The 121,896-nt window shown below is 36.6% G+C and overlaps 2 protein-coding genes across 6 annotated transcripts; one reads left to right on the top strand and one right to left on the bottom strand.

Annotated features, from left to right (window-relative positions):
* Positions 1 to 965: 965 nt before the first annotated feature.
* On the bottom strand, positions 966 to 1,703 carry LOC5577011 (28S ribosomal protein S24, mitochondrial). Its single transcript, XM_001663059.2, has 3 exons — positions 1,626 to 1,703; positions 1,375 to 1,555; positions 966 to 1,317 (listed from the first exon to the last, which is right to left on the bottom strand). The coding sequence occupies exons 1-3, from the start codon at positions 1,650 to 1,652 to the stop codon at positions 1,028 to 1,030; spliced, it is 498 nt and encodes a 165-aa protein (XP_001663109.2). The 5' UTR covers positions 1,653 to 1,703; the 3' UTR covers positions 966 to 1,027.
* A 1,951-nt stretch (positions 1,704 to 3,654) lies between these two features.
* Positions 3,655 to 113,927, top strand: LOC5577008 (unconventional myosin-Ib). Of its 5 annotated transcripts, none has more exons than XM_021857324.1 (21): positions 37,304 to 37,796; positions 49,983 to 50,019; positions 50,078 to 50,302; positions 50,430 to 50,545; positions 56,275 to 56,569; positions 56,627 to 57,220; positions 57,281 to 57,344; positions 77,608 to 77,621; positions 77,685 to 77,769; positions 77,835 to 77,929; positions 79,014 to 79,161; positions 79,228 to 79,571; positions 79,632 to 79,885; positions 89,672 to 90,004; positions 90,065 to 90,431; positions 90,490 to 90,576; positions 90,642 to 91,022; positions 91,084 to 91,236; positions 91,556 to 91,615; positions 112,326 to 112,453; positions 113,238 to 113,927. In XM_021857324.1, the coding sequence occupies exons 3-21, from the start codon at positions 50,198 to 50,200 to the stop codon at positions 113,359 to 113,361; spliced, it is 3,747 nt and encodes a 1,248-aa protein (XP_021713016.1). In that variant the 5' UTR covers positions 37,304 to 37,796; positions 49,983 to 50,019; positions 50,078 to 50,197; the 3' UTR covers positions 113,362 to 113,927. The 5 variants fall into 5 exon arrangements, with proteins under 5 accessions (XP_021713015.1, XP_021713016.1, XP_021713017.1 ...); XM_021857322.1 differs by having other exon boundaries at positions 37,306 to 37,397; positions 37,488 to 37,796; positions 49,983 to 50,302; XM_021857323.1 differs by lacking the exon at positions 37,304 to 37,796 and adding an exon at positions 3,655 to 3,812 and having other exon boundaries at positions 49,983 to 50,302.
* Positions 113,928 to 121,896: the final 7,969 nt, after the last annotated feature.

The following is a 121,896-nucleotide window of genomic DNA, read 5'->3' as shown; positions in this document are numbered from 1 at the left end:
AATTTTAAACAAAATGGTAAATTTTTACATAGGTTTAATATTTTTCCCTCGGAACAGCAACTAATACCATGCGAATCAAGCATAAATATCATCTCTGGGGCTTTCTTCATTTTTATACATTCATTTTAAAAACTGCTTCCATCCGTTGATCCACTACTGGAACACAACGACATTTACTGGTGCAAGGGAGCAAATTTTTTGCATAAACTTTATTATTTATATGTCTTTTTGATAAAATAAAATTTGGCAAATTGACTAAACTGAAGGCGATCTATCCACCAAAATTAGCACATGTCGTTTTTATCGAAAAATGTACGTTTTATTCCATAGTCCAATCTACTGCTACATTACAACCATTGGTACCGGCACCCTACTCCAAGAGTTTCGATGAGGCTTCTGATTGATATTTTTTCTAAACCTAAGAATATTACAAAGGATTATGTTTTCGAGACTCATCTTAATATTGCGCCAGACATTACTCTTATGTATTTACTATCCATTTATTGCTTTACGGATTTCTCAAGGCATTCCCTCAAGTTTTTTTTTAGGATCCTTCAATAATCAATTTTCAATAATACAAGCAGTAATTTCAGTAATTATCTCCAGAAACTAACTACTTCAATATATATTTTTGAAGGAAACCCTGAATAAGATCCTGCGATTTCCTAGAAGTATCCCTGGAAAACCTTGAAAACAGACTATGACGAAAATATCGGAGGAATTGCTGACATTAGTTCTGTAACATTCCCTTATATGAAATTTTCAATGAGTCCATGGCGAATTCACTTGAGAAATTATTCGAAAATTATTACACGAATAATTTCTGGCTGGAATTCTGGAGAAAGTTCATTAGAAATCTGGAAAAATTCTAATATCTTACTCTTGATCTGGATAAAGAGTAGACTCACCTTGGTTTAGTCAAAAAGTGATAATGTGCCCTAAAACATCCTAAAAGCTTTAAAAGGTTATTGTTTCAATAGTGTTTATTGCTCAAACTATTTTCTTCGCCCATCTTTGCATAACATTCCTAGATATACTTAAATATAACATCTTTGCGGTCTTCAGTGGTTTGCAGTTCCAGAGTGACGGGACACTGTAGCCAGTAAGCCAACAATTCTTCGCAGTAACCGATTAGGAAGTACATTTTGCGTGGCGTAATGCCCCGTCGTAGGATTGCTGCTATCCGGACGTGATTGTGCTGCCGTTTGATGATCACTTCGGACAAGACCAATCCGTGCCAGGTGCCGGTCATGAACCGTCGGATGAATTCATCCTCCAGCATGGTTTGAGACGGGCGGAGTTCACCCTCCAAGTTCGCTGCGAATTCGGCAACTTATTAGTATTGTACAACGATTAATACCAATCATCACTTACAAGTGTTCCACGAGTTCCAGGCCTTCCGGTGGGCTATTAGGTGAGGAGGATTAGCCATTTCGTAGGTCAGCGGTCGGTCTCCTTTGGGGGTGATTTTGTACCGGCCAGATTGGGATTTGGCACTGACAGCAGTAGTGCGAATCAGTCGTCGAGCCGACAACGTTGCCGCAAAATGTGGCATCTAGAAATGATAAAGGAATGTAGGTTTCCATAAAATAAACCGTGTTTAATATCGAATTTTGATAAAATACCAATCGAATGTTTTGTAACAGGCTCATGGTGTGGGCACTGAAAATTTTTACATGCACTGTCAAGTTTGTTTTGCTCAATTTGACACACAAAAAACTAACCGATTGTTGCGCCATCTATGTATTTGAGCAAAGCAATATTGAGTACACTGTAACAGATTTCTATTCAGAAACCCGTCCGATCGGATGATCGATATGAGCCTCTACAAGGAGAAATATCTTCACAGCCAATTCAGATTACCGACCCCAGTAAAATTTTACTGGGTTTTGGAACTACGGTTTTTCGGTAATTTTTACGATTACCGAAAAAAACCAGTAATCCAAAATATGTTTTGATTGATGGAAATAACTGACTTAGTCAGTAAAATTGTTGAGCGTTTTTACTGGCTTTCCAGTTTCCCATGCTTCATGCTTTGCTTCTCCGGATACTGTTTTTTTCAGAAATCAATACAAATTAAAATCCAATCGACATGAACATGAACATCGACATGCATTTTTCGTACGAATAAACATCTACGGTATGCTTATATCTCAGTGGAAGTAATCGAAAAACGTGTGACAAAATCATTATTTGGTTGGTTTGCATACAAGAGGCAAACTCAATGATGCAGATGAATTTACCTCCTGTAGGGAAACCAACCGAATTTTCCAACGTAAGCAGTTAAAATCGTGCTGAGCCTTTTTGGCTGCTTAAAATGGTTGATTTTCTCACTAAATTTCGACTACTTACCACGAGAAAGCGCAAAATAGGTGCAGGAAAAGTTTGGTTGCAATAGCCGTGTCTTCCGGCGCCGGACGATTCTACAGCAGGAGATTCTCATTTGACACTTTCCCGCATGCGCATCAATTTGTTTTGATTTGATTTTGACGACAAGTCAGTAAAAAAATATCAGCTACTGAATAGTCGGTAATTGTTTTTACTGACTTTTCGGCCTGTTCGGTAATGTTGCAAAATTGGGTCTGACAGCTACCGTAGTTCAGTAAAAAGTACAAATTATTACTGAACCTCAGAAGTTTTCAGTCAAAAAGCTGAAAGTTCGGTATTTCTTATGATTTACAATTCGTACCCAGTATAAAAAATTACCGAACAAGCAAATCGTGATTGAGTGTGTTCCAAAGTTTTGGATCCCTAAGATAAAGCACAGATAACAGACGTTGAAGTCCGATAGGCAAATTTAATGCTCCGCCATCATAGAGGTCGATAGGGAAGAAGGAAAGAAATGTCAGTGAAAATGTTTGTTTACGTGACAAAATCAATTTTTCGACCCAAAAATTAGCTCATACTCAATTAATTATTGAACTATTTTCCATTGGCATAATCATTTTGACCCTTCATTCTTGCGATACGCGTCATTTCTTAATAAATTCAACCACTAACAAATAATCCGGGAAGTTAGGTATCTCGCATAGATTTCGAGAAAAATCCAGCTTCGGTGAGAAATCGTTTCTAACCTTCTACCGCGCCGACAATATGAAGTGCGGGGTCCAGTAAGGTGGGAACTGCGCAATACTTCGATCACCCTGTACAGGCAAACAAATTTTGTTGTATAATCTACCGAATCCATGGCAGAATTAAGAACTGAACCAACGATTTTCAACCGACTTCAAAAATCTGTTAAGTTTACTATAATCTGGTACAAATCACTGAGCAGTGCAGTAAATGTGACCATGTCCATAGTAGTATCCACTACAAAGCATTGTATTTCAATTCACGACACCCACCGTACAACACAGTGTGGTCAAAAGTATAATGCCAAACTGGTCAAATCTAGAATGTTTCTAGTCTTATATAGGTACTGCAACTGTGGTTAAACAAAACCGAAGATATTTTCTTGTGTAGTGATGTTGACTATGTTTTGGTAGAGTTAACAGATTAATGTAGTCGGTTGAAAATCGTTGGTGCAGTTCTTAATTTTATCATGGATTCAGTAGTTTCTACAATAAAATTCATTTCAGTGTAATCAATAGTTAATTTTGAGTAAAATAAACTCAAAATTTAGGTAAATATATTTCTCCGTGTGCATAAGCTCGTGTCGTGCCCGTCGTGCCAAAATTGCGCTCAAAGTCAAAGCTCACCGTCACCTTCATCCTTCTCCATCTTAACGTGCGCGGGCCCGCAGAGTAGTCAAGTATCAAAAATAAAATTTCAATTGCAGTGATTTTTGTTAACCAGCACAGAAAATCGGCCAAGTAAGTAAACATATTCCTGCTTCGTTTGTCTTGGCGTTTTAAATCCGGTTGTATCTGGGGTTTCTCACTTATTCATAAAACGTGCGGAAATAATGGCATTTTCTTTAAGCTTCCGGGCTGTGCTGTGGACGAACTTTTACAGTGTCTCAAATTCATATTCGTACTGACATTGTAATAAAAATAAATTTAATTTCTTATTTCGCTTAATTTATGAGGTCGAAATTAAAGCCATTGGCAACAAAGTGTGTAACTCATAGGATCCCAAACTTTTCAGATGCGCGACCCACCGACAGGCGCGTTTCTTGCGACCCACCAAGAAAAATCTAAAAAAAAATCACATGAACTTTTGGGGTCACTTGTAACGTTACTGGCGATGTGATTCAAATACAAAGCGTTAAAAAAATGCATACTTTCAATATAAAAAGTTATGTTACTTTCATTTCTCACACATCAATCAAGCCATAGATCTTAATGTTTTTATCGTCAAAATATCATCCTTTACCATATGTATAAAACTTTAAGATGTCAGAGTGATGAATGAACTCCATAACTCCCTCCCCTTGGTTATGCGACCTTGCCGCGATAGGAGGGCATAATCCATTAGCTCATATGATGAAAACCAAAGGCGTAACCTGTAGTGGTGGTATCACATTTTGGCATTTTTTGCTTAAAGCCGCGTCATAATTTATATGGCATAGACGCAATAATATCTCGGATGTGATCCAACGGACATTCTGCGTCATTGATAGAATTGATGCCCATTTCAAATAATTAATCTATTCGAAGTGGACATTAATACTATTCGCGACGATCAGTTTGCCTTTTCTAACCAGAATGATCCGTAGCCACTCTTACTATTAGCTAGCTAGATACATATACGACGTAGGGAATATAACTCTGAAGAAAATGACTAGTAGATTCACTGAGTAGAAAAAAGTGGCGACAATCTTATTTTAATATGATTTTTACATTGCCATAATAAGAAAAACCTTTTTTGTAACAATGGTATAAATAATCTGATTCCAGCTTCATTTTCGCAAAATTTACAAGTAGAAAGTAGACGTTGTGAAGCATTGCACTTGCCACCGAAAAGTGAATCTTGTAGGAGACTGTTATAGAAGCCTAAGGTAACTTTACTCTTAAATATTCACTATAAAATGACTATGGAAAGTAAGACGCTGAGATCGATCATTAGGGTACACTTGCTAGTTTCGAGAAATTGTTGAAGAGACAAGGAAAGTGACTTTTCTTCAAGGATATATGAACGTAAAGACCTGAAATTAACTAGAACTACTACTAAACAGCCTAATTTTGTTAAGACTTGACGACAATTGACATTTAGGACTCTAATCTTACGTAAAAGACAGGAGTAATCAGAATAGCACTTAAATCACAAATTATTCAAAACCATTTCGACTAGACAGTATTAGTAATGACACTACTACACTACCATTTCAAAAAATTCTGATGGAGCTGCTGATTTTCACAATGCTTCCTTTTCCCAGAAGCAAGGGAATATGGGTATTTTTAAAAAGCTACCACCTCACAATACTAATAAAAAAAACAGTGTTCATGTGGGCACCATAGCCTAGTCCGTCTGAGTGTTGGTCCTGGTAGAGAGGAAACTTGGCAAATGCCAGACCGAGGGTTCAGTCTTGACAAGTTAAGCTGTCAGGCAGCTCCAACTGAATACCATACAAAAAAAAAAGATGTCAGAGTGATGAATGAACTCCATAACTAAAACAGACTGAGATGCAAAATTTTGCAGGACAGCAGAAAGATCAATGGAAGTCAGCATAAATCCTTTAAACATTTCAGCATTTTTGGTTAAATTCATCGATTAAATTACTAAGCTAAGTAAGCAAAATTTCGCTGTAATATTAATCAAGTATAATTTGTGTGCCTTTTGGAAAGCTATCAAAATTGTAGAACACCTTAGTTGTGAAACTTTGCTTCACTCATTGATGAGTGTTTCAAACAAGAGACTTTGGCAGTTAACTGACAACATACTTAAATAATTTTTTGCTATTTCTCATCGTAATAGACTGTTTTTCATCACGCCAATCTGTCATGAAACGTCCTACTTTTCTGCACTGAAGTATGCAGTGCGGGAATAGTCATTAGGCAACCGAAACCAGTTCTGTAATGATTCATTACACAACGCTTCCTCATTACGCAACTGTTATGAGATGTGTAATGAATCATAGCACAACATTTTTTTCAGAAATTGCATAATAATGTTTAACTACCGACGACGCCCATGCGTCTGTGGCGTGGACGTCCGTACGCCCTAGGCCAGCTCACCTCTTTCTTGATCTCAGGGCCGATAGGAACCCGCACTAAAGATAACTTATCCTTTGTATTTAAAAATTCTCAACCTGCAAATTCACTGGGCTTGGGATTATATTTCCCAGGGAGCGATGAGTTTTGATAATTGATCGCTGTTGTTAGTAGCTTTGATTAGATGTTGGGTGAATTTCAAAGCAATGGCAACCTTTTACAAAATTTAGATTTTGTCTTCTGACCTAAAGATTCTGGTTAAACTACTGCATAGTACGGCTATCACTCATCAAAATTACTTCAGGGTGGCCACTGAACCGGGAAAAACGGAAAAAGCGGTGTAACGGTAGCCCTTTTTGTTATTTGTTTATTTGTTACTTGTTTATTTATTTATGATTTTCTATTAAAAATTGTCAATCAAATTGAATTACATTTAAATATTTATCAACAAAAGTTACATAGACATGATCAAAACCAAAATGACACGAACAATTCGGAAAATTGCATACAACTGTTTCAAGCGTAGATGGGTTATCCGATACGCAGCGTAGATGCGCAAGACCGAGAATCACTGTTCGTGTTTTCGTTACCGTGTTAGAGAACCCCGAAGTAGTCAGCTTTTGAATACTTGGCTTTGTAACGGAATGACGAGAAAAGGCTATTCAATCGCGACGGAGAGTTCAATAACTGAAATCACACAAACATAATTAACGGAGACCGTCGGGTTTCTGTTTCCGGGAGCCATACCGTGAGATCCTATCTGAGGAAGAACAGAAATATTTTCGTCCACTTTGTTCCAGATCGTGGTAGAAGTAGGATCGCGAAGTGTAGTTTCTCCCGTGGTGTGATTTCGTGAGTTTATTTAAAACGTGAAGTGTCCTTTAACTATTATTGATTGTCCCCATATCCCCGTTTAGGCCTAAAATAGTAGCTAGATTGTGCGGTAAACCGTTGTGCGTGTTGAACTCGAGTTGACCAGTTCAAAGGTAAACTACATTCATTGTGTGTCCTATATGTGCTAATTGTGTCCGTCTAGCCAAGCGCAAGCTTCGGCTGTTTTTATCTAAAAATAGAGCCTACGTACGTCGCACAAAGCAACGACCGAAAACGTCCCGCTGCACCACATCACGTCGCGCGTCCTCCACTTTCTGGTGCCAAAGTTCGCCGGCGCCCTGAGGACGGAAAGGAGTTGCGAACGTCACCAACGCACTCCAGGTATAATACCATTCGCCCACCGTCATCCCGTTGGGACCAGATCCTTGGAAACGCCTCAACGCCCTCGTGAATGAGCGTGATTTCGTAGGAGCAACGTAAGCCATCAGAGCGTCATCCTGAGGTAGCCTACGTCATCGGCAACGCCATCATGGCGTAAGTTCGGAGAGTGAGCTTCGACAAACCGTGAGTAAACGCAACGTTGCATACAAGTTTAGCACGGACACACAAAAAGCGCTAGAGAGTAGAGATTAGAACCGCACACGTTAGCTAGGAAGGGGGATAGTAGAAGACGAAGAAAGGTCAGCCGAAAAGTCGTTAACGAAAATGTAGGTTAGGGATGGTACACAAATTATGTCACGCTAAATTTAAACTTTTTCGACCCCCTCCTCCCCCCCCCCCTTTGTCACACTTTTTGTATGAATCCTCGGAAAATTTTATAAGGCTTGTCACACTTGGCTCGACCCCCTCCCCCCCTTGGAACGTGACATCATTTGTGCATGACCCCTTAGTTAAATGTTAATAAATGTCTTTTTCGAAGTACTTGTTTCCCTAAAAGCCATGTGTTAGTTAGTGATAGTTGAGAAAGTTGAAGTACGTTTCACGTTTCCTTTTGTCTTGAGTTTTCCCGTTTCTTGTTAAGGAATCCGCCTTCCAAAGCGTTATAGCATAGCATAGCATAAACTGACTGTACATGTCAATGGTTGCTACTCCGTGATTGATCGGAACTGGTAATAATTGCACTGCGATCCAAATGAATAAAGGATGGGAGTTTCCGCTTACTCTCGGAGTGCAATTTTAGCAGATCTAATATTATTGATCAATAACGGCGCCGGTCAAGTCCTTACAGTCAGTTGGGATAGGGAAGGAATGTTAAGGTGTAATGATTGCTGCTTCTAGAGACCGAGAATACCTCTGCATCTCCACAATCACCACGGGAAGGGTGTTTATTAGTGGAGAAGGAAAAGATCTGGGAGTCACCTTTGGTCGGTGATGCGATCCATGGATAAGGAGGAAAAATACGGCTTATACTTTAAACTTAGTTTTAGTATTGTCTCAAAAAGTTTTTGGTAGAAGATTTGAAATAAACGTCAACATCTGTAATGTCGAACCATTCAAAAGAAGTTTTTATTGATGGCGAAAAGAGAAAAATATATGCGTATATTTTAAATCATATGAAACAGCAATAATGCCGACACTTGTAGTGAAGAACCATACATAGTTTGTTTGAAAATTACATAAAAGTATTACTGATCATTTATGCCTCAAGAAGAAAAGTCTTTCGTAGAAGTTTCAAAATAAACGTCGACATTCACAATGTCGAACAATTCAAAAAATATTTTAGGTAATGTCAAAAAGTTTCTATGTTTATTAGAATTGTATAAAACAGGCATAATGCTGACACTTGTAGTGACGAACCATACAAAGTTTGATTGAATATTACAAAAAAGTAACGTTTACATGAAAAAATATGTTATCATAAGCATGAAACGAGCTCACCAGTTGGTAATCCATCCTCGACTGAACACGAATATCTTTTCGCACTCACACAGCGCGAACAGCAAAACTTCTCGGCGCCTCGAAAACGAACCGTCTTGCTTGGGCTTTCCAAAACACTGCCCAGCAAATCCCACGAACCGAAAACCAAACTCCCGGCGTCCCGAAACGAAGCGTCTTGCAAGGGCTTTCCAAACACTGCCCAGCAAAACCCGCGAACCGAAAACCAAACTCCCGGCGTCCCGAAAACGAAGCGTCTCGTTTGGGCTTTACAAAATACTGCCTAGCAAAACCGGGTACTGACATCCAAACTCCCGGCGTCCCGAAAACGAAGCGTCTTGTTTGGGCTTTCCAAAACACTGCCCAGCAAAACCCGCGAACCGAAAACCGAACTCCCGGCGTCCCGAAAACAAAGCGTCTTGCTTGGGCTTTCCAAAACACTGCCCAGTAAAACCGGGAACTGAAATCCAAACTCCCGGCGTCCCGAAAACGAAGCGTCTCGTTTGGGCTTTACAAAACACGTAATGCGAACAACGAGGATCTTTAGTCGAAATGATTGAAAATAAAATTGATCTCCTTGAACGTGCGCTCGTTTATCACCAGGAAAACAGCTGTAGTTGTATTGATAAACTCTGGTTTTGCTTACAACAGTTAATAGTTAATTTTAACTAACTAAACTGACTACAACCAAAAGGAGTAAGTTTTACATCAGTCCCACAAGCAGGAATCCGCCTTCCAAAGCGTTATGGAGTCGAAGTGGTTGGGAGATCTCTGCCCGTGATGAGAAAAAGGATCAGGTCGAGTTCTAGGATTCGGTTGTCTGTCGGGATTTGTTGGTTAGGTTTGTGTGGTCTCAGTTTTTGAAATGGTAGATTCCGTCGAGGCCAGGTTGAAGCAAGTCTGCTCACTTGTTCCCGAACACCGTTAAGTATTTGGAAGCTGGCTCTTAGGTCAGTACCTAGCCGGGCATCGTAAAACACGACGAGTGGTCCTCCTCGGAGGTGGCGCTCAAGCCACTCGTTTAAAATCCAGTCCGGAACTCAGTAGCAGACTCCGAGCCGCCTTTAGGCCGCTACATATTTGGCGCCCAACGTAAAATCAAATCTTATAAGTATTATGGGAATGCCAGTAGTGTCAGTGTTATGTAATGAATGTTTAGAGTCCAATGTAATGTAGAGTCACAGTGCTAGGAAAAAAAGAAAAAGACGGGAATTTGAATCCATCGGGAAAAAGACGGGAAAAACCGGGAATTTGAGCTCTAAACTTACAAATCATTAAAAATTGTTTATTTAAAGCTGTTGTGTTTGATTGTATTTTAAGGACTGGAATGCGCAAAAATTGATCGACTTTAAAAAGATGTATTTCTGTTGAAAATTTATGAAAAAAAAAACCTGAAATGCTGCATTTGAAAGTTGAGTGTATGTAAATTGGTTGCTATGATGAGTTTTCATCTTTTGCTCTCCAATTTTTAAAAATGTCGTTCAAGTAAGAGTGGCAGTGTGTTAACATTTTTCTCGCGCAGCTAGAAAATCCGACTTTCTCGCATGAAACTTATGTGTAGGCAACTTCAAACAGCTTCCGGGACAGGAGTTTCATTCCACATAAGAAAAAGCGAAGGTGGTAGAAACTATCAAAATTCCCGAAACAATACCTCGTACAGCACGCCCAAAATGGTCCAAAATGTGACATTTTCATCACCACGGAAACCATGAATCAATAGATCTACATCTAGGAGTGCTTTGAAAAACAGCTGTTACCATTCCTGAAGTAACATAATAGACATGTACTGTTCTGGTCAGACTTGGCGAGCTGCCACTATAGGAAAAAGGTAATTGAGTGGTACGATGCGAACAACGTGGTTTTGGTACTCAAAGACCACAACCCTCCCAACAGTCCAGAACTCCGTCAGATGGTCAGATGGTCAGATGGAATTGAAAAAAAAAAACAAAAAATCCATAGAAAACGAGCAGCAGTTTAAATCAAACGGCGAATAAGGTCGATGGAACCACTGTGCAGTGGAGGTAGTGTGTTTTGACATGTTCCTCTCTAATAAATTTGTATGTACGATGCGAAAATGATACAAGCCATTTGTATCATTAAGCTATTTAAAATAATTATATTGTTAAAAATAATTTGCTTATTTGTACTTATAGTGGTGCAACAGTACCCATAGTATCGGGTCCCATAAGCAATCAAAGAATTGCGCCGTTAAAGGAACCATGCTTAAACATACCACCACTAAAGGAACAGTGTTCCTTTTATTGGTGCAAGAGTTTTTGCAGGGAATTTTTAAATAAATATTTAATAAATATTTAATTGATAAAAGGACTGATTAGTTAAAATCACATATGTTATGATTTTATCAGACAGTTTCAGCTGTTTTCCCTTAGGTTCACCACTAATAGTACATTTTAAATGTCTTATAAAATATTAATGATTTGATTACTACTTTCCTACACTATTCTTTAGAATGTTTTGTTTTTATCAATGGTTAACGATAATTCGATTTACTTTTAATCTTTCATCTTACTGTAAGGGATAACATTTTTTATAATTCTCTTATTTAACTTAAAGTTTCAGATCAAGGTTTAAAAACTGAATAACATTTAAGCTCTTAAAAATATTGCATTACAAATTGTTTTTAGTTACTGAACATGTATACCACAATAAGTCTAGATATGTTTAAAAACAATCTTTTATTTATAAGAGCTTGTAATACGACATAAGTTAACTAATCGACTAAGAATAAATAAAGTACAGATTCAAGCTTCTACTTGTGTGGCTTTGTTTCATTTTCATGAAATGAGCCAGCCTCAGCCTGTTAATCTCTCAAATAAAGTTATTTATCTATTCTGTTTTTCATCTTAAACTTATTTGGTTTAGAGCACACTTGTTAGCAGTTGTGGTGATATCTTTAACCTTAAAATCTATTTGGGACCCTAAATGGGCTACTTTGGCATCTGGGGTTTTTGTCGGCCAATTTTCTTGACAGAAAGATGCACCTAAGCAAGGAGCATATTGTTGAAAAATATGGGTTCAGTAATTTAAAAAAAAATAGTGAATTTAAAACAAACAAAAATACCGGGAAAACCGAAAAAAAAAACGGGAATTTGAAAATTGAATTTTGGTGGCCATCCTGTACTTTCACTTCGGGAAAATATAATTTCAAACTGGCGAGAAGATTACAAACTGAGGGTGGGTTAGGAGCACAGTCAGACCCTTGAATGTGCAATGTGGGGTAGTAGTTGGGAATGCCATTGACGGTTTGTAATCTTCTACGAGGTTTTCGAAAACCAACAGGGCGCGTGCACCGGGTTGCGGATAGGAGCAAAGGGAGATCAACAGAATCTACTTAAAATAATAGAGCAAAAAGCCGTTGCATGATTAGGTAATGTTTAGCGATCTTCTATGGTGTTCTAGTACTATAAAATTCTGCACTCACTGGGAATTCTGGCCTTGATAATATCAATAGTGCTAAACATAAAATAATACCTAATACTCAATAAGTACAATGTAGCTTCAATGTAGTAATAAATGAAATAAAATCAATTTTCTATACTTGACAAGGTTTTGAAGACAACCAATGAGTGAAAGAACTACCTATTAGAAAAGTCACATCAGCTAAGGCTATACATATACAAATGTTGGTCATAGGGTCATGGCGAGCATTCGGTATGTATGTCTCTGACTGATTCTGATCTAATAGGGGCACTAGAAGACCACGCGGACAATTTCGAAACAAATTATTTTTATACATCGGTCTTATTATCCGAAAGGCTCAGCTATGCTGTAATGTCATTTTTAAGCTATTCATTAGTGCTGTATAATTGTTTATTATTCTAACAAAACTACATAATTATTCATTACTAATCACTGTTCCTATATTCTCTCTTTCTCACCTTCTTATCTGTTCCATGATTATGATCATTACTAATATAATGCATGAGCATGCACAATAAGAATAATTTCAGAATTGTCAGCAGTCAATGGATAACTGGATAGAATAGCTTCGAAAAGGATGCTAAAAACAGAATAATTCTGGTCAGGGAAGTATTAACATCATGAGTAAGTAACACATTTCATTTTAATAAAATCAAATATTTTTATATAAATCAGCACCGCCAATCAGTGAACTGAATTATAATATTATATCTGTACATGATAAAAACAGATAAAGTTTGTAGAGTTGTCACCATCGATTGAATTGCGTTCTTTATAGTAATTTCAATCATTATCAAAAGCTCCTAAAGCGTCGCATCGTGCCATCAGCAGTTCTTAGCATCACTCTCATATTGTTATTACTTTGTTGTTTATTAAATTTATATAAAGCGATCAGCTCATTCTTTCTTACTTATACAATTGTTTGAAATTTTAATAAATCAAACCAAACTTCAAAACTTAAATTAAATTGCTCTCAGCACATTTACATTTTGCAGCATTAATCGCATTACTGTGTCAAGTCTTCTCTAATTTCCTATACCCTACCCCAACCCTTCCTATCATTTCCGAAGGTGTTCAAGTGGTCCGCATAGACTATTACGGTCATTACCTATCCCTGCCCCCGGCTTTGGACTGACTTGCGCTGCAAAATGAAAATGAAAAATTCTCAACCTGCAAATTAAGTGGATGCATGCAAAGAAAATACGCGACGAACGGAAATGAATGTAATTTTGAACTAAGAAACTTTTATTGAATTCGCTCACTGAATTATCGATACCTGAAGTATCGATACAACCGATATATTAAAACAAAATATCGATATATCGCAATATCATTTGATATATTTGAATGGTGCAAAAATCTTGTATCGCTTAGTGACCTGACGTTGGGTTTACTACGATTCGCAAACAATAGGGTCGTAAATTTTTGATGAACTCTTTATTTTAGTATATAACACAACAGAGAGTGTCCTTAATACTACTTTGGAAAAATTTCACACTCAAGTAGCTTCAGAATAATATTTAAACTTTAATTTAAAAAATTGGTCTAAATTTGAACATTCACATTTGACGTTCACTTCGCCGACAAATTTCCACTGGGGTTTTACTTTTGAAAAGTGCTAACACTGCACAGTGGTCCAGGAATCAGTTTTACGCGGAAAGATGCATTTTGAGCTTTAGAATGAAACATTAGACAAAAACGGTCTTCTACAAAGTTGTTTGTATTAGTAAGGCCCTTTGTTTGGTGTTATTGAAAATTAGGGTGGACCACATTTTCATGGAAATTGTGTAACTAACTTTCTTATTTGTAGAAATTATATTATACGTGCTTCAGCAAAGTTGTAGACCATTTAATTTCAAGCAACTTTGCCAAAAAAAGTTTTTTTTGTATCTCTTAAATTAGTCTATGAAACACTTTTAGAGCTTTGAAAAATGCGTAATTTGGTGAGTGAAGAATCTCTCTATCTCCTTCCGTTTGGGAGTTATTGTTGTTTTACTCTCAAAAACATGCCTATTTTGATTGAGAATATCTCTGATTGGGGCAAACATAAAAAATATCTTTTGACGGCATTCAAATGACAAAATAAAATTGTATATTATATCAAAAAATTACAGATGTGTTATTTTTGTAACTCTAATAAAATGCCCTGAAAAACAAAGGATTTTAAGCAGTAAAACTTTAATAACTTTTGAACTAAAATAGATATCATCAATATTTTTGCATAAAAATTTGCGTTTTGTTAAGTTCTTAAAGTCGTTCATAGACCGCTGTGACGAGAAATCTGAAATACGAAAAATAGGGCTCTCAAACTATTTTGAAGATTTTCATAATATGTATTTTTTTATTATTTTGCATTTTGAGCATGAAAATAAAATTTTAGACAAAAATGATCTACTACAAAATTGTTTATAAAAATGTAAGCTTCCATACTGTGTCATTTAAAACTAGGGCGGTCCACAATATCACACAAATCATATAATCAACTTTTTTATTTGTAAAAATACTGGTATATACTCTTAGACAAAGCGGTAGAACATGAAGTTTTGATCAACTTTGCCAAAAAAAGTTTTTCTGTAGCTCAAAATTTGACCAATCTAGAGCATTTTTTCCTGATCATCGCAGGGTGGTCCAACAAAAATAAGTTTTTTAACTCCAGTTTTTTTAATACTAATTTCTCGTCAAAGTCATCTATGAACGACTTTTAGAACTTAACAAAACGCAAATTTTCATACAAAAATATTGTTGATATCTATTTTAGTTCAAAAGTTATTAAAGTTTTTGTCATAAAAATATTTGACTTTCAAGACGTTTTATTAGAGTTACAAAAATAACACATCTGTAATTTTGTGATATAATATACAATTTTATTTTATCTTCCGAATGCCGTCAAAAGATATGTTTTATGTTTGCCCCAATCAGAGATATTCTCAATCAAAATAGGCATGTTTTTGAGAGTAAAACAACAATAACTGCCAAACGGAAGGAGATAGAGAGATTCTTCACTCACCAAATTACGCATTTTTCAAAGCTCTAAAAGTGTTTCATAGACTACTTTGATGGAAATTTGAATTGAAAACTCTAGAGCCAGAAAACCAGTTTTGTTCGGACCACCCTATGTCGCCGTAGGAAAAAAGCTCTAAATCGGTCAATTTAAGAGATACAAAAAAACTTTTTTTGACAAAGTTGCGTGAAATTGAATGGTCTACAACTTTGCTGAAGCATGTATAATATAATTTCTACAAATAAGAAAGTTAGTTACACAATTTCCATGAAAATGTGGTCCACCCTAATTTTCAATAACAGCAAACAAAGGGCCTTACTAAAACAAACAACTTTGTAGAAGATCGTTTTTGTCTAATGTTTCATTCTAAAGCTCAAAATGCATCTTTCCGCGTAAAAATGATTTCTGGACCATAGTGCACTGGGGTTGTTCCTATCTGACATTTAGGGATAGACACAGAAAACAAAATACACCCAAAATTTGAGTTTGAGTGGTATGACAAAATCTCAATAACCAGGGTTTTTTTTTGACTTAAGGAGGCAGGATCCGTCATTGATTTCAGAATTTTCAAAAGCAGTTTTCTCGTTCGAAGTCAAGAAAATTTACAGGAAAATGCGTTCACTGTATTCTATTCTCCAACCGAAACACAGTGAACACATTTTCATCGAATAATTTTGTATTTTTGAAAAGAAAAACTGCTTTTGAAGTTTCGAGGATGACGGAGCGTTGATTGTTAAAACGAAGAAAACACTTGAAAATTAAATAAACATGTATTTCTGACCTAAATTTAAGCGTTTGGTACTAATATTGGAACAGGGCTATAAGATCCTATTCTCTGAACCCTCAATAAGTATTATAGGCATTTTTATCGATAAGGACATGAATATCTTCCTTTATCATACGTTATATAACAATTGGTATGTGAACTGCTTTCAAATATTTAAGGGGGCAGGATTCGTCATCAATTTGGGAATTTTCAAAAGCAGTTTTTTCGTTCAAATTCATGACAGTTCACTGTGTTCACTGTTTTCTATTCTGCAACCAGAACACAGTGAACACATTTTCGTCGAAAAAAAAATCAGTTTTGAACAGAAAAACTTCTGTTGAAGTTTCGATGATGACGATGATTACGATGACGGAGCGTTGAACGTTAAAAATCAATTGTATTACGTGAAAACCCTACAATTGTTATCCAAATATTGGTTTACGATATATCAAAAGGAAATATCGATATCACCGATATATTGAATAAAAAATATCGATACCAAAATATCGAATATCGAAAGCAAAATACCGATGTTCCTCAACTCACGCTTTTGATGCTCGATGGAGTACCGAACGGCATGTTCAATTGTCGCTGCAGGGATTCCAGCACGTGCTTGCCGGAATGGGGAAACTGAGCCGGAAATGGGGATTCCAGCGCCAACACCGGATCGACGGAGGTTTGGGGGGGCTCGAGCTGACACGTGGTACCAGCCCTGGGCTGAGTAGAGATCTTCACGAGATTCACTAAACCGTATGGTGACGGATTTTGCATAGAGCTAAATATATGAAATATTTTCCTTTTTTGATTTTTTGTCAATGCGATATTTAGTTGTTGATTTTTTTTTGCTGCTTATTTGTTTGGAAAAGTAGCTCAAAGATCTATAACGATACAAAAGACACTTTTTTAGAAATGAAGAAGTCATGTCCGTGTTACAATATTATTCTCGACGCCGAGCAAACTCAGCATTGCTGGTCTGTTGCCAAATTATTCCTTTTTACTTCCGCTTATCTCTCATATAGAGGATCACTATTTTTTTTACGAAAACGTTCAGCTTTTGTCAGAAGAGAGTTGACATTATTCTGTTGGCGTAAATTTTCTCCTTGATATATTTGGTAGAGGACAATTTAAGCCGCAAAATTGTGTTTTCTTAAATTTAGTTAGGAAAACAAGCCTTATAGAGATGGAAAAATCAATTTCCCTCGACAGCATATTTTGAAATTTTTAGAGTATGTAAAAGTTTGGTCCGGATTTTTGGCCTCGTCGAAATACAATCTAAGGTAGTTCCATGATACTTCCTTAATAATCTAAATTTTGACACCGATATAGGGTAGAAGCACTAGATTTCGCCCCCCTAAACCATGTAATCGCAGGAATAATAAATTTCTGACTCTATTAATCAATATCAAATAATGTTATTGGGTTTATTCTACTATTCATCTATTATTTTAGGATGATCAAGCTGCAAAGTTATCCAAAACAAAGTTTTACTATTGAAAAAAGTATAATTTTTGGATTGATGGTGTGCTTTAATTTTCGTCCCCCCAAATTCAATCTTCGCCCCACCCATGCTCTAATCTTCGCCCCCATTAATTGAAGTACAGGTTTTCGATAGTTTAATCAAGTACTTATTATCTTATCACTTTTCATCTCCACTGGTACTTATCCTGCCTATTTCCACTATGTCTTTTTCTTTTTGGCATTACGTCCACACTAGGACAGAGCCTGATTCTCAGCTTAATTTTCAAAGAGTACTTAGTTCATAACTAAATGGTTTCTTTACATAAGTTGCCATTTCTACAGTCGTACCGTGTGGCAGGCACGATGACACTTCATGGACAAGGAACTCAAATAAAAATTCCATTACAAAAATATCCTGAACCGATAGGTAATCGAACTCAGACACCTTCAGCATGGGTTTGCTTTGTAGCCGCCTACTAACGAAGGCTATGGAAGGTCCTGATTTCCACTATGTATTGTTTTTATTTATTGCAAAGTAATTATTTATGCTCTTGTAGCATTTATGTGATATATGCAGGGTTCTGAATTTTCGTATCAATGATGCGAAATCTACGATTTTTCTCACGTAAGGAGAATGCTTTTTTCGCTTCCTCACGTGAACATCTCTTATCGCTCACACTAATTTTCCCTGGAGCTACGATGGTGGATAACCGAAAACCACTCCACTCCGGGGATAATTTATTTTTCACTCCATCATATTTTCGCTCACCAACTGCTCCCGAGAATTATCACTATGTGGATAAACAAAAACTAGTGCCGGCGACGGGATTCGATCCTAGAACATTGCTAAAAACAACCGCGATGCGTGCACGCTAACCATGCTACCCTCCCCAACTTGACGAAAGGAGTGGTTAATTTGGTGCAAAAAAGCAACTGCTGCTTGTGGCGATGGATACAGGAAAAGTTCTCCATGGATCGGAGAAAGAGAAAACAAACTTCTCACAGCTGCGGAAATGAGCAATTATCTATTTTCGCTTTGTTTTGTGGACGGATAAAATCGCAAGGCAGCTAATCGCTGAAAATTGCTGTGAGGGATAAATCCATTATCGTGAGAGTGAGTGAGAATTCGGAAGCCTGGATATATGTTATTATTCCCAGGAAGTCGAGAAATTTCCCAACATGAAATAATCCAATTTCAGAATATCGGAATCAACCCCGATATGTCATACATTAAAGTTCTCCAATATTTTTTAAATAATTATATCAAGTATCGTTATTTCGGGAGAAATTTATTATATTCAGTGTTTTCAATAATGTTAGCAGTGCCAAAAACTGAATGCGGAAAAAAAGTACTGCGGTAAACCCATTAACTCATGTAGTGGTAAAAATAATATTTAATATTAAAAATTGGTTGATCATATTTCGTTTCTATTCCATTCTTGCTGAATATGGTGGGTTATTTGATTGACAATAATAAGTTCAATTTGTTCTTCGTAACAGACTATCAGTATAATGATGAGCAACAAATATCATACACTGAAATGAATTTTATTGTAGAAACTACTGAATGCATGGTAAAACTAAGAACTACACCAACAATTTTCAAGACTACATAAATCTGTTAACTTTTTTGAAGTGTAGTCAACATCAATACACAAGAAAATTTATTTATTTAACCAGAGTTGCAATATTTATGACTAGAAATAAACTTGATTTGAACCACACTGTGCTGTACGGTAGGTGTCACGGATTGAAATGCTTTGTAGTTAATGCTACTATGGAAATGGTCACATTTACTGCACAGGATTTTTACCAGATTATGGTAAACTAAACAGATTTTAGTAGTCGGTTGAAAAACGTTGATGAAGTTCTTAATCCCACCTAATTCTAGTGGTAACGTCCGCGTTTACAAAGTAAAGCCATGCTGAAGATGTCTGAGTTCGATTCCTGGTCGGTCGAAGATCTATTCTTAACGGGAATAATATTGACTTCGTTAGGCATAAAGTGTTTTTGTGCTTACCACAGAATAAAAGAATACGAAAATGGCAGCTTATGCAAAGAAACCTCTCAGCTAATAACTGTGCAAGTGCTCATATGAATACTGCTGAGAATATATAGCTAAGAATAGGCTCTGTCCCAGTGAAACGTAATACCAAGAAGAAGGAACTATTCGGTACATTTAGAAAATCCTTTAAACTTCCTGTAACCTCCTGTAAACAGTTAATAAATCAATGAGTTTGTTTTGTTTTTCGAACAATTTCGAGGAGGGGCGAAAATTAATGCACGCACCACTGAAAGAACGTTACAGGTAGTTTCGCCAGGGGCGAAGATTAGAATCGTACGAAAACGTGCTTTAGTTTTCGCCACCCTGAAAAAATAGTTTAAAACTGGTTATAATTGCTGGAATAGTTGAAAAAATCTATTTGTGTCTCCTGCTGATGCATGTCTTATCAGAACTATTCATTTTTTAAAGATGAAATAGTTATCTTAATATGTTTTCCTTGCCTTTTAAAATAGACGCTTTTCTCAATGAACGCAAAAAATAGCGTTTCATTTTTTCCACATTTTTATATGTGATTATTTGGCGGTTTAGAAGATTACTTTAATTAGTAACATTTGGAAACTAAGTATATTTTATTCCAATCTTTTATATAAGTTAAAAAATAAAACATTTTTATTTTATTACAATCTAGAACAAGCTAATGTTCTACCAGGGGGGCGAAAACTAGGGAGGGGGCGAAGATTAATACATCTACCCTACATAATTAGGAATATTTCTCGAATTTTATCAAAATTACCGACACGAATGCACTTCTCAAGTGTGAAGTGTCGAAAATAAATCAAACAAACAATCAAAATTATGAATATGCTTCGTTTTTCGCGTTTCGGTTGCCCACTATGGTTGAGGCGTCGGTGTATTTCGCTGACTGGGAAGCGAGAGGACATTTTGTCGTGTCATCAGTGTGCTTATGATTCCAATCATTGTTTTGAAATGGAAATTTGGTGAGTTCGTTCCGATCTGTAGGTGATGTTTTTGAAATTATACACACATTTGCAAGAACGTCTACCGATTGTACCCTACACGCAAAAAAATTGTGCGGTAAGAACTACTATTTTAGGGGGTTAACTTAAGCGCTCGCACCGGCAATTTTCAGCAGACCAGAAATGCGCTTGATTTTACCAAATCAGATTGTTGTAAATTATTTCTGTCAAATGTACCAGTTATATGGTGGGATGTACCGTAAACATAGTAAATTGGTCTAAAATTCCATGGTAGTTTCAAGAATGGGCGTAGTCAGCTACAATAGTAATTATTACCACAGAATTTTTTCCCGTGTATGGCTTTACCTTCCTGGTTTTTCCAAAATATCCCGTAACACCTATGAGAGATCGTAGAGTTCTCTGCATCTTTCTTTAAGTCACTCCTTTCCATTACCCAGCTTTCGCAATGACGTGGTCAGGAAAGTTCTCGACTGTTGGAGGATGCTCCAATCTTGTCTAAGAGTCAGAGGTTGATCCCAAATTTTTGGCTTTGGTAACGGACGGGAAGGAGGCTACTCTTAAATGTGTACTCATTTTTACAACTAAAGTTTTAAAGTTAACATAGACGTTACTTGAGCGGGAAAATTTTCCATAGTTGTAGCAAGAACATGTTCTGTCGTGTTATTCATTTAAAACAAGTTTTTATCAAACATTTTAGGACCCTATTACAGTCGAATGATGCCGTCAAGAAGTGTACAACCCATCCCCAGTGCGACCATTTATGTAGATTCGCCTTCACCACCACCAACGCCCACGAAGCTTTCGGAGGAGGAGCAACACGAAAAGGACATTCAAAGTCTTCTGGACCATGAAAGAAGGAGTGTACAACTGCCAGAAAGCCCCCGAAGAAAGCGTCCAAAGGTGAAAAAGGAGTCCAAAAAAAGAAGAGAAAAGGCCAAAGCCAAACGGAACAAAATGATAGTTTCTGAAGTGATCGATCTCACAGGTGATGATTAAATTAACTTTTTGTCTTGATTTGTGTAGAACTACGCTAACTATGATTTTTAATGCTGATGAAAAAATATAAAAACGTAAACCCGTAGCCTACTTTCCCAAACCTTTTCTGCCCTTTCTAACGTCATGTGAGCAGATCACAGAAGGTGCTGCTGCTACCGTACAATAATCATATCTGGCAACGCTGTTCGGTGGACCAAACAGGTACTGCACACTGTTGCGGAAACTGAATACACGTAATCGAAATCATTTTGACCTTGAAAACACGATTTTTGTACTTTAGTGTCTTCGGGAAAGTTTTTTTTCCATAAAATATTCGCTATTTTGTGAATGTGTCAATTTGTTGAATATTCCACCTAAAAGTACGAACATTTTTTTCGTATTTGTGAATTTCGGAAAAGTTGCAGTAATATTGAATATCTTTTGATTTTCATATACGTTTGAGAAGTTTTTCGTGAACGCCCATAAATACCGTTATTTTTTCATCATAACTTTGTTGGATGATATTGTACAATTTTCATTTGTTGTCGTATTATTTGTTACTTGCAAAACCGCATAATTTTCTCCAAAAGAGCATATTTGTAGCCCCATACTTTATGAGCTATTGAACACAAAAAATCAATGAGTTGCGCACGTTTTCGCATTCTGAAACTTCCTCAATGGTTTGAAACTTATACTAGGGAAAAATACGTTTAGCCTGATGGCCAAAAGAAATACTTTCAATCGGGTTGAGCATGAGTAATTCATTTCATTTCATGCATTCAGGTAACATCTAAATGGTTGTGATACTTCCGAATGTCGTTTCCCCGAAGAACCCATTTCACCGAAAAGTTTATGGCACTCAAAATGTAATAACTTTATACATTCCAGGGTGGTGAATTAACCGGTCATTCAATATGCATCCTTCTTATTATGATTGGCAATCTTTCGAGTTTTATCGTCTTTTGCATTTTTGGCAAACTGTGTTTAGTCGAGTATGACAATATACTCCTTCTTTTGAATGCAGATCATTCTTTCTAGATCACCATGCTGTCACTGGAGATATTTTTTGCACATTTTTTAACTGAATCACTTTTCAGCGAAACGGGTTGCATGGGTAAATGAAATACTCGGTTCGTTACCGAATCTCCTCATCCTTGAGTATGACCCATGCTCGTTAAATCATTGTGCACACGATGCGCCCACCTAGCTCGCTACTCTCCACGCCTTCTTGTATCGATCGGATACAAAGCAAACACCATATTTGGAGGGACGCTGGCCGGCATTGTCGCAACACGCCTTGCTCATCGTATCCTTTCAGCTTTCGTTGTCTTCTGGATACTTAGTTCGCCGTATAATTGGACCATCTCGTGTTTTGCCCTTCGTCGTCACACAGCGTTCTCATACACTCAAAGATGGTCACTGAGAACATCGAACAAAACTCACATAAAAAGCGTTCATGATAACTCAATCGTGGTTGGAATAGTAAATTTTAAAACTTGTTCATGGCTCTCATTACATCAACGCTTGTTTCAGTGTAAGCACCCGATATTCTGAACCCCACACGGTAAAATATAAGCACCATGATATCAACAGGCCTTTTCATGCGTGCCTTTTCAAGAGTTCTTTCAGAGATTCCACCTGGAATTCGTTCAAAGATTCTATCAGGAATTCCTCCAGAAATTTCATGAGGAGTTCATCTAGGGATTCATCAATGATTCCATCAGGAGTTTCTTCATCAATATCTTTTTTATTCCTCCAAGGATTCCATCAGGAGTTCCTCTAGGGATTCTATCAGGAATTCAAATAGGGATTCTATCAGGAGTACCTTTAGGGCTACCATTAGAGTTCTTCTGAGGATTTCATCAGGAATTCCCCCAGGGATTCCATCAAGATTCCTTCAGAGATTCCACCTAGCATTTCTTCATAGACTCTATCAGGAGTTCCTTTAAAGATTATATCAGGAGTTCCCTGAGAAATTCCATCAGGATTTCTTCTAGGGATTTCATAATGCATTCTATCAGGAGTTCCATCAGGAATCTAATCAGGAATTCCTCCAGGAATTTCATCAGGAGTTTCTATAGCGATTCCAATAGCAGTTCTTCGAGGGATTTCATCAGGAGTTCCTCCAATGATGTCAATGTCAATGTCAGTTCCTGCAAAAATATCTTTAGGAATTCCTATAAGGATTCCACCAGGAGTTTCTCCAGAAATTCCATCAGGAATTAATTTCTTCAGACATTTAACAGTAGTTCTTAAAGAGATTCCATCAGGAGTTCATTTAGAGATTATATCAGAAGTTTTTTCAGATATTCCACTTGGAACTCCTCCATCATCATCAGAAGTTCTTCTAGCGATAACATCAGGAGCTCTTCGGAGAATTACATTACAGGTGTTTCATAAGCATTTTCTTTAGACATTACACCTGGAATTCCTCCCGGGATTCTATCAAAAGTGTCTGTAGGGATTCCATCAGGTGTTGCCCTGAGTCTTTTAACAGGAGTTTCCAAGGATTTTGTCAGAAGGTGCTACAGTAATTCAATTAAAAATTCCTACAGGAAAAACAACAGAAATCCTTTTTGGGATTCCTTCAGGAGTTCTTCTAAGGACTTTTTCAGGAGTTTTCTAGGGTTTCCATTAGGAGTTGCTTCAGAGATTCTACCTGGAATTTCTACATGAATTCTATCAAGAGTTTCTCTAATGATTCCATCAGGAATTACTCCAGGGATTACATCCCAAGTTTTTCCAAGGACTCCATCAGAAGTTTCTCTAGGGATTTCATCAGTTCTTCAATAGATTTCATTGGGATTTTGCAGGGATTCCATCGAAAGTTCTTTCATGGGTTCCATTAGAAAAACTTCTAAGATTTCATTATAAAATCCTCTTGGGATTCCATCCCTCCCCTTGGTTATGCGACCTTGCCGCGATGGGAGGGCATAATCCATTAGGCCATATGATGGAAACCAAAGGTGTAACCTGTAATGGTGCTGGTGGTATCACATTTTGTCATATTTTGCTTAAAGCCGCGTCATAATTCATATGGCATAGACGCAATAATATCTCGGATGTGATCCAACGGACATTCTGCGTCATTGACAGAATTGATGCCCATTTCAAATAATTAATCTATTCGAAGTGGACATTAATACTCATGGTGACGTTCAGTTTGCCTTTTGCTAACCAGAATGATCCGTAGCCACTCTTACTATTAGCTAGCTAGATACATTGTTATCAAATACGACGTAGGCAATATTACTCTGAGGAAAATGACTTGTAGATTCACTGAGTAGAAATAAGTATTTTCTCTAATTATTTCACCTGTATTTTTTCGCTAGAGAAGTGTTATGAGGAATTTCACAAGTAGTTCTTCTAGGGTTAACACTGGGAATATAGAGTTTTGCTTGAATTTCCACCAGAAAAATCCACCAGAGTTTCGCCAAAAATTTAACCATAAAATACTTCAAATGTTTTACTAGGATTTTATCAGGGAATTCACTGATATTTACACAGAGGATCAAACAAAATATTTCTCTGAATATCTTCAGGATAAATCCTGATTTTTTTTTCTTTAAAAATCTATGAAGCAATTTCTAGAGAAATCCTTGGAGGTATCACCGAAGAAATCACTTGAGAAATTCACAGAGAATTTCCTGGAAGGATTCTCAAGTAACACCAAGCATTATAACATTGCACAAATTCTACTGCATATCAACAATACTGATGCGACATTGCTTTTATTCGACAAATTACAAGAGTTGTCAAGCAAAAGAGCATGTATGCTACATTACAAATGTATCAATGCATTAATAATACTTAAATAATTGCTTGATTGCTTTATAAACATTATTGCAATAGTTCGACTATATCAGCGCCTTTTTCCATTTTCAAACTACTTTAGTGGTAGGCTTACGGAAATGCTGCTGCTTTATATCAGCAATGATATAATGCTCAATGGTTACTTGGGTTCCTCATTATATTTCTGGAAGCACTTTAAAAGCAATCCCTGAAGGAGTTCCCAAAGGATTCTCTAAGGTAATTCCTAGTAGATTCCTTGGGAAAAAATCCTCCAAGAAATACTGAACGGAATTTAAGATAAATTCCTTTAGGGAGAACCTCTCAAAAAATTGCAAGCGGAATCTCTAAAGAAATTCCTGCTGATATACCGTGTACAAAGTTTTGTTGAATTCTTTTGCAGTATTTCTCATGGAATCCTTGAAGGAAATCTTGGTGGAATCCTTGGAGGAACTTGATAAATCCTTGGATAAATTCTGGGTAGAATCTATTTAGAAATGCCTGAAGTTTCGCTGTAGGAATTCTTAAATAAATCTTTGGAGGATTTGTTGGTGGAATTCTTGAAGGATTCTTCACTGGAGAAATCCCTTTGGGAAGTTTTTGTATAGATCCCTGGAGAAATCTGTAGAAATAATCGCTGAAGAAGTTCCTGGTGGAATTTCTGAAATAATTCCTTGTGGATTTTAGAGGAGGAATCCTAGGAGCAAGCCCTGAAAAAAGTCCTGGTTAAATCCTTGGGGAAATTTTTGGTGATTAATTTCTTGAGGAAAATTCTGTGAAGTATCCTGGGCAACGCGTGATGGAATCCTTGGAACTAACTTCTTGAGGAATTCCTAAAGAAATTGGATCCTAAAATTTTTAATGAAATCTTGTTTTTATTTGATAACACGAAAAAGCATGTTACTGCAACTATTTTAGCATTTTTTCACGCTCAAATAACGGCTAGGGTGTTTTATGTATTTTGGACAGAGCGTTACGCGTATATAATTTGGCCACCTCCATTTGATTTTGCCGTAAATGGCCAAATTATATACGCGTAACGGTCTGTCCAAAATACTTTGATCACCCTATATCATGTTTAAACTTTAATTTAAAAATTGGGTCCTTCAATGAACCTTGACACTTTGGATCATGTTTGACGTTCGCTTAGTCGACAAAAACACCACAGGGCATATAGTTTTAACACTGGGGTTGTTCCTAACTGACATTTTGGAAGGGATACGGAAAACAAAATTCACTTAAAATTTGAGTTTAAGCCAAAGGGTGTGACAAAATAAAAAAAAAAAACATACAAGAATGTTTTTTGGACTTGAATTAAGGTGAAGATGAAACGAAGCCAAATATGAAATTTTCAAGAGCACAAATCTGGAGAACCGAACACCCGTTTAAGCTGAAAACTTAATCGATTGGTCATCACCAGCTAGTGATCAATCGAACAAGTTTTCAGCTCAAACGGGTATTCGGTTCTCCAGATTTGTGCTCTTGAAAATGTAATATTTGGCTTGGTTTCATCTTCACCTTAACGGAAATCATTAGAAAATTGAGTAAACATGTGTTTTTGACCTAAACTTTAGCTTTTGGTACTAAAATTGGGACAGGGCTTTAGGACCCTATTGTTATAACAATCTCTGGGGGAATTCTAGGAGGCAGCCTTGGCAGCCTTACTGAAGAAATTGAGGATTTGTTTGGACAGATCTTTGAAGGCATTATAAACCTGAACAAGCGATACAAATTTAACTTTCTTTCAATAATTTCAATAAAGTTTTAAACAAGTTATGACACATGATGCCGATTTGAACGATTAAATAGAAAATAGAAAAAAGAAAATAGAATTTTCACCTCTAGTGCCAGAGAGGGTCAAGAAAAAACTATTGTAGCTCTGAAAGTATGGATGATTGGCTACTTCATAGTGAGTGACTCATTTTCCCGAAACACTTCACAGAAAACATACGATATTTTGAAAATTTACCAACATTTTGAAGAAAGATTGCAAGAATCATTTTTGCTACAAATAATAACATAACATGTTAAACAATTTGTAATTATATCCAGATCAAAGGCTTAAGATTGCGCCTTCATATGAAGCCTATTGAGCATAAATCGGCCATGATTTTGTTGAGAAACAGCTGTTTGAAGTTTGCTAGGTGAACCATAGTTGATGAATTTCAAGCAGTCTATTTTTTCTGACTTTCCCGCACTTACGATGCTGCCAAAAATCGAAAACAAAATAGATCAATCTCAAATTTTGCGAAATCGTCACTAAATAGTATAGAATAAAAACACTATATCACTGCATTAGGTGGCTCAATACCAGAGCGAAGCCAAAGTGTTAGAGCATAGCATAGCATAGCATAGACTGACTGTACATGTCAATAGTTGCTACTCCGTGATTGATCGGAACTGGTAAGAATTGCACTTCGATCCAAATGAATAAAGGGATGGGAGTTTCCGCTTTCTCTCGAAGTGCAATTTTAGCACATCTAATATTATTGATCAATAACGGCGCCTGCCAAGTCCTTACAGTCAGTTGGGATGGGGAAGGAATGTTAGGGTGTAATGATTGTTGCTTCTAGAGACCGAGAATACCACTGCATCTCCATAATCACCACGGGAAGGGTGTTTATTAGTGAGGGAGGAAAAGATCTGGGAGTCACCTTTGGTCGGTGATGCGATCCATGGACAGGGGGGAAATATACGACTTATATTTAATGCTAGTTTTATATTTTTGTCTCGAAAAGTTTTTGGTAGAAGATTTAAAAAATACGTCAACATGTATAATGTCGAACAATTCAAAAGAAGTTTTTATTAACGGCGAAAAATGAAAATTACATGTATATATTTTAAATTATATGAAACAGGAATAATGCCGACACTTGTAGTGACGAACCATACATAGTTTGTTTGGAAATTACATATGAGTATCACTGTTCATTTTTGTTTTGAGATGGTAGAAGTTTTAAAAATAACGTCAACATTCACAATGTCGAACAATTCAAAAGATATTTTTAATAATGTCAAAAAGAGAAAAATATATGTATATTGAAATTGTATAAAACAAGCATAATGCCGACACTTATAGTGACGAACCATACAAAGTTTTTTTTTAATATTACATGAATGTTACGCTTTCAAGAAAAATGTGTTATCATAAACATGAAACGAACTCACCACCCAAGTAACCAGTAAGCACGATAATGCGACACGGTAACAGCATTATATGCGCATATAGGGTAATCATTTGATGCATGTCAGTTTTATATACGCATATAATGCTATTATAATGCCAGAAAAGGCGAAATAGCGTGCTATTATAATGCAAAGATATAACTTCAATCGATCACTCAATGAGAACACGTTTCCTCAATTATGGAAAATTGCTACAATGGTTCCGGTTTACAAATCTGGCAGCATTCGTCTTGTGGAAAACTACCGAGGAATCTCAATTCTCTGCTGCCTCGGAAAAATGCTGGAATCTATGGTACATAAAGTTGTAATGTCTGCATCAATATCGATTATTTCTCAGTACCAACATGGATTCATTCCTCACCGCTCGACAACTTCCAACCTCTTATGTTACACTAATGTACTGTTTCGTGAGATCGAACGGCGGAAGCAAGTAGACTCAATATACGTGGACTTCTCCAAGGCGTTTGACACTGTTCCGCATTTGTACGCTGTTGAAAAGCTGAGACATATGGGTTTTCCCGATTGGATATCTGACTGGATTTTGTCCTATCTCACTGATAGAAAAGCTTTCGTTAAAGTAAACTCTTCGCGATCCAGTACCTTCAGCATTCCTTCCGGTGTGCCACAAGGCAGTGTATTGGGACCACTGATTTTTGTACTCTACATTAACGACCTGTGTCATCGATTTTCATCTGGGAGACTATGCTTTGCTGATGACCTCAAAATTTTCCGAGTGATCAACTCTACTCTCGACTGCGTCGCTTTACAAGACGACATTGACTCGCTTCTTCAATGGTGTATCGAAAACGGAATGACGCTCAATATTGGAAAGTGTTAAGTCATAACATTTTGCTGCAGCTTGTCTTCGATCAACTACACATACGCTATAAATGGAACAACTCTGGAGCGTGTTGGGTCAATTCGCGATCTAGGAGTGGTAATAGACTCAAAATTGCGCTTTAACGAGCATATTACAGTTATCACCGCCAAAGCCTTTTCAGTCCTTGGGTTTATCCGAAGAAATGCATCGCAGTTCACCGATGTGTACGCTTTAAAAGCTTTGTTCTGTGCCCTTGTGCGCAGTGATTTAGAGTATGCTGCTCCTGTATGGGCTCCATACCACACATCCCTAATGATTCGGATAGAACGAGTACAAAAATCATTTATCCGTTTTGCTCTTCGCCGCCTACCTTGGAACGATCCAATCAACCTACCGGACTATCCCGCACGTTGTCAGCTAGTGGATCTGGAGCTACTTTCAAACAGAAGGCTAAAGCTTCAAAGACTACTTGTACACGATATCCTGACGAATAACATCGACTGCCCTGATCTTCTTTCCGAAGTGCAACTAAGCGTTCCCAATCGTAGACTGCGGCATACAACCCTCATCGCCATCCCTTTACATAGAACGAGTTACGGATATCATGACCCTTTTACCACTTGTTTGAGGAATTTTAACTCTGTTTGTGAAATGTTTGATTTTAATGTGTCAAAAGATTGTTTTAGAGCTAGGATTAAGAATATAGTTTAATTAATTAGTCTGTACGGTAGTATTACCGAAGACGTTTACACAATAAATAAATAAATAAATAACCGTGCTTCTCTGCACCACTAATGCTGATATGAGACCACGTGAGAAACGTCAGTTGTTTTCGCCAGGTTTTTAAGGCGAATATGTTGTGCTTTCGCGTACGCAGCCAGAGAACTTTCGCGTATGCTGCCAAGCAGCTGGTACACGAGGTACACAAATGAGTGAATGAAAACGGAAACCTCGAATATTATGCAAAAATGTAATAAAATTATTCAGAAAGTACTTCTCCGCATCAGACTTAGTCATTTTGATGGTTTTCATCCTTTTGAGGACTTGCAATTGCCACATTTTGATCCTCGTTTTTTGATGATGAAATTCCTTATTTTGCGTCTCGAACCTGCGACACCCGTATTGTTGAGTTGTTGAAGTCCTGTTCCTTTGCTCCTTCGGCCACATAAGATGAATAGTATTGGAAAGAAAAGTGACCAATTTAAACCATCACTTTTCCCCGTCATAGAACCTTCAATTATAGTAGTGAGAAGATTCCTGTTTGACTCCCTCTTACCACTATATGCAAACACAAAGCACATGGTATATCCGTCAAAACACTGGATGGCATTTAAACATGCCCTGTATGCGAATATAGAGCCAATATAATGCTTATTTAATGTCTGTATGCATCAGGCTTAGAAGCATTGATGATGCGGCAATAGGGTTTCTATACAGCGGAAGTGCTGTTATAAAGTGTGTAAGCATTTCTAGTGCTATTATAAAGCATGTAAGCATCTGTGATGCTGATTAAGGGCTTTTTATTAGTGCTTATGGTTACTTGGGCAGTTTTTAATCCATCCTCGACTGAACACAAATATCTCTTCGCACTTACACAGTGCGGGCAGCAAAACTTCTTGGCTTCCCGAAAACAGGGAAAAAAGGAGTTCTCTGGCGACGAAAACACGCGCGAAACCGAGAACAAAACCTATCCGACGACGCAACAACGAACCGTCCAGAGTGGATCTAGATAAGAGTGGCGTCAATGTCAAAATTGGAACACCGGCGAACTGTCATGAGCCTCTGTACGTGCCATAAATTCTTTTGTTCTCATGATTTTTACTGTGCGCCGTGTGTTGGTGCTGTCTCGCTCTCTTTCTCACAGGCATTTTGAAAACAGGGCGCACAGTAAAAGTCAAACGTTTTATAGCATGCATAGGCTCATTGCCATACAAATCCGCGTTCCAATCGAGTAGGAGACCTGTCAAAACTGGAACATGACGTCACTCTTGTTTATAGGCACACGGTGTGCTGGAACACACATATTATCGAACTTGCATGAACCTCAGATCTTTTTTCACTAAAAGTTGGCCTTGGTAGTCAAAAAAAGATTGTTGCATATTAAAAAATCTTTCATCGGCAAAAAATTGAAAAAAGTCGATATTTGTATTTTTGACCTTTCCCCATATATGGGTTCATAGAAGAATATTAGAGTTACACTAATTTTGATGAATTTCAACGGATAAACACCAATTTGACATATCTTGAACATAAAATAATTATCAGACATTTCAAATTGAGCATAATTTCTTCCTACAATCACACAATATGACCAGCCCATGGTGGTATGCCGTTTGTCATTGACTTCAGTTATTGACATGACCTTATAAAAATTTAGAGTAAACATACTACAACTCATCATGCCAAATAATTTGAATCATTGGAATTCTTTATCATATATGAAACTTTAAAAGATAGTTAAAATTGTACAATTACATAAAGCTATAAAAAGAGCATTACTCTGTTTTGATCTTGTATAGCATTTTTACTATTACTGGCCTCGTTGTTTAAAATTTTTATGAAATATTGAAAGATAAAGAAAGATTTTTACATAGAGCTCTTTGCGATATATTTACATCCAAAATAAGAGCTCATACTATTTTTGTAAAATAACGTTACATATACAGAAAATGTATGATTTGAAAACAAAAAAATCAATGATAGCCTTACATGTGTAACAATTTTATGCAATACCTGTAAAGTTTTCACGCAAAATTGAATTGAAATCTTGCAGCCGCTGCTTAGGTGCATTTTTCACATCATTATCGTATCCTATGTTACATTCACCTACCTGAAACTAAATACTTCATGACATAATCTCGCTCTTATATTATAAAGCCATTCGCTATCAATTGTGTTATAGTGAACCCCCTTTTAAAACTATTGTGTATAAACACATGAATGAAGGCTATATACCGCAGTGTGCAGCTCATGTGTTTCCATTTCTAGGATTTCATATTTTGATTGAGAAACTCTGTCGATTACGTCAAAATATGACTGAGAATATAATCCATGGGTATGGAAACAAGACACACACTTAGTTGAGCTCGGCTAATTTTCATTGTTTTACCGAGATCCGCACAGCCGAGCGGTCAGCAACTGAATTTTAACTGATATTTCAGCAAAAAATCGTTTGTTTATAGCAGCACCTTCGGGTGCCGCTGCCATCAAACGTCAGTTTTGCTGAGATGTCAGCAAACGAACTTTAACCGAGATTCGCACAGCTGATTTCGGCATTCTGATTTAAGAGTGCACCTGTTGGAAATACATTCATAATTTGTAACTTCTAAAAAACATTGATTTTCACCGCATTTAATCATCTTGTTGCTCGTATTAGGCTTATTATTTAGAACTGTGGGCTTCGTAGCCGTGCGGTTAGTGTCACCAAGCATTTAGCCGCATCGTGCTAATTGGGGTGGTGCGGGGGGTGGGGTGAGTTTTCGATTCCCGCCTCAGACCGGAAAACTTTTCTTCAGGAATGTTTTTGGACTGTGCCATTGGGCGTTGCATGCTAATCTGTTGTCTAGTGTGGTGCTCTAGTCTAGTGGGCAAAATGCCCACTGGAAGCGTTAACGTGTCCGTGTCTCTTTTTTTAACTATTTTTTATGTAAAATACAGCAAATCAAGGCTTTCTTAAATCTACAGAATTCCATATCGTTAGTTCGGAAACGAAACATTTCAAATAGTCAAAACGATATGCTGAATGATTGTGGAAGTGCTCATGGAACAAGCAATCTCTATCCCAAGTGGAACGTTTCACCAGAAAGATTACAAAGTGTTTTTATGAAAAGCTTACTATTCTGAAGGTCAAAGTGAAATTTATGGTTATATAAAATGCGGCATACCACCATGGGCTGGTCATATTATGTTAGTGTACGTAGAAAATGATGCTCAAATTTAAACGTTGGATAATTCATTTGTCCTCAAGATATGTCAAATTGGTTTTCATCCGTTGAAATTCATCAAAATTAGTGTAACTCTAATATTCTTCTATGAACCCATATATGGGGAAAGGTCAAAAATACAAAAAATCGACTTTTTTCAATATTTTGCCGATGAAAGATTTTTTAATATGCCGCAATCTTTTTTTGACTACCAAGGCCAACTTTTAGTGAAAAAAGATCTGAGGTTCATGCAAGTTCGATAATATGTGTGTTCCAGCACACCGTGAGGCACTCTAGAACCGTCCTGCTTGGGCTTCATGAAGCACTACCCAGCAAGACGCTCGAAAACAGGAAAAAAAAAGTTCTCCGTCGACGAAAACACGCGCGAAATCGAGAACGAAACCTCTCCGACGCCCGAAGGCAAAAGAACCTCTCCAACGTAAAAACCGAACCATCCCGCTTGGGCTTCACGAAGCACTACCCAGCAAGACGCTCGAAAACAAGAAAAAAAATCCTCCGTCGACGAAAACACGCGCGAAACCGAGAACGAAACCTCTCCGACGCCCGAAGGCAAAAGTGTTAGAGAACAGAAAACCGATAGCCAGAATATTTGAAGACCAGAAGATTTATGAATTAAAAAGCATTGTGCAATTTCTTAAAGACATTAACGTTAAGCTGTAAAAACGGAAAAGACCTTGCAACATAGGCTACTTGCACCCTAAATCAACATCAAACAACAATTCACAAACGCAAAGTGACAACAAAAAGCAAGATGGACCAACCTATGGTCTAAGTCTGAACAGCAAACAAAAAAAAAGTATTGAAGTATATAATAGTAGTTTACGGAACAAGTTTTTTTTTTTTTTTTTTTTTTTTTTTTTTTTTTTTTTTTTTTTTTTTTTTTTTTTTTTTTTTTTTTTTTTTTTTTTTATAAGGCACTCCGTGCTCGTGGCCACTACTGTGCCGGACTCAGTTGATCTGTAGCTGCTTTATCGATACAGATCTATTTTCAACTTATCTATATTTACATTTAGTTTCACTCTCTCCTACTCTTTTACTCTCACACCGAGCAGGTAGGAGAGAGCTCTGCTACTAGTGAGGCTAGCTGCCTGCGAAGAGGGTCAGTTTGTCTCAGTCACCATCTGATACTGACGGAGGATGGATGTGCTCCGTGAGGCGTCTTCTGGTGGCTGGACGGGTTTTTTGTGGAGGGGCTGGGAATCGAACCCATGACCTTCCGCTTATGAAGCGGAAGCGTAACCTCAAGGCTACAGACCCCCCTTACGGAACAAGTTGTAGAATAATGATTTTTACAGCACGATTCGTAAATTTATCCTACGAGGCTTGCCGAGTAGGATAATTATGACGAATGCTGTAAAAATCGAGTTCTGCAACGCGTTACGTACAACATTTTTTGCAATTTCGTAGAAGACCACTTGAGGGTATCAGAAATTATATTGGAATGCATTCACCACTATTTTACAATTTCTGAAAAATTGTTGCGTTATGATTCTTTACGCAACTCAAAACAGTTGCGTAATTAGAAAGCGTTGCGTAATGAATCATTAAAGCACTGGTTTCAGTTGCATAATGACTATTCCCGCACTGCATACTTCAGTGAAGGAAAGTAGGACGTTCCATGACAGATTGGCATAATGACAAAGAGCCTATTACGATGAGAAATTGCAAAAAATATTAACAAGTGATTTCGAGAATATGAATTTTTGAGGTTTTGTTCGGCCATGCGCCACTGTGTAACGGCTTAATTTTCCTACTAAAAGACACAGTGCTGAAAAGTGCTACTTTTCAGCACTAACAACGGTATCGAAAAGTAGGGTGCCGGTGCCATTAGTGGACTACCTAAGCTGTAAAAAATCATAACAAAATAACGAAAATCCTTAACAGAGATCTTTTGGCGTCAACAGATAGATTTCAACCTCTACTATATGGGAAAAATATAAAAAGAGTGATAAAACCAATTTTTTAACATAAAATCGCTTGAGCCACTATTATTACACGTGTTCCAGTAGTTGCGCTAGTGCTCCAGTAGTAGACGTTCGGGAATGATACAAGGCATTTTAAACAAAATGGTAAATGTTTACATAGGTTTAACATTTTTCCCTCGTAACAGCAATTAATATCATTCAAATTAAGCATAAAGATCATCTCTGGGGCTTTTCTTCATTTTTATACATCCATTTTTAAAACGACTTCCATCCGTTGATCCACTACTGGAACACGACGGTAGTTGGTGCAAGGGAGCAAATTTTTTGCATAAACTTAATTATTTATATGACTTTTTGATAAAATAAAAAGCTGAAATTTGGCAAATCGACTAAACTAGAGACGATCTATCCACCAAAAATAGCACATGTCGTTTTTTACAACCATTGGTACCGGCACCCTAGTACTTTTCAGCATTAGTTTGGGAGTTGTAAAATAATGACTGATTGCCTCTACCCTGTCTGTCAGAGTCTACAGGATGTCCGCAAATTATCCGAACAGCAACATATTGGAAATATGATATCGCATTGAATTGAATGCAAAATCAATGGCCATGTACAGTGAATCAAATTGTCATCAAAACAGACGAAAAACAAACCACAAAGCAAGCTCACTCACAACCGTTCGCCCCAACTTTTTGCGGATAGGGATACAATCAAAAGCAAAATTGTCATGACAATCACAAAGCGCTACATTGTTGCTACCTTTTCAATTCGCGATTAATCAGTTATTTTAAATTCAAAACTAAATTTATTTTATGGATACTGTTTGATAATGTGTCAATGTTTACCAACACGGAGAAAGTTTCCGAAAATTGCATTGCGAAGCCCAGAAAATCGCTGCGCACTTAGTGATCGATCGTTGTCATATTCTGTTCAAGTGGTGATAAACTGATGTTGCGGAACGAAATTGTTGCAACAAGAATATGACACAACATGTTTTTTTTGTTGCTGCGTGTTGGGTGACAATTGATTCACTGGCCATGTACCTTCTATAATACAACTATATGTTAACACAAAATACAACTTTAAATGATCTCGAAATGGTTGCTTGTTACTGAGATAGGCGAATTTAAATTTTTTTGAGACGTTTTTCCTGAGGGCCGCTAGTCATACTGAAGATGTGTTATCCCTAAAATCCTAAAGAGATGAATCTAAATGTCCTATGATCATTTGAAGTAACCTACAGTTTAGTGGCTTCAAGTTAGCCTGGAAATAGAAAATCATACGGTTCAAATCCAGTGAGTTCTATGGATATTTCTCTTCCGTCTTAAAGCTCGAAAAACAGCCCCCTTTAAGAAACCTCAATACATTTGGCTTGGTTTTGCAATATATGAAAACTTAAATGTGTCAAACTTACTTCTTAAGAATACAATAAGCCAATGTTTAAAACCATGCAAGAACATTGAATTTATTATGCTTGATTGTATAGAGCCATGTCTTCAACGTTTGTACGGATAATTTGCGAACACTCTGTATAGGCCTACGTCCTTTATCCGTTTGAAGATCGGAATTGAGTGGAATTCGGGTCGACCAATGGGTATAAAGTTTGAAGCTTTAAACTGTTCGTTTAATAAAATTATTTCAAATAATGCTTTCAAATTTCAAACTTATTCAAATCAGGTTTTAAACATTTGAAACTGCTTAAATGACAGGGTATTTATGAAGCACGATATCACTGCCACTGCAAGTTTTCGCACCATGTGAAAAACACGAATTGTGTTTTGGTCATCTGCATATTTTTCTCGAAAGGTTTCGGAATGAAGGAAATTTTGTGTAAGTTTCGTTAAAATTTAAACGTTCTAAAATGTTCTGTAAGTTTTTGAATGTTCTTTTGGAAAACGAGGGTGTAAACTTCTCAGCAATGCCAATTTGTTACAGATGGGACTGACTTGCGATTCACGGCAGCAAAGGGGATGAAAGAAAATTGCTAAACCGGTTTTCCACCCACCACCCACAGCGTGACAGATAAACCATTGCTCCGGGTCGCGTGCGCTCAGTTTGTGCGTGTGAGTGAGTTCGGAAAAACGAGAAAACCTATGTATTATTTTTCCTTCTTCTGTTTTTTGCTTCCTGTAAGAATTTTGTGTTGTTTCATAGCCATCAACCGTCAGCTGTCAAAGTTCAATTTTCACTTTTGGGTGCGAGCCTTCACACGGAATAGGAGACGGGAGACAGTGTTGGATTGCCTAGAGTAGGTCAGAGTGCAGAAGGTGACGAAAATTGAATAAGTACATATTCTTGGATCGGTAGTGCACCACATTTTTCATTTGATTGAATCTGTAACTCCGCGAGAAGCAATTTTCACATGGAAATTCTAGGATGTTGAAGTGATTTCTGGTGGATTTACGAATAACGATGGTGAAATCGATGGCGCCATCAGTGCATTGTGAATATAGAGCAGGATATCTTCCGCTGGACGACGGTGGTTATTCGTGAATTCAGAAATTGGAAAACCAACTAGAAGCGAAGGGAAGGATAGTGCTTTGGAAAATTTGTGGATAAGGGGGTGTTAGTGTTGGGTGGGGTGCATAGAATTAGGGGCTACGCATTTTTCATCGGTCGGTGAGCAACGATTAAAGGGAAACATATTTCAAGTGATTCGATTTTGTTAGTGAATTCATGGAAAGGTGAGTAGAATTTTAATAGACGATGCTCAAAAAACAGTATCTTGGATCATTGGGTGCGGTATGAATTGTCTAAAAAGAGTCACCAAGAGATTTGACCGAGTAAAGGAAGCTGTCACCAAAAGTTATGCTAATTTTATGCATCATGTAATCGTGTGGTGAAGAGAAGATGAAAGGGGAGGACGCATACATTTATTATTTTCGGTTCTCCGCGCGCGTCCTTGATGACTTTCTGGTAAAGACCCCGACCCCTAAACCAACCCGAAAAGAAATCTGCCGCCTTGGAAGGGTTGGGGGCAAATGGAAAGAACTAGTATAGAGTACGCGTATCAATAGTGAAGCAACTAAGGAAAAGTATCCAAAATATGCTAATGATAAAAAATAAAAAAAATATATGTATATTTGTTTTAAAGTATCATTCGATAGATTAAACTTATTTTTTTTATTGAAAACTATGAAAATCACGATTGTATTTTCCTACGAACATCCATTTATGAATAACAGGATTACTGTTCCTTTGGTAAATGCAGGGTGACCAGCGCACCGGGAAATCGGGAAAACCGGGAAAAAGCCGGGAATTTCGAATCACCGGGAGAAAACCGGGAATTTCAATTAGCACCGGGAAAATTTTGCATACCAAGTAACGTTTTAACCAGCACGATCTATATTTTAGTGGATTTTTACAAAAGCTTCTGAATTCGCATCCCAAGTTAGTCAATAAAGTCAAGAACATATTCTTGTATGTTACCACTTGCTCTAATCCAGTAAATCAGTGTTCCTCAGCCTAACTGACTAGGCGGGCCAATCTAATACCTACATTCAAATTATGACGCGGGCCGCCAGTTATGTTAGGATATATTTTAACGACTTTTTTGAGAATCTTTTCTTATAAACAGGAAGATAATATTTCCGAGATCTTCAAAGCTCTCCCCAAAAAAGAGAACATCTTGATCACAACGATTCAGGAAGCGTTAATAGCATTAAATGTCTGGATTCTCGTGAATTTCATTGATTCTTCGAACTTGGAAAATCTTTTATTTTATCAACCAAGTCAAACATAAAAACCAAAGTGCATTTGGAGAAATGTTTGAGGCTTTCTTCACGGCTATGTCACATTTTAGCCATAAAAGCTGAATGTTGAAGCGCGAAGCAAAGCAATTTTGAGAAATTTCGAAGCTCGCAGCCTCCTTCCTTTTTGGACCAATTGTAAGATTTGATGAACCTTAGATGGTTAAACAGAACTCGAACTATTCTTGAGCTGATAAATACAGCCCATACCTCGTTGATTCCTGTTAAAGTGAATTCGATTGTTGGACATGTAGAAATAATAATAATTTGCAAGAACGGACTCTTTTAAAACATGTTACACAAAACCGAGCTCTGCTGGACCAACACATCTGTGAGTATGAGTAATTATCACACATGCTAATATATCTATTTTGTGCTGATTTATGTTTCAATTTCACAAATTTTATGTCACATTGAGATGCCTGCGCAAAAATTTCATTACACTGTAGGTGTGGATGAGTGTCCTTAAAATGTTTCAGCTCACACGAAATGTGGAAGAATTTCACACAATACGCGTTATGAGGGATGTGTTGGTCCAGAAGAGCTAATTGTTTTGCGAATTGCGAATTTCTTCGTTTAAGCGTGGAAGAAATAAAAAAGTGTCATCAGGAATTTACTACTTGCGGGTCCCTTCACCCTTGACATTAACATTCAACATGGTCTCGAGGACCGCAGTTTGGTGACCACTGCAGTAAATAATTAGCCAGTAAATTAAAAACTTTTAATGAAGAAACATCTGTTCATATAGCTTTATGAAGCATTTTATTCTAAAAACTACAATTTTTGGATGTTATAAATTTCTCTAAGCAAGCTTGCAATTCACTAATATAAAAAAATGCGTTTACAACATATGCTATTCATTGAAGATTTGCCATTCGCTTCTTGTTTGGGCTTGGTAAAAATAATATAAAATTCTAATTCATTTCAGAATTATGATTAGAATTATTTTTTATCAGAAACAATTGGCCTGAGAAAATGCTGTGGGGATAAAATATAACAAAAAATTCTATGCTGATGACCATGGAACGAAATGTTGAACAATTGATAAATTCATTTTTATGTCTATAAAATCTGTGACCGTTCAAAATTTAAACTGTGATTCATTCAAAGATTGGCTCGATCCCATCGTATAAACAAGGGTCAAATTTTTTTAACACTGAAATTTTCCATAACAAATTCAACGATTACTTACCGTCGTAAAATATTGCTTCATAGATCAAACTGGAATTTAGCAGAATCAGTATAAGCCCAACAAATTAGAATGCGCAGCAAAAAATCTGATTTCCGTATACCCCTAATAGAAATGCTTTGGTTTATGACCAAAAAAATTATTAAAAAATTAAAAGTCGTTTGAAATGGTAAAAAAATCGTAAGAATGTTTCTTATCATATCATTAAACCGGGAATATTTTTGAAATACCGGGAAAAAATCGGGAGAAAACCGGGAATTTGAAACTGACTTTTCAAATGTATGTTTTTAGAGTATAAACACGGGTACGGGTAGACGGGGCAAGATGAGCACTTTAAGGATGGCCTTGAGTTAAGCCTACCTAAATATTCTTATTTTGGAGAGATTAGTAATCATTTGATAATATTTTTAACCTCTTGTAACAACTTTAGAAAAATGAAAAATAGCGGAATATAAATTTGTATAATTCTAGCGTGTGCAAGAATTAAGGAGATTGTAACATGATCGATTTCTCTTCATCGATCCTCGCTTCACTGAATAAAGGCGACAAGATGCAAGTTTTTTGAAATTTCTTCACCTCAGGATTCAAGATTACGCTACCGAGTCCTGAAGTAAAAACCTGCCATCAAACTTGCATCTTGTGACTTTTATTCATCGATGAAGAAAAAATATATTTTTACATTCGCATCATTTGTAGAACAAGCTCGAATGGCTGTTTTATCGTCGGTCCAAAATACTCCGTGGAAAGATTGTCACTCACATAAAAAGTTAAAATTATCTAAGGAAAACAATAATGTTTCAATGCATGTACTTAACAGTGGAAGATAGAACTTAAGCTTCTGGTAACATTGTAGCTATTCTATTCGGTCTGGCTGCGATTTGTCTCTGCTCCGTCACTTGCACACGCCTGGGCCAGGTGAGACTTTTTATGATACATGCTCCTGTGCTATTTGGTTCTCTGGACTTTACTGCGTTGCTCGTCATGCTCTTCGGGCGGACCGGTTGAATGCTGAGGTCTGTCTTGCGATTCCGGTTGAGAGGTGACTCCCGGTACGTAAGCGCACCGACGACCCAAAGCGGATGGAGGATGGCTTACGGTTCACTGGCGCTCCGACGGCTCAAGCCGATGACTCGCTACAGACTACTCAGAATAGTCCCTACGGTGGATCTATCCTACTCCGACGAAGATTTCCCCGACGGCGGAAGATCTCCCGAACCGATGCTCTACGGCAACACACAGATTCGATCGCCCCGGGCTTGAAAGTATAAAAATAAACAAAAATGTGCGCATCGTACCTTCGTGCTGTGCGTACACGAATTCTTTCTGCTCTTGGAAGTTTTTTAAAAACTACCTAAAGCAATAAAACAGTACTTTTCAGTGCTACAAAAATAGTACCGTAAAACGGGGTAACTTTGATAGTTTTTTCGAAGAAAACTTGAATATTTATGCATGCTGTTTCAAAGAATTATAACTTATATTTTTAAAACAGGTACTGGCATCCTACCTATCGATTGCTGTTGATTGATTGCCAAAAGATTTATTTTGAATGGATATATAATTTTTCATATAATCGAAAGTCGGTTTTCTGTTTTGGGGTAACTTTGATAATGGAGTATGCATCGAACAAAATTGAATGAATTACGAACATTTGTAGGGCATTGCATACCTATAGGCGTTTAACGTTATATGGCAATTTCTGACTTAGATTACAAAAATGGTCCCAGTTTGTGAAAATGCTTTTTGCTAAGAGATTTGAGACCGTATTCAAGTTCTATGATAAATAGGCTGCCAAATATAAGTGGCCAACTATTCAAAAGTACATCAAATAGTGATCGTAGAACATATTGTTTGTAAGCGTTTCAAAAATGCTAAAATTGTGTCAATTTTTAATATTTGTGTAAAAAGCCTCAAATGGTCTCGATTCAAATGAAAACAGCTTTTCTATGGAGTGTCATACTAATATTCTTCAGTTTTGCATTCGTTTTGCTTAACCGATAAACAGAAATTATGATATTTCGTTTAGTATGTGGTGGGTTACGCACTATCAAAGTTACCCGCATTATCAAAGATACCCCGTTTTACGGTACTTTTAAGTGCTAAAATAAAAAACGGTACTTTTCAGTGCTACTAAAACAGTATTTTTCAGTACTATTTTTTCTACTATTGATCCCGTTACGATCCTTGTTTGGACCCGTGCCTTCGATTTTTCGTTGGACCCGTTGGCGAAAGCTAGCGGTGGTAATCCTTCTTGGACACCGTCTTGGGAAAAAACCTCTTAGGAGCATTGGCGTAGCTAGGATTTTTTTTTATGGAGGGAGCCTAGGGGGGCCTAGATAATACTTGTTTCAAAGAAGTAATGTCGGTCACAATAATCACGATTTTCCCAAATTTCGTAGTTTTACCAGAATTGTATTGATTTAATTTGATTTTTAATTTTGTCTAATTTCACGGCACATCAGCGATATTTGTAAATTTCAATCTTCGCTACTGGATTCTTTTTGTAATCCAGTCAGAAATTCTTCAAGTATTCTAGCAAAAAAAAAAAAACTTACGATGAATGTCCTTTGTGGTACTTCCACGAACTATTCAGGTATTCAACCATGTGCTTTGAAGAGATTCCTTCTTGGAGAAAGCACTGAAAAGTACGAAAATAATTTATGAAGAAATTCCTTAATCAATTACACTGCGGAACACGTTTTTGTCTCCAGCACCAAGATACCGCTATTCACCTTATTAAGGGTTGCTGAATCCATTGCCGTTTTCAGAAATATCATAGCACGTCTAGTTTTTGAGATATTGGCTGTTGAAAATGCAAAAAATGACTATTTCAGCCAACTTGCATGCAAGTTTGCCAGCTTGTAAGGTAATATATTGGCTGAATTAGCCACAGAATTCAAACTTTATGTTTATAACAATACTTATCATCAAAGTTTGTAATACTTTCGATGCGGAAAAGTTATTTTTTAATGGTTTAGAGAATTGTTGTATTTTATCATATAGAAGAAACGAAGAATTTTGTATGGAGACTGCAAGCATGTTAAATCAGGTTAATCGAAATTTAATCGCGTTATTTCAATCAAATTATGTCTGAAATGAAAGTTCAAGTTCTATTTTGCATGTTTGGAGGATTAGATTACAAAAAAGTTTGATAAATTGTACTTTAAATTTCATGTAAACATTAATAAAACCAGTGTTTTATACAACTTTGGCGACCTGTAGCTAAAAATTGTGACGTGCTGGAACATTTCTGAGAATGGCAACAGATTCAGCAACTCTAAATCTACTAGAGACACATAATTTGATCTTTGAGACACGCAAAAATGTCGTTTTTGTTACGCTGTGTTATTTTCGTACTTTTCAGTGCTTTCTCCAAGAATTCCTTTACCGGTTTCTACTGAGTTCATCCTGGGATTCTCACGAAAAATCATTCCTAGACTTATTGATCACCAGAAAATTTTCCTATCAAATAGCTAAAAAAACACTTGAAGAATTCCTCCAAAGCATGCATTAGAAGTTCTTTTAATAAATTCTCATGTAAGGCCCTCTACGTACTTATTACATATAAATTCCAATTGTTAGTTTAAAGTATCCTCCAGTTGTCCATTGAAAATTTGATTAGGATGTTCAGGAATAACTGAGAATTTCATCAAAAAATAGTACAAAAAATTCTATGACTCTCATTAAAAATGTCTTCAAGATCAACAAGCAAGGATTCATTCCACGACTTCTTCAGATAGTTCATTAACAGTTCTTCCCACTTTGCTTTCGAAGTTCTTCCTAAATTTCTCTGGAGGATTGTTAAAAAAAACCGCAGTAAAAATTATCCGGACTTCCTGCAAAACAATCAAATGATTATTCCAGTTGTTGCTCTAAGAATTCCTCGTAATATTTCACAAGAATTTCTTGAGTAATTGTAAAAAACTCAATTGAGAAAATTTTATTCATGATTTTTCAGAGAAATTCTCCGCAGTTGTATCTGCATTTTCTTCACAGATATTTTTTTTAGATTTCTCTAAAATCAAGGAGCAACATCCGGCATTCCTTCAAAACTCTCTCTAATTTTTTTTTCTAAGATAAAGTACCTAGAAAAATACGTTCAACTGTTCTTTCTAAAACTCTTCCGCGAAAATGCTCAAAAATTCCCCGAGTAATTCTTCCGAAAAATTTACCAGAGATTCATCTGAATATTTTCCAGAGATTTTTTTTTTGTTTAAACCGCACTAACGATGCTTTTCGTAATTTTTGAAGAAATTTTTCGGAATTTTTGAAGAAATATGCCAATTTCGGAAGCAACATTTTTTCTGGAGATTTCAACAAATTTCTTCTGAAGAATTCGCAGGCAAGCAACATTTCAAAAACATTTTTTTTTTCAATTCTAGAATAATCCGGGGATTTGAAGCGAAATTTCTCGAAAAAGAAAACATAGAAGAATGTTTGACGCATTTTTTTTATGTATTTTGGAAATATTTGTTAAGAACTTTTATGAACTTTGCGAAAGAATTTGTAATAAAATTTATGGAAAAAAATATTTAAAGGGATTCGCAAAAGAATTTCTAGTAGAACAATCAGCGAAATATCTCAGTATTAGATTTGACAGAATCAACTTTTTGAGGAATTGCGAGAAAAAACTGAACTTGTGAAAGATTTAGTAACATATTTTAGGTAAATCCGGGAACATATTCCGAAATCAATTTGCTAATGAAAAATAGACATACAAGGAATGAATGTCAAAAAGGAGGAATTCACTATGAAAATATGAACAAGTCCCACAATATTATTTGACTTATTTACAAGACATTTTCAAAAGTTCTGAAGCCACCCTTCAATATTCCTTGAGGGATTTTATTATACTAAAATTCTGTAAAGAATATCGAAGTTATTTAAAAAATACTACAAATCTGTTGGAAATTATTCAAATTAAAATTTATGAAGTTATAAGTTTTCTTGAAAAAACATAGTTGGGTGAAATGGATATTGAGCAATCAGTTCGATGCTTTAGACATATTTTCCGAACACCAAATCGAAGCAGTCTCTAGCCCAGGCTCTTTGATTCAAGTGAGGAAGCAATGTGTGCCGCCTATCGTGGTCAGTTGTTCCGAATTTGGGGGATTTAGGCAGGAGATCTTGAACTCCATTAGAGGAATCAAGGTCTCCTTCCAAATCGCAAAGAAAGGAGACTGTCGCGTTTTGCCGGAAACTCTTAAAGATTGCAAACTTTTTCTCAAACATCTTGAAGAGAAGAAGCACATTTTTTTTAATTAAGACGACAAAACTGAACGTTTGTTCAAAGTCGTCTTGAAAGGTCTCTGAAGTGACTATAAGTCACCTAAAGAGATCAAAAATGGAATTAATGATTTACCTGGGTTTTCCCTTAGTCCAAGTAATCATTATGAAAAAGAGTACCCAATCTGGCATTGTTCGGAAAGGGCTTTTTCAATAATATTATTTAGTTCACTTTAACAATAAAGATCTAATTAAAATTAAAGCTTTAGAAAGAGCAAAACTTATGTTCGATGTCCGTGTGATATGAGAACATTTCCAGAAACCTGGAGGAAATTACCAGAACCCCACTCAGTGCCGTCGGTGCCAAAAGTGGGGTCATGGTACAAAAAATTGCCACATGGATGCTAAATGTATGATTTGCGGAGGTTCTTCTCACGCCAAGGACGTCTATCCAGTGAAGGAAGATACCGATAAGTTCATATGCGCCAATTGCAAGGGCAATCATAAGTCCAATTTTTGGGCTTGCCCTTCGCATAGTCGTCGAGGCACAGGTAACATCTACTCCGTCTCTTCGTCTACCGAAAACTCTAACGGAAAATCATCAAATGTACCCACATCAAGTGATATGTTTGCCCCTGATTTTAATTTTCTAACTGATCAATTGAATCTAGTGATTGATGCAATGTTCAAAGCCACCACTATGACTGAAGCAGTCAAAGTTGGTGTAAAAATTTACTAATCAAATTGTTATTGGATTACGTTTTTCTAATGGATCCAAATAATAATTTAAATATTTTAAAATGGAATACTCGTTCTTTGAATGGTAAAGAGGACGAGCTGTTTAATTTTCTTACAGCTAATAACGTGCATATAGCAGTTATTACTGAAACATATTTAAAACCTGGATCCAAACTTAGAAAAGATCCCAGCTGCAATCATCATTCATAGGCGTATAAAACATAAAATGTTTTCGTCATTTGAAACAAAAGTTTTTGAAACTTTAGGTGTTTCAGTTCAAACACAGCTTGGTGAATATACTTTCATAGCTGCTTATTTTCCTTTTCAATGCTCTGGACAGCAAGTTGATTTGTTCCAAACTGACTTGCGAAAATTGACTCGCAATAAGTCAAATTTTTTTGTCATTGGTGACTTTAATGCCAAACATCAGTCATGGAATAATTCTCAAAGTAATTCCAAAGGCAGAATTTTATTTGTTGAGTGCTCTTCACGATATTTTTCAATTAAATACCCTGAAAGCCCTACGTGTTTTTCCTCTTCTAGAAATCCTGCTACGATTGATTTGGCCTTAGCCGACTCTAGTCATCTTTGTAGCCAATTAGTTACACATGCTGAAATTTTGAAAAAAAAAACTCAGAAGCCAATACCGGCATTGAAAGATGAAAACAAATTATTTATAACCGATTGCGAAAAAGCTCAAATACTTGCTATGCAGTTTGAAAGCGCACACAGTTTCAATTCAGGACTTACTAGTCCAATAGAAAATCAAGTTGTTCAGGATTTCGAAAATATGCTCAATCAAGAGAACGTTTTCGAAAATTCCTGGGAGACTGATTTGGAAGAAGTGAGAACTATTATTTAAAAAAATCAAAAATATGAAAGCTCCTGGCGATGATGGAATATTCTTCATCGTCATCAAGAAACTTCCAGAAAGTAGCTTATCATTCTTGGTTGAAATATTTAACAAATGTATTCAGTTGGCATATTTCCCTGATAAATGGAAAAAAAAACTAAGGTTGTACCAATTTTAAAACCAGACAAAAATCCTGCTGAAGCTTCTAGCTATTGTCCAATCAGTTTGCTTCCCCCCATCAGTAAACTCTTTTAAAATGACATTTTGAACAGAATGATGGTCCACATCAGAGGCCTTCCTTAGCCTAGTGGTTAGTATAATGGAGTCCGCGGCTACAAAGCAAAGCCATGCTGAAGTTGTCTGGGTTCGATTCCCGGTCGGCCCAGGATCTTTTCGTAATGGAAATTTCCTAGACTTCCCTGGGCATAGAGTATCATATCATCGTACCTGCCACACGATATATGAATGCAAAAATGGAAACTTTGGCGAAGAAAGCTCTCAGTTCATTAATTTGAAAGTGCTCATAAGAACACTAAGCTGAGAAGCAGGCTCTGTCCCAGTGAGGAAGATGGTCCACATCAATGAAAATTCAATTTTTGCCAATGAACAGTTCAGATTCCGCCATGGACATTCGACAACTCATCAACTTTTACGTGTAACAAATTTGATCCGTTCCAACAAATCTGAAGGCTATTCTACTGGTCTTGCTCTTCTAGACATAGAAAATGCATTCGACAGTGTTTAGCATGAAGGCTTGATCATAAAAGTAAAAACAACTTCAATTTTCCAACATACATTGTTAGAATATTTCAAAGTTATCTGTCAAATCGTACACTTCAGGTTAATTATCAGAACTCCAGGTCTGAAAGACTTCCTGTAAGATCAGGTGTTCCTCAAGGCAGCATTTTGGGACCAATATTATACAATATTTTCACATCTGACTTACCTGAGTTACTTTAGTACTTCAAGGATGTCAAAAATCTTTGTTTGCGGATAACACAGGCCTCTCCGCCAAAAAACGAAGCCTGCGTGTCATCTGTAGTCGACTGCAAAAAAATTGGGTATTTTTTCTTCATACTTGCAAAAATGGAAGATTTCTAATAATGCTTCCAAAACTCAACTAATAATATTCCCACATAAACCAAAAGCTTTACCAAAGCCAACCAAAAGCCAATTTGAAACCTTCAAGCAGACATGTTGTCACGTTGAGAGGGTGTTAACGCACATAAGAGCGTCTGTTGGTTTCAATCACTTGCCGAATAGTACTTCTTCATGGCAAAACAGAATCGAGAATTCATGGCTTAAGTGTGATTTATTTAACTGTCTAGAAGACTGATTTCTTCAACACAAACTCGACTGATATATTGAGGTTTAAACTGTATTGGCACAAACTGTAACTTAACTTTGACTAACGGCGGTTTACTCTAACGTTTTATTCTAACTGCGCGCGCGTTCTTACCGTGAGTCACTTGCAGTACGGAATCTCATGGACTATTAGCTGATCTTGATTACTATGGCAGTTTTATACATTTTGAAGACAAACAAATTGAACTAACAAACAAAGTAACAAAGGGGACAAAGAGTACAAAGCTGCTGCTACCAATCATCTACAGTGTGACTAATAGAGTGATGCAAATTTTGAAATGTTTGCTCCCCTATGCTTAAACGATTTTAATTAAGGTAAATAGCATCCTCCCAAAGTTTGAAGTGATTCGGAAGAAATTTGACTGTGCACACACCATTTGAAGTTTATATGGAGATTACTATGGAAAACTTGAATCTTTTGTGTTCAGCTTTCTATCCCTTCGTCATAATATTTCATGGAAAAGTGAACAAATTCTTCTAATGTGAAATCCTCCCAGCTACAACTTTGCCGAAGACCACTTTTTGATTGGTCCTCAGGATAAATTGTTATTCATCATCATAAAGTTGGTTTGCATGTAGCATGCTTCACCAACTGTTCGGCAGGCAACAGTGGTGCTCCTGGCGGAAAGAATAGATCAAAGTAATCCAGGCTACTATGTTCTACAGCAAAAAGCAGTGTTGCTCTGAAAGTAATTGAATGATCATCTCAGCATGATTTAGACTTTGTTATCAATAATAACAAATTATCCTTACGTCCCATCGAAATGTGGTATTCGGCAAAGTTGTAGCTGGGAAGTTTTCACATAAGATAAGTGTGTTTACTTTTCCATAGATTATTATGACGAGCAGTTAGAGGACTGAACACAAAAGGTTTGCCTTTCCCATAGTAATTTCCATACAAACTTCAAACAGCTTGTGCACAACCAAATTTCTTCCGAATCACTTCAAATTTTGGGAGGATCATTTTCATCATAATTGACATCGTTTAAGCATAGGGGAGCAAAAACTTCAAAATTTGCATCAGTCTAGTGACTATCCTATTCCGATTTACGCTTCATCAGAGGGGTTCCAATAAACTGGTCAGCTGAAGTCAAGAATCTAGGGCTCATGCTAGATAAGAATTTAACCTTCAAACATCACATTGAGGACATTCAAGCCAAATGTAACAAATATGTAAAATGTCTCTATCCCCTTATTAAAAGAAAACCAAAACTTTGTCTTAAGAACAAGCTCTGATATTCAAACAAATTTTTGTACCAATATGGACTAGCTGTTGTAATACCAGGAAGGAAGCTCTGCAGAGAATTCAAAAATAAAATTTTGAAAATGATTCTGAAGCTTCCTCCCTGGTGAATGATTGAATGATTTTCGGTTTGGGACATGGAATAAATAAGAATCATTTGTGTTATCATTATTCGATTTTCTGCCTAATGTCATTCTATTATGTTCTAATATTCATCTCTGAATTGTATGACTTTTGTTCAACACAGTGGATGTATCATATTATTTCATATGCATTTAAAATGAGTTATAACCATGTCAATTACGAATCATTCAATGTGCGACCGGAGGTTTCGTTCAGTGTAATTAGTGGCACTATATCACAGCTTTGGTCTAATATCACCCCGTACTACGGTATTAGAAATGAAAAATGTATGCCGATTCTTATCTTCATACCCCAACAACATAAGAACTACGCGGTGCTCGTGCTTATTTCCGCTAGTGATATCGTTTTCGTTTCCTCTTCTGCTAGGCTCAACTGCTACTATTTGCACAGCTATCACCTCAGCGTAATATGGAAAACAAAAGGAAGAAAATGATTTAAAGACAACTTCATATATTTAATAGACTTGTGGAGGCGGGACAAAACGGAGGGAGCACTTTACGACGCATCGAGTCAAAACTAGGCCACTATCAGTGCTAATTGTATCACGTTGGAATCGAATCGAATTCTGACTCAACAATACAATGGAACAGGAAATTGGAAGCTGGGACTCGGTTTTGTTGGAGAATCTGTCGGAGGATAGTTTTATTAATAATCTGCATCAGCGCTACAAACGGGATTTAATATATGTAAGTGTATCTCCCGTTATTCTGAAAGTTTGTTTTAATTTTATCTATGTCTTTCATTAATTACTGTGCATTAAAATTGCTTGCTTTTGAATTGGTTGACTGTATTTAATCACTTTACTTTTTGCAGACATACATCGGAACTTTTTTGGTGGCGCTGAATCCGTTCAAGCCGTTGACTATTTATACACCTGATTTGGTCCGAAAGTATGCTAATAAAAGTCTATTCCAGCTGCCACCGCACATGTGAGTATAATTGTACACTAGAAGAGTTATCCCGTATGTACCTCCTAGGGCATTATCGGTTAATAGAGTAATTCAGGAAAAAGTCTCTCCATCCTCGGCTCAGCCCCACGCTCGCCAAATCGCTGTGCACTCGATCCATCCACCTAGTTCGCTGCAATCCACGCCTTCTTGTATCAACCGGATTCCAAGTGAACACCATCTTCACAGGGTGGCATTCTTGCAACATGCCCTGCCGTATTCTTCCAGCTTTGGCCACCTTATGAATACTGGGTTCGCCGTATAGTTGGGCGAGCTCATGATTCATCCTTCACCGCACACACCGTTTTCCTGCACACTGCCAAAGATCGTCCTACTATAAATAAGCTATTTTTTTTTCTCTTTTGATTGCCGGCATTCAAAAGATTAATTTGAAAACGCTTAAACAACAAATATTTATGGTCTATCGCCAGCTTTCTAGGCGAATCCTGACAATATACCTTCCCCAACCTCCAACTCCGTAGCACTTATGAGGGTGTCGCTGAGTCGGTGGCCCCTCATTAAGTAAGTGCTACATCAACATTTCCTTCCCCTATCCCAAGTTACGGTAAAGATGGGCGTGGCCGGGAATAGCGATATTCATGCTTTTAGTTTTCTTGTTTATGATTTGAACAAGGTATACTCCCCTGCCTTGTTCTTGAAAGTAGTCAGGATGAGATTATTAAAAAGAAACATGAATGTTGCTAGTATCCAATCTACGAAGTATACCGTAACTACGCTAACGCTAACGCTAACACTGCCAAAGATCGTCCTAAGCACCCGACGTTCGAGAACTCCGAGTGCTTGCAAGCCCTCCTCGAGCATCGTCCACGTTTCATGCCCGTAGAGGACTATCGGCCTTATGAGCGTTTTGTACATGGTACATTTGGTGCGGGTGTAAATCTCTTTTGACCTCAGCTTCTAATGGAGGCTATAGTAGGCCCGACTTCCAGTTATGATGCGCCTTCGTATTTTACGGCTAACGTTATTATCGGCCGTCAGCAAGGAGCCAAAGTAGACGAACTCGTCGACCATCTCGAACGTATCCCCGTCTATCGTAACACTGCTATCTAGGCGAGCCTTGTAGCGCTCGGCCCCATCAGCTAGCATTCACCACCAGTCCAACTGTTGTTGCTCAGCGTTTGCGGCGGGCGTACAGGTCTACCACATTTTCAAATATTCGGCCGACAATGTCAATGTCATCCGCAAAGCAAACAAATTCACTAAATCTCGTGAAAATCGAACCCCGGCTGTTCAGCTCGACTCTCCGCATAACACTTTCTGGCGCGATATTAGACTACAGGCACGAAAGTCCACCACCTTGTCGTAGCCCCGACGAGATTTAAACGAACTGGAATATTTGCCTGAAATCTTTACACAATTTTGCACACCTAGTTTTGTGGGCTTCCCGGGAAATCTGTTCTCGTCCATGGTTCTCCAGCAGTGGCGCGGGAAGTGGGTAGGACAGGTAGGACATGTACTACGCACAAAAACACCTGGGTAGGACAGTCAAAGGATTGTCCTACCCACGATTCAACAAAAAAAAAAAATTTAAACTATTTCTCCTCTGTTCAATATACATGAAACTCGATCAACGTCGTAAGATACGATACGGTTTTTGATGGAGTTTCTACACGATAAAACATTTTTCAAGCATCTTCAGTTTCTCCTGTTTTTTTGCGATTAGCCGGTCACTTTAGGTGCCTAGTTTTGTGGGCTTCCCGGGAAATCTGTTCTCGTCCATGGTTCTCCAGCAGTGGCGCGGGAAGTGGGTAGGACAGGTAGGACATGTACTACGCACAAAAACACCTGGGTAGGACAGTCAAAGGATTGTCCTACCCACGATTCAACAAAAAAAAAAATAATTTAAACTATTTCTCCTCTGTTCAATATACATGAAACTCGATCAACGTCGTAAGATACGATACGGTTTTTGATGGAGTTTCTACACGATAAAACATTTTTCAAGCATCTTCAGTTTCTCCTGTTTTTTTGCGATTAGCCGGTCACTTTAGGTGCCAAGAAGAAAAAAATTACACAAATTCAAAGAATTTTCGCTGTTCATATATTTGCTATGAGGAAATTAGAAACGTCACTGGTTGTAAAAGCAATCAGTTTGGTCTATTTTTCATTTCATTATTTTATTGAATGAAGTTGATTTAAAAAGGATATAAATACCGTGACATGCTCTATTATCGTGAGGTTAAAAAAACTCAAGTTTCAATCGATCAGATAAAAATAACGTATGATTATTTTCAAGCCTTTCATGTTTTATATAGTAGACCGTTTTATATACTTTGCATAAAAAATATGATTTGAACCATTTTGAAAATTTTAACCTTAGTTACAGTTGATGTTATTAAACATACCAGTGTTCCAAATACCGTGCATCTGACCCCGACTGCCGGGTCACATTTTGAAACATCTCTCAATTGAACGAACGAAGCGCATCAAAAATAAAACTTTTGTATCAAACAACGTATTGAAGTTTACATGATTGATTCGGGAAATGAAATATATATTTCACTTCGCCATTTTGGAATTATAACTGAAACACGGTATTTGGAACACATAAGCATCCGTGCCCTAATACCGTGTGTTGGCACCAGGCGATTACATTCTAACATTATTTTTGTTTGTTTGTGTGTGCAACTTTAGTTCAAGTTTGTCATGGCTTTGTAAATACTACTTCATGTGCTAACGTTTGTAACAATCATTTGGAAAAATGAATAATATAATGTGCTAGAAATCCACATAATTCCCAAATACACGGTATTAGGCAACACACGGAATTAGAGCAGGTCACGGTACAAAGGATATTCATATTTTTTAATGAATGATAACAAAAGTTGTTCGAATGAATATTGTCAAAGGCAGGACTATTATAAGGTTTCTTTTTAGCGGCATGGTCTCTGTTTTAATGCAAGTCTCTAAAAAGTCTGTATTTTTGTTGAAAGGTCTCTAAAGTATCTCTTTAATCTAAAATTGTCTCAAAAGTCTTTTTTTTTTCCTTATTTTGCATGCATTTAATCCTAATGCAAAATTGTACGGGCTCCAAAAAACCATACGAGACTATAAATGGTTCAACGGGCTCTTCAAGAATGGCTTCTTAGATTCCCTGAAAAAAAGCTTCAGGAATTATCATAGTGATTTTATTTAGTATACTTTAAGAATTTCCTCCAGAAAATTCCTCTACCAATTCTTTTAGAAATTCTTCCAGTGATTTTTCAAAGGATGCTAAGGAGAATTCTCTAGGATTTGATTAAGGAAACCCATTAGAACTTCAAAGTAATTAGTAATTCTCTCAGGTATTACATTGATTTTTTTCCAAAACTATTCTAGAATTTCTTCTAGATATTTTTTCACTAATCCTTCAACCGAATTTGCTAGTTATTACTCTAGGAGATCTTCCAAAGATTTCTACAAAATTTGTTTCGAAGAAATTCATAAAGACTTGGTCCAGAGTGTTTAAAAACAATAGCTCAAGGGTTTTTTTTTTCAAGTAACCCTGCAAGAATTCCTCCGCCTGTTCATGTAGATTCCTTCAAGAATTCATCCACGTCTCTCAGAAATCGAAAAAAATGCAATCTTAAAAAGTTTGTTTAAATTTCCCCACCAGTTTATACTACAGCAATTTTTCCTCCGATTATTCCTTCACAAAATTCTATAGAGATTCTGTCCAATGTTTTTCGATTATCTTGGCAAATTATCAAGGAAGTCTTCCTCAAATTTCTCAACAGCCCAGAAGTTATTTCAGAGAACCTTGTTCATTAAGAGTGACTTTGAAACTTACCCCTGTTTTACCAGAGGTTACCCTAGGATTTACTTTCAAAATACCACACGGATTTATTTTCCAGAAGGAATTCCTAGGCATTTCCCTGGAGACATTCTTGGAAGAATTCCTGAAAAAAGACTTATGCTATGTATGCAATTTTGCTCAAGAAAAGTAAAGAAGTCTTTTGACTGAATGGGTCAAAAAATGTCTTATAGAGAGGCCTATTTGAAATAAAATTTCTTCTAAACTGCGTACAGCGATCACAGAAATGTGATTCTCTTGAACATATTTGGAAGCAAATCGAGATAAGCGATTACTTATCTTGTCAGCAGATAAGCAAATTACGTTTCTTGTCATCAGCAAACCATAAAATCTCAAAAATACGGGAGGAATTTCTTTAGATATCGTGGATGGAATCTTTGGAGCAATTGCTGAAGGTATCTACAGAGGAATCCCTAGGTGAAATCTTATATAAATCATCAAAAACAATTTTGAAGGAAATCCCAAGAAATTTATGGTGAAGTTTTTGTCTGAATTTTAGAAGATGTTTTGACTGGGTATATTGGAGGATGTCCTAGGGAAATCTATGGATAAAATCTTGGAGGAGTTGGGATTTTCTTGAAAATATTCTCAAAAAAATTTTGGAGGAATTCAGATGATTTGTGAAATAATCTTTGAAGAATTTCCATTTCTGCGGTTCCCCTTGAGAAAATCCATATTGAATTTTTGAGATATCTCAAATAAAATTCTTGGAGAAATTCTCTAGGAAAATTAGTGGAGAAATTCATTAAAAAATCATCACTAAATAAATTCCTTCAGAAATTTCCGGAGTAATATCTGAACATTTGGGCAAACACCTGAATAAATTTCTGATGAAATTTCTAGCGAAAATCATGAGAAAGCACATACCGTAATATTTGTCTTTGTTTTATTTTGTTTTATGGCTATAGTGGTCATGCGACTCAAAGCTAAAGGGTCGATACCTTCTCCTATGTAAAATTTGTCGTAATGTCACTAGGAATTCTATAAAAAAGTAGTTAATCTTAGACATCTTACTATGAAGAATCTAACTGATATATTCTGGCTTCTATTAGGTCTTGTTGAAAAAAAGTAGTCGGAAAAAATCACCTGAAAAAATCGTTAGAACGCTTGGAAAAAGAACAATTTCCTCAACTCAACTCAAAACCGATCAAAATGTCCCTTACACCCTTTGCGTTTGGGCCCTTAAATTATAGTAACTTTCATTTTCCAGTCCAGGGTTAAAATTTTTCATTGCTTCACTGTGCAAAAAATATTTGCCAACATTTGTCCTACCCATGATTGGGAACGTGGACGCGCCTCTGTTCTCCATAGTTCTACATATGACAGTTATCATAAATTATTTGGTATGGTATTGTACCGTCGTTCGATAAAATCTCCGCTATCGTTCCGGTTCATGCTATCTTGTGCTTCAGCAATCACACTTTCTACATACTGTCGAGGTACAAGGTAATGATCAGCCTGCTCTACAGGCTGATCATTAACTTGTATTTTTCTGCAATCAATTCACTTTTTTTCAGCTCTCGCTTCGATGTTCCGCTCTTTGTTCAGATGGGTATCGGCCACTAGCATACAATTCCTGGTGGCATTCTTCACTCTTTAGCACTCTTCATTGAACCAGTCGTTTCGTCTCCGTCGTTAACTAGTGCCAATCACATACTTTTCCGTTGTGATTACAGCTGTTGATATCTTCAGAAACGGTTCTTTTCAACTGCTCGTTGAGCTACTGGCGGTGCTGTGCAGCTACCCATCCGTTGAGTTTGAGTAATAGGTTCAAATTTTCCCTTTGTCAAACAGCCAATGTCCACGTAGAAATTTTATTTACCTCCACATTTTTCTCCGTGCAAAAATTCAAAGAATCCCAACGCTGTAGCTTATAATATCTAATCATTCTTTCCAGATTTGCTCTTGCAAATTCGGCACATCAGTTCCTTCTCAACTACAACGAGGACCAGTGCATCGTACTGTCGGGTGAGAGCGGTGCTGGTAAAACCGAATCCTCTCGAATGATTGTGCATTTTCTTACCCAACTATCTGAAATGCGTCGAAGTCGTACTCCGATATTTTCACTTCGCGGATCAAATCCTAACTCGCGTCAAACTACTCCAAAACACTGCTCTATTACTAGGGTAGGTTCATCGTTTGAAAGTAATACCAGTCGTCCGGATAGCATCATTAAATATAACACATCTAGGGTAGGCTGTTCATTATCCAGTATTTTAGTTTATACTGTATAGAATATGTGTTTACAGAAATGTTCCCACGAGAAAACTGTTGAGTTCGACCTCATATCGCATCACAAAAGTTCTGAGAATCTAGTGGCTATGATGGGTAGTGGTGGAGCTGGAGTAATGGGAAGTGGTAGCTTTTCGTCTGGAAGTACGCCTAAGTGTTTGAAGCACTCGAACCAATCCATCAGTCGGTCTACAGAAGCCAATGAATTCCCTACGAAATCAACACTCAAATCTGCCTTTGCTGTAACATCATCGTCATCATGTCCAAAGCACAATTGTAGCAGTGCCGGAAGTAGTCACATGGATCTACACCGTATGTGTGGCTATTCACCGTCATTACAGAAGCGATGTAACTTGAGCCGGTGTTGTCATCAGAACAGTAGCCGATCGATCCACAAGTCGTCTTCGTCGATTGCTCTCACGTATGATCATAGTAATAGCATGATGTCTCCGTCAGTTCACCGTCGACAGATACTGAAGTCGATTACGAAGGAGGTATATCTGCGCGATTTAGAATTGGCCAAGATGCGGGAACGGATAGCTCACGCTGAGGTGTTCCTCGAAGCAATGGGCAATGCCTGCACCGTGAAGAATGCGAACTCCAGTCGGTTTGTAAGTATCTTGATTCGCGAAACTGTAAAAGATTTATCTAAAACTTTGGTTTTGTTTCAGGGAAAATTTTTCGACATAGAGTTCGATTACAAAGGTGATCCAACAGGAGCACACTTAACTATGTGTAAGTATTATTGACCGATCTGCTCATTATTCAGCAGTCTCTAGACGACATCAATATTATAAATTGCATTGCTAACTGGACCCCCCTAAAAGAGCGAAATCGCAAATAGAAGTGCGGGATTACATCGGATCGATTTGGGGTCGCACTTATTCGTCATCTCATGCTAAATTAGTGCGGTGGAGTCCCGAAAGGTGGCCAATCTGGACAATTCGATAAAATTACTCGTATTTATGCTCTAAAACCAAATGAATTATGTCCAATTCTTTACGATTTTTCATTTTTAGATGTATTTTTCCAAAAGGAGGAATGATTGGTTATTCTGTTCCTTTTGGAGCACCAGAATGGCCACCGGGTAACCCGTAATATGGGACTACTAAGTTTTAGCACCAAAACTAGGCATGCGACGACCCATTCTTCATGATTTTGAATACCTGTGATTTTTCTAGTTCAATTGTGGCTGACTGAACCCTTTGACTCTTCGAGACCACCGAAATAATCCAGGAATGACTACCAGAGATATCTGTATTGTGGGACATTTCAGTTTTTGTACCAAAACTTGACATGTGATGGCTCAATTTTCCTGGTCCTGGAGCACGTGACCCATCTCACACAATAATTAATGGATGTAGAGTCTGGCACTTTGCTGTCACTGAAATAACCCACGAATGACCACCGAAGAAACCCGTATTGTTGGGTACCGTAATTTCGGGTGAAATTGATCACTTTTCACCGTTTTCCATGTCCGTTTTTCATGATGTTGCCAATTCCATACAACTTAATGCAGGAAAACAAGTACGACGGTGAGCCTCATTGGCCTATATACTCAAATGTTCATACAGTTGTGATTTTAGTGCTAAAAATCGTCTCTAAAACAAAAAAAAAACAAGATACTCCGTTTCGGGGTGAAATTGATCACCTGTCCAAATAATTATTGTTAGTTTTGAAAACAACTTTACTTATTTAATTTGAGCCTCCTGAATCCAAATATGGTTACCGAATTCTTAACAATGCAACATATATGGAAATAATAAACAATTAATTTTCAACAATACCGTAGAAAACGCCTAAATGTAGGCAATTTCCGAAGGAATCTTATGATATCTATGAAAAAATCAATTATTACAACAAAATGAACAAATTGGTACGAATTTTGATGATAGAATTATCCTTACATATTTTCAGGTTGTCACCATGTCCAAATCCTTGTTTAAAACTATAAGTTTATTGGTGTCTGCCAATACCACACAGAACAAGATTATGGAATTTTCTATTATTTTCATAGAAATAAACATTCCTCAACACAAAAAACTTCACAACATGCATTTTGACAATGGTTAAGACAAACAACGTTCATTTAAATGGGTTGCATTGATTTCTGTGCTCTATAAGAGGGAAATAAAATCGTGTAACACAGTGATCAATTTCACCCTACTGATCAATTTCACCCGAATTTACGGTACATTAGTTTATGTACCATAAAGACACATTGAGCTCTCGCCGAGCGGAGTCACGAACACAAGCGCAAATTTGCTGGTTGAAAATACTGCCATTTGATTTTGCTGGGAACAGCTGATCTTTGTTTATGTTTTCCACCAGCAATTTTTAAGTAGTGTTGGTGACATGTACCGTGTATGTACACGAGCGCAGAAACCACTATTCAACAGCTCGATCTCCCTCGTTTTTCAGTTATGTGAGTTTTCTCTTACAATAAATAGTAAATGAGCCCTCCAGTCCTTTGTGACCTCTGAAATAACCCAGGAATCACCACCAAAGGAACCCGGATTGAGGAAAATTACTACCGGCAAAACCTGTATATTTATTTATTTCATGTCGTCAATCAGAAGTAGACCATTTTGTTACAATTTTATACTTAATATTATATAGTTTGAAAACGTTATTTTCTTAATCTAGTTCGAATTTTGATATGACATAAATTTTTGTTTTAGTTCCGATTTCGTCATAGTAAAGTCAATGGTTTCGCAATGTTTATTGTAAACAGACATTATTTGATTTAAAGGCTCAAATTTGGCATAATTTGTGCGGTGATGGTTTGTATAAAAAATACTACGACTTCGCAGTTGTCTTGAAGGAGCATAAAAATTTAATTTTGATAAAAGTGTCATCGAGTCAATACGATGCGAAACTATATCGTTTACGAACGAGACCATTGCAAATTCGCGACGTTTCTTCAATGTTTGAATATTAATGAGCATGCATCGTGCTTCATAAGATGGTAGAGGTAACCTTGTCCAACCTAATTTTCGAAGTGCGAACAACAGAAATTGTTTTTGAACTGATTCTATACGATTTTCATGGGTTGATGAAAATGGTGACCAAACTATGCTACAGTATTCTAAAATTGAACGCACATAGGTTATGTATAATGTTTTTATAGTGTATGGATCGTGAAAATTATAGCTAAATCGTTTTATAAATGCTAACATCTTGTTTGCCTTGTTGATAATTGTATTATAATGATCTATAAAAGTAACTTTGGAATCTAAAATCACTCCTAAATCTCTTATTCTTATGCATTTTTCTACTGGTTGACTCCCTAGGTAGACTGTTGTGTTAGGTATACTACGCTTTCTGCTAAAGGATATTGAATTACATTTTTTCACGTTCAATTGGAGAAGGCTTTTATTGCACCATTTGTAAAACATATCAATTTCATTTTGAAAAGTATGTATATCTTCATCGTTTACTATTTCAAGAAACAGTTTCATGTCATCAGCATATATGAGAGCTTTCACTTTTTTCAGAATGAAGAAAATGTCGTTAACGTATAAAATAAAGAATAATGGCCCTAAATGAGACCCTTGAGGAACTCCCGATGTAACTTTAATTGGAATAGATTTTACTCCTTTGTATCTAACTATTTGTTGACGATTAGTAAGATAAGACTCTACCCATTTAAGAAGGTCCGGTTGAAATCCTATTTTTTCTAACTTAAAAAGCAAAATTGGTATGTCAATGCGATCGCAAGCTTTACTGAAATCTGAGCTGTGATGTTAAAGTCACCAAAATAGCTTTGGTGAGCGAATTTGACGGATAGCGCCGACAATTTTTGTCGCATAGGATTCATCGAATGTAGCGCGGTTGTTGCACCATGGCCAGATTCATTTCCCGAGCGCGTGCACGGAAAGAAATAACAATTGTGATTTAAAAAAAACAGTAGCGGAAAATCAACTGATGATCATTGTCGTTCTACTATTATCAAACATTTTAATAAAAATAAAATGCTTTTAGAAGTGCGCAGCAATGCTAAATCGGTCTGATGTATTCTGCGCAGTTCATATGTATTTTCCACACGTTCTCCTATAATTGTTTTTAATCCACTTCGATACCGTCAATCCGCCCCCAAACTGGATGGCGTACACTCAGCTTAAGGTGATTATAAAACGAAGCCAAACAAGGGCACAAGACTGGAGAATCTGACAACAGTTTGCGTTGAAAACCAATCAATCTGCTTGCTTGCTGGTGGTGACTAATGGGATAAATTATCAACGGTGAGAGCTGTTTGGTTCTCAAGTCTTGTGCTTTTGAAAATTTGAGGTGTGGCTTTGTTCTATAATCACCTTAACGCAATTTATAATTAAGTATTGAGTTGTAAATATTAGTATATATTAGTTGTGTTGCTAGAGGACATCTTGAAAATTCACTGTGATTCTTTCAGAAACCCTTCTGAAATTATTATATGTAGTTATTTCTTTGATCGCTCTGATTTTTCCAATAACCTCCTTGGGACTTCCTATTGGACTATCCCAGAAACCCATCTTGGGTTATTATGGAAATCCTTTCAGGATTCTGCTGTAAAATTCTATAATTCTGTCGTAAAATTCTGGAATTCTGCCGAAAATGATTTAATGATTGCTTTCCAGTGTAATGGAATCTATTTTAAAAATCTGGGTTCGGGGATTCTCACAAAATTTCTCGGGATTTCTTCTGGAAATCCAATCGAAATTATTATTTAAATTCTGATATTTTCCTCGTAATTCTTCAGTATTTCTTCCGTGAAACTCTTTGAAAGTTCTTCAAAATCCCTTTGAGATTCTTTCCGAAAAATGTTTTAGATTATACCTATTATTCTAGAATACTCTCGGAAAGACGCCTGAGACTATAATCAAAAAAATCTATTATTTCACTTCACTTTCTTCCGTGCAAATTCTTGGGATTCTTTCGGAAATTCCTCTGGAATTCTTTTGTAAATCCCAATGGAATTCTCCCGGAAATCCCTGTGGAATACTTCCGAAAATCCTGCTAAGAATCTTCCAGATGACGGGGATTTTTTTAAATCTTTATTAATGGAAATCATCCGAAAATTCCTCTGTAATCGTTTGTAAATCCTCCTTATATTCTTACAGAAATCCTTCTTATATTCTTACAGATTTGTTGCTATTGATTTTATTGTTTCTGCCTGAGATAATTTTGTATATTCAGAATTATTCCGAAAATTCCTTCGTGATTCTTTAGAATTTTTTTCTAAGATTTTTTGAGAAAAAAAAACTCTGTGATTCTTCTGGAAATTCATAAGGAAGTGTTTTTGATTTTTTTCGTGATTTATCATTGATTTTCCTTGAAAATTTTCTTAAATCCTTGGCAGAATTTTCTGAAAATCCCTCTTGACTTCAAATGGAAATCCTCAAAGAAAACTACCGGACAGTCACTGGGACTTTAAAAAAATACCTATGAGATTCTTTGATTACTGATTTCTTTTTCTGAGCATCTTTTGAAAGTGACTTTTAAATGGTTCTGGAAATTCCATTTGAAATTATTCCGTAAATCTTTCTGGAGCTCTTCTGGACATCGTAATTATTCTGGAAAATATTCATGAAATCGTCTGGATGTCTGTGACTTTTCATTGAATCTTCAGGGGTTCTTGCGAAATAACTTCTGGGATTCTTTTGGATATCACTGTAAAAAAACATTCAAAATCCATTCGAAATTCTCCTGAGATTGTTTCAGGAATTTACGAGAATCCTTAAAATAATTCCTTTAGAAATCTCCCTGATAATATTTTAGTGATTTCTCTGTGGTTCTTCTGTAAATCGACCTGGGATTCTTCCGGAAATCCTCCTTTAATGCCAAAGCAATTTCCAGAAGAATTTTCAGAAGGATATTTTTAAGAATCCTGTATATTTTTCCCTACGAATCTCAATGTATTTAAACAAAATACCAGGACAATTTATGGTTGAATCCCACAAAAACTTCCGGTGGAATTCTTGAATGCTTATCATTCAAGCAGAATTCCAGTCATATTTCCGGATGAATTTCGGCAGGTTTTACGGAAGAATCCCAGCAGAATTTCTTGAAAAATTCCAGTAAAATTTCTGACAGAATCTTTGAAAGGTGTTTTGAAGTCCTCCAGCAGGATAACAGAAAGAAATCTGGGGGTATTGTAGAAGAATTTCCGAAAGAATCCTAGAGAGATAGTCGAAATAATAACAGTTTTCTTGAAAAATTCAGGAAACTCCCAGAGTCTAGAGGTAATTCGGGAAGAATTTCTGCAAGAATCCTTAACAGAAGGATTTGAAGGATCATCAGAAAGATTTTCGAAAGTATCCCAGAAGGCTTCCCGAAAGAATGCTAGAAAGATATCTAATCTTCCAGGATTTTTGGAAGAGTCCCAGACAAATTTCAAGAATATGGACGTAAAAATCTCAGTGGCATTTCTAGAATAATTTCAGAAAGATTTTCGGAAGCATCCTCGAAAGTATTCTAAAGGGATTCCGAAAGCATCTCAGGTGATTTCCGGAAGAATACCAGAGGTATTCTCATAATAATCCCAGAAGTATTTCCGGAAAAAGGCCAGAGTTATTTTCGGAGGAATTCTCTAAAAATATCCAGAAGAATTGCATCAGGATTTTTGTTAGAATCTTCCATTGAATTTCCGAAAAAATCTTCGAGAATTTCGATTCGAATTTGATTTCCAGGATTTCAAAAGTAATCCTTAAGGAGATAGACGCAAACTCACATACAGATTTATGCAAATATTCCAAGAAGATGTCCAGAAGAATCACAAAGGATATCCGAAAGAATCTCAGATATAGTACCGGAATGCTAACGATGTTTTTTAGATGAGTTCAAAAGCGATATCTGTAAGTATTCTGTGATTTCCAGAAGAACTTAGAGAAAAATCAGAAATAATCTTTAGATTTCCAGAACAATCCCAGAGAGGTTTTGAAGGATTCATAAGTGATTTAAGGAAGAATCCCAGGAGGGAAATTCCATAGAATTCTGGAGTAATTTCTGGACCAATGTCTTTTTATATGCTGTATCAATATTTACAAGTAATTATAATAAACAAGTATTTATGGAACAATAACAATTTTAATTTATCGCCATAATTGAAAAACAATTTTAATTAGAATGTGCATCCACCACATCATCCCTCTCAGAAGGATTGTGATTATCAATATTTTTTTTGCGGTGATTCAGAATTGTAATCACATACTAGTTTAATTGTATGTGGTGTCATTCAATATTTAAAATAAGATTCGTTAAGCCGAACATGTTGATCCTTCGACATGAACCAACGAGCATTGCTTGAAATAATGAGATTTTTTCGATTACTTTGATTACTGATTTCTTTTTCTGAGGATCTTCTAAAAGTTACTTTCAAATGATTCCGAAAATCCCGTTTTAAATTATTCCATGAATCTTTCTGCAGTTCATCTGGACATCGGAATTATTCTGGAAAATATTCATGAAATCTTCTGGATGTCTGTGAATATCCTTTAAATCTTTCAGGGATTCTGTAATTTGGATTTAGAATTCTCATGGGATTATTTCAGATATTAACGATAATCCTTCATACAGAAGTGATGTTTCTGTGAATCGCCTTGGAATTCTTCTGGAAATCCTTCTATAATCCCAAAACGATTCTAAGAAAAATTTTCAGAAGGATATTTTTAAGAATCTCAATGGAATTTCTGAAAAATACCAGAACGATTTACGGTTGAATCTCACGAAAACTTCCGGTGGAATTCTTGAATGATATCCGGAAGAATGACAGTCGTATTTTTGGATGAATCTTAGCAGGTTTTACAGCACAATCCCAGCAAAATTTATTGAAAAATTTAGAATAGAAAGATATCCGAAAAAAAAAACTCCAACAGGATTTTTGTAAGAGTCCCAGGAGTATTTCAAAGATATTGGCGTAAAAACCTCAGTGGAATTTCTTGAAGAATTTCAGAAAGATTTCCGAAAGCATCTCAAGTCATTTTTGGAAGAATACCAGAGGCATTCTCATAAGAATACCAGAAGTATTTCCGGATAAAAATCTAGAGTTATTTTCGGAGGAATTCTCGAAGAATTTCTAGTAGAGTCGTACATTTTTTGATAAAATCCTCTTTAAATATCCAAATGGATTGCATCAGGATTTATGGTAAAATCTTCCATAGTATTTCGAAAACAATTTTCAAGAATTTCAAAGAATTTAATTCCCTGGATTTCAAAAGTAATCCTTAAGGAGATACACGCAAAATCACATACAGAGTTCTGCAAAAAAATCCAAAAAGATGTCCAGAATAATCGCAATGGGATATCCGAAAAAATCTCAGAAGTAATACCGGAATGGTAACGTTTTTTTTTGGATGAATCCCAAAGCGATATCTGGAAGAAAATTCAGAAATAATCTCAAGATTTTCAGCAGAACAATCCCAGAGAGGATTTGAAGGATTCATGAATGATTTAAGGAAGAATCCCGGGAGACGCTCCCAAAGAATTCTAGAGTACTTTCTGGAACATTTTTTTTCATATGATTTATATATAAAAATACTTTGATTCAAATATATTTCTTGTGTAGCATTAAGTTTAACTACAGACATAGCTCGTAACATCAATAATAAATTGAATTTATACATCTTTTAAACACATCCAAATTAAATAACAGTTCAAAGAGTAAAATACCGTTCTCATGAGTTTTTGAGAATCATATGGTCGATGTTTAGACAGACCAGACTAGATGAATTTTGGAGCTCTAAGGATACGTAAAGAACTCCATCAATTTTAAATCTTCCATGTTATTTTGATACAAATGTATAATCAAATAGATAAGTTCCATTATTACAGTAAATATCTATAATATTTTGATGTTTCACATGTTTGGGGCACATTTTTCTTACTCGATTGAAAAAAACACTTGGTTCAGTCTGTCTGAACACCGACCATATCTATGTTTGCTATTTGATATTTAAATACTTGAATTATGCTGTATCAATATTTACAGGTAATTATAATAAATAAGTATGTATAGAACAATAACAATTTTAATTTATCCCCATAATTGAACGACAATATTAATTAGAATGAGCCTCCCCCACATCATCCCTCTCAGGAGAATTTTGATTCCCAATATTTTTTTTTGCGATGGTTCAGAATTGAAAATATCAAAAGTCTATTGTAATCACATCCTTTTTGTTCAATTGCATGTGGTGTTATTCGATATTTAAAATAAGATTCGTTAAGCCGAACATGTTGATCCTTCCACAAGAACCAACAACAAGCATTGCTTATGTTAAGAGATTTTATCGTAATGCACAACCAGCCTAAAAGTTCTTCCCCTTTTGTATATGTACTAATTATAATTTCAAATTATTTTAATTAAATTAGTTGTGTTGTCTACTATTGTACACGGCAATATGTTTCAAAATAAGTGGAGCTGCTTTTAAAACAAACTTTAACATCGATCAACCAAACCATAGAATATCCAATAGCGAAAAAATAATAATAATAACCGATCATTGCAAATCGAGCCGAACTGGCGCTCTTTCCGTGCGCACGCGCTCTGTCCGTGCGCACGCGCTTTCTGCAGAGCTGTCAAACAGACTTTTGTGCCTTCCTTCTTTCGCTCTCCTTCAACTCAACAACTCAGCACGATCCACCTCGCGGTGGATTGGTGAGCTGTCTGGTTGTTGCAGATGAACACTTATCGTGTAGCGTGACATCATCATTGACAGTAAGCTTGCAACTCACCAGACAAACGATAGGTGTAATTAACAACTGGACTCTGTATAGAGAGCTTCCACGTGATTACCATTATCCATGGCTGTCAAAGAATAATGAATGAACTCCAGCAAGTTTGTGCATGTTGAGCGTCCCTTAAAAAAACCATGCTGAGTATGAGTTATTCTGTTTTTAAACATATCGAATAAAATTTTATTTATTATTGCCTCGAAAATCTTTGGAATACAAGAGATAATGGCTATCCCACGATAATTACGTATGTCAGATTTTTTGCCACTTTTAAAGATCGGCACTAAAAATGAGCTTTTCCATGTTTCAGGGAAACTACCTGATTGCAGAGACATATTGTAGAGCCAAAATAGCGGAGATGCAAGTTCGATTGATAACATTTTCAAAAATACAGGTGGAATCCCGTCAGGTCCAGCACCTTTGGAGACATCTAGACTTTTTAGTGCATCTACAATATCATGTACTTTGATTTGATTGACGCAAATGTCTTTTGGGATTTCTGGAAGAAATGAGAAATATTTACGATCTCGATTATTTTCCGAATAAGTAGTGTAAACGTCTTGAAAAAATGTTGCAAACAGATTGCAGCTTTCTTCAGGGTTCACACCAATTTTATCATCAAGGTGCATTTCAGATGGAAAGTTGTTAGATTTGTTTTTTGTTTTAACGTAATTAAAGAAATTTTTAGGACATGATTTCAATTCACGCTCAGTTCGTTCATTATACTCTTCAAATGCGGTATCAATGGCAAGATTTAATTGATCGCAAATATTTAAATAGTTAATTAAATTTGCATCATTTTTACATTTTTTGTATATTTTATGTGCCTTTTGCTTACGATTCTTTAAATTTTTGATTTCTCTACTAAACCATATAGGATACTTTGAGTTATGATTCCTTCTTCTTTTTATTAAGGGTATATCGTCGTGTATTATGTCGTTTAAAATTTTGTAAAACATTTTAACGGCAGATTCAACATTTTCTTCGTTTCTTAACACATTTTGCCAACTTACTTGATTGATTTTCTGTCTTATATTGTCATAATTTGCTGAACGATAATCATGAACTTCTTCAAAGTCGCAATCTTTAGGTCTGTTATTTCCATGCACGAATAAAGAAAACTCAATAGCTGTATGAAAAAGTTCGTTTTTCCATAAGGGAGTCAATGATTCTACCACACAGAAATCTTCATCAGTATTGGTCATTAAGAGATCTAAATAACAGTTCTGCTGATTTTTAACGTGGTTAATATGGTTTAGACCTAGACTTGCCGATGTATCACATATAAATTGCAAAGCCTCATTTTCTCCAAATATTGGCAGCAGGATGCTCTCGTTGTCGACGTCTGGAAAGAAATCAATATCACGTTGATTGAAATCTCCATATATATGCACTTTTGTTTCGGGAGGAAATCCGCCAATAACATGTTCAACAATATTGTAAAATTTCTCATAAACTATTTTACGAGCGTTTTTCGGCGGAAAATACACAGACACAAACACATGCGTTTCGCCTGCTATGTGTACTTTCACCCATACATGCTCAAACTCTTTAAATTTAGTGGTTTCTATGATTTCTGCACTAAACAATGTAGAAACAGCAATTAAGACTCCTCCTCCTGACTTCTTCTCAGACGTTTGACAGTCACGATCATTCCTAAAAACATCATAATTATTTCCAAAAACTTCTTCACTATTCACAGTTTCATCCCAGCTAGTTTCTGTTGCCAAAATAACTGTGTAAGGACATGTTAAAATTCTACTATGGATTTCTTGCATCTTAGAAGCGCTTTTCATACGGTTAAAGTTTTGGCAATAAACCAAAACTTCTGTACCTAACTGTGAAGAAGTTTTAAAAGTAGTAGAACAATCTGATTTACTTAGATTAGTTACCTCTTCATCTTGCAATTCGGTACTTGTTAAATTTGAAGATATATTTAGATCTAATATATAGTGGGGCATTATTATTATTTTTTTTGTGTGGTATTCAGTTGGAGCTGCCTGACAGCTTAACTTGTCAAGGCTGAACCCTCGGTCTGGTTTTTGCCAAGTTTCCCCTCTACCAGGACCAATACTCAGACGTACTAGGCTATGGTGCCCACATGAACACTGTTTTTTTATTAGTATTGTGACGTGGTAGTTTTTAAAAAATACCCATATTCCCTTGCTTCTGAGAAAAGAAAGCATTGTGAAAATCAGCAGCTCCATCGGAATTTGTTTGAAATAGTAGTGTAGTAGTGTCATTACTAATACTGCCTAGTCGAAATGGTTTTGGAATAATTTGTCATTTATGTGCTATTCTGATTACTCCTGTCTGTTACGTAAGATTAGAGTCCTAAATGTCAATTGTCGTCAAGTCTTAACAAAATTAGGCTGTTTATAGTAGTTCTAGTTGATTTTGTTTTTTGTTGTTAAAAGTATTTATTGGTCATTACGTTCATACATCATTGAAGAAAAAAGTCGCTTTCCATGTCTGTTCAACAATTTCTCGAAACTAGCAAGTGTACCCTAATGATCGATCTCAGCGTCTTACTTTCCATAGTCATTTTTATAGTGAATATTTAAGAGAAAAGTTACCTTAGGCTTCTATTACAGTCTCCTACAAGATTCACTTTTCGGTGGCAAATGCAATGCTTCACAACGCCTACTTTCTACTTGTAAATTTTGCGAAAATGAAGCTGGAATTAGATTGTTTATACCATTGTTACAAAAGAGGTATTTTTTTATGGCAATGTAAAAACCATTTTAAAATAAGATTATCGCCACTTATTTCTACTCAGTGAATCGATTAGTCATTTTCCTCAGAGTAATATTCCCTACGTCGTACGGTACATGATAACGATGTGTCTAGCTAGCTAATAGTAAGAGTGGCTACGGATCATTCTGGAACCAGAAATTCTCAAGAGAATGTAACTCAGGGAATGCGGGTATGACGCACCAACGACAACCCGCTAAAATCAGCTCATTCACTGTACTTGAGCAATTTTTTTTTAATGGCTCAATTGGTGTGTACACACTGTATCGACACTGTGCATCGACATGACCCTTGGCCTCAGACCCTTATCTCCCCGGAACCACCTTACGGTATTTCTTCGGAGAGGGGCCAGAGCATATAGCAAAACACATGTAGCAGAAGTAGCCTAGGCAAACTGCTTCTCCTAACCGACTTAAACAATGCTACAAGGGACCAGTCTCGGCAGGGCTAATCATCTGCAGCCGATTCTTGGTTGTTTCGCCAGTGTAATAGATGTACTGAAAATGTTACGCAAAGCCGTGTATAGTATTAGCACGTTTGCTCAAAAGGACACGCGGCGTACCCCGGAAGAAAGGAACAACCGCGGTTTTGCTCATTTTTTACTTCATTCTTATGGGAGATAACACTGCGGCGTTTCATCAAACGCGGTTGTTCCTTTGCTGGATCATTCGCCGCGTGTAATTTTGAGCAAATGTGCGTTTTTGGAAACTTTACAACAGCCGCGCGGTGTATCATATCCAGCGGACCAGTCAATTTTAGCTCCCCTATGCTTAAACGGTTTTTATCATAGTAAATAGCATCCTTTCAAAGTTTGAAATGATTCGGAAGAAAATTCACTGTGCACACGTCATTTGAAGTTTATATGGAGATTACTATGGAAAACGCCAAGCTTTTGTGTTCAGCCCTCTATCTGCTCGTCATAATATTTTATGGAAATGTGAACAAACTCTTCTCATGTGAAATCCTTTCAGCTACAACTTTGCCGAAGACCACATTTTGATTGGACGTCAGGATAAATTTCTATTCATAATCATAAACTGGGTTTGCATTTTGCATGCTTAACCAACTGCTCGACAGGCAACCGTGGTGCTTCAGGCGAGATGAATAGATTGAAGTAATCCAGGCTACTATGTTCTACAGCAAAAAAGCAGTGTTGCTCAGAAAGTAATCGAATGATCATCTCAGCATGATAACAAATTATCCTTACGTCCAATCAAAATGTGGTCTTCAGCAAAGTTTCTCATGAGAAGAGTATGTTCACTTTTCCATAGATTATTATGACGAGTAGTTAGAGGACTGAGCACAAAAGGTTCGCCTTTTCCATAGTAATTTCCATATAAACTTCAAATGGCGTGTGCACAACCAAACTTCTTCCAGATCACATCAAAGGAGATTGGGCAAAAATGTATGGGGTTTGGTCCCGGAATGTACACGGATGATTCATATATCATTTGAAAGATCTAAATGAGACAACAAAAAGTTTATATGGGGCCAAAACTATTCGTCGTGGGAGAAAAAAGCTACATATGTAAGCTGGAAAGATGTGAAAAGAGGTATGTTTTGAACAGTTTTCTATTGAATAATATTTTCTTGCGCAAATGTTTTGAACTCGTGCGTATGTTTGTACTTATGCATGTTTTTATTTTACCCCGTTTATATTTTTCAAATATTGTGATTTGATAGATAGATTTCAGGACGTTTTGTATTGCTGCAATGTTAAGAGCCAGTTCGCGAGAGCCGCAACCCCTTCTTGTATCGATGTTCTTCGATCAGGCTGAAATTTTCAGGGATCATTCTTCTATATAAAATAAGATGTTTTGCAAAATATTAGATTTTTATATTAGGGGAAAGTGGGTCAAAATGACCCCCAATGATTTCATGTCACTAAACATGCAAAATCACAAAAACTGATATAACTTTAGTAAAAGTGCACGGATTATGTTGAAATTTGGCATGATTACTCTACGCTATATAAAATTTAAGGTAAGCATGGTATATAAGTTTTGAAACTACTTTAAATCGAGAAAAACAAGTTTTTTGTAAAAATTTTAGTGATTTTCAAATCGATTTTTTTGTTGCCAACCGAACTAGGTAAAAAAACTAAATATGATGTTTTGTAGGGCAACTCATGGGCTTTCATTTGAGGTGTAATCCAGATATGCCGTTTCACAAATTTTCGAAAAAAAAATTTTTTTTCGGGGTAGTGTATGAACTTGAGCCATTTTGCGAGTGCCGCAACCCCCTTACCTACACTGAAACCAAAGCTCCATTATATTTTAAGTGCGGTAAACAGATAAAAGAAAATGTGCTGGCCTCAATATAAGTTTATGTGCCGCTTTTAAGTTGTATTTGGTGACTTTAGAAAATACTTTAACCGCACATAATTTTGAAATGCATCACCATTTTATATACAAGCATTTACATAAAACCTATTAATGTTGTTAATAAATTTTATGAGTATTATCTCTCTGTGGCATTTTTGTCGACAAAGTGAACGTCAAACATGGTCAAAAGTGTCAAGGTTCATATTTGGAACTATTTTTAAAATTAAAGTTTAAAGATGTTATAGCAGTTATTTGAGCTGGAAAAATTGCTAAAGTGGCTGAAAGAACATGCTCTTTCGTATTATTAAATAAAAAGAAGAATTCATTTAAAGTTTTAGGACCCAATTCCGCCATCTTGCAGGAAGCAAAGATTTTCACCAGCAAGTGCAACAGGACAACTCTGTTTAAAGAAATGTGGTCACCAAAACAACGAAGGTTTACGGTGAAATCCGATAACGTATTCGGTCGGTTCACTGTCGTGCAATTCTGGAAGTATCGACAAGATGTACGGCTTCGGGAGTTCCAAGCACTGATGGAAGGCATTCTAAATCACAGTACTACATCAATATGGATAAAATTATTACCTACGGTGATGCAGCACAAAGCTGAGAAAGGTAGTTTCCCCAGTGTTTAAAATATGTAATAAAAACCATATCTAGTTTACAAATATTTTGTCGTTTTTTTTTACATTCATCCATTACGCAACATCTGAGACGATTAATTTATAGTACATATCCCATGTTTATTAAATGTGCCGGTACATAAAATACAATGGATTTGGATATAGAAAAAAAGAAAATAGGCACTTATAATTTGAGTGCATTGCACGTAGAATCTAATGTGCGCCGAAAATCCGGTCCTATGTGCAACAGCAGTAAAATTTATGTGCGAAGCTTGATTGCAAAAATATATGGGTGCCGCACATAAAATATAATGGAGATTTAATCTCAGTGTAGAGAGGTTGTATTGATGCTCTCCGATCGAGCTGAAATTTACAGGAATTATTTTCCTATATAAAAGAAGATATTTCGCAAAATTTCAGATTTTTATATTAGGGGGAAGTGGTACAAAATAACCACTTATTTTTTTTTAAATGCAAAATCAATTAAACTGCAATATCTATAGTAAAAATGCTCGGATTTGTATGAAATTTGGCATGTTAACATTACGTCATATGAATTTCAAAATAAATATGATATGTGGATTTAAAAAAAATATTTAAAATCGAAAAAAAAACTGTTTTTTTTTATAAATTCAGTTTTTTTTAAATTGACTTATTTTTTGTTAACCGAAATAGGTCAAAAAACTAAATATGAAGTTTTGTAGGACAACTCAAGAGCAGTCCTGGGAATGGTAATAGTAGTAGGCTATATATTTCGAGAAACTCGCTTGAGTTTTCCCAGTACAGTAGTTCAAAAATGTGAATCTTATCAAGTAGCCTACGTTGGGTGCACGACTTTTCTAAATCATTTGTGCCATTGAAGGCTCTAAATGCGGGAAATGCTGCGGGAAATAGAACATTTTTCAACAGTAATTTTGGGTTGCCCTTAGCAACGGGTATTTTGCTATTTTCAAGGCTTTTTACCTACAGCAGCGATGGGTGTGAGTTTCATATGCTTCGCTGACCTTGATTTGATTTGCTTGGCTACTGTAGAGTGAATTTCAAGATTTTTCCCAACACTGCTCTAGAGCTTTCATTCGCGGTGTACCGTGGTGAATCGAAGTTCAAACGGTACTAATATCCGGACACTCTGATAATATTTACCAATAAGATGCTTAATTCAAGGTTAATATGTTTATTTTAATTCTTTCCTTGTTATAAACATGATTGATACACGCATTTTTAATTCAGTTACCATTAACAATTAATTTATTTATGATTTGCTACATTTTTCGTTGTAGTGTTTGAACTTAATCAGGTAACCAAGTTACAATAAGCACAATTTAAAGTTTGTCAACTATCTCATAATAATCTACAGTTTTTCAAGATGTCACTATCAACTTGTGTGATTTGTGCTAACGTAAGAACAACACGACATTCACGAAACGCGACGCGAGACAAGACATAACACTTATAGTTCTTACTATCGTCAAAAAGTTTTAAAATTACCTTTCTGTCGACCGGTTTCGGGCGCGATGTAGCCCATCTACGGGACAATGTCCCGTATTTATAACTTTTCAAAAAGAAACCCATATAGCAGAACTATACTTTTCTTAAGGGAAAAGTGGGCTTCGTGGCCTTGTCGTCAGTCGTCTGGGGGTATTGTGCCACGAAGTGTGGGTTCGATTCCCGCTCCAGTCGGTGAAAACTTTTCGTCGAACGAAAAATTCATCACTGGGCTGCTGGGTGTTTCGTGCTGTCCGTTGCCTAATGTTAGTGATTGTTCAGTCTGTGCAGCCTATGTGCTGAAGACGGTGTAAATTGTCTTTTTTTTAAGTGAGTCAAAATGACCCCCACTATTTTTGTGTTGGAAAATACACAAAATCACAAAAACTACTGTAACGTATAAACGAATTTTACTCAAAAATATGTTTTTTTTTTGTAGAAATGCACAATTTTTGTAAAAAAATGCAATTATCAAGAAAAAAATGCAATTTTTAACAATTTTCCTCTCTCTGTTTCACTCTTTCGTGAAATTTTCAAACATCAAGGCCATTAAAAGTCAAAATTCCATTCAGATAAAAACAGTACAGTGTCTCATAGCAGCCATATGTGCAGTCAGTCTAAACATAGCTAAACTCAATTATTTACAAAATGATCTCTAACTGACATATCATCGTATAAGGTACACACATATGTGGCCCTCTCAATCGATCCCATCAAAACATTACCCAAAAAAAATATGCGATAGTTGATTCTCAACATGTCAATGAAAACCTTGGTGCAAAGCCTAATTGTTATCCACATCATTACTTTCGCAAGGAAGTGTCATTTCTTTCAGATATGGCAGTGGCAACACGATATGATAAAACCGGTATTACAACTACAGACAAGAGGCCTCCATACGCTGCTTATACCATCCGGATTATGATTCCCCATGGTACACCTCAAATTAAAGCCCTTGAGTTGCCCTACAAAACTTCATATTTAGTTTTTTGATCTAGTTCGGTTGACAAAAAATAAGTCGATTTGAAAAAAAAAAAATATTACAAAAATAGATATTTTTTCGATTTGAATCATTTTTTTATCCAAATACCATTTTTATTTTAAAGTTCATTTTACGTAAAGTAAACATGCCAAATTTCATACAAATCCGTGCATTTTTACTATAGATATTGCAGTTTAATTGATTTTGCATTTAAAAAAAAAAGTGGTTATTTTGTACCACTTCCCTCTAATATAAAAATCTGAAATTTTGCGAAATATCTTCTTTTATATAGGAAAATAATTCCTGTAAATTTCAGCTCGATCGGAGAACATCAATACAACCTCTCTAGGTAAGGGGCTTGCGGTACTCGCAAAATGGCTCAAGTTCAAACACCATCCGAAAAAAATTTTTTTTTCGAAAATTTGTGGATCGGCATATCTGGATTACACCTCAAATGAAAGCCCATGAGTTGCCCTACAAAACGTCATATTTAGTTTTTTGACCTAGTTCGGTTGGCAACAAAAAAATCGATTTGAAAATCACTAAAATTTTTACAAAAAACTTGTTTTTCTCGATTTAAAGTACTTTCAAAATTCATATACCATGCTTATCTTAAAGTTTATATAGCGTAGAGTAATCATGCCAAATTTCAACATAATCCGTGCACTTTTACTAAAGTTATATCAGTTTTTGTGATTTTGCATGTTTAGTGACATGAAATCATTCAGGGTCATTTTGACCCACTTTCCCCTAATATAAAAATCTAATATTTTGCAAAACATCTTATTTTATATAGAAGAACGATCCCTGAAAATTTCAGCCTGATCGGAGAACATCAATACAACTTCCCTTGGAAAGGGGGTTGCGGTTCTCGCGAACTGGCTCTTAATATCAAAAACATACGGAGATAAAATAATAAGGATATAGGTATGTGCGTTTGACAAACACGTCACTTTACGTAACAGTTGGACACAAATATCAAATCGTATTATCCTAATTCAGTGTTCTAGTAATATGTTTGTTTAAACCAGCGGTTCATGTACTCAGGAACGAATTTCCACACTATATCCGTTTTAACATTACAGTGATTGCGTTGTTGGATTCTGTTCTATGCTGGTGGAAATACCTCGCTTGTCGTACACAACATAAGCGTGCTGGAAATCTGCGCGACAGTTACCACACTTCTATCATTGATATCAATAACATCATACTGTCATGCTATTGCTTCTCAGAGAAGGGTATCATTTGAACTGGAAGTAACTGTATAGTGTTTGACTGTTTGCTGTGAACAAACTGCCAATAATCCGAGCAGAACCATTTCAGTTTGCTATCAATATCAGTTCCATTGGCGACGCCTAATCACATTTACCTCCACAAATGCTTCGCTAAGATCGCTAAATACTTATGAGGATGTCAATAATGTGAATGTTCAGAAGTAATCACACGTGAGATGGGAACAGCTTTCATCATGATGAACGACATGCAAAAACATGAAATCGGATTGTGGTCGATCAACATAAGAATGTGCAGGTTGAGGATCAACGGTCGATCAACGGCACTGATGATGACAAAGATGCAACTGGAACGCAAGTAGGCCTGCCACCCATGCTTCCACGTCAAGATCATCATGAGAGATTAGAACGCCAAGATTAGGAATAGAGATGGACGATTGGGAAGATCAGTGCTCTCCGACTGGCGAACATGGATGTCCTACGCTTAATTGTTTTGCCGCCTCCAAGAATATGGTCATTCGCAGCACCTACTTCCAAGATAATCTCCCGTACTAATATAACTATACTAATATAATATAACAATGGTGATCTTGCAAACGGACCCGAATCGATCAGGTATTGATGGATGGATTGCACATCTCCGACATAATCAACGTTAGAATCTATCATGGTGCTTACATTTAGCCTACCCTCTACATGATAGTAAAAAAGCTGCGCTTAAAACTCCCTGTCATTAACGACGAACGGTACCGACGCCAGTCAGCGTGACCTTCAGCGATTGAAGTAGAAGGATTTCGCCACAGCATCGCTCCACATCTCGAGCAGTCGTTACCGGATTTGGTTTTGCTGGCTGAAACCTTTCTTGGTTGTTCTACTACAATAAAAGTAGCCATCAATCCACAGGTATAATCATTGTGCGTTGATCATTTTGCTCCACGACTTTCGTATACCAACTCGTAAAACGATAATGATTGACATTTTAACTTAAGACTGGTAGGATAATGTAGGAGTACATGTGACACTAAACATCCACGTATGCAGTATACAGCGTGATATGATTTATACTAGCGAGCTAGATTGTCATTATTTTAAACACATGAAATCCTAAAACTTCGCATATGTTACTGGTAAGTTCAAATGAGCATTTCAATTCACATTTAACGTTTTTTAAGGCTGATGATGTTGTTCATTGAGGTTGAGCTGATGGTTTTATTGATCTCTTTGCAAAATCCGTTCTGGAGAAATATGTACTTTAGCTAAAACAATTACAGTCAGTTCTCCTATAAGACACCACACACTTTTCTTTCACCACTGTCTCCCAATTGTTTTTCATCGAATGAAGCTGACTTTTTTATTTGAATATACAAGTCGTAATGTTACCTTATTGCGAGAAAAAAAAAGGATTGGTCGGTCAATAAACTGCAATTAGTTTAATGTGAGTAGCATGGTCTGGTAGAAAACTTAATTGAATATACGTACATATTTTATAACGATTTTAAAGTTATTACGGTCTAACATAACCATGTAATATTTTCATCTCTGAATCAAAGCTCTAATTCACTTCTTTAAAGCATAGAGCTTTTCATCATTATATAGGTGGTAAAAAATATATATGTTTTTATTTTTAATCGATAAAATATATAGCAAAAAACAATAAAAAACATAAAAAATCCATCTCCAACCATCTTTCAAATGAGATATGACTCATCTGTGTACATTCCGGGCCCAGATTTGCCTTTTGGGAGAATGATATTTATCATAATTGACATCGTTTAAGCATAGGGGAGCAAAAACTTCAAAATGTGCATCAAGAATAACACAATATTCGAAGATCATCAATCTATAAAGTTCTAATAATTTGCAATTTTGTTACATGCTAACCTTGAAGATATGTTGGAAAAGGTATATCTGGTGAGAATAGTAATACATGATCACTCACTAACGTCAATTTTAATTTCGTTACAGACCCGCGTTACAAATCGAAGTCCTGGCGAGCGAAACTTTCACATTTTCTATCAGTTGCTAAGTGGTGCAGATATCCATTTGCTCAGTGAGTTTAATACTCTTCCTAAATTCATAAACTGAACTTTCTATATAACAATGCATAACTTTTAGAATCACTCAAACTTCAACGAAATATAGATCGCTACGATCTCCTCAAATACAGTTTTACCAACGAAGAAGACCGCAATAATTTTTCCTTCACTAAGGTATGCATGCATTTCGTTTATGTTTTTATTACTATCGGAGTATGTGCACCGGAAGTTTTTCGATTTGTATGTAATTTTTATTGTGGGGCCTTTCCTAGCCTATTGGTAAAGTCCGCGCCTACCAATCAAAATCGTGCTGAAAGTGTATGGGTTCGATTCCCTGTCGGTCTAAAACCTTTTCGCACTAGAATTTCCTAGACTAATATGGTATCGTCGTACCTGCCACACATATACGAATACAAAAATGGCAACATTGGCAAAGAAAGCTCTCAGTGCAGGTTTTGTCCCAGTGGAGACGCAATGCCAAGAAGATGAAGAATATATGTTTTATCATAAGTAGAGAACGCGACTAGAAGAAAAAATCAATATAATATATATTGTAGCCTTTTCCCGGAAAACTCTAGATGAATTTTCACTATTTCCCTGTATAGCCCTAACTTTGAAAATTCATAGCTCGAAACTATACATCGTAGAACTAAAGTTTGCTGTCGAAGCAAATTTCCTCAGCAATCTATTTAAAACATATTAAGAAAATTGAGTTGAAATACCTTCAATTAGCAAAATTAAAAACCGGGAAAATTCTGGAAACTATTTCGGGGAAAATTCTTCTTCTTTCTGGCGTTACGTCCCCACTGGGACAGAGCCTGCTTCTCAGCTTAGTGTTCTTATGAGCATTTCCACAGTTATTAACTGAGAGCTTACTATGCCAATGACCATTTTTGCATGCGTATATCGTGTGGCAGGTACGATGATACTTTATGCCCTGAGAAGTCGAGAAAATTTCCAACCCGAAAAGATCCTCGACCGGTGGGATTTGAACCCACAACCCTCAGCTTCGGGAGTTTAACAATGGAAATTATCACCAGGGTATACCAACAAGACGTTTAGCATATTTAGAAGGAATTGCTATTTAGTGCGAATAACGGTACTACATATATTTTTTGAATTTTACTTTACTCATATCTCCACGAGCTCTATTTCTGGCGAAAATTTCATACACATCGGAGAACCCGCCCCAACTCTGTCTGAAAAAAAAAATGCCATCATGTGGAAGAATACGTACCTTCTTTTTATCATTTCACAGCGCTCTCTGGAGGTTATCGGTTTCAATCAGGACGAAATCTTTTCTATCTTTACCATCCTGGCGGTGGTGCTGAAGTTAGGCAATCTTGTGTTCATTCCCACGACAAACATCGATGGTAGCGAAGGTTGTGAAATATCCAATGAGTATGGTAGGAAATATAGATGTTCATTTTGGTATCATCTTTGTCATAGATATATTAATCGCAAAATTCCAGAGTTGGACGAGATTGCACAACTCCTTCAGCTGGATAGTCATCTGCTGTTTCTCTGTTTAACACGGGTCGGCGAACGTTGGGATCAGATCGATACGGATGGGACGGAGATTGATGCTATCTATGCGGCAAAGATAAAATTTTCTCTGTGCAGGACTTTATATGGAAGGTTATTCACGCTGATAGCGGCACGGATCAACGAGCTGCTCAAGTTGAAGCAGTACGGCGCGTCAAGTGCAGTTCGAGGAAAAACTATTGGTTTGCTAGATTTTCATGGATTCGAAGTTTTGGAGAAGAACTCATTCGAACAGTTCGCTATCAACTACTGCAACGAGCGACTACAGCAGGTTAGTGCAATTAGATTTTTTTTGTATAAATTACGCAAAGCTTGTGTGGAATAATTTCAGCACTACGTGAAAAACGTGCTGAAATATCAGCAGGATTTGTATGTGGCAGAAGGTATCGAATGGGTGAAGATCGACTTTTTTGACAATCAGGCTATCTGTGAGCTGATCGATAAGCCTTGTTTTGGAATACTACATCTGTTGGACGAAGCCCAGATTATCAACGATGGAATATTACTAACCCGATTGCATCAGTGTTGTGCAGGTCACACCAATTTCCTAGCTCGGGATCCAACATTGCCTTCCAACTGTTTTCAGTAAGTTGTTTGAATCTCTCTCTCTTTATTATAGTCCATTTTACGCAAGGCGGGTTCAGCTCCTCCTAAGGTGATACATTATGCTTACTTTGTGGAGAAAATCAGGAAGGGTAGGTGAGGAAGCGCTGGCCGTTTTGTTTACAAACATCTGAGACAGGTAGTCGGACAAATGACATCTGATTGGTTGGAGAAACAGTGTTATCAAGAATTATTCTAATACGGGCGCACCTGCTCCATGTGTCCTCTATACTTCTTTCCCTCTTTTCTACAATTTCGTCCACACTTATGGCAGCACGGTTAGTTTTAGTTTCAGCATCTTGCGGGCCAGACAGTAATGACTTCTGATTGGTTGGAGCCAAAAGTGGTGTCAGAAATTATTCTAATGCAGCCGCACCTGCGCGTAGTGTACTCTACTTTTATCTCTCTTTTTAACTATTTCGTTCGCACTATTGGCAGCACGGTTAGTTTTAGTTTGAGCGTTATCCAGGCCAGGCAGTAATGTTTGTAAACAAAACGGCCTCCTAGCCACTTTCGCCAAGTCAGATAACCTTACTCTGGCTACAGATTACAATGAACCAGCCTTGATTTTACGAGACGTTTTTGAACAACTGATCGCTTATTTTATGAATGAAATTTTGACAGTAGGCGATGTCGTAACGTGTGAAAGTAACATCAGTGTTGTCGTCTCGTAAAATGGACTATACAGGGTATTATATGTCAATAGACTGGATATGTTTTATGAAGACTTTCCTTAGCCTCGGAGTAACGTTCGCAGCTGCTATGTTTGAGGTGGGTTCGGTCCAGGAAGGCAAATTACCCTGACTTCCTCCTGCAGAAAGCATCATAGTTCCTACCATTTCAATATAAGTATCACTGCGGAACACGTTTTTGTCTCAAGCACCAAAATATCGCTATTTACTAATTAATGGTTGCTAAATCCATTGCCGTTTTCAGAAATATCATACTTTACTTTTGCTGGCTCTACGTCCTTCAAGACATGACCTGCGCCACAATATTACGCCAACTAACTCGGTCCATGGCTGCTAACCTCCAGTTCCTCGATCGCCCCACACTTCCAAGGTCCTTCTCCACTTGATCAAACCACCTAGCTCGTTGCGCTCCCCTTCGTCTTGTACCGACCGGATTTGAGTTGAACACCATTTTTGCGGGATTGTTGTCCGGCATTCTCACAACATGTCCCGCCCATCGTACCCTTCCAGCTTTGGCGACTTTCGTGATACTGGGTTCACCGTAGAATTGCGCAAGCTCGTGGTTCATTCTTCTCCTTCATACGCCGTTCTCACATACTCCGCCGAAGATCGTCCTAAGCACACGTCGTTCAAAAACTCCTAGCGCTTGCAGGTCCTCTTCGAGCATTGTCCACGTCTCATGCCCATAGAGGACTACCGGTCTTATTAGCGTCTTGTACATGGTACACTTAGTACGGAAGTGAAGTTTACGCGACCGCAAGGTCTTGTGGAGTCCATAGTAAGCACGACTTCCGGTAATGATACGTCTTCGAACTTCTCTGCTGCAGTTGTTATCCGACGTTATTTATTTATTTATTCACCGTCTTTGACTACACGTCACACAGACTGAAAACTTAATATTATGTACTTTACTTAAATTCTATCTCTTATCCTATTAACAAAAACATTTTTTGACACATTGAAATCGAACGAATCGCTGAATCTGTTGAACTCTCGTAGGCAAAAGTCAAGTGCATTAAAATGGCCATAATTCGTCCGATAGTGTGGTATTGCTAGCATTGAGGAGTAACGAAGCTGACGGGGTGGCACGTACAAAGGGATTTGTTCGAGGAGTACAGGGCTGTCGATGTTGCCCTGAATGATGTCGAAAATGAACACACACTGCATCGAAACACGTCGTTGTGATAGAGTCTCCAAACCAATCAAGCGGCATCGGTCTGGATAAGGCGGAAGATGGACGGGATCATTCCACGGAAGATTGCGTAGTGCAAACCTGATGAATCTCCTTTGTACACGTTCAATTTTGAGAACCAGCGTTATCAATGATCCGAGGTAGACAAATTCGTCCACCACCTCGAACTCATCCCCGTCGATCGTCACGCGTCTGCCTATGCGAGCTCTATCGCGCTCAGTTCCTCCAGCCAGCAGATATTTCGTCTTCGACGTATTTACCTTCAATCCAACCCGATCTGCTTCACGTTTCAGCTTGGTATACTGCTCAGCAACCACCTGGAACGTTCTTCCGACAATGTCCACGTCGTCAGCGAAACAAATGAACTGGCTGGATTTATTGAAGATCGTGCCCCGCATGTTCAAGCCCGCCCGTTTCATAACACCTTCTAGCGCAATATTGAACAGGAGGCAGGAAAGACCATCGCCTTGTCGAAGTCCTTTCGTGTTTCAAACGGGTCCGATAATGCACCCGATATCTTCACACAGCACTGTACACTATCCATCGTTGCTTTGATCAGTCTAGTCAGTTTCCCGGGAAAACCATTCTCGTCCATAATCTTCCATAGCTCTTCGCGGTCGATGGTATCATAGGCCGCTTTGAAATCGATGAATAGGTGGTGCGTAGGGACTTGATATTCGCGACACTTTTGGAGGATCTGCCGCAACATAAAGATTTGGTCTGTCGTCGATTGCCCGTCCACAAAACTGGCTTGATAACTTCCCACAAATCTGCTTGCCAGTGGCGATAGACGGTGGAAGATGATCTCGGAAAGCACTTTATAGGCTGCATTAAGAATGGTGATCGCTCGATAGTTCTCATATTCTAACTTGTCACTCTTTTTGTATATTGGGTATATTATTCCCTCCTTCCACTCTCCTTCTTCTCCTTCTGTATCCCAGATCCTGGCAGAAATATCATAGCACGTCTAATTTTTTAGATATCAGCTGTTGAAAAAGCAAAATGTGACTATTCCAGACAACTTGCATGCAAGTTTGCCAGCTTGTATGGTAATTTGTTTGCTTTATTTGCCACAGAATTTAAACTTCGTGTGTATAACAATACTTATCAACAAAATTCAGAACACTTTCGAGGGTCGAAAGTTAGTTTTTGATGGTTCGGAAAAATATTGTATTTTGCCATAAAGAAACGGAGAATTTTGTATGCAAGCATGTTGACAAAATCGATTTAATGTAAATTTTGTCTTGCATTTTCAACTGAATTATATCTACATTGCTAGTTGAAGTCCTTTTCTGAATACGCGGTGGATTAGATTACAAAAAAGTTTGATAAATCATACCTTAAATTTCATGTAAACATCGATGAAACCAATGTTTTATACAACTTTGGCGACCTGTATCTAAAAATTGTGACGTGCTGGAACAAATCTGAGAACGTCATCAGATTCAGCAATGCCAGATTTACTAGAGACACATAATTTGATCCTTGAGACACGCAAATTTGTCATTTTTGTTGCGCTCTGTGTTTAAAGGAATAAAAAAAAAACTAAAATCCGCAGTGATTCCTGCACGATTTTAAATAAGAAGAAATATTAGTGTATAACACAGGGTAACGTAGTTCAATTTGGATCTAGCACCACTTAGAAAGGTTTGAGTATATTTTCGTAAAAGCTCGATTCAGCGCGCACATTATTAGCTGAGAGAGTCATACTAGGGCATGACAACTTCCTTCTGGTATAAAGTCACAACTGCGACATATAGCTAAGGCCTGCCCAACTTTTTTCAGTTCACAAACAATTCCAGTATTTTCGTAAAATCGAATGAAAGTTAGTCAGTGAAAATTTTCCGGAGTAATTGATCAAAGGCAATTGCTACAGAGCATGTTGCTCAGGAGTCTGTGAAAATTTAGAAACGAGAGAGAGCATTTGAACGTAGGGGGACTGGGGGCAAGAAGGACACCTTAAGATATATAGGTTCAAATCATGGTTGATTAGCACAATTTTTGAAGATTATTCCAGTGTAGGGGCAAGCTCACCTCTTGTTCTAAATGATGTTATCGATAGATTTCAAAAATATAAGAATTACATGATGATTTGAGATTTTTGAAAATGTCCCTTCTTATGAGGTTTTTCAACGAGGCACGGGACAAGAGTGCCACTCGTATGGGGCAAGAAGACCACCAGAGCAAAATGCCACAAATTTTGTATATTATTATTTCCCAACCTAAACGATAAATTCTAGAGTAAGTAAAGATAAAAACTGAGGGATAAAAGTTGAAATAAATAGTTAAACAGTAATTTTACGAAATTAATTTAGTTCTCATCTTATTTGACTGTAACAATAATAGTAAAAAAAAATCAGAAACCAATTTGAATGTCCAAGATGGTTTATTTTGATTTTATTTAGTAGGAAGCATTGATTTAATGCAATATTAAACAAGGAAAATAAAAGTTCATGTGATTTTATATGAGAAAGTTGCGGTGTCCCTCTTGCCCCATAAGACATACTGTTTTTATATATGTAAAACTTAATGTCAAAAGAACTTTTTCGAAAAAATTTCCTCACAGCTATATTAAACAATTGAAAATCATCAATACTGTATGGAAAAACAAATATGTTTTGCATTTATTGGGAGTCAAACCTTGTTTTCCAGTCTTACATTTTTATAATATTTCGCATTTTTTGCGTTGGTGAGTTAAATACATTTTTTTTATTTTTTTATACTAAACATTTTTAACTGCAATATTTACACAACCCTTTATTAGTACTCAATTTATTCTTATCCTGCGTTAAAGATCAAAAAAATGATTTGAACTACGTGAAATTAGAGGTGGCACTTTTGCCCCGGGTGTCCTTCTTGCCCCATGTCCCCCTAATCAATATTAGGGATGATTGCTCTAAAAACAGTGGCCCAATTTCATATTCGTATAGGACACTGGCGTCACATCAAGTAAGTAAACAACTATTAAATGATATAATGAGTTTGAAATACTTTATCTATATTGATGGCCAAAGGTGTCATCTATTATTTAACAGTCATAAAATGTTTCCATTTACATTCATCTATAAATTAATGGAAAAGTATTGATTTTGTGTCTAAAATTCACCCAATCCCATATTCGTACACCTATAAAAATTTAAACAACATTCAAAACTGAATTTTAATGCTCTATTTCAGTGATGCTCAAGCTGCAGCATATTGCGGGCCAAATCGTGATGTTTCATCAAAGCTGCGAGCCGCTTGACTAAATTTATAAATATGCATCTGACTTTCATGAACTCAAGTTCACAGTAGTGATGTAGTAATAATACTATGCAGAGAATTTTTTTCTTATTGCTCCTAGTGCACCCGGCAAACTTTGTCTTGCCATCATGTAGGCTGTTGAAAAATGGCATCCACTCTCCCGTACAAAATGATATTTCGTGACATACAAACACCATACCATTTTTATTTATATAGATAGAATAGAAACTAAGTTTTTCAATTATAGATTTTTTTACGACGTTTTTTAAAATACAGTCGCCTCTCCACATCTCGATATCGAAGGGACCATCGAGATAGGGAGAGATCGAGACACAGAACACATTTTTATAGAATACTAGATTGAAAATCACTCCGTTACCAGGAAAATAAAAAAACAAGCAGATGTCATGTTGTCTTCGCAAATTGTTTTGAATCCCTAAAATTTGGTCTAGCAACCTTTGATAATGGGCATATCGACATACAGAGAGAAAATCGGGAACGACAATCACATCGAGATAGGGAGATATCGAGATAAGGAGGATATCGAGATATGGAGAGTGAAAATATATGCAGAACGAAGGGACCGAAGCAATCATCGACATAGGGAGAGATATCGAGATGTAGAACATCGAGATGTGGAGAGTCGACTGTAACTTACGTCATTATCTAGAAAATTTCGATTTCTATATAAAACCAAGTATGCAAAAAAAAATGATTGATTTTCCCAATATAATTTGAACATATTAATAATTCTATACACAGAAAAAAATCCGTTCACGTATCCGTGAACTCGTCAACAAGCAAAAATACACCGTGAACTACCATCATGTTTATGCGTAAACATGATGGTAGTTCATGGTGTATTTTTGACAGTTCACGTTTTCCAGAACTCTTTTTTGAGCGTGTAGTAAGGCTACGGAAAGAATCAGGGCCTTTTGTTCTTATTATTTTTTCACTTTAATGCAGATATTTGAATTACAGGTCGGACTCGATTATCCGGAGTATTAAAATTTTGTTCACTCCGGATAATCGAATCCTCCGGATAATCGAATCACTAAGAAAAAAAAAATTGAAATCTTCGTTTAAAGAACTTAAATATTATCTTTTTTCGATGTTTTATTTATATGATGCGGTGGCGTAGCCAGAAATTATTTCTAGGAACAGTAGGGGTCTCCACAAGAAAAAAAAATGACCAGCATAAATACACAAAATAACAATTTTTCAAACCCCCCTTTTCTTAAAAACGTTCAAAACAGCAAAACCATTTATATTGTATATTGCAATACCAAATTATCTCAGATTTATGCATAAAAATTTTAAAACAAGAACTTCAAAAAACAAATTCCGGATAATTAAGTCTAAAATTCCGGATAATCGAATCCCGGATAATCGAGTCACCGGATAATCGAGTCTCCGGATAATCGAGTCTCCGGATAATCGAGTCCGACCTGTATTTGGTTTTATGTCACTGTAGAATCACTGCAGTGAGTACACCTATCACGAGACAAATTTATAAAAATGTTTCTACAACGAGTCAAAATATTATCTTAAAATTTTTGTTCAAGAGCCAGTTTTCATTTTCATATTGTTATGGCAATATCAGAAATTATCGATATTCAGTCATAGGCAATATATGATGAAGGCTTTAGGGACAAAATGTCGAACGACAAAACTTCGAATGCCAAAACGTCGAAAGGGACAAAACGTCGAAAGCAATACTTTTGCAAGCGAAGATGACTTTAACGTTGCCAGGACAAAAATGGTTGCGATGCGAATGGCGTTGGGAACAGCAAAATTTGTAATGTTCATCAAAGTAAGCATGGAACAAATTTTCAGAGAAACCCATTTCTGACCAGAAAAGAAGCAATGCAGCACTTGGAGAAGAAGATTGAAAAGAAGTCTTAGGCGAAAGTAATAATGATTGAAGTATGAAAAAGCGAAGCTTTCTTTCGCCGCACCTCTGGACTCTTATAATGGCAGAGGAATGGAATTTCAAAAACAGTGCACAATTTTCCTTTTCGTGAGCGAAAAAAATACTTTTTCACCAAATGCATCAAAATGTTTGTATATTTAGAGCGTAAGCATTACGCCTTAGCTTTATTTGTTGTATTTTAAGCAAGATAGTTTTATCCCAACAAACGTACTAAGTATTTTTTTGAATCTATGCAGCAATTGTTTAAAGGTTTATTGAATTTTCTACTTGATGAGCTATAAAGACAATTTACACCGTCTTCAGCACATAGGCTGCACAGACTGAACGATCACTGACATTTGGCAACGGACAACACGAAACACCCAGTCGTCCAGCGATGAATTTTTCGTTTGACGAAAAGTTTACACCGACTGGAGCGGAAATCGGACCCACACCCGTGGCACAATACGCCTAGACGACTGACGCCGCTAACCGCAAGGCCACGAAGCCCACTGTTGATAGATATTGTATAATTTACTCTTTCAAAATATACTCTTTCTTTTATCAAATTAATGACATATATTTTCATGCTTCATATTCATTTCCATATTTCACATTTTTTTTTTTTTCAATTTGCAATTCGGAGACCTTCAACGTGATGTTCAGCAAGTTTTTTAATATGTACTATTGAATAGACTTCCATACTTTTTGCAGCACTGATTTTCATGTTACCCATTTATTTTGTCATATTGTATACATACCAAATAGAAAGATCAATTCAAGCATCTATTAATACCCTTAATTCAAAACATGCCCCTTTCAATGTTTGACTATAAGTAGTACTTTGACGAAAAACTCCATTAATTATTTCTAAACCTGAAAATTAATTAAAGAAAACTAATTTCGACAAGTTTTGGTTATTTACAATTTAGGTTTGTAGTTATCTTTTACAGACCAGCTTAAAGTAACAGTATAATATTGTGGGGCTTCGAGGGCCACATGGAAAACGAGATTGAAAACTTCTAGGTCAATTTTCTCAATGCCTACTTTTTACAGATGATACTGACTTGCGATTTGCGGCAGTTTAGGTGTACCTTCAAATTTGTTATCTCAGCATAGGCTTATAAAGACGGCTAATGTTGAGAAGGAAAGCATTAAAAATTTGCAACTAGACAAATAAAAATACAGTCGACTCTCCACGTCTCGATGTTCTACATCTCGATATCTCTCCCTATGTCGATGATTTCATAAGTCCCTTCAATCTGCATACATTTTAACTCTCCATATCTCGATATTCTCCGTATCTCGATGTGTTTCTGTTAATTTTTCGTTCTCGATTTTCTCTCCGTATGTTGATATGATCAATATCGAAGGTTACAAGACCAAAATTTTAGGATTCGAAACAAATTAGGAGAGCAAAATGACGTCTGTTTGTGTATTACTTTCTTAGCAACGAAGTGTGTTTCAATCTAGTATTCATCAATCATTTGTTCTCTGTCTCGATCTCTCCCTATCTCGATGGTCCCTTCGATATCGAGATGTGGAGAGGCGACTGTATGTGCTTCTTACTTGGTAAATTGACCTTTTATGAAAATAGTTTCTCGTTTATTCTCTTCTTCATTATGCTTTTCTACTTAATCAAATAAGGTTGATAGTGAGGTTTTAGATTTTTTTATAAATGTTATATTAACCAAAATTGTAAAGTATGAGATACCGATATCCACTCGTAAGTACTCTGAAACTGATTATATTTTTTTTAAACTCGTTTAGTATTCGTAGTAATCATCGTTAATGAAGCAAACTTGAAAAAAGAACATTATTGTTCAACTTACTAGATTGTTTTTTGCAAAAAACATTGAAAAAGTGGAATTTTTCTTAAATTTACTTAAGTTTCAAATATGTCCGCTTATATTTTTTTCCAAATGTACTCAACTACATCTAAAGAACGTAATGAAGATATTGAGCAATCATCTAGCACATAAAAAAATAGTTTTGAATGTTGTATGTTTGATTTTTGTTAGTTGTACGAATATGGGATTGGCTCAATTTTAGACACAAATCCAATATTTTTTTCATTATTCCAAAGATTTTAGCGAATATAGTTTATGATTGCCGAGCAATAGATGACACCTACGACCTTCGTAATTAAACCTACTTGATGCGGAAACAGTGCCCCGTACGAAAATCAGGTTGAGTCACTGTATATCCATTCATAAATGGTTTCAATTAAATGTTTTATCATTTCTTCACGTCTAAAACCAACGAATAGCCATAGCATTTCCAAATCTCAACCGATGTTCACAATATTCGGAGTGAAAAGTGTTTACTTGAATCTTTTTTGCAAGAAATATAACAAACCATTCTAATATAAACAATAACAAAGGGTTTTGACGGATTTCCGATTGGTTTTATGATTGAATCATTTTTGGCAGCATGATTGATTTTGCATCATGCGTGAGTTTTGCGAAGCAGATCTGAAATGAGTTCGCTCTCGCTGGAGAACTCAATGATTGAGATTTGAGTGTGAGTCTACCAACACTGTGTATGTACTAGCATTAAATTAATTTCAATAAAATATCATAAGTAAATTGACTCCGATGTGAAATGTGTTATAAATAATTTATCTGCTCGGCATCAATGCACCAATACAACAATAAAACAATAAATATAATAAAGTTTTATCACTAAGCAGAATGATTAAAGCCGGTTTCTGCGTTTGTTTTATTCAGAATACGTCACTTTGAGGGACCAGTGCTGTATACCAGCCAAGGTTTCGTGGAGAAAAATCTAGACATATTACCAAAGCACATAAGCGCCTGCTTGTACCAGAATTGTGAGCTGTCGATCGTGGCCAGCCTTTTTCCGGAGGGTAATCCGAAACGACACAGCTCTGGCCGCAAGCCGACCAGTTTGAGTACAAATCTTCGTACCTCGCTACAAACGCTGCTAAAGCAACTGGAACAGCGCTACAATCACTACATCTTCTGCATCAAACCCAACGAGCTTAAGCAACCAAAAATGTTGGAGCTAGGTTTGGTACAGCACCAAATACGATACATGTGGTGAGTATACGCTAAAAACCTTTGGATAATTCATAGTTTTATTGCATTATCAAACCGTAGCTTGATGCCGTTGATCAACCTTTGGAGGAACGGGCATTACTTCAATATGGTGCACTCACGTTTTGTGCAGCGGTACAAACTGCTTTGTCAGTACACGTGGCCTCACTTCAGCGGAGCGATCATTGATGGTGTGGCTCTCATAATCCGTAGTGTGCCACTTCCAGGAGCCGAGTTCACCATCGGTCGAAAAAAAGTGTTCATCCGGAGTCCCCGAACCGTATACGAGCTGGACGAGTTTCGAAAAGTGCGACTGAATGAACTGGCTATACTGATTCAGAAAACTTACCGGAGCTATACTAAGCGTAAACATTTTCTAGCGTTGCGTCGTAGTCAATTCGTCATAGCTAACTACTGGAGGAGTTGGCGGGTATAGTAAAAATATACTTTAAGAAACGATTGAAGTGCAACAACTTTTCCTTTTTCAGGAACGAGAAAAACTGCGAATAACTGAATTTAAGAAGCAAGCTCATTGGGCGGTTCAGGTCATTGGAAGATTCTTTGTACTAATTAAGGTAAGTTTTTCATGATGGATGTTTCCATCACTTTATAATATTTGAAGTTTGTATATGTTTCATAGACACGTGAGTTCCTTGTAACGCTCCTGCTTCGACTGCCACACGACAACATGAGTCCTATCTGTCACGATTGGCCAACGGCGCCGACGTTTTTGACGGAGACATCACAACTCCTGCGGAACATCTTCCACCGCTGGCGATGCTACAAGTACCGAAAATCGTTCGACCAACCGGCACGGAATCGAATGCGTGAGAAAGTTACTGCCAGTATCATATTCAAAGATAGGAAAATATCTTATCCACGAACGGTGGCACATCCCTTCCACGGTGACTACATCCGACTGCGACAAAACGTGCAATGGAAACGTGTAAGTTGCGAGCACAACGATCAGTACGTTGTATTTGCTGACATAATCAATAAAATCGCTCGATCGAGTGGAAAGGTTTGTATAGTTTATAAATGATTTGATAGAGGAAATTATCAAATATTTTCATATTTTTCAGTTTATTCCAATCTTATTGGTGATTTCAACCAATTCGATGCTATTGTTGGACCAAAAAACGATGCAAATCAAATACCGGATACCGGCTTCGGAGATTTACCGAATGTCTCTCAGTCCATACTTTGATGACATTGCTGTAATTCATATTAGAGCGGTAAGTATCACCTGCTACAGTTTCTAAGCTAACTGAAAAAAAATAGATGACACAAATCAATGTAGAATGAATTTAAAGCTAGAAGATTGCACTGGCATTATATCATCCTTCACTCCATAGTAATTATTCTAATAGTAGCGTCTTTTTTGGGTTGCTCTATTGGTCCCGTTTTACCACTACCCTTCATGCAACCATCGTGTGGAATGTAAATGCTTCTTACGTCACTCATGTCACCTCGATTACCGAACCTATGGATCCTGGAATGTCGCTTTGGCCGTACCCCCTCAATACCTTGTCTTCCCGCTCGCCACTCCTGTAGGATAATTACAGCTCGAACATGTCGGACCGATCGGAATCACCCACTGGGTGTTTGTTTCAGGTAACAACATAATGATAACATCGCTTTTATGTAGAACCTTTTATTACAACATTCTTTAAAATAGTGTTGCGAAAAGAAATCATCGATAAGAAGTTAGAATAGTTTGTCAAAGAGTCCTATTTCGAACGTTATACTGATTAAACGTTCCTTAGTGATAGGTGGATTGAAGAATTAGGCATCCTTGGAGGACTTCTAATTCTGGACAATTCGCCCTCACTATAAAATAAAAGCCCGCTTTGAAGCATAGATTGCTAAGAGCACTATCATTGTAATATTGTGCATTTAGATTAATTTTAGACCGAAGTTCATAAGAGAAATGAAATATCAATAACAAAAGTTCGTCGAAGTTCGGTGTCGGCATTCTTACGAAGTGCTACGCCGACAAAGCCATTCCTTATGCATCGGCGAAGCACCAAATTAGAATGCCGACGCCGAACTTCGCCGAAGTTTTGACTGCCGAACTTCTAATTGTCACTTGAATTGACAATAAATTGAGAGCTTTCATTGCCGAAGTTGTCTTTTTTGCATATATCGAGTTGCAGGTACGATGCTGAACCGTTCGGGAATCGAATCCAGTCACCTTTAGCGTGCTTTCGTCTTATAGCCGTGTAGTCTCGTCTACACACTTAAATTATTTCACCTACCTCAGTAAAACGTTTCGCCGTGAACCCAACAACTGAGAATTCGATAATTTTCAATGCCGAATCTCGGTACTTATTTTACCGAGTTTTCGGCAAACCATATGTTTTGACGAGATCTCGGCGAACATTACCGAGATTCGGTAAATGTTTATCGATATCTCGGTAAAAGTTTTACCGAGAATCGTCAAATTATTACCGAGATAGCAGCTATTGGGTTCTCGGCGATTCCGATTCGATTCGGAGTTTGAAATGGCTCAACATAATAGTAGTTTTGCTTGATAAATTTCTCTTCAGCAATAATTTTGTAATGGAAAAAGGTGATCTTATATTGGCACAATTTCTTTTGAGTTTCGACCCTATATAATTGGACAGTTTGTGGGCACTTTGATAAATTATCACTGTTTGGAATAGATTACTCAAAAAGTGTTTTATTGTTTCAAGTTTTGGGTTTCATAATGTTCGACATAATCGCAACTATCTATGATACGTTAACCTTAACAGTAAGTGAAAACAAACTATTTGGAATGTAAGGGAAATTGTATTTTTCTATGCGGGAAGAAATGGATCAATGTAACTTTGGAGAAAACTGTTGAACACCGATGAGTGAAGAAAAAAATAAAAAAAGTATGATGCAGCTGATATCAAAACTACTATTATTTTGATCGATTTCACCTGGTGCTTAACTTTTCAACCAAAAATTTACAAAAAATCTATTAAATTTACGTCATATGTTCCAGACATATTGAAGCAAGTAAAATTATATGAAAATAAGTCACAAATGACGTAATTTTCCGTCACAATGGACCGAGTATTATTCAAATCACAACAATTTTCAGTCCCATTGGACGTATTTTACAAGAATGCCGTATTTTTTAGTTTTAATGCCATCAAATTTACGTTACGTACGTAATATTAGTTTTTTCAAAGTGTGCATTACTATGACGAATTTTGTGATAATGAAATTGAAGAGATATTTGTCAAAATTTCATGCGTTTTGCTAATAGGAAAACAAAGTTACACAAGTTAATTCCAAATTAGAGAATTTTGTATGAAAATCGGCTATTACTATTATTCTGAACACAACTGTACGTACATTACATTTTTAGTACATTTGTGTAAAATAGCAAGCTCCGCATAATTAAACTGAGTAGTTTACAAACCAATTTTTATAAAATTTTATTGTTATTTTTTTATTTATTAATTTTGAATATTATTTGTTTTAATGTGTAAATGAGGTTTTGTTAAAATTTCATCCAAATTGATTCATAGGTTGCTCAGATCTGCCCTGTAGGGTAGGACAATTTATGTCCAACGTCGAGAGAGTTTTAAATGTATAGTCCATTGTACTGCCAATGATTAAAAAATATTACTAAAAAAAAACACAAATGAAAAAATTTCCATAATAACAGAAATTTGTTAAAAATATTAAATTATCACGACAATCTTCTATTTTTACCTCATATTAATTGAGTATTAAGCCTTGAAGTTTTATAAAAATAAAAACAGTTTTCATACAATGAATGGCATGCATTCCAAACTTATTGTTTAACTGTCCTCATATCATAAAAAATGGCTCTCGATAACATCACCACTTAAAATATAGTGTAAAGTTAGATGAGAGAAAAATCGAAATTTAAATAGCAATTTTAGGTTTTGTATGCTTCTAATGGACAATTTATAATTACTTTATGTTCTACTTTTTAAATTATCATTAATAACTACATTTTGCATCTCCTATTGTATACAAAGATCGTATCGAATTGTGTTAAGTATAGTTGCAAACTAGGCCTCCTATCTGCTGGTAGTGACACTACCATTTATTAAATTGCACGATTTTCTATAATAAATATATTGAAATGTTGATGACAAATCATTTTCGAGTGATATTTTTGAATACGATTTTCTCCATAACAAACTCAAATCTCGATTACTTTTTCAAATAGACGTAAGTAACTTTTATACGGTTTTGAGAAAATTAATTAGGAAAAATCACAATCTATCTTCTAACACTGTTTTAAAATGAGTCACCTTTTTAACATTTTTATGCCGTGTACTTCGCTCAAATTTTGCATACACTCAGCTCACGTTCAAAAACTAGGTAGTTTCTATTATTTCCCACAAAAATAATTATAAGAAAATGATAAGCCGTTTCATTCAGTTACTTTCGACGTTTTTCTACCAGTGTAAAATCGGCTCAAGTAGTGTTTTGATTTGATTCGTGGTTAAGTCACTTTGTCACTCCATACAGCGGGCGGCGAAAGTAGTGGTTAGGTTGCGAAAGTTGAAAATGTTACTTTCGTCGTTTTGTAAATCCGGAAATTAAACGTTCTAAAAGTGAAAAGTTGAGTTGGTACAGAGCGGTACGTGTAGAATTCCGCCTGCTTAACACGTAGGATCGATAAAGTAAGTTTGTATACTTTTTTGACTTGAGTCTGTATGAATAAGTTTTCGAGAAATTTTTGGTTTTCCGCTTTTTGCCTTTTTTCCTGCCAACTGGAGTAAATTAAATATAAGGTACCCCGGGGCAAGTGAGAATCCGGGGTAAGTGGGGCGTTTGGTCATAGCTCAATTAGGAAAAGTTTTTCATGGGGGTATTCTTCTAGAAAGTTGAAGATACAATGACAAGGAATGTATTTAGTACTAAACATATTGTTATTTTTATTACTATGTGGTTCATGTAACAGTTGTCAGTTCAGCGCCATTTTCAACTTGCATGACAAATTGTGACACGTTTCACGTCTTGCATTGATTCGCAAAAAATAAATGTGTTTTAAATCGAATTTCCATCAGTAAGCTATAATTTTTAGTATTATTACAAGCTGCTAACGATAAACCAGTATTTTGTTTTCATTTCATATGAAATTTTCGATGGTCTATCTTACCCCACAATATATCAGTACCAGTGGGACCTATCAAAACAAAAACCAGAATCAAAACTTTTCGTACACGTTTCATACATTTTGCTAGAGAGTAGCACTAAAACATTCAAACAAATGATTTTTATCAAAAAAGATCAACCCCAAATTACGTAATTGCATAAGAGGGAGAAGAAAAGTGTTATTATTCTTTATTTTTTAATTATTTTTTTATTTTTGAAATACGACTTCAAAATTGAACAAACACACAGCTGAAATTTGAAATGCATCATGGGAACGATTACTTTTCTATGTTATTTTAACTTTATTTGTTATTTCTACCAAATTAAGTAGTGATGGAAAACAATTCCATCCCATAAGGTGGTTTTCTGCCATGCACATAAATAATAACAAAACATATTTATAATTTCGTCAATTATTGATTGTTTATGTGCTACATTTTGATAAACAACTTATAAATGATATATTTTGAACATGTTTAATTCCTCTTTACGCTTTTATTGAGGAATTTTCAGTTAATATTAAATGTGAGGTGACATACTATTGAACAAAGGGTTTCTTCCTAAAACGAAACGTATTTTATGGTTGATCCCTTATGTACATCAAATAAGTACTTAAAACTAAAAATCTATGACTTATCAATCCTATTATTGTAATGGTTGACTATAGCTGATGTGGATTGACGCATGAAACTGGATGTGTCCCACTTGCCCCGCTTAGCGAGGTAACTGCGTCCATTGGCTCATTCTAAAGCTTTCTGCCAAGGTTTTCACAATTTAGAAATTTTTCGATTAGTTTCATGCACACACCAGCAAATATGTTGCCAAAACGTGATTGTGTTGTTGGATTTGAAAAATATTGACATTTGAAAATTTTATTGAACAATTTGTTTGAACTATCGTTTTTTTCGTTCCCACTTGCCCCGCGGTACCTTATGTTATAATTTAACTCTACCCTTAAGTGTTGACAGAAATCCGTATACCAACTTGTCTTGCTCAATTGTAGATACACTACCCGCCACAAGTATGGAATCGCGTATTGCAACACTCATACTGAATATTGCAGCACCTTGAAAAGTTTAGCATCACCTAAAATGAATATTATCTCGTGATTCTGAAGTGCTAGATCAATGCATTTTTGAGGTCATCTTAAAAAATACGTCTTTGAGCCTCTGCAATTTTTTATTTTTGTTGAAAAAACTTTTATCATTGGATTTTGGGTGATGCCAAACTTAAAAGTGCTGCAATACTCAGTATTGCAACGATTCCATACTTATGGTGGGTAGTTTACTTCAAGATAAGGCGAATATAATCACTTAGTACCATTAAAAATATTTTTGATCAAACACGTTTACGCATTTTTTTATAATGAGCAGTAAATATGTCAATGAAATAAAACAGATTTTTTTAGGCGCGGATTGGAGTTCCTAGGCGCGGATCGAATTTCGAAGGTCGCGATTTTCGCGGATACGATGTTAAGATTTTTGTAACAGCCCTGTAATGGGGATCTGCACAAAAATCTATCGATCTATTTCCCTCCTACATGAAATTAGTAAACAACAAGGCCAGTAAACGTCAAAATCTCATACAAAATCAAAACAGTGCAGAGCCAATAATTGCAGATACAGTCAACTTTCGTTCGTTGCACTAAACTTTTAGCCCACTTAGTGAAAGGCTTTCACTAATCGGGCTGAGTTTTGAGCTGTCAAATAACATAGAACAAAAGAAAATCAGAGCAACAAACATTGATAAATTGCGTCTTCTGTCAGAAAATGACGTTTGCCTTCGTTTTAGTTGGGCTACAGCCCAATAAACGGGAGCCCAATTAAAACGAAGCCCACCTAGTGCAAGGAACGAAATTCCACTATACGGCAAAATATATATTGCAAAAGTATGCAAAAACAAAGTTTATTTGGTCAACTTTGTAACTACTTTCAGTTCTTGAGTGGCAAACATGGACAAATAAGAATTTGTCGGATGTTTGATCATCGTGTACTGACCTTTGGCAAATAATAGGCAAACGGCAAACATTGGCAAACGTCTGAAACGTCAAAATGCCAAATATTTGCACACTTGGCAAAGTGTCATGGAGTCATGGAGCTGTGATGTTAAAGTCACCAAAATAGCTTTGGTGAGCGAATTTGACGGATAGCGCCGACAATTTTTGTCGCATAGGATTCATCGAATGTAGCGCGGTTGTTGCACCATGGCCAGATTCATTTCCCGAGCGCGTGCACGGAAAGAAATAACAATTGTGATTTAAAAAAAACAGTAGCGGAAAATCAACTGATGATCATTGTCGTTCTACTATTATCAAACATTTTAATAAAAATAAAATGCTTTTAGAAGTGCGCAGCAATGCTAAATCGGTCTGATGTATTCTGCGCAGTTCATATGTATTTTCCACACGTTCTCCTATAATTGTTTTTAATCCACTTCGATACCGTCAATCCGCCCCCAAACTGGATGGCGTACACTCAGCTTAAGGTGATTATAAAACGAAGCCAAACAAGGGCACAAGACTGGAGAATCTGACAACAGTTTGCGTTGAAAACCAATCAATCTGCTTGCTTGCTGGTGGTGACTAATGGGATAAATTATCAACGGTGAGAGCTGTTTGGTTCTCAAGTCTTGTGCTTTTGAAAATTTGAGGTGTGGCTTTGTTCTATAATCACCTTAACGCAATTTATAATTAAGTATTGAGTTGTAAATATTAGTATATATTAGTTGTGTTGCTAGAGGACATCTTGAAAATTCACTGTGATTCTTTCAGAAACCCTTCTGAAATTATTATATGTAGTTATTTCTTTGATCGCTCTGATTTTTCCAATAACCTCCTTGGGACTTCCTATTGGACTATCCCAGAAACCCATCTTGGGTTATTATGGAAATCCTTTCAGGATTCTGCTGTAAAATTCTATAATTCTGTCGTAAAATTCTGGAATTCTGCCGAAAATGATTTAATGATTGCTTTCCAGTGTAATGGAATCTATTTTAAAAATCTGGGTTCGGGGATTCTCACAAAATTTCTCGGGATTTCTTCTGGAAATCCAATCGAAATTATTATTTAAATTCTGATATTTTCCTCGTAATTCTTCAGTATTTCTTCCGTGAAACTCTTTGAAAGTTCTTCAAAATCCCTTTGAGATTCTTTCCGAAAAATGTTTTAGATTATACCTATTATTCTAGAATACTCTCGGAAAGACGCCTGAGACTATAATCAAAAAAATCTATTATTTCACTTCACTTTCTTCCGTGCAAATTCTTGGGATTCTTTCGGAAATTCCTCTGGAATTCTTTTGTAAATCCCAATGGAATTCTCCCGGAAATCCCTGTGGAATACTTCCGAAAATCCTGCTAAGAATCTTCCAGATGACGGGGATTTTTTTAAATCTTTATTAATGGAAATCATCCGAAAATTCCTCTGTAATCGTTTGTAAATCCTCCTTATATTCTTACAGAAATCCTTCTTATATTCTTACAGATTTGTTGCTATTGATTTTATTGTTTCTGCCTGAGATAATTTTGTATATTCAGAATTATTCCGAAAATTCCTTCGTGATTCTTTAGAATTTTTTTCTAAGATTTTTTGAGAAAAAAAAACTCTGTGATTCTTCTGGAAATTCATAAGGAAGTGTTTTTGATTTTTTTCGTGATTTATCATTGATTTTCCTTGAAAATTTTCTTAAATCCTTGGCAGAATTTTCTGAAAATCCCTCTTGACTTCAAATGGAAATCCTCAAAGAAAACTACCGGACAGTCACTGGGACTTTAAAAAAATACCTATGAGATTCTTTGATTACTGATTTCTTTTTCTGAGCATCTTTTGAAAGTGACTTTTAAATGGTTCTGGAAATTCCATTTGAAATTATTCCGTAAATCTTTCTGGAGCTCTTCTGGACATCGTAATTATTCTGGAAAATATTCATGAAATCGTCTGGATGTCTGTGACTTTTCATTGAATCTTCAGGGGTTCTTGCGAAATAACTTCTGGGATTCTTTTGGATATCACTGTAAAAAAACATTCAAAATCCATTCGAAATTCTCCTGAGATTGTTTCAGGAATTTACGAGAATCCTTAAAATAATTCCTTTAGAAATCTCCCTGATAATATTTTAGTGATTTCTCTGTGGTTCTTCTGTAGATCGACCTGGGATTCTTCCGGAAATCCTCCTTTAATGCCAAAGCAATTTCCAGAAGAATTTTCAGAAGGATATTTTTAAGAATCCTGTATATTTTTCCCTACGAATCTCAATGTATTTAAACAAAATACCAGGACAATTTATGGTTGAATCCCACAAAAACTTCCGGTGGAATTCTTGAATGCTTATCATTCAAGCAGAATTCCAGTCATATTTCCGGATGAATTTCGGCAGGTTTTACGGAAGAATCCCAGCAGAATTTCTTGAAAAATTCCAGTAAAATTTCTGGCAGAATCTTTGAAAGGTGTTTTGAAGTCCTCCAGCAGGATAACAGAAAGAAATCTGGGGGTATTGTAGAAGAATTTCCGAAAGAATCCTAGAGAGATAGTCGAAATAATAACAGTTTTCTTGAAAAATTCAGGAAACTCCCAGAGTCTAGAGGTAATTCGGGAAGAATTTCTGCAAGAATCCTTAACAGAAGGATTTGAAGGATCATCAGAAAGATTTTCGAAAGTATCCCAGAAGGCTTCCCGAAAGATTGCTAGAAAGATATCTAATCTTCCAGGATTTTTGGAAGAGTCCCAGACAAATTTCAAGAATATGGACGTAAAAATCTCAGTGGCATTTCTAGAATAATTTCAGAAAGATTTTCGGAAGCATCCTCGAAAGTATTCTAAAGGGATTCCGAAAGCATCTCAGGTGATTTCCGGAAGAATACCAGAGGTATTCTCATAATAATCCCAGAAGTATTTCCGGAAAAAGGCCAGAGTTATTTTCGGAGGAATTCTCTAAAAATATCCAGAAGAATTGCATCAGGATTTTTGTTAGAATCTTCCATTGAATTTCCGAAAAAATCTTCGAGAATTTCGATTCGAATTTGATTTCCAGGATTTCAAAAGTAATCCTTAAGGAGATAGACGCAAACTCACATACAGATTTATGCAAATATTCCAAGAAGATGTCCAGAAGAATCACAAAGGATATCCGAAAGAATCTCAGATATAGTACCGGAATGCTAACGATGTTTTTTAGATGAGTTCAAAAGCGATATCTGTAAGTATTCTGTGATTTCCAGAAGAACTTAGAGAAAAATCAGAAATAATCTTTAGATTTCCAGAACAATCCCAGAGAGGTTTTGAAGGATTCATAAGTGATTTAAGGAAGAATCCCAGGAGGGAAATTCCATAGAATTCTGGAGTAATTTCTGGACCAATGTCTTTTTATATGCTGTATCAATATTTACAAGTAATTATAATAAACAAGTATTTATGGAACAATAACAATTTTAATTTATCGCCATAATTGAAAAACAATTTTAATTAGAATGTGCATCCACCACATCATCCCTCTCAGAAGGATTGTGATTATCAATATTTTTTTTGCGGTGATTCAGAATTGTAATCACATACTAGTTTAATTGTATGTGGTGTCATTCAATATTTAAAATAAGATTCGTTAAGCCGAACATGTTGATCCTTCGACATGAACCAACGAGCATTGCTTGAAATAATGAGATTTTTTCGATTACTTTGATTACTGATTTCTTTTTCTGAGGATCTTCTAAAAGTTACTTTCAAATGATTCCGAAAATCCCGTTTTAAATTATTCCATGAATCTTTCTGCAGTTCATCTGGACATCGGAATTATTCTGGAAAATATTCATGAAATCTTCTGGATGTCTGTGAATATCCTTTAAATCTTTCAGGGATTCTGTAATTTGGATTTAGAATTCTCATGGGATTATTTCAGATATTAACGATAATCCTTCATACAGAAGTGATGTTTCTGTGAATCGCCTTGGAATTCTTCTGGAAATCCTTCTATAATCCCAAAACAATTCTAAGAAAAATTTTCAGAAGGATATTTTTAAGAATCTCAATGGAATTTCTGAAAAATACCAGAACGATTTACGGTTGAATCTCACGAAAACTTCCGGTGGAATTCTTGAATGATATCCGGAAGAATGACAGTCGTATTTTTGGATGAATCTTAGCAGGTTTTACAGCACAATCCCAGCAAAATTTATTGAAAAATTTAGAATAGAAAGATATCCGAAAAAAAAAAACTCCAACAGGATTTTTGTAAGAGTCCCAGGAGTATTTCAAAGATATTGGCGTAAAAACCTCAGTGGAATTTCTTGAAGAATTTCAGAAAGATTTCCGAAAGCATCTCAAGTCATTTTTGGAAGAATACCAGAGGCATTCTCATAAGAATACCAGAAGTATTTCCGGATAAAAATCTAGAGTTATTTTCGGAGGAATTCTCGAAGAATTTCTAGTAGAGTCGTACATTTTTTGATAAAATCCTCTTTAAATATCCAAATGGATTGCATCAGGATTTATGGTAAAATCTTCCATAGTATTTCGAAAACAATTTTCAAGAATTTCAAAGAATTTAATTCCCTGGATTTCAAAAGTAATCCTTAAGGAGATACACGCAAAATCACATACAGAGTTCTGCAAAAAAATCCAAAAAGATGTCCAGAATAATCGCAATGGGATATCCGAAAAAATCTCAGAAGTAATACCGGAATGGTAACGTTTTTTTTTGGATGAATCCCAAAGCGATATCTGGAAGAAAATTCAGAAATAATCTCAAGATTTTCAGCAGAACAATCCCAGAGAGGATTTGAAGGATTCATGAATGATTTAAGGAAGAATCCCGGGAGACGCTCCCAAAGAATTCTAGAGTACTTTCTGGAACATTTTTTTTTCATATGATTTATATATAAAAATACTTTGATTCAAATATATTTCTTGTGTAGCATTAAGTTTAACTACAGACATAGCTCGTAACATCAATAATAAATTGAATTTATACATCTTTTAAACACATCCAAATTAAATAACAGTTCAAAGAGTAAAATACCGTTCTCATGAGTTTTTGAGAATCATATGGTCGATGTTTAGACAGACCAGACTAGATGAATTTTGGAGCTCTAAGGATACGTAAAGAACTCCATCAATTTTAAATCTTCCATGTTATTTTGATACAAATGTATAATCAAATAGATAAGTTCCATTATTACAGTAAATATCTATAATATTTTGATGTTTCACATGTTTGGGGCACATTTTTCTTACTCGATTGAAAAAAACACTTGGTTCAGTCTGTCTGAACACCGACCATATCTATGTTTGCTATTTGATATTTAAATACTTGAATTATGCTGTATCAATATTTACAGGTAATTATAATAAATAAGTATGTATAGAACAATAACAATTTTAATTTATCCCCATAATTGAACGACAATATTAATTAGAATGAGCCTCCCCCACATCATCCCTCTCAGGAGAATTTTGATTCCCAATATTTTTTTTTGCGATGGTTCAGAATTGAAAATATCAAAAGTCTATTGTAATCACATCCTTTTTGTTCAATTGCATGTGGTGTTATTCGATATTTAAAATAAGATTCGTTAAGCCGAACATGTTGATCCTTCCACAAGAACCAACAACAAGCATTGCTTATGTTAAGAGATTTTATCGTAATGCACAACCAGCCTAAAAGTTCTTCCCCTTTTGTATATGTACTAATTATAATTTCAAATTATTTTAATTAAATTAGTTGTGTTGTCTACTATTGTACACGGCAATATGTTTCAAAATAAGTGGAGCTGCTTTTAAAACAAACTTTAACATCGATCAACCAAACCATAGAATATCCAATAGCGAAAAAATAATAATAATAACCGATCATTGCAAATCGAGCCGAACTGGCGCTCTTTCCGTGCGCACGCGCTCTGTCCGTGCGCACGCGCTTTCTGCAGAGCTGTCAAACAGACTTTTGTGCCTTCCTTCTTTCGCTCTCCTTCAACTCAACAACTCAGCACGATCCACCTCGCGGTGGATTGGTGAGCTGTCTGGTTGTTGCAGATGAACACTTATCGTGTAGCGTGACATCATCATTGACAGTAAGCTTGCAACTCACCAGACAAACGATAGGTGTAATTAACAACTGGACTATGGTCATGGAAATGACCATGAGTCATGGAAAATGGTAGAATCGACCACTTCTATTATTTTTCTTGTTAATATTAATATTTGTAGCAAATCATTAACGTGTTTCAAATACTAAAAAGGCCAGGCCTATTGTGTAGAGCAGTTTTTTTAAAAGAAAAAACGCACAGTGGTTCCAGGCGGTCATAAATACGAAAGTCTGTAAATTAGTCATAAATTTATGCAATTTGATATGTATTCGTGTTCTACATGCAAAGCACTTCCCCTGAAAAGAGGGTGAGGTACTAAAGTTTTTACCCTCTCCCCCTCACGTGTTGACTTGGGTGATTTTAACATGATTTCAGCTTTATTCACTTACATGTACCAGAATAGTGAACAAAGTCGCAGAAGTTTTCTACGTGTATTGTTAAGCAGCCTATTAGGATAATACAAATTAGGATACTTGACAGCTACCATTTGTTGTTAATCAAGTTATGTTTTGGTAAACTGGACATACGACACATAAGCGGTTACCACCAATCTGGTCGTAAACGGTCGCAACTGCATTTATGTTATTATTATTATTATCTTTATTATCGAGACTTTCAGCCTGTGGCTGGTTCGTCTCCACGCATTTATGTGCAAAATGTGATATAACTATATAGGTAAGTGTCATAGACCAACCCATGAAGAGATTTGGAGAGGAAACGTTCTTTTCGGCTTAGTAAATGTTTCTAGAATCTCGAGTTTTTTGGAATTTATGCTGTATATCAAGCGATGTAGTTTCCAAACAGAATATGCCAATTTTAATTTTATTTTTCATAAAAATAAAAATGTTAAAAATGTTTAGATTTTTATGATTTATACCTCCACTTAACTCATCTCACTTACTTAAGTGACCCATGTAGAAACGCCAAAGCAAGAGTTCAGTTCTAAACAATTGTGGAACGTTGTTATATAAGTATTTGATATGATATCATTAAAATAATATCACGATTTCGTTGAAGTCGATTTTTTGGGGGAACTACTGTGTAACGGGTCAAACATTTGCAGTGCCTAAAAAAGGGCACTGTAAAACGCATGGCTGTAAAGAGAGTCTATAGCTCCTTATAGCTTTTTACCGCAGTAGGATTAAGAATAACAGAACGTCCTGAAGATTCGGGCTTATGAAATCAGGTTTACTTAAGTGTTTATAAACACTTCACTGAGAACAGCGTTGCGTTTGAAAATACTATATCAGAGGGTTAAATTAAATACACAACGCCACTTGATTTGTGCAGACTAAATTCGCATTTATTTAGAATATTTTGTGCATTCAATCTTACCATGACACCATTTGTATAGTAAAAATTACTATATCATGGTTAAAAACTTGCAGCAGACTAGAATCGAACCGAGGATCTGGCGATTGCCAAGCGCGAACGCTAGCCGCTTGGCTATCGACGCGGTTGGATTGAGAGGGAACAAAACGCAAATAAAAAGCGTTCATGCTAGTTCAATCGTGGTTGGAATAGTAAATTTAAAAACACGTTCATGGTTCTCATTACTGCAACGCTTGTTTCAGTGTTGGTTCAGGAAGAAGACAAACACGGAAGAGGCATTTAGAGCTTTAGAAAGAAACATTAAACAAAAAATATTTACTACAAAGTTGTTTAAAAAATTGTTTTCTACAATTTTTTTTTACACTGGTAAAAATCAGCACGTTCGATTGATTGGATTGATCACTTGACTCAATTCAAAACACCAATCACCATGGTTTGAAGAGTTCTAACTTTGGATGTGCTCTACTGTCTTTAGAACTAGAATCTGAAGTGAAAAGTCGTTGATTTTGAACATCATGTTTGTTGTATGATAGCAATCATTGACAGCTCGTTGTAGGAAGTGATTGAGATCAATTCAACACCTTTCAATAGATGCGAGTCGGTGTCGAGGTAAGATACAAGGCTTGCACTCCAAAGATTGAAGGTTCAAATCTGAGTCAGGCGGAAAGGTAAATTTTAACTTTATTTTTATTTCAAATCAAAGCATGCAACGTTGATTTCAAGTGCTCTTACTTTGATATTGTCAAGACTTAACAGAAGTGCAAATCCAAGTGCAGAACTATTGATAGCATCGTGTTATTTTTTACCGTGTATGTTGTTCAAAGAAAGGGTGGTCCACATTTTCATAGAATTGAAATAGCCAACATTCTTATTTGTAATTATGGTATACATGCTTCAGTAAAGTTGTAGACCATACAATTTCATGAAAAACTTTTCCAAAAAAGATTTTTTCAGCTCTATATTCGACCGATTTTTTTATTTCCTATGTTCACAGAAGGTGGTCCATAGAAAACTGTTTTTTTTTGGCCTTTAATTTCTGATATACCACCAAAGCTGTCTATAAACTAATTTTAAAAATTAAAAAAAAAAGTTATTTGGTGAGTGAAGGAACTCCTATTTTTCCGTTCAGGAATTATCGTAGTTTTTCTCGCAAAAACACGCCAACTTTGATTGTGAATATTCCTTATTGGGGCAATCAAACAAATAATTCGTACGTTGAATGAAAATAGTGTAATATGTACGAAATACTGTTTTACGAAATGGATTTTGGATAAAATAAGAAGAGATATTTTCAATGTATGTACCAAGTAATCGGAATCGCAGTTGCACGAAAATTGCACAACTATAGTTTCATAACAGGTGAGTCGAAGTCCCATAATCGGAATCACAACTATCACACACAAATAAGTCAGCACGCTGAATACTTGCCATGTAATAGTTTAGTCGGCAGTGGGCAGTCAACGCTGTGGCTCAGATATGCAATCTTGTGGCTCAGTAATGACTTCAAGTCCGGAAATTTGCAACCAGGTACCTACGACGCTACTCAACAGACACGAAAGCAACGACAATATTCGCAAACACGCATTTTCCGAAACGTAGCTTGTCGCTATGTCGAGAAGAGATGTCGGTTTTTTAGCATTTTGTAAATTCAATTGGTAATCAATGAGGTTTTGAGCAGCTTCCAATATGGCATCGGAAAACACGTTATCAATGGCATCCTCAATATCCGAGAAGACATCAAAGCAGGATTGCTTCTGAGCAAATGTTTTCTCGATATCGTATACCACTTTGTGTAAAAGAGTCACTGAAGCCTTTGCAGATTGGTAAGCATGCTGATTCAAATGAAAAGACATGTGATCGCGCAAGGGATAAATCTTTCTTCCTACGTTGTGTTTGAAATGAATAACGAACGGTGTTAAAACTAACCGTCCTGCCATGGCGGAGGTATGGAAACTTCTAATGCTTTATTTGTAGTATTTTACATCGATGGATCTTACTCTAAGGACTTCTACATTTGGGATTCTTCACTACAATAATAGGGCAGTGCATTTGCCCAAACAACATGTTTTCCAAATACACATCACTGCTCACAATCAGCGGAAGGCCTTTTGTTACACAGTGTACAAAAATTCGTTTGAAATCATCCGCTGGGGATGGCTCATCATGTGATAAATAAACATATCTGGTAGTTAACTTAGAAATGAGTGTAGCGACGATTGCTACACATTTCATTACCGAGCACGCATGCACGAGGCATGGCACTCGAGTTTGCCATTTCAAGTTTACTGAAAGTCGCAAAAACTGGGTTACCTAGTTCCCCTTACGAAAGTAATGTTCTTGAACTAGCGCCACTTGGGCTGTAGCATTTTGCATGAGTCTCCAAAAATTGATCATTGCTGTTCTTTGATGCTGAAGACTGATCTGAGCTATCCTAACCGTATCCACTATCCAAAATAATCTCAGCACGTAAAAGAACAGCAGCGACAGATCGGTATCTATTAAAAGTAACCAAAAGCGAAAAAGCACATAATACGCTGTGTAAAATGCATAATGCCTCCTGAAAGGCCGGAAACCATAAGGCGGAATTACCAGGAGGCAGAATGTCCGAAAGCAGAATTCTATAAGGCGGAAAAGCCCGAAAGGTAGAATAACCAGAAGGCGGAATGAACCAAAAGGAAGAAAACCCAAAAGGCTGAAAGTGCCGAAGGATGGAAAACACCGGAAGCCAGAAAAGACCGAAAGGCGGAAAGTAATAAAATGTGGAATGTACCGAAAGGCAGAATAGGGTGCAAAGCCTGAAGTACATGCTATAATTATGATTATGGAGGATTTCAAAATTACGCCCCTCATTTTCCAAAGTTTTGACCAACCTATGTCACGCATTTTCCTATATCTAATGCATCCATTGTCAAGCTTTTGTAGACCCCCGCTTTTTCAATTGATGGACGCAATTTTTGAATGTTTTCTTGTAGAACTTGCTGAATGCCGGGCAAACGCTAGTTGTCAGCACTCGCTGCGCTCGACGGACGTAAAAATGAAAACCATCCTATGTAAGGTACCGTGGGGTAAGTGGATACAGAAAAATCATTAGTCAACTTCATTATTATGTACAGCTTACGTAAATAATGTTATTCAAACTTTTTTCTGTGGATAACAAATCAGGGACTAATATACTTCAAATCGTCATTTATTTAGATTTTTCTGATTTTTATGTATTGAGTATGAGGGACTTGAAAATTTGCGCCAAATGTGGGGGGGGGGGGATAAATGGGGTAAGTGGATCACCACTAAAAAAATCTATTCTCAAAACATCATGTATACTAAGAATGATATTGCTCTCGTTCTTGTTATAAGTGCTAGTTATGTTACGTTTTGATGCCTTAAAAATTTTAAAATGTTTTTATTTTATCAAAATAATATTAAAAATATTTATACATTAGTTCACACTAATTCAAACAAAAAAAAAAACATTGTAGCTAGAATTATTTGGAGAAAATTATTTAATATATTCACATAAGTTGTAAAGAAGTATTGTAGGATTATTCCTAACGATGTTTTCGAAAAACACTTGTAGTTTAATAATATTAGTTACATTTATTTTTGTTTAACAAACTGAAATCTTCTTATTCTATTTTTGAATGTATTTGTATCATCTATCTAGAACAATTTATATGGCCAAATAAGGTACGATAATATTTTTTCAATTGGAAAATTTGTGAATTTTGCTCATTGCTTTTTTGATTCATTCAATTAGAACTGAAATGTTCACCATGCGTTGAAAAAACTAGTAGAATTTGATTTAAGGCAGAGATACAATGGATTTTTCATTGACGGAAAACAATTTTGAAATTAATTGATTTTTGCAGCCAACAAGTTTGCTTGTGTTAGTGTTAGTGTAGTACCAGTTTTGCATTAGTATCAGTGTGGACGTAAGAACATAACCTAAAACGAAGCAATGGTGCGAAAACATTCAACATATTCAAGTATTTATGCTCAATATAGACAAATTATCCACTTACCCCACTGATACACTTCCCCCACTGTACCTTATACATTATACCTACACGCAAAAAAATTGTGCGGTATAAACTACCATTTTAGGGGGTTAACTTAAGCGCTCGCACCGGAAATTTTCAGCAGACCAGAAATGCGCTTGATTTTACCATGTCTGTAGTTGGAATCAGATTGTTGTAAATTATTTCCGTCAAATGTACCAGTAATGCGGTGTGGTGTACCGTAAACATAGTAAATTGGTCTGAATTTCCATGGTAGTTTTAAGAATGGGCGTAGTCAGCTAAAATAGTTATTTTTACCACAGAATTTTTTCCCGTGTAGCGAAAGCTTGAAGTAGTGATGATAGGGAAACAAGTCGATTTTATGCTTGCATATCGGATATTGGAGACTTCAGCGGCATTCTGCCGCTTCAGTTTCTCAATCATCAATGCGGCTCTGCCACATAATAATCTTCAACTCAAATGAAGTTAGTTTTTTAATTCAAAATCCCTTTCTTCCCTTCATGGACCTTATTATGCTACCAGCTTATGAAGAACTATAGAAGTTTAAAAGTGTTAAGGAGGTCTTAAGGGATACCAAATTCGCATTTCATTGTTGTTCACAGTACTTTCAAGAGGCATGCAGGATTGCAGTAGGGTTTAGTATATACTTTTCTGTACACCCTTTTTATTTTATCGAAACTCCCTCTCAAATCGTTTAAAAATCCATTGTAACCCTCAAGACACCATCATGACCTTCTCTTTGAGGAAAGACTGACAGTGTCCATGGGGGTTTTAACGGGTGTGGTTCAAAATCGCGGTTCAAGGCTGTTTACAGTACTTTTCAGGAGGCATGCAGGATGCCAGTAGAGCACGTAGAATTGTGCTAATCCAAGTTTTTATGTGATTCGACGAAAGCATGTTTTTGAAGAGTTCTTTTTGATCTTTCGACGTTGACGCTTGCTCCTGGGCAGTGCGTCAAGAAAGCCCCAGCAGTCGTCAGTTGTTTTCCCTCTCGGGTCGCGCGCCTATTTTCTCTGAGTGCTTTTATGTAGCCGAGCAAACGAGTGAAGCTGAAAGTGGATTGTTGCTGCTCAAGGATGACGGATCAATTGGTGAGCTCGTTTCATGCTACTATTTTTAATTATAAAATATGTATGATTTTTCAACAAACTATGAAAGGTTCGTCACTGTGAGTGTCGACATAAACTCTGATTCATAAATTATTTATGTCTAATTTTTTTTTTCAAAACACCTTTTTTCTTTTACCTTTATTTTTGTCATTAAAAAAAACTTTGAATGGTTCGACACTACGAGTGTAGACTTGCGAAAGGTTCACTTTATTCAACAAACTTTGAAAGGTTCGTCACGTCAAGTGCGGCATAATTTTTTTCTGCATAGATCATGGTCTAATTGCTTATCAAAGTGAATCCTGTGACCCAACGATTCTCCCCATTAACAAACATCCCTCCCAGTAGCCTTTGTGGAGATGCAGAGGCAAACACGGTCTCCAAATAGCAAAGGTTCATTTTATAAAGTGGACACCTTGTGCATGCTGTATCTTTTTAATTTATCAATGAAATTTCAATCGGTTTTCTGCACATCGTTCGACTAGTATTGTACAATGTTGTAAAAATACAAATTCTCCAAAATAATGAAATTTCACACAAATGTGTAACAACGATTAGAACGGTCGATTTTTGGAGGTTATCAAAATCAATGATTGTTAGAAATTGGCTGGAAAATTCGATAATTTATATTTTTTATTTTCAAAAAAGGCTTGTTCTTCGAAAGCATCATCAATCAGAATCCTGATGGAAAAAATCAAGTTATTTTTGGAGCAACAGTTTTACAGATATAATTAAATCATTTTTCCCGTATATTTTTGGAGAAAAATATTTTAAATTTGAAGGGAATTGATATGAGTAGAATGTGTTGGTTAAAAGTACGTCCTGACGGAAGTACTAATATAGTATTAATATGAAAAATAACTTACGCCTTCATAGAGTTACTTATTAAGTCCCACGTCACATTTAAAGCACAATAGAAACACGATTGCTTTATTCCTAGAAGACCTATCAAAGTACATTGACAATCATCAAAATTGGCAACACTGCTGTAATAAAATCCATTTTATTTTCCATATATCATTTTCATAATATGTTATTCTGAGATTACCAATTGAAAAAATCGGAGAAAACCGTTTACAATTTGCTGTAGAATGATAAATATGCGTACATGATTTTAAAAGTATGAGACTGTTTAGTAAAACTACCATAAACAGTAAAATTTATACTTACGACTGTGGTTTAAACTCACGATTTAGCTCTCTTTAATACAAATATAGTTTCTTTAGTAATCCAAACTAGTTTTGAACACGCTTTTCACTTTTCTCTGTTGCTGAGAGTGAAAGGATGGTGTATCAGCAAATTTGGCCATAAATGGGTAAATCACAAAAGTTGCCTAATGTCAGAGAATGGTGGAATAAAACTGATTTTTTTAAAGCTATACCTTTAGTCGAATAGTAAAGGACACAAACATACAATTTGTTCATAAAAATTAGGATTTTTGTTTTGCGAAAAATAATGTTAAACTTTGACGAACAGCTTTTCTTAGGAGTTTTTTGAAAAACTATTTTGCTCTTCAACCAAAAGCATTTTCTAAGATTTTATATTTTCATAGCATTATAGAATAATAGTTCAACGGTACACAGAAAACCGATTACGATTTTATCAATAAATAAAAAAGATATAGCATAAACAAAGTATCCACTTTATAAAATGAACAGTCCTTACACACTAACATTCCTTATCCCAATCCCACCTGACTGCAAGGACGTGGCCGGCGCCATTATTGACCATGTATAAATAGAGGCACTGAATTATGCACACTGAGGAAGAGTATGGCCAATCCCAGCCGATCTTCTAGTTGATTCTTTGTGCATTTTCATTGACTTCGGTCAATCACGGAATAGCAACCATTGATATGTGTAGTCAGTCTAAGCTAAGCTAAGATTCGACGAAAGCATGTTTTTGAAACTACAAAATTTCAAGTAAACTCAACCACTATGATTCGTTTATTTTTATTTTTAATAACGATATTTTTTCAACAAAAGAATCTAAAATTTTGCTGTTAACTTCAACAATGTTCGATTATCAAAACGAAAATCGATGTTATTAACGAATATTTATGGCTGACATAATTTTGTATGTCCAAAGACTGAATATGACGAACGCGTATGAAAAATTCAAATATGTTTGGAATTGAATATTTTGACGAAAAAATGGTAGGACAATTCCAAATGTTACTAGTATTCGGTTACTTGAATGCTGATAATATCATCTAGGTGTTTTTTTAAATAATAATCAAAGATTTTTTGCCCCACAGGCGTGAATTTTAAACGAAGAGACAAAAATATATCATTTTCACAGAACTACAATATTTAAAAATTAAAGTGATCAATAATAAAGCATGAATATTATGCAGAAGGGTAAAACAATACTTAGGCACTTTCAAAATTCACTTTAAAATGTGTTTTATTAATCAGCCGAATTGTTTGTAAATAAGCAACAAGGAGCATTTCAATACGAAGCATATTGTGGTTAAATATGAACTCCATAAAAAAATCTGTAGAAGTAAGTCAAAAGAATCCGGCTCCCTAGGTCAAAACCAACTTTTATTCTTTATGATGCCTTACAAGTTGTACATTGAATATTCGTGATATCCTACAACAGCAACATGTTTTGTAATTCAAACTAGTTATTCTATTATTTCTTCCTGACATGCTGCCCAACCAGTCGGAAATCGGAAAGAAGAAGGGTGATTTTGTGTTCCAGACGGCTCACTCGATCGAGATCGTTACTAAGCTGTTTCTGGTGATCCAGAATGCAACCGCCAAATCGCCCGAAATCGTTATCAGTACCGAGTAAGTGAGATAAGTTACAATTAAAATGCTAAATTTTAAAATGTTGAGGAATCTGTAACGGGGATGATCCATTTCGCAAAAAAACAATTCGCATAAGGACGTTTCGGATACGGAAGTTTGGCATAATGGACGTTTCGCATAAAGCAGTTTCATGCAAGGACAGGTATCATTTTAAAGAAGGCATATAATTCTGATTATGAAAAATGTCCATTATGCCAAACGTCCGTATACGAATCGTCCTTATGCGAAACGTCTTTATGCGAAATTTCCCACCCCCATCTGTAACAAGACTGTTTAAAGGTGAAGATGAATTGGCTTCGATTCACTTCAAATTTTAAAAGAAAATTTAGGGAACCAGACAGTCATCTAAGCTGAAAACTTAATAGATTGATTTCGGGGGACGGACCTGGTGTAGTGGTTAGAACACTCGCCTCTCACGCCGAGGACCTGGGATCGAATCCCATCCCCGACATAGTCACTTATGACGTAAAAAGTTATAGTGACGACTTCCTTCGGAAGGGAAGTAAAGCCGTTGGTCCCGAGATGAACTAGCCCAGGGCTAAAAATCTCGTTAATAAAGTCAAACCAATAGATTGATTACTATAGACCCGGATCCACAAAACGGGTATTAACGGGGTTGGTGAAAGATAAGCTTCAAAGCTATTTAATAATGTTGTGGTTTATTTAGTTGTGTGTCACAAAGCTATCAATCTTTTAATATAAATCAAAATGGTGATCATATTGCCTCCGTGTACTTTTATTCCAATTTTTATTTTTTTGGCAGATTCGAGGCTAATTTCGGTCAGCAGACGGTAGTGTTCACATTCAAATGCGGCGGTCTAGTGGACAATCCTTACAACCAAACCAGGGTCCAGCGCAAAGGAAACCGTATGGAGGTGATTGTGTAACAGAGGGCTTTACCGGAGGGCGTTACCGGTCCAGGTGGAAACGTGGAATTCATACAGCTGTTCGACTACGACGACGATGATGGGAATTTGGAGTTTGGCGTCCGAGGGTTGGAGTTCGACTAGGCGTGACAGCGTTTGTGGTGTATATTCGTTTGGTGCAACCCTTGTTGAAGCAATATTCAAGATTTTACAGTGCCAAATAGATTGCATAATAGAGTTATGTTTGGTGTTTAGGAATCAATTCTTGTGAAATGAAACGTATAAAATGAGAGGAAAATATTAAACAACAGTGATTTAGGACGACATATCAAGAATACTAGACGATGAATGTCTTCTCTCTGGAACCATCTTATGGTATCACTTCGGAGAGGGGCCAGTGTATAAAGCACTTAACACATGTAGTAGAAGTAGTTTAGGTAAATTGCTTCTCCTAGCCAACTTAAACAATGTTACAGCGATATGAGCTCCTCTGTGATGCAAAGATGAGATGATTTTGCCGTTTTTCTGAGGAATAAAAACTGAACTCAAAGTTTTTAACATAGATCCTCAAACGGTTCGAGTGAAGGTGCAACAAAAATGCGAGGATTTTTTCAGGTGCTCTCTCTCTTGTTGCGATGCTCACCAATTCTCACGCTTTAAAAGAACTCTTGAGTGTCCCGCCCGAACAAGTCAGTGCTCGGGGAGTTGTGATAGCACTCTTTTTTGATGGAATTTTACTCTGTTGTATTTTGTGCTTCATTTTCCTCGCTCATTTTTCGTTGCCTCTCTGCTAAGTATTTTTTCGCTCCCACGAAAAGAGGCAAAGACAGCACGCTGCTCTAGAGTATGTCATCGAACTTTGACGATGTTGAGGAGTATTATCATGCTTGAATACAGGGAACCAGTCTCGGCAGGACTAATCCTCTGGGCAATCAAACCCGATATGTTCCGCTGTTTCCTCCACAACAGGACAATTGGGGCACGCAGCAGATTCTGAGTGTCCGAACCTATGCAAGAACTGCCTGTAGTAACCATGTCCTGACAGAATCCGTGAACATATCAAGCAGACTAGCCAAGCAGATAGGGGATTTTTCGAAGACGAAGAAGAACCATCGTTCGAAGAAGTCTTCTCGTGCAACTCTGTGTATATGATCCTATCAAGATTCCCAATTATCACTCACTCTCACGATAATGGATTTCTCCCTCGCAACAATTTTCAGCGAAAAGTTGTCTTGCGAAATTATCCGTCAACAAAACAAAGCGAAAATGAATAATCGCGCACTTCCACAGCTGTGAGGAGTTTATTCTCTCTTTCTCCTATCCATGGAGAATGTAGGAGTTTTCTCAAAATAGGCCGAAACCAATACAACACCTTTTGCAACACATATTCTATTCTATATTTTATTTTATTTGCCACTCTTTTTTTTTGTCACATTTTTGTTCACAACGAGACTGCATTCCACTACAATAAACTGAAGTCGTTCAAGAGTCAGTGCTAGTTCCTTCAATCGTACATGTTCGTTTTCTCCATGGGTGGTGGGCGGCTGTCAACTGGGAGTAAAATTGAAAAGCCGTCAACCTAAGTCCAGAACCAGTTTTAAGGCTTAACGCGGAAAAGTAACAATCATTCTTCGCAAAATTACAGGTAATCAATGCGTTTTAAAGAAATTGTTTGCAAGCAGTCATTTGCTACGTGCTACTGCAGTGCGCTGTTGGCAATTTAATCAGAAAATTCTGCTAAATTCCCAAAATAGATGTTTGCGAGAAAATAGATTACGCCTTCACCATTATTTGGTCGTTTATTTTGTATGGTTGTTTACATTTTAGAACCAGCGACACGTTGGGGTAGCAATCAGGAGCCGCCAGTACCATCATTGGTTTTCTCGTCGTCCGTGCGAACGAACATTATCATCATCATCATCATCATCAGCTTCGGTGTCGTCTCGAGACGATCGGATGAATCGTCATCATATCGCGCGCACGACTTTGAATTCGTCTTGGCCAGAGTGGATTGTTTATAGGCACTCTAGTCTTGGCTTTATGATCCTAAATAATACACTGAGAGAAACAGAGCAATTATTTTGAATTGACAAGTTACTCAAATATATACTTACTAAACCATTATTTCATTTCTACTTCATATCATTACTACAGAGAACTTTTCCTGTATCCATCACTGCGAGCAGCAGTTGGTTTTGTGCGCCAAATTAACCAACGCTCTCTCAAGTTGATGTGGTAGCATGGTTAGCGTGCACGCACCGAGTTTGTTTTTAACATTGTTCTAGGTTCGAATCCCGTCGTCGGCACCAGGTTTTGTTTATTCACATAGTGATAATTCTCGGGAGAATTTGGTGTACAAAAATGATGATGGCGTGAAAAAGAAATTATCCCCAGAGTGGAGTCATTTTCAGTTATACTCTAATGTAACTCTAGGGAAATAAGTGTGAGCGAAAAAAGATGTTCACGTTAGTAAGCTATAAAACGTTTGACTTTTACCGTGCGCCATGTTCTCAAGTAACCCGTGAGAGAAAACGAGAGAGCACCAACGCACGGCACACAGTAAAAGTCAAAAGAGCAAAAGTTTTTATGGCACGTACAGAGGCTCATAGACACTGGGTCGAATCAGAAACACGTAGAAAACTTTAAAAGTGTACGGGATTAGTGCTTATGCATTTGAAGCCAAAAGCGCGATGTTGGAAATATTAACATAATCATTTTTTACCTACTAGATTACCTGGCTTTATCAAAACATGCATAATGTGAGTAGGTTCTCAAATATGAATTAAACATGTTGTATTATACAAATGTTTCTATATTCTTGATATGAAGTCTTCAAAATGTCAATGCAGGCAAACAGATATAAATATTATGTTATAAAATCCTTAATTAAAGATTTAGATTTTTGCACTATCATCCTATGTACGTGCTATTTTTTTAACTTTTACTGTGCACCTTGCGTTGGTGCTATCAAGGGTGGTGGGCGGCTGTCAACTGGGAGTAAAATTGAAAAGCCGTCAACCTAAGTCCAGAACCAGTTTTAAGGCTTAACGCGGAAAAGTAACAATCATTCTTCGCAAAATTACAGGGTTTAGGGACAAAATGTTGCAAGACAAAACGTCGAATTTTTATTCTTTTAGAAGAAAATCATTCTTCCACGAAATTCCCGTCTTATGACATTTTGTCCTTTCGACGTTTTGGGATTCGACGCTTTGTCTTTCGAGTCTAAACAAGGCGAACAGTAGAAGTCAAACAGCGAGCACTGTACTCAGCCTAAATATGATTTGATTTGTTAGCTGTTCTAAATGTTTAAATCTGTTTGTTTGCGATTCTAACAAAATGAAACGTTTGATATAAAAATGAATCAATTACGGCAACTTATCAGCAATTGAAATATATACAAAAACATGGAATTAAATTATAGAGATAATTTTATATATCTATATAAGTTGACGAAATATTCCATGCAATCATACTATAAGCACTATCCATAATATTAGGGAAGAAACAACCTGGTCGTATTCTACATGAGGATTCAGACGAGGCCTATAAACATTTTTAACCTAGAACTTATTTTTGATATTGATTTTATCGATTAGGTGCTTCAAAACACTGAGGCGGAGTTTTTAAAGTGAACTCTAGATTTTCACTCATTCGAAACTCATCGTTTTTTGGTATTTTATTATAAAGCAAGAATCAAAACACAAACGAAACTATTAAAAAACACAGGCACATTTGTCTGCGTTAAGAGAATATAAACTAAATAAATAAGAAGAAGGGAATAATGAAGTTATTGACTTCCGGTATCTGTTTACCATAACATTAATACTAAAGCCATTAGGTAGCTCAATTCGTTCTTAAACAATAATTTACGAGAGTATGTTATAGAAATACAAGTTGTTTATACTAAATAGAACACTTCAACAAATTTTGGAGACATGAATAGGCCAAATTAATCCAATTACCTAGTGCAACCACTTAGACGTAGAGTAAAATCGAATACAAAGGAAATTGAACATTGCAGTTGTGAATGAAACTGATAAAAACAAAAAACTCAAAGACGCTTATTACACTGAAAGATATTCATAACCAAAATAAGAAGACGGTGAACAAACACAGTAGCAGAATATCAATTTAATGGAAATGCATAAATTTGTAGTAAATTCCACGTTTAGGATTTTAATAATATAAGCTCCAGTAGCCACAAAAATATAGATTAAGAATCAATTATCCACTCGACATACCTAATAGTGTGTAGATATGTAACGTTGATCTCATCCGACAGTCCAAGTAACCACAAGCATTATATTATTGCATGTATTCTATCGCATATCAACATTATTTATGTAATGTTGCTTTTATTAAACAACTTTCAAAAGCTGCCAGGCAATAATGCATTAACCCTCTATGCTCCGGGACAGATTTTTTGTTATCAATCGAATGGTGCTCCGAAAAAATTGAATATAATCAAATGTGATTACGAACACCTTTTTTTAAATTTCTTTATTAGTATCATTCCAAACATTACCTTCATTTCTTATATCTAGGTGTTCTGTGTTATTAGACAACACTATCATCCTTACTTTACTTTTACTTTTTACTTTTGCTGGCGCTACGTCCTTCAAGACATAACCTACGCCACAATGTTACGCCAACTAACTCGGTCCATGGCTGCTAACCTCCAATTCCTCGATCGCCCCACACTTCCAAGATCCTGCTCCACTTGGTCAAACCATCTAGCTCGTTGCGCTCCCCTTCGTCTTGTACCGGCCGGATTTGAGTTGAACACCATTTTTGCGGGATTGTTGTCCGGCATTCTCACAACGTGTCCCGCCCATCGTACCCTTCCAGCTTTGGCGACTTTCGTGATACTGGGTTCACCGTAGAGTTGCGCAAGCTCGTGGTTCATTCTTCTCCTCCATACGCCGTTCTCACATACTCCGCCGAAGATCGTCCTAAGCACACGTCGTTCAAAAACTCCTAGCGCTTGCAGGTCCTCTTCGAGCATTGTCCACGTCTCATGCCCGTAGAGGACTACCGGTCTTATTAGCGTTTTGTACATGGTACACTTAGTACGGAAGTGAAGTTTACCAGACCGCAAGGTCTTGTGGAGTACATAGTAAGCACGACTTCCGGCGATGATACGTCTTCGAATTTCTCTGCTGCAGTTGTTATCCGACGTTATCAATGATCCGAGGTAGACGAATTCGTCCACCACCTCGAACTCATCCCCGTCGATCGTCACGCGTCTGTTATTGTCACTATCATCCTAATTTGGTAAAACAAATTTAAACTTTTATTAACATTTCGTTAACAACATATCACATTTCATTTGCCGTAGCAGTTCAGATTTTTTACAGGTGAGTTGATTTCACCTGCTTATAAGAAAAAAAAACACGTTTTCAATTTACTTAACCTAAACATATAACGCATTATCGTGGCAATAGAAGATTGCAACGATTTTTGCCTGAAATTATTAATGATTTTATTTGACATTTGTTCCAATGTTTCAACATTGGATATTCTGTGTAACTCATTGGTACTATACTAGGGAGGAAGCTTCAGAATCATTTTCAAAATTTTATTTTGAATTCTCTGCAGAGTTTTTTTCCTGGTATTACAACAGCTAGTCCATATTGGTACAGCATACAACATGGCTGGCCTGAAAATTTGTTTGAATATCAAAAGCTTATTCTTAAGACAAAGTTTAGATTAGGGGATAGAGACATTTTACATATTTATTACATTTGGCTTGAATGCCCTCAATGTGATTTTTGAAAGTTAAATTCTTATCTAGCATGAGCCCTAGATACTTAACTTCATCTGAACAATTTATTGGAACCCCTCTCATCGTGACAACATGTCTACTTGAAGGTTTGAATTTACTAAGTCCACAATTCAAGCATGTGCTAGAATAATGGCGTTACTAATATGATCGATTTCTCTTCATTGATTCTCTCTTCAGTGAATAAAGTTGAGAGGATGAATGTTTGTTAGTAGTTTTTCACCCTCAAGACGCGCGTTCTGCGATGAAAAAGTTCCAACAAACTTGCATCTTGTCACCTTCATTAACTGAACTGATGAAAAGAAACTGATCAAGATATTTACGTCCTTATTCTATCCGTTTGAATCAAATGCATCGATTATTCTTTCAACCCAAAATCTCTCGGTATTCGCTCTCTCCATCACGAATGTTTTCAAAAATGGAAGGAACTGCGCCTATCCAATAAAGGTAGTTTGGTCCAATAAACCCAACAACTTAAAAACGACGTAAAAACACCTCATGTTTTTCGACGTTTCATGACCATACGAATCATAATTGTTTTGCATAGAAAAAAAAATTTGACTCAGGATTTTCTTACGTTGGTTTTCGAAATAACGCGGAACTGCGTAATAAAAAATGAGTTTAAAACCGCGCGAAATAAAGCGCATAAAAAAGTTCAATGTACGTAAGTTTCCTTATATTGCAGCTAGATTAAATTGACGAATTGACGTGAAATTTGCGGAAAAGTTTTCGATGATAATCGAACTCACGACTTCAAAATGTTCGTTTATTATGATAAAAGTCCTATGTAACAATCTTATTTAGTACGCAATAAATAGTCGACTAACTCGTACTAAGGTTGGAACAAGAATGATCAAAATTTATTTGTCAAATTAAGCTACGCATAACAATGGGTTACTTCGATCTGCTTCGCAACACTCCTCCTTAAGCCAGTTATGCGATTCCCATGGCTTGTCGATTCCGCTCCAGCTTCATCCGTTGGAGTGGTTCCGACGGTTTCGTTAATCCGTCAGCTACTTGATCGTCGGTATTAATGTAGTTGATCTTCACAATTTTCCGATCCTGTGCGTGTCGGATGTAGTGATGACGAATATCTATATGCTTTGTCCTTGGGGTGTACCCGCCATTCTTTGCTATACAAATGGTGCTTTGGTTGTCACAGTAGAGATCTATTGGGTGTTTACCACCAAACTGCAAAACGAGTCCATGCTACCAGGAAGCCTCCTGTACCGCTGCAGACAACGCCTTGTACTCCGCCTCGCAGGTGGACAATGCAACGGTCGGTTGTCTCTTGCAGCTCCAGGATACCGCTTCGCCTTGCAACAGGAACATGTATCCGCTGGTTGACTTCCGGTCGTCCATATCAGCGGCCCAATCAGCGTCGGAGAAACCACAGATGTCCTCGTTGCCAGTTCTTTAGTACTGCAGCTTCAACGTCGATGTTCCTCTCAGGTATCGCATCAGGTGCTTCACGGCTTGCCAATGACTTGGTCCGGGGTTGGTGTTGTATCTACTCAGTTGGTTGACGGCGAACAGGATATCGGGTATGGTGCACTGAGCGAGATACATTAGGCACCCTACCGCTTCTTGGTAAGGTACCGCCGCCATTTGTTTGGCTTCTTCTTCGGTTTGCGGAGACATTTCTTTCGTCAGCTTGACCGCGGTGTTCATCGGTGTCGCTGTGGGTTTTGAATCTTGCATCATGAAGCGGGTCAAAACCGATTCGATGTGGGCTTCTGGATCAAGTCCTATGCCCTCCTCCGTGCGCGTGATCCGGATCCCTAGGCAACTCTTTGCGGGTCCTAGATCCTTCATACGGAAAAAGCTATTTAGCTTGGCCTTGATTTCGTTCTTCAAATCTTCGTCGTTGGAGAATAGCATCAGGTCGTCTACGTAGATTGCGACAAACAGAACTTTCCCGCCGCTAACAATGTAGTAAAGACACGGATCGTATCTCGAAGGCTTTAGTCCAAGCTTCTTGAGCGCCGCATCCAGTTTCGCGTTCCACACGCGGCTTGACTGTTTCAGTCCGTATAGGGCTTTATTTTAACGGCACACCATTAGTCGCTTTCCGGGTTGCTCGAAACACGGGGGTTCCATATATATCTCCTCGTCCAAATCGCCTTGGAGAAAAGCGGTGATGGCGTCCATCTGGTCGACGAGCAGATTATGCTTGGCAGCTAGCGCAAACAGAAACCGAAGCGAACTGTGACGAACCACTGGCGAGTAGGTTTCGTCGTAGTCCACCCCCTTTCGCTGAGAGTACCCCTTGATGACTAGCCGCGCCTTGTAGCGCGGACTACGGGCTTCGCTTTGGGATGTTGTACCATCGTCGGATTGACTCTGGTTCCTCGGTCCCGGGGGCATTACATTTTGTTTCTGGGAAGGAATGGAACTGGGAAGACCTCGTGTTGGAACTACAAAATTTTTATACTTGCCTGGAAGGGCAACCGCTGCGCCTCGACACCTCTGACCTAGGTGGATATGAGTTTTGTCGCGGTGGGAGCACAGGGGTCAAGTTGATCACGGTACTGTTGGCATCTTCAGATTCACTCAAGGTCGCTTCATTGTCGTCGGTGGTTCCATCGTTAACATCGGTGTAGAATTCCTCATCCTCTTCCTCGTCCTCGCTTGATACCTTGTCCTGGACAACATCGTTCGGTGATAGGGACACCACCTCTTCGTGCTCCAGGAGAATAACCTTCTTGACCGGACTTGTTGGTTGAGCCGGAACAGACTCACCTTCGTTGATAAAGTTGACCTCCCGACTGATG

Source organism: Aedes aegypti, chromosome 1 (genome assembly GCF_002204515.2).
Source record: "Aedes aegypti strain LVP_AGWG chromosome 1, AaegL5.0 Primary Assembly, whole genome shotgun sequence".
NCBI lineage: Eukaryota > Metazoa > Arthropoda > Insecta > Diptera > Culicidae > Aedes > Aedes aegypti.
Note: the sequence above shows the minus strand (reverse complement) of the source record. Positions and strands in the feature narration are given on the sequence as shown.

What these genes read in the sequence shown, in the direction of transcription:
- LOC5577008 (XM_021857323.1), top strand. Translation starts at nt 50,198, where the DNA reads ATGGAACAGGAAATTGGAAGCTGGGACTCGGTTTTGTTGGAGAATCTG. An exon ending in CTGTAATTCATATTAGAGCG is followed by an intron (nt 91,237 to 91,555) that starts GTAAGTATCACC and finishes CCACTCCTGTAG; the next exon opens with GATAATTACAGCTCGAACAT. An exon ending in CCACTGGGTGTTTGTTTCAG is followed by an intron (nt 91,616 to 112,325) that starts GTAACAACATAA and finishes CTGCCCAACCAG; the next exon opens with TCGGAAATCGGAAAGAAGAA.
- LOC5577011 (XM_001663059.2), bottom strand. Translation starts at nt 1,652, where the DNA reads ATGAGCCTGTTACAAAACATTCGATTG. An exon ending in TGTTACAAAACATTCGATTG is followed by an intron (nt 1,556 to 1,625) that starts GTATTTTATCAA and finishes TATCATTTCTAG; the next exon opens with ATGCCACATTTTGCGGCAAC. An exon ending in CTGGAACTCGTGGAACACTT is followed by an intron (nt 1,318 to 1,374) that starts GTAAGTGATGAT and finishes CCGAATTCGCAG; the next exon opens with CGAACTTGGAGGGTGAACTC.